This window comes from Cavia porcellus, unplaced genomic scaffold (assembly GCF_034190915.1).
Source record: "Cavia porcellus strain 051 isolate PalLab524CR breed Dunkin Hartley unplaced genomic scaffold, mCavPor4.1 scaffold_19, whole genome shotgun sequence".
Classification (NCBI taxonomy): Eukaryota; Metazoa; Chordata; class Mammalia; order Rodentia; family Caviidae; genus Cavia; species Cavia porcellus.
In genome coordinates, this window is record NW_026947502.1 from 57,757,687 (window position 1) to 57,901,865 (window position 144,179).

Sequence of the window (144,179 nt, forward strand, 5' to 3'; positions counted from 1 at the left end):
ACTGCAAAGAAAGAGTGAGGAATTTGGGGATGAAATATAATGGAAGTGTTTTAAGTTATTTGATAGCTAAAGTACAAGGCGTTTGCCTCCTGCTCCGGAGGCGTAACTGCTCGGGGATTTCTCCCCATTCTAGATGTGCGATGGTTCTCAGGAAATCGCTTTCAATTCTAGATGGTGGCTACTGGAGAGAGGTATCCGCCATGGACTTCACTCTCACATAAAAACTCCAGAACCAGGTTTGCAGTGTTAGAAGAAATAGAACAACAGACTTACCCCCCGAACCCACAGCTCAGTAAGTGAGTGAGGAGCACAGAAGTAAAGACTGGTTCAGGACCCTTACTATCAGGTATTTTTAGAGCAAAACTGAGGGTTGGACTTGGGCCCCTCATTTTTAGTGAAGGGTTCTTTCGACAAAATTCTGCCCTGCCAATGAAACTAACATTGCTTATTTTCTTGTTTGCAGCAAGGTTGAACAGTTCGTAAATCCATATATAACCTTTGTTTCCTGGGGCCAACCAGACTGAATAACAAAGGATTAGGATGGATAAGCAAGCAACAGTTTCTGAGTCAGCCTCACCCTTAACATCTCCTTCCTAATCCTCCCTTTCTAGTCCAAGGACCTCTGCTGTTGTTTCTCAAGCTGACATGGGACCTTCACTCTGTCCTGAATTATACAAGCCTTTATGATCCACTATCATTTTGCTTTGTGACTCTCTGGTTTTCATGCGTGGGAGCAGCTGGACCTTAAACCTACAGCCTTAACCAAGTCCTCCCTCCAGGCCTCGACCAGCCTTATTTGGGGCAGTCAGAATTTTGAGAGAGGAAAATGAGGGGCTCTTCTCTACCATGGTTCAGCTGTGCCCTGGGGTGAGACTGTCACTTTGGCTCCCACCACCTTCTAATTAGAAGAGCTGTTTCTCTTTCCTCCCACCAAAATGCTCCTGAGTGACAACACAGATCTTTGTGAAAACCAAGCCCAAATATGATCTCTGAAGTTAGAGCTATTCCACCTAGGTTTTCAGAACAGGAGACCAGTCCTCAAAGATGACAAGGGCCCTAATACTCTTAAATGGCAAAGTCAGAATTAAGTCCATTTACACCTTCTTCTATTGTCGTGGCCTGCCCATGAATCCACACTACTTCTGTAACCCATGCTGACATCAAAGGTGGAGGGGAGAGGAGATTTATTAGCAAGCAGGTCTTCAGTTTCTAGGAAGCTGCAACCCAGACTCTAGGAAAGCAGTTGAGCATATACGACACTTGTGTGACCTCTGAGTGAAGACTTTGTGATAGTCATGAAAAGCCTAGAAGGACCTGGACCAGTGGTAAATTTCCAATTTTTGATTGGAACTGATAAGCCTGGAGAAATAAGTTCTGTTTCCCTCAATGTCCAATGAAAATAATAATTACAATTCTCTTAGTAACAAATGGGGAGTAAAACAATCCACACCACCAACCCATTCATCTCCCTGGGAAACAATGATGCCAGTGATGATGACGGTGATTGGGTGATGTCCAGGTAAAGCATGGTGATAGGGGAGAGAAGGAATAGGGGCACCCCACATGGACCAGGTGTTAGAATGCTCCCCTGAGAGCATTCTATGACTTCTGAGGGCCTCAGGAGGAAATGATCACTCTGATACTATGCATGATAAATCTGAGTCTCAGTTTGCTGGTTCATCTGGATTGTCATCTTGACTGAATCAAGAGACTCCTAGAGAGGTGATTGAATTGTGAGGGTTAGTTCATAGCTGATGAGTTTACAGCTGAATGGATTAACATGAGGTGAAGCCTACTTGAGGAAGGTGGGTAATGGGCACTTGATCTTGGGTGTCATATGTGGCACCCTGGCCCTCTTCTCTGGCCCTCTTCTCCCATCTTGCCTCCTAGCTGCCATGAACTGAGCACCTTTGTAATGCTCTTGGGTCATGATGTTCCTGCCTGATAGCCAGTGACACGGACTGAGTCCCTTGAAAACATGAACAAAAGCCAGGCATAGTGGATCTTGCCTGTAATCCCAGCTCTCGGGAGGCTGAGGCAGGAGGATCGTTGTGAGTTCCAGACCAGCATGGGCTACAAAGTGAGATCAATGCCAGCCTGAACTGCATAGAGCCCCTGTCTCAAAAAGACAAAAAAATAAAAAATAAAAGAAAGAAAACATGAGTAAAAATAAGTCCTCTCCCTTTAAATTATGTACGGTATGTTGGGTATTTTGTCCTATCAACAGAAAAGAGACAGACATAAGAAGCAGGACTGGGGTTACTTTAGAGGCAGGTCCTTTTCTCTTCCCCATTACACTTCTTCCTTCAACCATTCAGGGCACCACTTAGACTCACGACTCTTTTGTGACAGTGGATGCACATGTGTGGATTTCAGCAATTGTAGGAATGCAGGCTGTGGTCAGAGGGTTTCATTATTAACGACTAACCTGGAGGCAGAGATTCAGGATCACACCCTGCCCCACCTTGGGAGACAATCTCTTGCATGCCTCTTCCTTCAGGGTGCATGAGATTGCAGTGATTCTCTCACAATCATTCAATGACCTGAGCACAGAGGAGAATGTCAGGCAGACTTGCTCTCCTCACATTACATGTCTGTTCTTGTTACCTTGGCCCAGACCAACCATCTTTTATTCTCTGGGGACATCACGGGGACAGCCCCTGAATACAAAGGGATGTTTGGCTGACTGACATGGGGCTTGGGTATACAAAGCAACAGAGGCTTTTGAGAGGAATTACTGAAGTCTTCCTGCTTCCCCAATGAAGCATCTGAATGAAAATTCCCTTTAAAGGATAAAGGATGGGACAACAATAGATCAAAACCAGTTCAAAAGAGAGAGAACGTTTTATTTATAGCTTTTACATTAATTCACAATCTGATGAGCAGAGATTCACCCAAGCATGTACTTTCCACAAAAAAACAAATGCGTCTTAGGTTGCTTTGATTCTTATACAGTATTAATACATAAGACGAGAAACATTCTGTACTACAGTCAGCAGAGCCTGTCCAAATTCACAGTTAAGTGGAACTGACACAGCTGATCATCCCAAAGCTTGTTTCCTTTTCCAGCCAGGGCTTTTCCTTTGGAAGCTGGATATTACACTGGCTGAGTCCCAAACTCACCCAGCTTGCTGTCCTATGCTCTTTGCAGGCACCAAGACACCATATTCAGTTTGAGCAGCAGGGCTCATCCAGGGAGATTTATCCTCCTGGGGACACTTGGCAATGTCTGCAGACATTTTTTGATTATCACAAGTCAGGAAAGGAACTTCAACTCGCATCTAGTCAGTACAGCTCAGAGAAGTTGAGAAAAATCCTACGCTGTGCAGGGCATTTTCATCCAAACATAGTTATCCAGTCCAAAATATCATTTATGCCCCTTGAGTTAGAGGGGTTTTCCAGGAAAGCAGGGTTCAAGAGGTTCTTCTTCCGGAAGCTGGAAGATGCACTGCAAACAGAGGTGTTCACTGCTCAGAACTCCGTGTGTGAAGGAAGTGCGATAAATCCAAGGAGAAAATCAGAATGGCACACACAACTCAAAAGACTGCAAGCAGACACTTGTTCTAAGATAGCACCTTGGGGAAGTGTTAGGATTGGATAAGTTTGTGGCAGAGTCTGCTCATGGTTCTTGCTTTTGTCCTATAGTTTTATTGTCTGATGTGGAATAGATGGTGTCTTGAAAGTCTAGTCTTGACACAGAACTTTTGTAGTAGCTACATTTTTTTTCTAGGGTGTCAGAATATCTTGGATGAAGTCTCAAAGAGTTGACAGGCAGGTGAATTAAGAGAGTTGGTTAGTTTTTCATTCTGCCATCCTGGTGTTTAGGAAGCAAAGAAGAAAAGAAGGAAGGGAAGAAGAGAGGCAGGCATGTTGGCATGTGTTGGTACATGTTGGCATGTGCTGGCGTGCCCACGGGAAGTTTTAGTCCCACACACTCTCCTGCTTCCTCATGTTACGTCTTCTCCCAGCTACACAAATAGGTTTTTCACATGACTCTGCAAGCGTTTACATTTTCACTTTCCTGATTTTCAATTCTAACATTACATTCTAGATGTCTTAACATTTAAAACATTCTTAAAATCACACTGGGCCATGGTCTGCCCAAAAGCCTGGCCTCAACTTCATGCATTTCACAAAGAGAAACTTTAATATTTGGATAGTTTTCACGAGAGGTGTGGGAAGCTGGTGTAATTACTGTCTGGTTGCACTTTGCATAAAAGGTCATACGTAAATGTTGGATATAGAAATCACCCCAGGCAGCATCTAGCAGCATCAATTAGAAACATCAAGGGAGCTTTGGGAAATTATTCAAAGATTCTGATTGAGTTGGTCAACCAAGGGCCCAGAAACGTGTATTTTCAAAGCTTCCAGGTGATTGTGTGTACAACCAGGGGTGAGAACCCCTGATCTGGTCTACCTTCCTCATTCTCAGAACAAGAAAATGAAGATCAAAGAGGGAAAGATAAACTTTACTTAAAATATATTTTCTAAATGTGTGCTTCTGCTGTTGTTGCATCCTTCTCCAGGGCTACATATGTAGCGGAAAAAGTAAGAGGGAAACCCAAGGGCTGCATGGTGAGGTCGTTCCAACTCTTGTTGGCAGAAAGAGCGGCTGGCAGCTTCTGGAGCCTTGAGTTTTGCAGTCTGTTAATTGGCTTATGAGTCTCTGGTTTCCAGAAACTCCCCTTGGCTGCAGTGGGTGGCGTGCAGTGCTGCTTGGAGTTGGTGAAATACCTGCTTTTCCTGCTCGATTTGATCGAATATTCTTGCTCCAGTGGTGAGATGTAACTTAGAAGGACATGACGATACCTGTTCTCACTGAAATAAAAATTTAATCTGTCACCATTGTGCTATGAGTAGGATAGGAAACTCAAGCGGAATTCTCTTTGGTAAGATGACAGTCCAGGGCAGGCTGGCAGCTGCTGTCCAGCACGCACAGTTGAGGCGGCAGCAGCAGCGGTAGTATCGTGCTCCTGGGCTCACAGCAGAGGTGTGGGAAGCAGCGGTAATGTCAGATCTCCTCCTGGGTGGGCACCTAGGTTCGTGAGCTGCAAATTCCACAGACCTCAGCAATTTTGCCAGGGCACAATAAAGTAGGGGTCATGAGAACATAAAATCCTTCCAGAACCACAAATCTTCAGGAGATTTTCTAAAACTCTGAGGAGAGAATAGTGAATGTCCAAGAAGGGCAGGAGGGCCCCAATTGCGACCCCAAATGGGTCTCTCACTTTCTATGTCTTCTCTCTTATGTTCTGACAGGGACTCGTATGTTGGGTTGTATTCAAGCCAATTATTGCAGCATTGCAGAAACTGAGGACCTGAGCTCAAGACACTTCTCCAGAATTCACATGGCTAAGCAATCGCAGCGCTATAATTCCCAGTGTGTGTGTCACAAATAGATGCATCTACTTGTAGGTCTTTTGTAGTTTTACTTAATTCTCACTGTGTTTAGACTGAGGGTTCTGGTTTTATTGTACAGACTTGGCAGGGTTCCGTTAAGAAAACTTTTTCTTCTGCTTCTTGCTCAGACTTCCTCAGACTTCTGGGCCTGCCCCCATCGGAAGTCAGGTAGACCACGTGACTTTCCTAGTCTCTTTCTAGTTGCTTCTTGTTATTACGGTCATCTCATCTTCAGACAGTAAAAAATCAAAATTTGGTATTTAACTCAGCTCAGACTTTTCCCAGCCCTGCTCAAGTCCCGTGCACATATTGGTGATGGGGAAAGTGGAACTGCCCTTACTTCTCACCCGACCACTTTGTCTCCCTCTCTCTTTGCTCTCGCTCTTTCCCCCACACCACAGGCTGCTTCCTCCTGCAAGATCAGCTCAGGGGAAAGCTGAGAAACTGGAGTCTAAAAATGGCTCTGCACGACGGATGCTGTCAAACGTGACAGCTGCGCTTTCCGCATGGCAGACACCCGAGGCTGGCATCTCTGGTCTTCAGGGCAGTGTGCATTCTTTGGAAGCACCCGTGGTGGGTTCCCTCATCTGACATCACAGGCCTTGGTGGGAATCAGGCAGGAGCTTCTGGTGACCGGTTCCCAGCCCAGCCACCTGGATGTGTTCCACTACCCAGCAACAAGTTGCCACGTGCTCTGTGGTCAACCGAGGAGCTCAGCAGACACGAAGCATCCTGGTGTTCACTGGGGGCTGGTGAGGAAACAGACTCAGACCCTGCTTGGCACACACAAAAATGCCAGGCTCCAGAAGGAGAAGCTGGTGTCTGGCATACACGATAGCCCTGGTGTCCCCTGAGCAGCACAGGATGCTGGATTCCCAGACAGGAGATGAGGCCATCTAAGGCAAATTGGCAAACAGGCTTTTCAAAGGACAGCAGCAGGGCCTTCTGGGTGAACTCACATTGTGGTGCTGACCAGGACTCTCTTAACCTGTTCGCCTTCTCACTCTCAGCACAAACTCCTGCAGAATCTCCCCAGCTCCTTCCTCTGGGGAACCGGACCCCAGGCAGGCTATCTCTGGCTGTCTCTGGTGTCTACCTCCTGTGGGTGCCTGTGGACTCTGAGTTCCAGACCACTCGGCTTAAACAGTAGCTCTACTGGCAGCTCCAACCACTCTCTGCTAAGGCAAGAGCCAGATGCTTCTTTACTCTGTGCCTGCCAAATGAAAAGACCTTCACATCCCATCTCCCCTCACTGTCCTGCTCCTCTGTGGGTCCTGGAAGAAGCTGGGTCTTCTTCCTAGGTTTGCGAAAGGGGAGCACTCCTCGTCTACATTCTCCTGGATCTCAACAATGTGCTGCTAAAATCCTGGATGAATTTCTAAGCTGCTCTTCCATACAGACTACAAGCAAAAGTGTCCCAGGTCAGGTTCAGCTGCCTCCTACCGAGTTCTTTGTTGATGTAACAGCAGCTCTTTTTTGAAATACCTTTCATTATTTGATTAATGACTTGAAATTCTACTACCCAGCTACACCCCCAGTTGTATGTACTTATTTTTTACTTTTAGAAAGGCTCTTAGCTCTTGCTGAGTTGCTCAGACTGGCCTTGAACTTGTGACCCTCAGCCTCCCAGTACTGAGATTGTGAGTGTACACCACTGCGCCCAGCCAGAAATTATTCTTTATTGTGCAGGGCTCTGGGCTTCTCTCCCAATTCCAGAAAAAGATGCTACATTTAGCATCACATCCCTTACTTGGTACCCCAAGATTCCTGTGCTCAGAGCTCAGTGTCAGTGTTGACTAAGCTAAGCAAAGCAAAGAGCTCATGGGTCTCCACCATCAGGGATCACTGCTTTCTCAGGTCTGACGACCTGGGTCAGTCTCAGGAGAGCAGGTTGTTCTAGTTTAAGCCACTGCATGAGCTTGGGCGTTCTGCGTGTAGCTGTTTCTATGCCAGGGGACTCATCCAGAAAAGTCCTCACCAAGACACTAACACTGAAGTATTTGGACCTTTCACCCACCAGAATTGTGAACCAAGTAAACTTCTTTGCTCAGTAAATTTCTTAGGCTCAGGCATTTTGTTGTGGCCACACCAGATGATCTAGGTCAACTCCTATTTTCATGTTCCCAAAAACTTGATCACCACCACCTCAGTTTACCTCGACACTCACAGGGCTTCCATCATCCTGACTTACATTGTGTCTTCTACAAAATCCCAGTGATAGTTTCCTAACAGAGTTTGATCCAGTTATTCACCTAGTTAACAACTAGTTATCCAAAGGCTGCAGGTGTGTTCAGATTCATTGGGAGAGCTCACAGAGACTTCACAGCCTGGCCTCGCCTGCCTTCAGCTCCACCTCTCAGCCATTCTGGCTGGTTTTAAGAATGCTCCCTTTTGTGTGTGCTGAGCCCTTCCTTTCTCTGCCCCTTTGTTCATACTATTACCAGGCTTATCTGTACCTGAAGCTTCTACTCATCCCTCAGGACCCCAGGTAGAGTTACCAATGCCCTGGGCTTTATACTTAGCACGGAAATAAATAAATGGTAACTAAAACATTTTTTACAACAGCAGCATACATATATGGTAAAAAGGGCTTTGTCCTCCATGTGTCTCACCAGTACTTCATACGTACAAGACGAAGGTCTGGGTTATGCCTTCCAGCACTTTGCATCTCGGCCCTATCATCTGCTACCCTTTTCCTCAAAAATAAAACCTGGCCTGAAAACTACCAGCCTTACAAGCTAGAGATTTTTAAAAAATGTCAGCCCTAGTCACACTAAACTTGCCTTCCCCAACATCACTATCTATCTATTTATTTTATTTTATTTTACTGGGATTTGAACTCAGGACCTTGTGCTTGCCAGGCAGGCACTATGCCACTGAGCCACATCCTCGGCTCCATCACTATTTCTCTTGCTTGGTTGTTACTCTGTAGCCAGGGTAAGATGAGTAAAGGTGAGTTTGTCACTGACATGTTTACTTCTAATTTTCAAGGCTCATTCTTTTCCAATAGGATCTTATTTTCAGGGAAACTCGGTAGTTGTGTAATCTTGGTCAAAATTATTCAGCCTCTCTGCAGCAGCCATCTCATCTGCAAAACTGAGATAATAATGTTATTTAACTGGGTTATTGGGATGAGAACATCTACAGGCTGATACTATAAAGCCTTGAGAATGTGCCTGGTATAGATTGTATTCTAGGATATTTGTTGCATAGATATTTTACACAAAATTACTTTATAAATACACCAATTTTATAGGTTTTAGAAGATTTGCTACTAACAGAATATCATCTCACACTTCAGCAACAGTTATATGAGGGTAGGGAATTTCCTCTGTCTATTTTTGGCTGCTCAGTGGTAAGCACATATAGAAGGTACTCGGGAAGGCACAACTGATGAAATACTATGGACGGAATGATACCTGACATTTTCCTCAAAATAGAATCAGAGAAGGAAAGCAATGCAGGCGGAGATGGAATAATTAGATATTTTTTGCTAACGATATTGGTGTGTGATGGCTGTGTGGGATTTCACTGGATTATCCCATTTCTGTACATATTAGAATGGTCCCTGATGAAAAGAGCTCATTACCAAAAAGGAAGACTAACTGTTGAAAAGATTGGGGATTGAAGCAAATATTCTCCCTTTGTTTGAGTCCTCATTTAGAACTTATTTTCAAACCTGACTTTTTGGAGAGAAAGGAAATGGAGACCTTTTTGGAGAGGAGGGAAGGGAGAGCAAGAAGTCAGAAACCTTTGTGACATTCATCTAAAATCTGTTTTCTTCCCTGTTCAGCCAAAAAAAATTACACTGCATTTGGATTTTTTTTTTTTTACATGAGTAGTCAGTAATCTTACTTGAAATGAGATAGTGTCTCTTGGGCATTTATAAAATTTTTGTTAGAAACTTTTTTTTTTTTTGCATACTAGCTCAGACTTTGCTACGTGTCTCAGAACCACCCAGAGTGACAACTGATAAAGCCATTTCAAAAGTCACACGTGTCTTGATTTGCATTTTTTGCTGTCTGCTAATGATGTGGCCTCTGGAAGGGGCAATGCTGTAAGGCTGCCATCTGTCCCCAGAGCTGGCAGCAGGAGACCCCAGGTACGCAGTGCTGTCCATCAACTTGGGAAAGGACCACCACACATGTCCAAATGGGTCTCCATGTGTCAAATCTGCAGGGGCTGCAAACATAGGGGTTTTTATTTTTTATTGGAAAGCAGCAGTGAATGTCTATGCACTTAGGCATGATGTGCTCAACAGCAGTGGAGAGGAGCTCACTGGTGCTGGTCAGCGTCCAGCACTACAGACACCCTTGTTTCATCCTCCTAGCTGCTGTCAGGTGGGCACCCTCCACTGCGTTCCTCCATGGCAGACGAGGGAAATCTCAGGAAGAGTAATTAGCATTCTTTCCTTTTAGGCAGCATTCTCTGGTTAGCGCCCCAGTGTGATGTCAGTGCTGGGGTCCCTTCTCAGTTCCCACTGCTCTTCGTGGATTTCTAATGCTACTGAGGAAGACATAGTCTCTGTCAGCTCCACGAGAGGGAAAAGGAACGTCCGGCTCTCTGAGTCGGACTCTGTCCTGCCAGTTTAATTCACCCACAGTGGCTTCACTGTCACTGTTTCTCTGCATGCGCCACTATTCAGTGTGCACCTGTCAGCGCTAAGCACTGGTTACACTAGTGATCATACGCACGATGTCACGTCGTGTCCATAAACCTGAAGAAAGAGGGGACTTCGCAGTCCCTCATTTCTCCATGAAGGAAGGAGTGGAGATGCAGAGAGGATGAGCAGCCTGCAGAAGGCTGGGGACAGATACAGCCCAGCTACACTGTCATGCAGGTCACTCCATGCCCTCCATGTGTTGAAGGCACAGTTGAGTTTGCACAGGACACTTGGCCTTTCCCAGCTGGGTTCACTTCCATCCCTCCCTCTGCCTCCTCTCCCTTCCTTCCTCTCTTCCTTCCTTTCCCTACCAAACTGGGTTTGGGGAATGTAGAATTGAAACAAATGAGAAAAAGTTTCTACCTGGAAGGTCCTTCAGGTTCAGAAGAAAGACGCACCTATGTTAACCACAGCCTGTAACTCACTCCCTGGGGAGAGCCCGGCCGAGTCCCAGGTGTGTGAAGGGGCCTGTCCTGCAGTGCCCCAGGGGAGCAGCAGAGGCTCCAGTGGGTTCTTGTTCTCCTCTCCAGGCAACTCCCCCGGCAGTGGTTGGGTGCATGGAAGCTCCTAGAGTTCTCCTGGTGACCCTGACATATGGAAAGGGCTGGCACCCCTGGGCCACATTTGCTCCTCCAATTCACTACATAAAAAAAAAAAATCTGTGCAGAACTGGTTGTGTTCCCCCATCTTTGTTATGGTGTCATCCCTGGAACACCAGGCCATTCTTCTCCCACTCTTCTGCAGTAAGTGTCACTGCTTGTCACCATGAAGAGTCCCTTGGTGGGCAGTTTTGTACCAATGGGCAATGCCTTTGTTTAAAGGACCTCAGTGTCCTTTTGCTTTCAATGTGAAAAATTTCCTTTCTCTCATCTTCTTTAATGTCCATGCCTGAACACAGAGAGTGGCTCTTTTGTGCCTAACAAGTTAGTAGTTATTAGGGCTGAGGAAGGTACCGAGAATCATCAGGCCTTCTGAGCAGATCTGCAGCTCACTGAAACCCAGGGTTGTTTGCTGTTCAGGCCCCTGGCAGGGAGGAGCTCCTGGGTTTATAGTCACATCTTGGGTGAGAGTGGAAAGTGGCCCTCTGCACCACACCCCAGGGTCCTGCAGTGCAGCCTTGAGGCTCCTTTCAAGAAATGGGTCACCAGCCTTAGGGCAGCATCACCCTCCTGTTCCTGTACCAGAGGGACAGGTGTTTCCTCAGCTGAACCTGACGTTCTGTGGCAGTGGACTGGCAGACCATCTGCAGAGAGAGGGCCCAGGCAACTTAACCTGATGCTAGGAAGAAGTCTCCAGATGAGGCTCACCTCTGAGGAGTGGCCTCTGGGCTTTTTTCCCTGAAGCCTAGCCCTTGAGCTATCCCACTCCTGCTCAGCCCATTTCTTCTCTCAGAAGATAGCTTTGACTGCAGAGGTCCAGACATCGCTGGCCCCTGACAGCCCCACCTGCTGGAGAGATAGCCCCTCTCATCCCCAGGACATTTTTTAAGGAGGAACCAATGCCACTTAATCTTCTCAAATCTAAATTTTCCTGAGGCAGTTATGACTACTTCAGGATGAGCTCAGGGGTTTTCTCTTCTTTTGTTAATAGAAAACTGGGCCTATTGGGAAGCTGGATCTTTAAACTACTCACCAGTCCCGCAGCTTTTCTGGTTTTCCCACAGTTCTTGGGTATGATGGAGCCTTCGTGGCCTCTCTGGGCTCACACAGTGAGAAAATTGTCCAGACATTGACAATAAAATGAGACATGAACCTAAGGAAGTCAGAGACAGAACCTTTCCATGTTGTGTTTTAATTGTTTGTTGATATGAGCTCCAGCTGACTCTGTCTTTCTAGAAATCAGTCTTGTTTACCTTCTAAAAGTTTCCTTTTTACAGCCCAACAGGAGGAGTCACAACAGAGCCCAGTGACTGCAGGCAGATACCATAGTTTACTCACCTTCCAGAGGACTGAGGAGAGGAAAGAGATCACCTTATGTCCCATCATCCAGGACTGAAGCCCTGTTTACAGAGACAATGTGCTGCAGACTGAGTGAGCAACTGACTCAGGAGTCCCCTTTAAAGCCTGGTATTTACATGACATCTCTAAGAGATTAAGTCGTTTGGACCTAGAATGACTGACCCTCCTCCCCACTCTCACATGCTTAGAGGCCCGGCATGATACAGCTGACTTTCTATTTGGAGGTGGACTTCACCAGGGGACATACCCAGAAGGACATACCTACCCGGAAGGACATTTCTTCCTCACTGCTTCTTGCCTCTTGTCCCCACTTCCTGGCCACCATGCCATGAGCCGCTTTCCTCCAGAAGACTTTTCTGCCCTAACCTGCCTGTCCTGGGGCCAGTCAACCATGGGCTAAAAATGTGAACCAAACAAACCTCTCCTGTTTTCCACGGTAAGTGTTGGGTGTTTTGTCCCAGCACCATGAAAGTGACTGAGACTTTAAGGGACTTGCAGAACAGCACCAAGTGAGCAGTTTGCAGAAGGAGAATTGCATTCAGTTCTCTTAATTTCTAGGCTATAGTGAATCACCACGATAACAGTTGTGACACTGATGTCATGCAAGTAGTTGTGGAAACATAAAAGGATTTACTGTTTCTTGTGCCTGGTGGTGTTAAAGCAGACCTCCCTGGGGACATGCTGTGTGATGATTGGTCATTAGGCTGTGGAATGCTGACATGTGTCTCACACATGGAAAAGGACAGAAAACATTCAAATCAGGCAAAGGGCCTGTGTGACCAAGAGTGGTGAGACTGTGCTCTTGAGGTGTAGAAAAAAGGTTCAGAGTGGGAGAGTGGGGCAGGTTACAGAGCAGGGGAAGAAAGATGAATGTTACGAGGTCGCCTGAAGCCAGGGTGCAAGGTCAGCACAGTGCTGTCTGACAGGATGGCTTCCAGAGAAAACCACAGTACACCTGGAGACCTTCCTGTGTCTTCCCAGAGTTTAGCAGAAGAGGAAACCTTCGTAGGAATAGTTTCACTAGATGCGAGACCTCCACTGCCTTGGCCAAGGATGTGGCACATGTATTACATCCAGCAGGACATTTTCAGAGGAAAGTCTTAAAGTTTCTTAAGGGACATGCAAAAATGCCACCATCTTTGATGCTGTGTTCATTTGATACTGACTCTGTGAGTGGTCTTAGTAACCGAGTGGGCTCACCTCTTACCTTTCACCTCTTACCTCTCACCTCTTACCTGTCACCTCTGTAGACAGGGAAGACCATGACACAAAATGGATGCAAAATGATGAAGCTGAAATTTCTAGCAACAGACTTGTCTTTGCAGCACGTTGACCAGTAAGGGGGCAGTGGCCACCTGCATAGTGCCCTGAAGTGTGTTCCCATCCCCACCATCAGACCTCTGCCCTAACATGTTTACCGCTGTGGCATTCAATTTGGGGTGGACGCATTGCACCCTGTCTGCAGCTTTCTACCCTTGTGCACAGTCTCTTGCTTCTCCTCCGCACAGTGACCCAAGTTAGCCAGGATTCATTCCAAAACAACATTGCATTTTGAAGACCTGCGTAATTTACAATGCCTTAGTAAAGGAATTAGTAGCTATTTTCAATTCCCTTTTCTGCAATATCTTGACCTCAGCTTTCAGGCCACAACTAGGTCCCTACTTCTAAAAAATGCAGAGGAGTTTGTGGAATGAAAGTTAAGGATGCTTTTGGAAAACAGCTGAGAATCAAGCATTATTAAAACAATCTGTTCCAATGCCTCCTTCAGTTCCTTTCTGTAACTCTTCCGGGATTCACTTCTCCAAATGTGAATAAAGAAATCTCATTTATTCATCAGTGCCTTAGAAGCATCCACAGCTTTCCAAGCTTTGTGCTGGGCTCTGCAGATACAAGTCCTGGTAGACACAGTCTCGCAAGCTAAAGAGGAAAAGACGCAAATGGACATATCAGTTTTGGCTAGTGACTGTCAGGTCCCATGGTCCTTGGTGGCCTTGGCATGGACCTATTATCTCATCAGCCAGGATAAAATGGCTAATAATAAAGGAACCAACAAAACCCTGCAGTTTGGCTGCTAAATAGTTTTATCCCCAAGTTCTATCAATATTTCAAAGACTGGTGTTTAAAATCACCTTCTTGTGTCCTTTGCTTCATAACATCCCAGACACAAGTGCATGATGCCACAGCTGTCCCTGGCAAAGACCACCGCCACTGACCCATTGTTGCAAAAGTGCACACTTCTCCACAGCCCCCAGTTCATGCGGGAGCCCCTGCTGTTGCTCATGGGGCCAAAGCCTGGGACCCTGCTCAGCCCTCTGCAGGGTTGCAGGCCTGGACTGGGCTCGGGTGCAGGACTCCCTCCTTCTGTGTGCTGTTCATAAGTCCTTAGGTTCCCCTAAAACTTTGGAATGGAGATATAATATACATTGAGCAATGTGCAAAAATATACAGACTTCAAATAATAGTTATACCATGAACACCTGGGCACTGCCACACGGGTCACGGGTTAGAGTTGTGCAAGACCCCAACACGCTGTCTGTGCCCTCACTGGTCACAAAACCGTACCCCTCAGTGGAGAGAACCCATGTCTCTGACGTTGTTAGGGACCTCACCTCCTGCTGTGCTTTGATACAGAGACACTTTTAACCACACTCCACGTCACACAGATTAGCTGTGCCTGTTCTGAGCTCCACAAACATCTAATCTGTTACTTGAGTCCTTTCACGTCCTGCTCAGCCCTCCGTGTGAGACTCGCTGGCACAACTGCCGATTTCTGTGACTCAGTCATTATTACCAGGAATGATTACTGTTATTACTTTTCTGCTCCCTAGAAAATCTTCCCTCTGTTTTGAGCCCTATTGACCTTTGGTTGCTTCTTCATAATCTTTCCTATGGGATGAAACTTTGATTATGAAAATGCTCAAACATACACTCTTTCTCTCAGCTCCTCCAGTTACCAGCTTATGGCCAAACCTTCAGCATCTGCCTCCCCAGGCTTCCTCCAAAGATTCAGCCCATGGCTCATACTTTTTATACACAAATACTTAATATTTTCCCCAAACCGTAAGAACACTTTTTAAAAATATAATCCTGACAACAAAATCATACATAGGAAAAACTAAAAAATAGTTTTATATGTTTTAAAAAGCAGATATTTAAATTTTCTTATTATCTGAACCTATTTCCAAATTCTTAATTTGTCTCATTGAAATGAGGTTCATGAACTGAATGCATAAGTACAGTGAAATTGCATATATTTCTCTTGGGTAGTTTTAATCTATAAATTTCTATCCACTTTCCTCTGTCTCTACTACTTTCTTCATCTGACTTAAAATTTTGATATCTCTTTATCTTTACAACTAAAAATTTATTTTTACATAACATACAAAACATAAAATTGTATGTATTATACTATTTTGATACTTGTATCATTTTCCACTTAAATCAAGTTAAACATGTTAATCTTTCATTTATCATTTCTTTATGGTAGAAATTTCAAAATCCTTTCTTCTAAATTTTCCAAATGTCGTTATCCATAGTCATCCTTCTGTATGACAGCAAAACAGACCTTGCTATGTGAACCTGATACCCACTGATCAGTCTCTGTCTCCCTTCCTGCCGTGTTCTCTAGTTCATTTGAGTTCTCACAAATGGCCGAGTTCCAGAGTTTCATTTTTCTCATGCTCGGTAGCAGCCCACTGTTTACATGTATCACATTTTCTTTATTCACGAGTTGATGGACACTTCCACTCTTCTCATTTCTCATTCTTGTGAATAACATAAGGAATGCAGTATTTCAGAAGCGTCTTCTATGTTTCCTGTCTTTTGTATATGCATGCGCTAGTGACTTTGCCAGTCTTACGACAGTTCAAGTTTTTAATCTTTTGAAAAACTTCAGTTTTGTTTTCTGTCATGGTCATACTAATTTATATTTCCACCAACGGTGTACAAAGTTTGCATTTTCTCCATATTCTCAACAACATCTGTCATCTTTTCTAGGATTTTTGATAACACCCATTCTTACAGGAGAAAGAGATAGATGAATATCTATCTCATTGCGCTCTGGATTTGCATTTCCCTGGGAATTAGTGTTGTGGACCATTTTTCCATTATCTGTTGGTCATTCTAATTCTTCTTTTCAGAAATGTTTATTTAGGATTGTGGCCCCACTGTTACATTAAATCAGGTTATTTGGGTTCGAGGGGATGATTGAGTGTTTGTAACTTTTTATATATTCTTGCTGGCAACCCCATATCAAATAGATTGCAAATCTTTTCTTCCATTCTGTTTCTCCACTCCACGGATTATTTCCTATGATATACAGAAATTTTTAGTTCGATATAACTCTGCTTGTGCAAGTTTACTGTGGTTTCTTAGGCTTCTGGAGATTTTTGTTGTCCCCTCCTCTCCCTGCCTCCCCCTTCTGCATAGGAAACCACTTTTGCTAAACCTTTTGGATTTTTTTTTCTATTTTTAAACATCAGGAAGGAACATGCATGCTCTCTCCCACCTTTCCTAGGTGACTGTGGCACACTACACGTATTTTTCTGCATCTTAGGATTTTTTTTAATGTGACAACAAGTCATTTCAAGAATGGTATGCAAATGCCAACAGACTGCGCAACTTACAAACTGGCTTTTCTCAACTTAGATTGTTTCTCTGGAGATTCATTCACATTGCTGATTGTATTAATAGGTGCTTTGTGTTTCATTTGGAGTCGTGAACACCCTGTAGTTCCTTAAGCCATTCATCTTTTGAAGGACATCTGGATTATTTATGGCTACTACAGATAAAATTTCTATGCATTTATGTACAGGTTTATGTGAACAGAAATATCAATTTCTCTATGATAAACACCCAGAAGTGTATTTATTGAGTTGCACTATATCGGGTGTTCATTATTAAGGAATTCCCTACTTGTTTTTAGGTTGGTTCTAGCAGTTTAGCCTCCCAGCAACAGTGTGTGAATGATCCAGGGTATCTGCGACCTTTACAGCACTTAACAGCAAGGTTTCTATTTTAGACTGTTAGGTGCTTGGCCAAACCTCAGCATATTAGAACTGACATTTTCTTACTGGCCAGTTTTGCAGTGCCTTTTATGTGCTTACTTTCCATCTGTGTATCCTTTTCTGTGAAATGTCTCTTTATGTCTTTTGAAGTTGCTTAATATTTTAAACTACTGAGTTTTGAGAATCTTCATAGAACTCTATTTATCATGGCTTTGGAGAATCTTTCCCGGCCACCCACTAATGATTTCCTACTCTGCTATTGGTTGCTATCAATCTTGTTACCCTGTGGGGAACCACCCAGATGACTCTCCTTGGCTCTCCTTGAAAGAAGAGCAGCAATCTCCATTCTAGATAAACTTGGCCCTTTCTCCATGTATTGATGTGCATTGAGCTGATCTGGCTGTTCCTTTGTTCCTTCATTGGCTTTAAGCAATGTAAATTGGGCTGGCTGAGGAGCTGATGTGTCATCTCTGAAGCAAGGTGACAGGTCAGTGTTACGGCACCCAGCAACCTCCCAAATATGTGGTTGAGCAGGGTGTTATGGAGAGCCATGCTCCTCACCGTCAGCTGGGACCAAGCCTCGAGAAAGAGGCTGTGACTTCCCATGGCAAACAGGATTGTGCTTCAGAAGTCAAGCACCAACCCCAAGTTATTAGCTACTTCCTCAGCTGTGTTATACAGATTACTCTCCCTGCATTTCTCGCCCTCTGCACATCACTGAGGTGATCTCAGACCTCCTGCCCAGCCCAGCTCATGGTAGTCATGGCAGTCATGTATTTCCCACCATCCTCACTCCCCTCATGGAGCATTAAAACCTGTGTTGAGCTCTGGGTCGTGGCCTTTGTTCCGGTGAACTCCATCTCTGCTGAGCTTAGGGTCCCCTAGACCGTCATAACTGTATGTATGTCTCTGTCTTTATTCTTGCCTTTAGCTGCACTGGAAGTGGTAGGTTGGAATTAACTTGCTAGAATTCCAATGACTTCTCCCTGGATCACAATTATAATCCCTCCTGGATGACAGAGGGGAAGGGAGGGGATCTCCATATTACCCCGCCCCATTTTCCTTATAGTCATCTGCCGGGACAGAAACCACCTTTCCACCTGTTCATTCATTTGTTGTTCTATGCCTCCCTGCTTCTCTCTGCACTTAAGTTCTGTGCAAACGGAAACTTTGCCCTTTTATAAAATGTAGTATACCCAACACTCAGGCTGACACCAACACCAACAGAAGCTATTAAATAGTTGATGAATAGAAGAATAAAGAAACTTATCTGCCATTTATTATTTATTCCTTTTGAAAAGGCCACATGTCTCCTGTAATAACACATACACACTCCCTGGTACACGGACAGCACACGGTATGTGCTTGTGCATTGTGGGCTCCAGTTTCTTCCCCTATTTCCACACCAACTTAGGTGGAAGCATATTTCATTCAAAGCATGCTTCTTAGAATCATCAGAACTGCATACAGCAGTGTTTCATTCCTCTTGTGTAAATACCTAAGAGTGGAATAGATGAGTAGTTGCATAAGCTTACGTCTCTAAGAAATCGCTAAATAATTTTCTAAACTGATGGTACTACTCCACAGTCTCATCGGGTTTTGATATTATCAGTCTTTTAAAATTTAATTATTCATCAGAAATAGAGCTCAGCAGCACAAGTGCCTGCCTGGCAAGTGCGAGATTGTGATCCCTGGTACCAAAATAAATAAATAAAAGATAATAAATAAAGTCCAAGTATTCATGTGAGTATAAAATGCTATATCATTTTAAAGACTAAAAATGTTGAATGTTTTTCATGTTCTTTTAGTGCAGTCATTAATCTATGGTGATGTAACATTCCATATTTACTGTCAAATCCTTATTCGCATGTGTTTTATTGTTGGCTTTGGGGTCCACTCTGTTGCTCTCTGTACTATCTCTTTGTCACACGTATCCACCAACACTTTTCAATGTGTGTCACACACTGACAGTTGCCTTTCATTTTCTTAATTCTCATTTTCATGAGCTTTTTATTCTTGTGAGGTCTAAGTGACCAACTCCTCCTTTATGTTCAGTATGTTTTATGTTGTGTCTGAGAAGTGTTTACCTACTGCAGTTGTGAAAACAACCTCCAATATTTTCTTCTTGGTAGTGTTATGATTTTAGCTTCAATGTTTAGTTTTATGATCCACTGCAGATTAATTTTTCTCTGTGGCTTGATAGACCATACTTTTCCTCCATGTTTACCTGATGGTTTATCTATATTTTTTAAACAAAAATGTTTATTATAGTTTTTCTTGATATCATAAGAAATAAAATATCCTCAATAAGAGGATGGAGGAACACACTGTGATTCCCAGTGAAATACTAATCAGCAACATAAAAGGAATACTGGGGTGAACACCAGCGTGGGTAAATCTCAGAAAATATGCACTGACCAAAAGAGAGACCAAAAGAGAATATACTCTTTTAGTTTAAGTTACATGAAAATTTGTTAGCCTTATTTATATGAAATATTTCTCTTTTCTTCTTCTCTTGTGTTTTCCTCTTGCTCTCCTTTTTGTTTCTGTATCTGTGCCTCTGTCTCTCTCTGTCTGTCTTTTGTCTGCCTCTCTCTCTCTCTCTCTTTCTCTCACTCTCTGTCCAGTGTCTTGCCATGTAGTTCAGTCTGGCCTTTAAACTCACTGTGTAACCTAAACTGGCTTTGAACTCTTGGAACTCCTCCTGCTTCAGCCTCCCTAATGTTGGGATTATGGGCATACACCACCACACCTGAAATTTCAGTTGATTTGTAGGATGAAAATCAGCACAGTTGTTGGCCATGGAGAAAGTGGGGATTAACTCTAAGAGAACATCAGGGAACTTTCTGTGATGATGGAAACACCCCTGGTCTTACCTCAGGTTACACAATGAGGATGGTACAGTTCACTGTGTGTATATTTCAGCTTCCAAATACAACAGCCAGGAGTGACAGAATGATAGACTGAGTCACTCTCTGTAAGGGCAAACTTCACTAACGACAATATTTGAACAGCGAAAGTTTTAAAATATGTAACATTCAATATTTAAAAGCTTTGATTCTTACAGAGACACATTTAGGGTAAGTTACATACAAGAGCCCTCTAGTAACTGACAGAGTAGTACATGGTGTTTACGTAACCACAGAAATCCACAGAGAAAATACTTGCTTGCTATGCATTCACTGTAAAGTCATAGACCAGAGCCTGTAAAGAAGATATAGTCATGTTTTAAAAGATTGATCTGCATTCTTGGGCTTTGTTATTTTCTTTTCTAATTAAATTGAAATACACGATTCCCAAATTCCAGCTAGAACTGCACAGGGAATACACGTGATGGAGAACTTCTCTGTTGAGATTTTCCAGGACAATCCTTGGGAGCCCCGCAGGCTCAGACAGAGGAAGGGCTGATTACCCAGCTCTATTGCTGCCCCCAGAGCAGTCAGTAGAACCCAGAGCAACTTGACTTCAAGTGCCCGACTCCTTCTGCACCTTGTTACTGAGCTCAGCCTACTATGGGTTTATTACCTGTGGCGGTCTATGCATTTCCGTCAGTACTCACTCGGGCTACCAGAAAGCAAAGCACAGCTGTTCCTTGGTGTTGCAGGGATGCATAATTTCCAGAGACACTGTCTAATAACATTTTTTGGATCATATCAAGACTCAGAATGAGTTACCAGACTACAGAAAGAATCTAAGTCTCCTGCTTTGCTAGTGAAAACAACTCGGTAGCCTTTCGGGTGATTCTGTGTGAGAAGGCTCCTGTGTGTACCTCTCCAACTGTCGCCCCACAGAAGCTGTCTCTCCTGGCTGGCATACTATCAGAATGAAATCAGGTGATTCAACTTCTTCTAATCTCTTACTACGCTACCTGCATGGTTGGGCAGACTCTGTCCGTGGGCCGGGTGGTAGTTTGGGAGAACTTTTCAAATCAAGGAAGTATTAGTGAGCCAAGTTGCCCTTGGATTTAAGTCAAAAACTTCAACTGACATTTATGATTCCATTTTAAGTGGGTCTATGTTTGCAAGTTTGTCACTTTAAAAACTGAACACTCATGTAGCAGTTGGGAATCTTGTAATTTTATCACTCTGCTTTTGTAAATGTGTCCATCTTCATATATTTTAGCATGCTGAATATAGCTGACCATTCAATGTCCAGCTAAGGAAGATGTCATACTTCTGATGGTCGGAGGTTTTAGTATTAGCATTGTATCTAGATTCAGGAAAATTTGTAGTTTACATGTAATTTAAGGATCCAAATTGCTTCTCCCTAAAATTCTGCAGGATCTTCACTGTGATTTATTATATAGCACGAGAGTCAATGTTAATTTTGAAGAGATTAAAAGAAAACAAAACAATAAAAACAAAGCAAAACAAAAACTATATAGGATTTCAAAACAAGACAATAGGAAATTAACAACGGTCTCTATATTGCATGTTGTTATCTTTAAAATAGGTACTCTGGTTACAAGACATAAGCATGCAAAACAGATCACACAATATAAGCAAAGAATAGCTTTCCATGAACTAATAGAATTGCAATTATCTTAGCTATCTTGTATATACATAGTATATGGGTATATATAATATATATGATATATATATATATATATATATATATATATATATTTCCCTTCTTCCTTTTTTCTTTGTCTCCATCACAGTTGTCCTTTCCTTTTAAGTAGTTTCTTTCCCTTTCACAATATCTATTGTACATTTTGAATCTTACTTTTTCTGTTTCTTACATGAGGGTGACAATACGGTTTTTACACACGTGAGTCTGATTTATGTCACTGATGAGTATGATAAAAAAGGTGATATTTTCCTACAGTGGAGTACTACTCAGCTATAAAGAAGGCAAATTTGAGCTTTTATAGTTAGTTGGGGATGCAAGTAGGATAGTCATTAATAGCATCTATTAAACAGAAATAGCCTTGAATCCCACTGATACTTTAAAATCATTTTTCTTATTATTTTTCTAACATTTATGCCAAAGTTTTTCTGTTATAGATTGTTTCCCATGATTAGACATGAGAGTGATTCAATATGTTCGTGTCAAACTCCTCAAATGATAGTTATGTATGTAGATATGTGTACATGTATATATACACACAAACATATACGTACAGATATATGCAAATGTACATATATGTATGTACATGTATATATACAGATATATATGCAGAATACAGATATACACATGTATATGTAGAAATATATGCAAATGTACACATATTCATGTATATACATGTACATATACATGTATATGTATGTACATGTATATATAAAGATATATATGTACATATATATATATATATATATATGCAAATGTCATTGTCTTACTAATGCAGGTCTACATAAAAACAAGACAAAGATATAAGGAAAGTCCCCAGAAGCACAGAGTGAATAAATAATATTTTTGTGACCATGGAACAGCACTCATAGGCTGAATATCAACTTCAGAGAGTCAAAAACTGATTTTTTAACCTTTCTTTTTAGTATGTGTCTTGCAATAATAGTTACCTTAGTCATTTATCTAGACTTGAGCACCTGTGAGGTCTAAAGAAATTCCATGTGCACTGAGATATCAGACATGCTATGGAGCCAATCCAAAGATGAAGGTATTGAAAAACCATTACCTGTGAGAAGAAAGCCATTCCAATTTACAAATAGTAAATAATCTTGAGCTCCTGAACCGTAGCTTGGTAGAAGTGTGGGACCAATAGAAAGAGGCAGTGCGTGATGCCTACCTTGGTCTCGGAGAAGGCCTCTGGCACTTCCTGACACTGCTAGAGCAGCAGTTGTGTGAACACTGCCAAAAGACTGGCAGACCACTGCCCTGGGTAGAAAACTTCCTTTGGGGGAATCCAGGCCCATGAATCCTTCTCACTTGGGACTTCTGGGACTCGTTTTTGTTTTCATTCATTTTTTTCTAAGTGATGAATGTGGAATTCAGGGTCTCAAGTGTTCTAAGTAAGTACTCTACTACTCAGCAGCATTCCACACCCCAAAATGTAAGGACCCTTCATGACAGAGAGCCAAACTACCAAGAGAGAACCAGGCATCTGTACTCTCCCGCCTCTCCAATGTTCATTTTCAACCTTTTCCAGAATCTAATCTTGATTCAAAGGACAGTCATCATAAACAAGGATCAGCCTTGTGTGCCTCTATAATTCAATTACAAAATCCCTGCTGCTTTTCCAGAGTGATACACTAGTATTCCGATTCATTTCTCCCAAATATTCCATACATAAAAGTTGTTTAAAATCCAGTCTCTTAATTTAGAACACCTACATCCTAATTGATTTAGTAATAAGTTTCTTGTTTAGTTATATTGAAGCTCAGATAAAATACAAATTCTTAAAGAGATATTTAAAAACACACATCCCACAACTGAGACACACAGGAGTAGAGGTGGAGTCTGCCATTTTTTTCTCTGAATATAGCCAGACCTTCCACACCCCACTCCTAATGTAGTCACAGGTAACAGCAATTAAAGCTACTATGAAAAGCTTCTTTTATTGAATATTAGGTTTAGTTCTTCTAGAAAGCTGCATGGGGAAGCTTGTGAAGATGCCGCAGAGAAGAAATTTCAAGGGACAACATCATATCCCCAAATGCGTTTGTGGAGCAGTTTCTCTACCACCGACCCTGGGTGCTACAGATGAATGGGCATCTCTGCCTGCTATCGCTGTGAAGGTCTTCTAACGAACTTATTTCCATAAGGAGAACCTGCCAGTCAATATGTAATCTGCACACTTTCCAATTTAATATAAATAATATCAAACTGCATCCAGTCTTCAGGATCTTTTTGCATTCATTATTGATTGTGGGAACTATTCACGACAATGTCATCCTCTCTAATTGATGTTTACTGAGTTCTTCATCATATGATTTCATAATTTTTTAATCGAGTTACCTCTTGCTGGCTACTGAAATTATTTCAAATTTCTTGCTGCTACAAACATTTTCACTCCAGTGAACTGTTTTATGTAAAGATGCATAAATCACAAATGAACAATCTCTGAGAAATTGAGTAAATTAATTTGTACTGTGTGAAACTGTCTTAAAACTAGTGATGTAGATGGGAATCAGCACCATGTGCAGGCCACTGCTGGACTGGAACAGACAGATCTGATCCCCTTCTGGAGCACGGACTGATAAACAAGTACCAGCCCCCCACCCCACCATAAGCAACCAACTTACCTGGAGAAGCACAGGCCCTGATGACAGCTATGGAGGTGAAATGCAATTGGATGCCCGTGATGCTGTGGTGTTTCACTAACATTACAAAGCTAGGGCCAGTGATCTGATCATAGGCTCAAAGCACAGTGATATGCAGCATGGCATCTAGGGGGGTTCTCCTTCTGAAGGGTACAGCCACTGTTGATTCCCTATGCTCTTGTTTAGAAGACCTATATTGTTTCCATTGTTTTGTTTGTTTTATACTCTTTTAGATTGTTTGGTTATGTCAAATCCAGTGGCAGGAGCAACTATTTCAAATATAGCAAAATATATTATGGTAGCAATTTTTGATTTACTATTGGATTGTTTTGAAATCCTTTATTGCATTCATTGTTTTGTTTTTATTATTTCTATTCTGTTCTGCTTGATTTTTACTATGTCTGAAGTTATCTGTAGCTATTTTGAATACATCAAAAGGTATTATGGTTCCTGTCATGCTTGGCCAGCTGGCTCCTGGGATCTTAGGCCTGCCTGCACCCTCAATTCTGGAAGCTGGCACCCAGAGATGAGTGTCCCCGCACCATCCTGAGCCCCGGAAGTTTGGGATCATGGCCCCCTTCTGTCAGGGAACTTCAGAGCTTCCTGCAGCACTCAGCTGACTCTGCAGGTCTTGGGCTGCCTGCACCAACTTTCCACCTTCCTGCCATGCTCAGCCAGCTCTGGGAATCTTGGGTCTGCCTGCGCCCTAAATTCTGGAAAATGGGAGGCCAGAGGTAGTTGTCCCCACACCATCTTGAGCACCAGGAGTTTAAGATCATTACTCCCACCACCCAAGGAACTTCAGAGCATCCTGCCACACTCAACTGGCTCCTCAGGTCTTGAGGCAGCCTGCCCCACTCCCAGTGACCCTCTCTCAATCCAGGAACTGGGCTAACAGAGTCCCAGGAGCTGAGGGCATAGAAGAGCATTTCTAATAGGCCCAGGAGAAGCCTTGGAATAACACTTGAAGCACAGAAATATAGGAAAATGACAAAATGAAAAACCAAAATACAATCTCAAGCCTCCAGTCCATCCCAAGAAACCTTAGGAGCTATGTACATAGATTATATGCCATACACCTGAAATACATGAAATAATATCAATTTAAATAAAGAAGCAACCCTAGAAAGTTTAAAGGAGTTCAAACTAGAAATAATTTCCCAGGTCAAAGAAGAAATGATAAAAGAAAAGAAAGAGATGCTGAGCGTATCTAAAGAAGACACAGTTTAAAAATTAGAAGAACAAAGCAAAAAGATAGAATTCTTGGATGAATAATATAAGAAACAAACAGAATACATTAAGCAGATTCAAAGAGATATACAAGAAATAAAGATTCCATTGAAAGGTATCAAAACCACCTCAACGAAATGAAGATATAATTTCAGACCTCGAAGACAAGATTGCAGCTAGTGAACAGGAAAGGAAAGATCTTTTAAAAATAACAAGCAATCAGGAAATAACAATTCAACAGCTGCAAGATGATGCAAAGAAAGACAACATATGAATGATAGGTATAAATGAAAAAGATGGGGACAACATAAAAGATGTCAAGAGGATATTTAGAGAAGTAATAGCTGAAAATTTCCCAAACATGAGAATGAAAAATGACATCAGGATCAGTGAAGCATATAGAACTCCAAATAGCCATAACCAAAATAGAACTACACCCAGTTATATAATAATCACCATCCCAGAAATCCAACAAAAGAATATAATATTAAAGCTGTCAGAGAGAAAAGACAGATCACCTATAAAGAAAAACCTATCAGAATCACAGCAGACCTCTCAGCACAAACAATATAATCAAGAAGAGCATGGACTGAAGTATTTCAGATTCTAAATAAAATGATTTCCAATCTAGACTGATGTACTCTGAAAAACTGTCCTTCGAAATTGACAGAGAAATAAGATACTTCCAGGACAAAGAAAAGCTGAATAACTTCATGATCACCAAGCCAACCCTGCAAAGAATACTAAAAGGCAGTTTACATACACTTAGGAAAAAACCACTAAGAAAAGCGGACCATTAAACAGAATCGAAAGATGAAGATACAACAGCAGAAAGAACATGTCAACAACGAACCAATATATAACAGCTATAACCATTAATGTAAATGGTCTCAATGCACCAATTAAAAGAAACAGACTGGCAGAATGGATCAAGAAACAACATCTAACCACATGCTGTCTACAAGAAACCCATCTAACCCAGAAGGATACTCACAGACTGAAAGTCAAAGGTGCAACTTCATGCAACAGGAAACCCCCAAAAAGTGAGGGTAGCTATTCTGCTTGCAGACATTGTGAACTTCAAACCAAGAATAATCAGAAAAGATAAAGAAGGTCATTACACACTGGTTAGGGTAAAACTTCAAGAGGAAAGAATAATAATCTTAAATACATATGCATCAAATTCCAAAGCACCGAGATATATAAAGTAAGTATTAATAAAAATGAAAAACCAAAATAAGAGTAACACAATTATAACAGGAGACCTTAATACACCATTGACACCAAGGGACAGGTCAACCAGACAGAAAATCAGCAAAGAAATAACAGAACTGAATCACACATGTGAAAAAATGGACCTGATAGACATATACAGAGTGTTCCACCCAACATCATCAGAATATACATTCTTCTCAGCAGTACATGGAACATTCTCTAAAATAGACCATATATTAGCCTGCAGAATATATTTAAATAAATGCAAAAGAGCTGAAATTATCCCATGCATGTTATCAGATCATAGCGCCATGAAATTAGAAATTAATGATAAAAGAAACTGCAAAAATCCCATGAACACATGGAAATTGAATGACACACTTTAGAGCAATCAGTGGGTCACAGGGGAGATTAAAGAACAAATTAAACAATACCTACAAGCAAACAAAAATACAAATACAACTTACTGGAATCTGTGGGACGCTATGAAAGCTGTTCTAAGAGGAAAATTTGTTGCACTGAGTTCCCACATCATGAAAGCAGAACAAATACAAATAAATAACCTGATGCCACAGTTCAAACATCTAGAAAAAGAAGAGCAAGTCAAGCCCAAAGCCAAAAGAAGAGAGGAAATTGTAAAAATCAGAGCAGAAATTAATGCAATAGAGACTAAGTAAACAATCCAAAGAATCAGTAAATTGAAGAGTTGGTTCTTTGAAAGAATAAATAAAATTGGTAAGTCCCTAGCCAACCTTATTTTTTTAAATAAAAAGGGAATAAAAAGCTCAAATTCATGCAATAAGGAATGAAAAAGGTGAAATCACTACAGACTCTGTAGAAATAGAGGAGATCTACAACAACTAACTTGAAAACCCCTACTCTCATAGGTTTGATAACACAGAAGAAATAGACAGATCCCTAGAAACACATGAAGTTCCAAAGTTAGGTCAAGAAGATGTAAAAGTGCTGAATAATTTTTATTAATGAAATTTCTATTTCCAATTTCTATTAATGAAATTGAAAATGTAATTAAGTCCCTACTTACAAAGAATAGCCCAGGTCCAGACGGATCCACTGCGGAATTCTACAAGAAATACAAAGAAGTCTTAATGCTGACACTTCTCAAACTCTTCAATGAAATTGAAAGGGAAACAATCCTTCCGAACTCATTCCTGGAAGGAAGCAAATATTACTCTAGTACCAAAATCTGAGAAACACCCAACTAAAAAAGAGAACTATAGGCCAGTCTCCCTAATGATCATGGGTACAAAAATCCTCAGTAAAATATTGGGAAATAGGATGTAGCAAATCATCAAGAAGATTATACACCATGACCAAGTGGATTCATCCCAGTCATGCAGGGATGGTTCAACATACGTAAATCAATAAACGTAACCCACCATCTCAATAAAGCCAAAAGTAAGCATCATGTGATCATTTCTTTAGATGCAGAGAAAGCTTTTGATAAGGTCCAACATTAATTCATGATAAGAAACTTACAGAAAATTGGAATAGACGGTCTTTACCTCAATATGATAAAGGCCATCTATGAGAAACCAACAGCCAGTATCATACTAATACCAAAAACTGAAGGCCTTTACCTTAAAATCAGGGACAAGACAAGGATGTCCCTTGTCACCGCCCCTATTTAATAGAGTACTGGAAATGCTAGCCAGAGCAATTAGACAAGAGAGAGAAATAAAAGAAGTTTTATTTTATAGGAACAGAAGATAGGAAAGATAGGAAAAGAAGAAATTAAACTATCATTATTTGCAGATATATGATACTCTACATAGAAGACCCCCAAAATTCCACTGAAAGACTCCTAGATATAATAAATAAATTCATCAATGTAGCTGGATACAAAATCAGTGCTCAAAAATCAATAGCATTCCTATACACTAACAACAAAATCACATAGAGAGAAATAAGAGAAGCCATATCTTTCACTGTAGCAACCAAAATAATGAAATATTTAGGAATTATTTTCATGAAAAAAAGTGAAAGACCTATATAGGAAAAATATAGTACAGTGAAAAAAGAAATTGAAGAGGATCTCAGAAAATGGAAAGACATCCCTTTCTCCTGGGTAGGAAGAATAAATATTGTGAAAATGGCTATTCTCCCAAAACTCTTATACAGATTCAATGCAACACCAATAAAAATACCAGCAACATACCTCATAGATCTCGAGATATCATTCATGAAATTCATCTGGAACCAGAAGAGATCTAGAATAGCAAAGACAGTTCTAAGCAGCAAAGGCAAGGCAGGAGGCCTTGAATCCCTGACTTGAAGTTATACTACAAAGCAACTGTAGTAAAATCAACATCGTACTGGAACAAAAACAGAGCCAAAGATCAGTGGAATAAATTAGAAGATACAACCACAACTACAAACACACTCAACCACCTTATCTTCGATAAAGGGGCCAAATGTTCACTGGAAGAACGACAGTCTCTTTAATAAATGGTGTTGGAAAAACTGGCTCTCTATATGCTGAAAACTAAAATTAGACCCATGCCTATCACCATGTACTAAATTAAAATCTAAATGGATCAAAGATCTGAATATTAAAATAGAAACATTAAATCTATTGCAAGACAAATTGGGTAGAAAAATTGAAGACATAGGGGCAGGTAGAGAATTCATGAACAGGAATCAAACCACACGGGAAATACTTCCCAGAATCAATAACTGGGATCACTTCTTATTAAAAAGTTTATGCATGTCAAAAGACATCTCTAGCATAGTCAAAAGAAAACCCACAAACTGGGAAAAAAATCTTAGTGAACTGTCCCTCAGCCAAAAGACTTCTGTCTAAAACATATGAAGAATTAAAAAAAAATAGATCCCCCAAATTCAAGGACCCAATCCAAAAGTGGGCATCTGAGATGAATACACAATTCTCATGTGCAGAAATACAAATGGAAAATACATACATGAAAAATTGTTCATCATTATTACTCATTAGAGAAATGGAAATTTAAACCACACTGAGATTCCATCTCATTCCTGAAAAATGGCCAGGATCAAGAAAACTACCAACAACAAATGCTGGAGAGGCTGTGGGGAAAAAGGAACTCTCCTGCACTGTTGGTGGGAGTGTAGACTGGTGCACCCATTGTGGAGGTCAGTCTGGAGATTTCTCAAAAAGCTGGGATTGGAAATCCCATTTGTTCCAGCTATTCCACTTCTAGTCATATTCCCAGAAGAACTGAAAACATCATACCACAGTGATATATGTGCACCCATGTTTATAGCAGCACACTTTGTAATAGCCAGATCTTGGAAACAGCCTAAGTGTCCATCAACTGAAGAATGGATAAAAACGTTGTGGTATTTTTATACAGTGGAGTACTACTCAGCTATAAAGAATGATCACATCGAGATATTTATAAATAAATGGACGCAGCTTGAGACCATACTCATAAGTGAAATAAATAAAACTCACAAGTATAAATGCTGAATAGTTTTCCTAGTGTAAGAAATGGTAAGAATACATAAAAGTATGTGGTAATCATGATTCTCCATTATATGGTTTTGAAGTATTATAATGTTTTCATTCATCAGTTGGAATGGTTTCATTCTGGGTTGTTTGATTTTATTGTCGCTGATGGTATGAACAGCTATTTTGAAGAAAACAAGATATTATAATAGCTAGTGCTGATTTAACATCATCTTCTTTTGAAGTCCCAACAAGCTTTTGTTCTTCTGTCTCCATTGGTTTTATCATGTTGTATCTTATTGGATTTTACTAGATGTGATAGTATAAACAAAAGTTTTTATGGATAAGGAGATAATACAGTAACCATTGTTCATTTTCTGTTTAGTTGGTTCTGAATACCCTGTAATACTTTCATTCTCTTGAACGGTTTTATACTGACTTGTTATGTTTGATACTATAGTATATGAAGGTATCCTCAAATATTTCAAGGAAAGAGACCTTATGGTAGCTACAGTCATGTCAGGTTGTCTTGTAGTGAAACACTATGTTGCTTAAATTGTTCTGTTCTGACCTGTTTTGTTGTGTCCTCTTTTATCTGAATCGTTTTTTTAAAATTAAAAAAAGAAAGAAAGAAAAGGATTATGGTAACTATTGTTGATTTTGTAATGTTTTGAAGTCATGTATATTTTACACTAGTTAGTTTTGATTGCTTTTATTCTGTTTTATCTTTAAAATTAAAAAAATTTTTTTTAAAAAAACCTAGTGATGTCCAACTGCCACTCACTAGCTCACAGTTACATGAGCTGGTGTTTTGGGGTGAGCACAGGCTCACTGGTTTGAGTGAGGCCTCTCATTGCTCCGTGGTCCTCCCCAGGGAATATCTGGTCTCACATGGCTAGGCTGAGAGGCTTCCTGTCCCAGGACCTGGCTTGTTCATAGGCAGCAGGGTTTCCAAGAGCAGCAAGCACGGAAACTGTCAGGTTCCTGAGACTCAGACTCAGACCCAGTATGTCACTTCTATGTTCCTTTCTTGGTCAAAACAAATCAGAAGAGCACCCCAGAGTCCAAGGTGAGAAAATAAGCTCTGCCTGTTAGTTCAGAGGGTTTTAAAATACTAAGCTTTGTTGTAATCTCTCACACCTAAAGGGCAGTTTTTGGATTGTATCATACACGCATGTTTAATCTCACTGATCTTGTAAAATTGTTTTCCAACGTAACCACAGTGCAGTTACCCAGTCTGATGACTAAAATCAGTCTGAAGGCTCAAGGCTCCTCCAGCACCCACTGTCCTGCCTGAATCACTTTCCTTCTCTTAATTTTAAAGAGAAAAAAAGACAAAAATAACAATGAAACAAAGATTCAAAACAGGTTAACAGGACAGTTATCATAATTAATACATTGCGTGTTGTTTTAGAATTAGCTTTTCAAAGTACAAGGTATCCTGTCCAAACAATATTAGCATAACAGTTTCTTCCCAGATCATCATATCTACTGTTCATTTTGGATCTTATTTACTCATTCAATTTCTCACACTAGTGAGCCAAGATGATGTTTACACATATGAGTCTGATTTAATTCACTTATGGGTGTGGCCTCAAGTTACCATTTATCTATAAAATCTCCAGTTTATCCTTCTTTATGGCCAAGTAGTATTCCATTATATTGAAATACCACATCTTTTTATCCATTCCTCAGTTGATGGGCATTTAGGTTGTTTTCAAGATCTGGCTGCTATGAAATGGGTGTGCATATATCACTGTGGTATAATGTTTTTAATTCTTCTTGGAAGATACCCAGAGAGGCAACAGCTGGGCCAAATGAGGCCTCCCATCCTAGGTTTTTGAGCAACCTCCATACTGATTTCCACAGTGGTTGTACCATTCTACACTCCCACCAACAGTGGAAAAGGGTTCCTTTTTCCCCACAACCCCTCCAGCATTTGTTATTGATTGATTTCTTGATGACAGCCACTCTTTCTGGGATGAGACAGAATCTCAGTTTTGTTTTAAGTTGCAAATCTCAACATTTTTTTTCATATATTTCTTTGTCATTTGTATTTCGTCATCTGAGAAGTGTGTATCCATCTCAAAAGCCCACTTTTGAATTGAGTCTTTGAATTTGGAGGGTCTGATTTTTTTCAGTCTTTTTTATATGTTCTGCATAGAAGTCCTTTGTAAGAGGGAAAATTGAGTATAATATTTTCCCACTCTGTGGGTTGTCTTTTCAGTCCGTTGGTGATTTCTGTTCTTGTGAAATAGCCTTTTAATCAGGTGAGATCCCATTTGTTGATTCCTTGTAATATTTCCCCTGCTCTTCCCGTATCTTTCAGCAAGTTGTTAATATCTCTAGATTTTAATTTTCTCATGTGTGAGAGATACTGGTCACAAAACTGCATACCTTCAGCATGCACAGACTATACTGGAGCCTGTGGTTTAGCTCTCACTGTAAACTGCAAGGCTGTGGAATAGTTCTTGGCATAGAGGCAGGAGCTACGGTGGGCAGCGGGTGCAGTTGCCAGTGAAGAACCCAGCCATGGCCCGCTAGATGAGAGCAGAACGCCCGGGGTGTTGGCTGAATCCGCAGCCCCAGCATTGCAAATCCCATGTGAGGCTCTTTTGGGCCTTAGGCAGCCTTTCTGGAACAACCTCTATAATTAAATTAGGTCTGTGTGAAAAATTCTGTGCTTTCCTGTCTGAAGATTACCCTCCTTTTCTACCCTGGATCCTCTGTTTCCTGTGGAAACTCATACACATAAAGTGAATTTAGCTTACCAGGAATCTATGTCAAACATATCTATTAAGTTTTCACAAATAATGGACTTCTTTCTATAATATTTTACATCAAAACTTGGCTGTCCTTGGTTTCTTTGGCAGTTAAGTAGAACTCTAAACTACAGCGCTTTATGGCCAGAGGGAAAGGTCGTATGTGAATGGGTAGACAGATAGCAGAAGGAGGGGAATAGAAATAGAGGGAAAGAAAATGTAGATTAAAGAGTTGGAAATATCACACATATCTAAATAAATTTTCTTATTTCCAGGTTACCAGATGGCCATCCTGGAATATTACACTGCATGTGTGTGTGTGTGTGTGTGTGTGTGTGTGTGTGTACGTGCATATGAAAAACTGCACACAGTCTGTTGACAAGATTATGCTATTTGTGTGTGTGTATGTGTGTGTGCGTGTGTGTAGTTTTTAGGAAATTATTGGAACTATCCATGAAGGTAAAATTCATGTGCCTGAGAAGCAGTTGTTTGTTTGATTTTTGAGAAATAGATTTGAGGCTTAGTTCTGTGTCTGGTGCCAAGGGCTCAGAGATTTACAGCCTTTCATCTGGTTAATAATGATGTTATGGATTATTCAACTTAGGAAGGATGCTGTTGTATTCAGGGTTAGCAGGAAATAGACTTACTTATAATTTATAGGATTATTTTTATAATATTCACTCAAAAAGTCAAATGCAGAAGAAGAAAAGAGATCTGTCCACACACTAGAGACTCCAAAAATCCAGTTGAGGATCTGGATCCCATGGCAATGTACTGCATGAGTCCAGCTGAAGACCTAGAGCCCACGACAATGTCGCATGCAAGTCTATATCAAGGATCTGCACTGGGAAGATCCAAAAGTCAGTGGAAACGAGGAAGTCTGTGCCAACAGGATGAAGGATCTATGCCAGCAGTTTGAGGGATCTGCACTGGAGCCAGGAAGTGATGCTCAAGTTAAGGACCAGAACTCCTCTAAAAAGAACTGCAGACATCCTCAATTTCAATGAGGTTCTGGGCTCCTCTTTTGATGAGAACAGCTGAGTTTATATCAGGAAAGTCAGCATGACAAGCTTCTCCAGGAGAATCAACAGTGCACCATCTTTTCCTCCAGTTCTCCATTTATCCTGTTGGCAGCAATCCTCAGGTGGGCCTTCCATGCCCAGCACCACACTGATTCAGTTCAGCTGGGTGTTACAAGTTGACCATTAAATTGCCACAGATACTAAACTGAAAAAAATATAATATGCAAGATTGGCTTAACAAGTGGTCTAAAAGGAGAAATAAGAACTGGCTTTTGAAATTTAAAAAAATTTTATAAATTTGTTTTTATTTTAAAGATAGTAAAATCCAACAAAGCAAAACAGAACAAAGCCAATTAAAACAAAGCAGCCAAGTTGGTACAGAGCTTCAAAGCAGGATACTAACAAAACAACATTAGCTACCATAGTATATTTTGTTTTCTTCATGATAGTTGTCCATTTCATCAAATACAGCAAAATCAAACCAAAACCAAAACACAATAAAATCAATCAAAACAGAATAGTCAGTAAAGCAAAACAATCAGATCAAAGCAAAACAGGGAGAAAATGTTGGATTTCAAAGACAAGGTAGAAGGAAATAGTTCATACTTGCTATATTTGCATATTGTCATCCTCCCAAAAGATGCTCAGATTGTTGGTCCCAGGCCTGCAAAAACAACCAAACAGTACAAGCATTTAGTGGCTTTAAGTACCTTAGTTGCTATCAACTCAACCTGTCCTCTTAACCAGCAGGTTGCTTGCAGTGGGGGCTTTGATTCTCAGACCACACACTGGTAGGCACAGAATAAGCAAGAAGCTCAGACTCTTCCTGGGAGCAGCACAGCTTGCAGGCTTCCCAAAAAGGCTGGCAGGCTGGCTTCTTGTTGGATCCTCCTACTACCAGTGTGGCAGATTCTTGGCCCTGACTTTTCTCATATTTTTCAGACTATATAAGCTATTAATAATACCTAATAGATCACATCAGTGCAAAAGATAGTCTATATAAGTTAACCACTTCTAATATGAAAATCAGAAATGCTACAACATCCAAAGCTTTTTGAGCCTGAGCAAAATGTTTCTGAGTTTTGATTTCAGATTTTTCAGTTAGAGATATTCAACAAGTAGAGTCTACACAGATATTCTAAAATCTAAAAATCTAAGAAAGTAAAAACCTTGTAGTCACAAGCATTGTGGTAGGGGCTATTTAACCTGTACGTGTGTTCCCTGTGTTACATTATTTTTTGGAGAACCGTTTACATGGCATCTCTTCAGCAAGCATGTAGTCTGAAGTGAGGAGAAACCTGCATACTTCTGCATTAATCAGAAATCACCCAAAGCCAGCTGTTGGTGTGCACTCTGAGAGGCTGAGGCAGGAGAATCACAAGTTCAGTCTCAGTCTAGGGATTTTAGCAATTTACCAAAATAATAAAGAAATAAACAAATAAAAGGCTAATTATGTAGCTTAGTGAATAGACTCTCAGAACAGGAAAAAAAACATATTAGAAAAGTCCATTTTTCTCTAGGTAGGTAGTTTTACTCTGTACATCTTCTTTTCACCAAGGAAGGGAAACCGAGTGACTGCCTTGGGCAATGCCAGGGTCGTCCTCCACCCCTTTGAAGGCCTCAGCTCTGCCTAGCCGCTGGGTCTAAGTGTGCTCGCTGCAATCACTTCCTCCTGGAGCTGTCCCCTTGGTCTCTTGTGATTCTCCACCCACTACTGAGTACTTGGAAGAGACCAAATGTCATTAATCTGATTTCTCACAGCAGATGCCTTTTCGGAGAGCAGCTAAAGCCTCACTGGATCTGGTCCTTGAGACGGCTGTTTTGAATTTTTTAAGAAATGTGGCAAGTTGTGACTTTTGGATTTGGAAAGAGACCAGGTAAATTACACTCGAAATTACACTCCAAGCTGCCTTCCTGAAAGGATAGTAATTGCGGAAGACATCCTCTCCGGAGCTGTCAAAATTGACGATGCTCAGCAGGCATTTGTGACCGAGGTGATGGTAGATCTGTGTATGGATTGAGTACAGAAATAGCCTTCACGCACCTCTGAGTTACTAAGCAGCCACTGTGGGTCCTTTAATAACGGGAGCTGTGCAGCCACAGTTGTGATAGTTCATGGGAAATGCAGCATCTCCTTCTTCAAAAGGAGTTGTTACTCTATCCACTGGGGCAGGCTATTAAAACTAGCTTCAGTGGTGGCCAGAGAATTAAAACTGCTTCCTGTGTAACTTAGCTGAAAACCAGAAATTCTGAAACCACTGGAAGCATCAAGGGTCAATAGTCCATCAAAGAACATTGACTTTTTGCAAATCAGTTAAGATGATTTGGCTGTCTTTAAAATCAGAGACACTTCATTCCCCATAGTGACTCACCTGCCATGTTGACTGGTGTGATTTTAAGAAAAAGATTTTGGCTCAGTCTCAGCATTCTCATCTATGAAATGCAGATAGCCACAACTTTTTGCTTTCTTGTTGTGAACCGTAAATGAAACATCACATGTAAAGTATTGTGCACTCAGCCATATGTGTGTGCTCACGTGTATGTGGATATCTGCGTCAAATATGTGACTCAGAAATCTCTTTTTCTATGCAACTTTTGCCTCCCCTTATTTCCACACTTGGCACTTCCCAGGTTTTCTTTCAGCTCACAACTTTTCTCAATCATCTGCATCACCACAACTAACATCTTACTGTCTGGTGACCACTTAACCCAGTCATAATGGGTTGATGTATAGAATTAAGTATCACACATTTTGTTAGGTATGAATGGAGTGGAAGCAACTTCATTCTCACTGAAGGATGTGCCTGTGGTCAGAAGATGAAACAAAGATCCGAGGCGGGATTTTTAAGTTCTGTCTTGTCTTTCTTCTTCAGATGCAGTTGATATATTTGTCAAAGAAAGTCCTCTGAAAAGCTGGGATGATGTGGGGCTCGTGATGTGCTAAAAAAGCTGGGGTAGGAGGGCCGTAGGTTCAGAGTGCTAATGCTAATGCTAATGCAGAATCAAAATTGGAACTCTTGAAAGAACAGTGTAATCCATAAACCCAAGGCATTTGTAGGTAGATGGACGGTTTGGTCCATCATAATGTGGAGTGAAAGAAGACAGACACACGGGCCGGGGATTTAGTCCAGTGGTGTAAGCACCTGCCTGGCAAGCGAGACATCATAAATTCAATCCCCGGTATCAAAAGAAAAAGAGAGACTCACAGGTTAACATGCCACATGGCTTCTCTTATATGACTTCTATGACATGTGTCCTATATATGGAGAATGGGATCTAGATGATAAAGAGGGAGAGAGGAAATAGGGAGGTTTTTCAAATGGGTGAGAGAATACCTATTTGAAAGGAGAGAACAGGATTGGAAAACAAGTGACAAAAACAGCACTTTTGCAAATAGGAAGGGGACCCAAAGCTGGTAGAAGCAGGAAGGAAGGGGAAGGACAGTAGACGAAAAGGAGAAACAGGAATTAAGGAGCGTTATGTATGTGTACCAACTCCCCACACTCACTACAATCACTTTGAACTACAAGGATATACTAATAAAGAGTGAAGTCACTTAAAAATACCTGATTTGTAATTCAAAAGCCAGTGAATCTTCATTTGAGTCTTTGAAAGGCTGGATTTCTTGGCACAACTGACCAGTCAAGGCTGTTACACAGCATTCATTGGTTGAGCAACAATGGGGAATGTAGCATTCCACGTCCCTTACCCTAAGCCAGGACTCCCAGGGAGCCAAAGCCAAGAAAACCTGCTGAACATCAGCGAGCAGTGCTAGGTCTGAGCACTTTCCTCACAGCCTGTGCCAGGCACCTCACTCTCTGCACCCTGCTCTTGGTCTCACTCTGAGTACATACACAGGGAGCTTAGACTCAGCTGAGTAGGGAGGGATTTCAGGAAAGAAAACCTATTTTAGGGCCCAAAGGGAATTTAGATATCATCTCCATTCTTCTTTTCTCAATGGAGAGGTCCACAGAAGACAAAGCAATTGATCAAGTTACAAAATGGCCAGAGTCTATGGCCAGAGTGCGGTGTGTCACTGTCCAAGGACAGCTGGGGAGCCCTGCAGTCTGCAGCACAGAGTGTGGCACCTGGTCGTGGAGTTGCAGCCCTGTACAATGCAGTCACACTGCACACCTCTCCCTCTGGTGGTGATAGATGCTTCCAGAAAGACAGAGAAGGGAAGAGAGGGGAGTGGCAAGGGAAGAGGAGGGGTAAGTTTTATAGATGCTACACCTGGTGCAGGTATTGCAAGGAGAGGGCCGAAGCATCATCCATCTCACTTCATCTTCAAAATACCCAGCAGGGAAATATTTTATCCTTATTTAAATCCTGAGCAAGCTGAACTTAAATGACTGAGTTAGTGAGAGGTAGAGCTGGGGTTTAGGCAAGGCTCTCAGGTTCTCTATCAGTTAGTGACAGTTTGGCTGCAAATGAGAAAAAACCCAAACTCATGAGCCAGAGGATTTGTTGTGTCATAGAACAGCACAGGCCAGAAGGAGCCCTGGCTTTAACTCAGCTGAATCAATCTTTGAGCCTTCGCCTCCCCTTGTCTCTCAGTTCTGCTCTATTGCTCTCAGTTCTGCTTTGTTTTTCAGCTATTCCAGGCTAGCATCCCACCAGGTTCAAGTCCAAAAGAAAAAAAAAGAAGAGTGTGCAGTCCCAAGGGAGCACCAGACTGCATCTCATTGGTTTAAGTGAGTCACGTGCCTAAGCAAACTATTACCATAGCCTAAGAGAATGCTCTGCTGGCCTGCCTCAGGTTACAGGCTTGCTGCCAAAGCCACAGGTCATGTGAGGACCACCTTGGCACACGGTTTGACAATGGAGGGTTTATCACTCCCTGATGTCACCAAAGATGTGTGGCTGAGAGATAAGCAATGTGGCTGGCACTGCAGGCTTCTCCACATGATGCTGTTTCTAAGACCCAGAAAGAACCTGCTAAAGGAAACCAGTAGGGGACTGCACGTAGCTGCTGGTAAAATCATCTGAGTTTCAGTCCCCATTAGATTTGAACCACCAGGTAGAACTCAATGAATACTTTCTGAGCACCCCAATGTGTGCCGTGCCAAACAGAAACTGGGAAGGAAAGCTTCAAGTGGAGGAGACCCCAAGACACAGAGCGGGAGATTGAATTAGCAAAGTCAGATACCCAGGAAACCCGTCTGAGGATGGTGTCTCTCTCTTCTTCTTCCAGCATGGATGCACCGTGCTTTGAGCAGCTTGGAAATGTGGTAGCATAAGTACCTGAGGAAAGAAGAAATTTCACACTTAGCCCTGACGTGAGTTCTGTGGTTTAGGAGAACAGAAAACCACCTCGTGTGCAATCTTCAGGAGCCACGTGGAGCGGGGAGCATAGAAAACCTTTAGGGAAGGGTTGGAAAAGAAGTGTGAAAGGAGCACAGAGCTGTTTAAGAAAGAGCTAGTGGTTCCACTTGACTGGGGTACAGGGGAAGTCTTCGAGGAGGGCCCAGTGAGCACCAGCAGTAGCAGCACAGAGGAGCTCGTAGAGGAATAGAATTCAGATTCACCCAGAGAGGGTTAGCACGGTAACAAGGTTCTAGGGTAGGTGCTCTGCACACTGAAGTCCGTGAAGCATCAGAGGGCACTGCACATTCTGAGGTGGGCGATGTGCTCAGAATAGGAGCCGTCTTCTTTATCACTTGGGCAAAGAATCATACTTAAAATTGCCAATAGCTTTGCATTCTCACTTCCATTTCTCCTAAACCAGAGAAGAATCCTGCTGCAGACTGCCAACACCCTAGCTCCCTTGATGTGGGGGCTGCTTACAGAAGGGATAGCACTGCGTGGCAGGTTGTTTTCCGAGTGTAAGGAGAGGTGCACCTACTTCTCCTTTGTCCCTCCTCTTTCCTTCTTTCTCTTCCTCTTTTCTCGCTCTTTCCTCATCAATTGGATGGAGACAGCTACCTCCGTACATCCCAGTGATCTGGAGAGGCTACGGATCAGGTGGCATTAATAAATCTGTAAAAGAAAGATCTCAAATTGTTCTACAATTTTACATTTAAATTATTCAAATTTATACCCTTTTTCCAGAGATTAGCAATTAGTTAGGACCGAAGTTCTACATTAAAATTGTAGACTGAAAATTGTTTTAAAACAGTATTTTAAAGTTTACTGTTGTCTAACATATAAAAGCATTCTTGGTTTTTCTCTTACAGATCTTTCTGCAGGCAGCTAAATGCCTCAGAAATGTAAAGCCAGCAAGGCTTTGACAATACCTCCACATACTTTTTATGCTGTTTTTTTAATCAGAGGGCTTATGCAGCATTTCGGTGTAACTAAATTGCAATTATGAATTTCATTGTTCTGTAGTTCCTGCATAATGTGAAGTGTGGCTGCAAATTAGCATCAGCAGCAGCAACAACGAAAAACATCTGTTGCTTCATACTGGCTTTGTCAAAATAGTCGTGGGCAATGTCTATAGGATGCCAGGTTTAAGTCAGTTACATTACGCAGCTACCAAAAAACAGATTCTCCCATTTAAATCTGAGTAATCGAATGTTTTAAATTGCATCTAGATGTGCCTATGTGACCAGGAAATATATACGATCAATAGCGCAACATTATTTCAAATGTATTGCTTCCTGTGCGTAGCATAGTGAACTGCATCATGCGGCATCTTGCATGTAGTGGGTGTTCAGTGGACTCTGTTGGAAAGTGGGACAAACAGTAGGTTTCAAAAAAGTCACAACTTCCATCCACTCTGGAAACCCTGCCTTTCTCTGAATAGCCTGCATTGATTCCAGTCCACACGATCACTGTGTGACTTGATTTCAAGCGCCTTTTAACTTAAACAATGATGCTCTCTTGGGATATGTAGATGAGATTCAGTCGGAGAGTACAATGATGATAATAGGGGAATTAATCAAATCCCAGGAACTATCCTTGCCACTAATTCAATGTGATAGACTTGGGCTGATTACTCTACTGGAAAATATTGCCAGAATTTATCCTTTAATGCAATGAGAGTTTTTAAATCATAAAGCATCTCTTTCTGACTCAAAGTGCACAAGTGTGTCCGTTGTTTGCACAGAGGAGTCACCTTAGAATGTTGAAGCTGGGCAGTCCGCACCAGCAGGATGAAGGGTCTGTGCCTCAGGCTGAGGGATTGGCACTGGAGCCAGGAAGTGACCCTTAAGGTAAGGACCAGAGTGGATACCCCAAGAGTTGGAGGGTTCTAGGTAGAAGGGAGATCAATATCTGGCCAAGCAAAGTAGAAAAGAGTGCTTAGGGGTTAACAAAAGAGTGCACTTATAAATGGAAATTCTATAGATTCTAGAGTCCTTCCCTCATGGGTTGGGGTTTAAGGTTCTACAAATGAACATCTTTTTCCTGGATACATATAATCTCTCTTTATCAACACTCTTAGTTAAGACATACTAAGTCTGTAACCACATCCATACAATAATACCATCTCTCTGGCTTCTGTTCAGTTATTTGTAAATTATGTTGTAAAGATCACCCAATGTGTGCAAACATTACTGACTACAAAAACCAGGTTTATTGTAATAGCAGTGCTGATATTTGTTCCCCAAAAGGAAGTTTCTAGAATGTGAGCCAGGTTGGACCACTTAAGTTTCTCATACTTTCTTGTGCAGTCTTGAGTGGTATCCCTCTGCTTTTGTTTGTATATGCAATGTGGACAACGAAATTGCCTATGTTATTCATTTGATTTTAAGAACACCTGAGACAATACAAGGTAAAGTCTGTCACACAGTAGGTGATTAAAAATATTGGGCATTCCAATTGTTACTAAACATTTTGACAACCTTGGACATATAGAAATGAGGCACAAATATAGAGAAATTCCAGTAAAAGTAGGTATCACAAATTGCTTCTCCTGTTCAAGGCACTTTGCTAAAAGCTGAAAGTATGTTTCAATTTACTCTTCCCAAACACAAAGCAAGAAAAGGATTATTGTTCCCACATTAAATATGTGACTTTGGGGCCTAGAGCAGTTTGACAATTTATCTGAAATTGCAAAGCTCAATTAAGTTAAAACAGCAATGCTGAGATTTTAGAGCATCGTCTAATCCAAGCCACTGTCCTCTACCCCTCCCCATTACACACACGTGTGACTCCAGCTAGACACGAAAGCACAGTTAGGTAAGCTCACTCTGCATTGTGCATGATCGGTGCAGATAATCTTTGGACACAATTCTTCTGTCATACTCAGGGTTTACAAGGGGAAAGATTTAATACAGCACACATAATTTATAGAATTATTTTATAATATTCATTCAAAAAGTCAAGTGCAAGAATAGAGGAAATCTGTCCACACACTAAGACCCAAAGAATCCAGTGAAGGTCAGGATCCCATGGCAATGTCCTGAATGCGTCCAGCTGAAGACCCATAGCCCATGGCAATGTCTTCTGTGTGTCCAACTGGAGGCCTAGAACCCAGGACAGTGCCTCATGCAAGTCTGTATCAAGGATCTACACTGAGAAGGCCCAAAGGTCAATGGTGCAAACTAAAAAGTCTGTACCAGGGGGGTGAAGGAGCTGTGCCAGCAGGCTGAGGATTCTGCACTGGAGCCAGGAAGCAATACTCAAACTAAGGACCAGAGCTCCCCTGAGAAGTACCACAGCCATTCTCAGTGACAGCAAATAAGATGCAAGTTCCTCCAACGATGAGAACAACCAAGCTCGTATCAGGAAAACCAGCATGTAAGCTTTCCCAGAAGAATCAACATCAAACCATCTTCCCTCCAGTTCCGCTTCTATGCTGCAGGTAAGAGTTTTCAGGTGGGACTTCCACACCCAGCACCACACTGATTCAGTTCAGCTGAGTGTTACAAGCTGACCATTAGTTAACCCATCAGAATCTCTAATAGCACAGAGAGGAAATTTGTTAATCCTGTGCCTGAGGAAGGCAAATGTTTGTGCAGGTGAGATTGACAAAGACGAGGACAAGGGAAGGCAAGGAGAAGCTGGGCGTTTTGAAAACAAGCTTAGCCTACTTATAATTGTGCTGAACTAAACATGCCACGGTACTACTGAGGCTTTCAAATTGCCACTTCATTTAGTTATCCAGAGGACAGAAGCTGGGCCCCATGTGGGTTCAAATCTGCATTTTTACCTCTCGTCCTTCCCCAGTGTTTCAGCCTGGTACATTTTTTAACTTCTCTGTGCCTCAGATGATTTTTTGGTAAAGTAGGACTACACTCTCATCATCCATTAGAGCGACTTCAGGAAATAGCAAAGTCTGAAAACGTCACCTCTAAGAAATTCTGTATAACAGTTTGTATGAAACTCAGGCATGAGAATGTTATAAAACCTCCCTAAGCAACTGTAATATGCAGTGGGGAGTGACATCATCTATTGGGCATGAGAGTGTGTGTCCTTGGCACCCAAGTCCATCCTGATTTCATCATGAATGCTCGAGTCTAGCTCATTGCCAGGTGCAAAATGAGCATCCAGTACATTTTGATCAGCGAATGAATGCATGCATCCTTGATCAGGCATAGATGTGACTCACGTTTGATTCTATGTCATGTGCTTATTATAGATTTTGGAATGATATTCTTGGATTTTTAAGATGAATGCTATTCATTCTGAACAATGAGACTAATACTAAAATTCAGATAAATACAAACTAAACTGGTTTACATAAAAATACAAATTCACTGTCTCAGTTTTGATGAGTTGCAGGATGGTCCAGCTACAGGTTCCCATGATCCCAGAGCACAGGGCTCTGACTGGCCCCCATCATCTCTGGGCTCCTTTTCTGCACACAGACTTTTTTCATACATGGGCTGTTCCCTGGTGGCATGATTGCACCCGCTGCTTCTACTGGTCTCAGAGCTCTGTGTTTCTTATGATAGCCTATGACGCAGGAGTAGTAGCTCAATCAAAGCCCATGGACTAAAGGTAGAGAAAGTCCTATCCCAACAGAGAATCACAGTTCCATTATCAAAGAAAGACAGGGACTGGGTGATTCCAAATGCAGCAGAAGAGATGACATTGTATAGAGCTGGCTGTCCTCCTGGCCTCTGAAAGGAGGAGGGGCACAGCAGGAGCAGCCTCGTGAGGTCTAGTAGAAGAGCCCCTGGGCCCCAGCAGCACACCTGCCGTGCTGCAGTGACCAAGGGTTACTTCCCACAGGAGTCCGCTTTCATGCAAAGTCCTTAGTGTCTGGCTCCTCCTGCTGCCCTAATAATTGTCAGCCATGGTTAGAACTTATTGTCTAGACCAGTGGTTCTCCATAGAGAAGGGGTAACATTTTCCGTAGGGGATACTTGGCAATGTCTAGAAACATTTTTGGTGTCACACTTTAGGAGACAGATACGTGTGACATTTAGTGATTAGAGGTCAGAGATGTGGCTAATCATTCTACAGTGCACAAATACCCATTTGGAACCAAAAATTAGCCAGCGTAAAATGGTAGTAGTACCAAGGCTGAAAAATGAACCTTAACCTATTTACAGTAGTTTGGTGAAAGTTCTCTTCAATTTTATTCTCTTCCCACCCCACAATTATCCTGTTATCTGCCCACCGAGGTGACTTTTACAAATCTGGTGCTACTGTACCCCAATATAAGAGATTTATGATGCAGAAAAGTTCAAGTTCTGCTCTCTGATTCACAGGCTTTGAAACTCTGGTTCCCACTGACCTTTTGAGGCTTGCTCTCTCTATGCCCCACAAATTTCACTTCTCCACAGCAAATATTTTTTCTCACTGATAGACAACTGATACACTCAGTTTTCTTTCTTTTTGCTTTTTTTCTCTCATTTTGTGTGTGTGTGTGTTGATATTTCATCACAACTAATTGCTGTATCTACATTCTTTTCCTTAAAAGTTCTATGGAGCAGTTTCAGGAGTTTCTCCTTTTGATCCTCTTTCATTATCCTTCACTCATTAAGTAGCCGAGAATTTGTTGAATGACTTTTTTGAGTCAGGCCATGGTAACTTGGTATTAATTCCTTTTTCTGTAGAACTTAGAAACTTAGAAACATCAGGGAAGATTTTTTAAAAAACTGAAGGTATAACAGGGAAAATACCCTGGAAGCATGGAACTTGATTGGGTGATGGTGTCGGGGACATTTTTCCAGAGAAGGTGACCTTTAGGTAAACCACTAAAGTAGTTAGAGTTAGCCAGGAACAGGGCAGGTGACTAAGGTTGAAAGTAGCTTTATTAAACTTCCAGACTCAGGCAAAAGCTTCTGTATGATGACTCCCCCAATTTTCCTGAGAGATTAGTCTCCCTGTCTTTGGTTCCCATAGAACTTTTGAGGTCTATAATAATATTTATTATCATCTTATTTGAACTGTGTGCTCATGGAAAATGTGATCATTGAAATAATGGCTAATGTTCAAATGGAAAATTTCCAAACTTTGCAAATGATTCATAAGCCAGGTTCCTTATCTCAGGAAGGCAGCTCAAATGCTGTGCAGTGCATTTTTCTTTCTCATCAGCAAAACAGCTTAACCAAGCACTGTAAATATGTCTTTAGAAGGAAGCTATTTTGGTGTGAGGTACTCGAACTGAAAACAACATGCAAGCCAAAGTTTGGGCTTTGCTGCCTTGTGTTTCCTCATTCATTTACTGATTCATTGGATATCCAAGTGTGTGCTATGTACAACTGCCAATGATCCATACAGAGGACTCAAGGCTGAGCTAGACTCATTGTCCTGCATTTTGGGGAAGACAGCTATCCAACAAGAAGCACTCAAACAGATGGAGACCTGCTGACTGTAATGAAGCCAGTGATGGACCTGGGCAATTGCAAGCTGAGGTGAGTTTATGTAGACTGTTGTAAGAAAGCTAAGAGAACACTGGCCCAGAGGAGGAAGTACAGAAGAGAGAGGCATCAGAACTGAGATCTGAGTATTAGTATATTTGACCCATAAAGAGAAGGGGAAGAAAGAGACAGCTATGGCCAGAGAACCTCACGAGCTAAAGGAGCACAGTGACTTAGGAAAACAAAGACAGATGGTGTATTTTATGGAAGAAACTCTGGGAATAGACCGTGAGCTGAGGCTGGGGAGATGGGAGACTTCACATTGTTAAACTCCATTAGGAATTTTATTTTTCATTCTAGGAACATTGAGAACCCGTTGAATAGCTCTCAGCATAAAGTGACACAATCCGGTTTGCATTTTAAAGTATGGCTCTGACTACAGTGAGTAAAGAGCCAGGAGCTGTGCTAATGCACTTTGAAACTAGCTGCATTAATGACCTTAATAGGTGATAAACATCAGAGCGTGGCAGGTTTGATCAATCAGCTCCAAGTCATTCAGTGTGGTTATAGAAGCAGCAAACTCAAAGCTGGAGGCAAAGGATTTGAATCTGGAGGGTGCATGGGGACTTGTGTATCTCTGACTCACTTTATTATATTCACTAAGGAATTCTGAGCACTGACTTTGTAAACGGCAGAGAAAAGAAGGCTTAGGTCTGGCACTGTGGTTTTAATACACATTTATGAAGTCCTCAGAGGACTCCCAGGGCTGCAAAATTTAAGAATGTCATCAACACAATGGTTCCACAGGACTGGGAATTCAAGGTTCTGAGGGCTATGTCTCCCCCTCAGAGTAACAGTCACATAGTCTCTTAGATCCTCAAGGTACCTTTGACCACATTAAGAGACAAACCACGAGAGAGTTTCAAAAATGGCGGCTTGCTAGGGGATTGGGCGGAGAGTCTCTCTGGAGAAATCATATTAGATGCTAGAATATGACAACATGGAGAGGGCTAGATGAATGGATAACGATTCTTATTAACAAGGTGGCAACCAAAGGGAAAAATAAAACTGGGAAAAGGAAGGAAAATCATGGATGGAGAGCTGAAGCCCGATGTACTCACTGAGCCCCATTCCATGCTGTACTAGGCACGGCTGGAAGATTTAAGATCGTGCTGAGACCGCAGCTGCTGATAACAGGAGTCTGTGAATCCTGCACCCTTAACATGGCACATTGACCAGTGGATCCAAGAAGAAAAGCTGTATTGGCTTTTGGCGAATGCTGGAAATTGAGACCTGGGATGCCACAAAGCAGCCAGGGCTGCCTCGTTTCACTGGAGGAGACTACGAGAAGCTCCGGAGCTCCGAAGCCAGACACCGCGCAGTTTCCTGACCGATCCTTGATGTTCCAGGAACTCACTGAAGACAAGCAGTGCAATGTGCAATGGACCCAAGAGGAAGATCTGCACTGAGTCCTGGTGAGTACTAGGGACTGGGTCCCGGCTGCTGTTGCTGGCTGGAGGACATCTTGGAATTGGGTAGAGCCCACCACCACAGCGGCATCAGTGACACAGAAAGGATGGGTGAAGGACATCTTGGAGGTGGGCAGAGCCCACGCAACGGTGACATCACATATTCACCCCTAGCGCAGAGAGGTCTGGTAGAGGACAGCTAGGATTTGGGCAGACCCCTGCACAACAGTGATATCAGTCAGCTGCTTCTGGCACAGAGAGAACTGGCAGGATCTGCTGGGGCTGAACCATGCCTCTGGTTGGGACCCAATAAGCAGATAAAAAAATAGTCATGACTCTGTGACATCCGCAAGGCACAGCCTAACTTGTGGATTGACTGGTACAGAGGCTGGAGGCTAGCCTGCACTGTCCCTGCATCCCTGCCTACCTCAAATAACAACAAATTGGGGAGGGCAGCCAAAACCCAAGTCAGCATGCTTCGGAAAGGCCCTAAGCAATACACAGAGGGCCAGAGACCCCCAGGACGCTCCAGTCTGAAAGAAACCAGAAACATGACAAGAGATAGAAATAAAAAAAAATCTCCAGCTGCAGAATGTGAGAAAATAAGCCCAGGAGAAGTAAACACAGAAGAGAATCAGCACAGTAACCATCCAATACTAGACAAAGCATCAGCCAAAATAAAGAAATATTTTCATGACCTCATAAATGAATTTAAAACTGTACTTCTGATCCAAGTGAGGTAAGATATAAAGAGATTAATTAAAGAAATTATAAGCCCTGCCCAAGAGAACACAGATGGAATAACAGAGGAAATCAGAAAAGAAAGAGAAACCTCTGAAGAAGAATTTAAACATAACCTAGAATACATGAAACAGATCCAAAGAGATTACCAGGAAACTAAAAACTCCGTTAAACACTGGCAAATGCCTTGACAGAAACTAAAGTTAACCTTTTGAAACTTGGAGACTTATGATATATGGTCATGAAAGAAAAGACCTCTTTAAAATGATGAGAAACCAGAAAGAAACTATTCAAAGGCTAGAAGATGACAAAAGGATACATAACTTAAGAATAAAGCATGTGAGTGAGGAAGCAGGAGCAACCAAAAATGAAACACAAAGAATATTCACAGATATATTAAAGGAAAACTTCCCAAGTATAGGAAAAAGAAATGGTATCCAGATAAATGAGGCATACAGAACTCCAGCCACCTACAACCAAAACAGATCTACACCCAAACATATAATAATCAGGATTCCAGAAATCCACCAAAAGAACAGAATACTAAAATCAGCCAGGGAAAGCAGATATCCTACAATGGGAAAATTATCAAAATAACAACAGATTTATTAACACAAACTCTCAAATTGAGGCCTGGGGGAAATATTCCAAGCCCTGAAAGAAAATAATTTGCAACCAAGACTGATACACCCAGGAAAACTCTCTCTCAAAATTAATGGAGAAATAAGATGTTTCCAAGACAAGGAGGAACTGTGGGATTTCATGTCCACCAACCCAACCCTACAGAGAGCGCTGAAGGTCATTCCAGAGAGAGAGAGAGAGAGGAAGGGATACCAGGATTCCAGCAACAGTGGCAGAGAGGCCTCAATGAATGGGGCAGACAGTGGAATGAGGGAGTAAGGTGGACAAATTATAGCAGTAAAGTAGAGTAGCAGACATGAGGCAGAGACGATAAGCTATAATCTTTAGTATAGATAGCTTTGATACACTATAAAAAACTATAAAAAAGGAGAGTTCATTGTTAATAGTGTATCAGGATTTAAAAGTCACAATAGTCTTATCGCTTTGTTTAGTTTGAATTTAATTTGTTCCTGTCTGTCCATTCATATTAGATTTGAGGGCACAGACAACTGACCCAAAAATAGCAGGTTATACAATGGTAAGTATCCTTAATTTCCTATTAACTTAAACTGAAATCCTGTATTACTTACATTGTCTTACTCTGACTGATCTTATTTGAATCTAATTCGTTAGACTGTGGTTTTTGCCTTGGCTGATTTTATTTGAATTTGGTGTGCTTGATAGTATCAACCCTAAAAGTAGAGGCAACTACTCTGAAGACAACAAGATATAAAAGATATCCATACTGGTTTTGATTATTAACAGCTCTCAAGTCCTACAATGTTTTCAAAGTTGTGTTTTTATAAAAATAGCTGTGTAATACTATGCTTAACTATATTAAGCCTGATGATGTGGAAAAGTCTATTGAAAATAACAAGAGAAAGCATAGTAACTATGGTAGATCACCTAATATTGTGGTCTTATATGTCTTTTTCATTGCATGTTTTTCTAGGAATTTGTTTTGCTGTCTTGTTATGATTTATTTTTCCCTATAATGCAGAGAGGATAGATATAGATGTAGAAATTCACACATGAGAAATTTTTTTAACTATTTATGGGAATATATTATATAATACAAGATGTAATGAACAGATACTCTGAAGAAGAGACACTAAGAAATCCAGTGCTAATTCTGTAGCATTATGATATAAAATACAGCAATACTATTATTCACTGTTCAGAATGATATTAGTCTAGTCTCTTAAGTTCAATTTCCGCATATGTAAAGATAAGGACAGCTACTACGAAGAGAATGAGAGACACTATGGTAGTTATTACTGTCGTGCCCAATGTCAGATCTTGAAGACCTAAAAATCCTTCATCATCCTGTAATGATTTGATTAGTTCTGTAATGTGTAGTATGTATTTAATGTGCATGAAGTTGGGGACAACAATTTGGAAGAAACTAGAGACAATTAGATAAACAGTGAAGATCTCCAGTGGACTTGCTTTGACATCTGTATTTCTTTAAATTGTTTGTTTTTGAACTGTTTTGATATGTTTAATCTTACCTTCTTTAAGATAAAAAAACAAGTGTGTAGGACTGATAACCGTATTACTAAGTTTTTGTTAGATCATTGAGCAGAACTGTTGGCAGTGTCACTATTTGAATGTCACTTTACATACTTGAATTTTGTAACTTGAACTACTATTTCTATGATGACAATATGTAACTTACCAACTGGTGATTTCTTACCATTTATTTTTCTGTAATTCTATATTATTTCTACCCTTTTTTTCTCCATGTATTTTTTTGTTTCTTCCTCTTTAAATTAAAAAAAAAAGAGACAAATCAAGGCAACAGCTGGAAACTGTCACTTAACAGAATCCATTAGGTGGAAATGTGGAAGCCCTCTCAGGGGAGAGGTGACAGCTATGTGTTTCTTCGGACTTGATGTAAATATTACAGCAGGGGATCCTGAAGATTGCACTGCTCCGATGGTTGTTGTTGAGCTTTATAGGAAGTGAGACTCCAGAAAGCAGAGCCAAGGGTGTCAACAAAGGGTAATGGAAAGAGACCCTGAACCTGGACTGGGCAGCAGGGAGGGATGAATTTCCAGGCTCCATTTGTGGCCCAGCTGGGAGCCGAGATGGACTCTCGGCAGTCATCCTGCTCGATCTCATGCTCCATTTCAGTTCATCTAAATTAACATCTGCAGGGCCGCAGGATATCCAAGGGAGGCCAAAGCCACTGTGATGTCTGCAGCTCTGTCCTGACACCTGTAGGCCTAAAGTGAGACCACATAGATATGCTAGTGGTAAATTGACTATCTTAGGAGCACACTCATGATATAGTTAAATGCATAAAAAATCAGAGAATGTGAATAATAAATATATATCTGCATGTATCTGTATGTGTATGTGTGCTCATACACCTGTTCTCATTTGTTCAAAACCATGTATGGAGCATGTACACATACAGATACAACCCCAATTACACAGAAGTATATACATACTGGAACATGCAAAATTATTTACATATGTACACATATAAATGGGCAGACATACATGCACACATATCACATGTAAACATGCAGCGATAAAAACTTGGCAGGCTTGGGGACCATTCCACATGGAAAAAAATTGGCCCTGAAAGACACCCGAGCCAGACTTGGCTTTAGTCCGACTCACAGGCACTCAGGTACCTAAAAGTCAAGTCTGTCCCTGAACCTCAATTCTATGCTACAGTTTTTTTAAAAAATTAATTTTGCTATGTGCCGACTCTATATAGCGAGAATTGTTACAGAAATCCAAAGAGATTCTCAGAAGAGATGACATTTGATCCAGGTTTTGAAGTGGGCAAAAAGAATCAAAGACAAACAAAATCGCATCAGAACAGGGATGAGTGTAACATATAGAAACTGAAACTGACAATTCTAAAAAGAATTCTGCAGCTGTATTTCAAATTTTTTTGATGGTAAGTCTGAAGAATTTGGCCTTTATCCTTAGAGAATCGGTTCTGCTGGAAGATTTTAAGTGTCAGTCAAAAGCAGATGGGAAAGTTTGAGGAATTGTGAATGAGACACAGTGTGCTGGTGGTAGGGGTAGCCACAAGGAAAGAAGAAGGCCTTGAAAGCCTTCCACAGCTTTCCCAATGAACGGTACGAGATGCAGGATCTGAGGGGAGGAGATGTCCAAGCTCTCATCTCCCACAGAAGAAGCTTACTTTGTACTCTGCTCAGGGGACCGTCCTCAGCCATCCGCTCAGACACCTGAGGGTGTCTTCCACATCCAGCACTGCACACAGTACGTTTTCATCAAGCGACTATTGGATGACCTGTGACTCAGATGTCTTTTCAGTGAGACTGGTGTACTGCTGTATAGCGTTGTATTTTATCAGGCTAACAGAGTCCAGCTTATCTATCTAGCAATAAAGAGTCAATGAGTAAACTGTCAATGAATGAGTAATCTCAGAACGGAACCCAAAGGAGTTAGAGAATGATACAAAGGACACCTATAACAAAAAACAAATGAAGAGAGAATCAATTTGATGTAAGTCAAAGGCAAATAGATACAGTACTCATGATCACTTGAAAATTAGAAACTAAAGTGGTGAGCTGCTATTGTCACCGTTATAGGAACTGTAATAGTTAATTGTAACTGTCAACTTGAATTTACCCTGGGGCACCCAGCCATTTAGTTAGCTGTTATTCCTGGAGGTGTGCATGGCAGTGATTTTGGATGAGACTCACATTTGCATAAGTAGACTGAGTAAAGCAGATTGCTTTCTTCTGTGTTGTGGGCCACTCTCAATACATAGAAAGCCTGAATAAAAGCTAAATTCTTCTGACTGTCTTTGAGCTCAAATGTTGGTCTTTTCTGACTTAGGGCTGAAAGTCACATTAGAAGGTCTATCATAAGTTCCCCTGGTTCCCAGGCTGTCCGATTTGGGCTGGGGCCATACCATCTTCTCTTCTAGGGCTTCAGGCCAGCCGCTGCCAAGTTCAAACCTTGGACTTCTCAAAATTCGGAATTTAAGAGCCAGCTCCTTGTTTTTTACATACACATACACACACGCATATACAGTGTTCCTATTGGCTCTCTTTCTCTGGAGAACACAGACTAACACAGACATCATGGTAGTTTAAGAGATTTGGACCTAAGAAATATTGCCTAAGCCTTCCATAGACAGTAGAATAGAATAATAGTATTTTACTGTGTAATTTTTTTTAAAAAAATGGTTAAGAAATTGTTTTGTGACTTCAAGTAGACATCTTTTAATTGAGGTAGGATATGTTCATATTCTTCCACTGTACTGACACAAATCTGGGGCTTCAAGAGAAACTTTTATTATCAAACTATTTCCATGAGTCAGAAGTCCAGGAACCAATGAACACGGTCCCCTGCTCAGTTCCTCAAGGCTGTAATCAAAGGGTAAGATCAATTAGAGTCTCCTCAGAAGCCCAGGGTCCACTTTCACTCTTCCATGGCTGTTGGCAGAATTTGTTACACTAAAGCTGTAGAACTTACAGTAGCCTGTTTCTTTTACCCTCTAGATAGAGTATCTCTAAACTTTTTCTCTTTGGTCTCTGCATCCTCTTGTAAAGCGCACCTAGTTAGGTGATGCTCATTTTTTATAATCTTCTTTGAAATAAAAGTCAACTACTTAGACATCTTAATTGTATGTGCAAAATCTCAACACCTATGCCATGTAGCATAATGTAGTTATCAGAGTGAGCTTCCATCAGCATTGTCACATTCTGTAGGTTAGAAATAAGTCACAGATGTCATCAACACTTGGAAGGGATTGCACAAGGTCTTGGTCCTTGGAGACTGTCTTAGAATTATACTTACCACACAAAGGATAGACCAGCATGTCACACATATTTAGCTTTGTCACATGATTTAGCTGAGAGCGAATCAGAGACCTTGCATGCTGACCGTCTCCTGCTGTTTTATATGAAGTGTAGAGATGGTTTATCTATCTACAGGTTAATCAAAAGGAAATGGACAGAATCCCACATACACATGAATAACTAAACGTGAACCAAGATGCAATAAAAATCCTCTGGATAATCTAATAATAAGCAATAAAATTGAGACAGTAATTAAAAAAATACCAACTAAGAATAGTCCAGTATTTGATGGGTTCACTGCTGAATTCTGTAAGAACTTTAGGGAAGACTTAACCTCCAATGCTCCTCAAAGTCTATTGACATTGAAAGGGAGGGAGCACCCCCAAATTCAATCCTAACAGCTAGGGCTGCCTTGATAGCAAAACCACACAGGGATTCAGATTAAAAAAGAAAATTACAGACCAATTTCTTTAATGAAAATAGATGTTAAAATCCTCCATAAGATACCAGCAGATAGAACACAATAAATCATTAGGAAGATCACACAGTGTGATGAAGGGCTTCACCTTAGGAATGGTTCAGCACACACAAATCAATAAATGCAATGTATCAGATAAGTACGACAAAGACAAAAATTACACGATCATCTGAACAATCACAGACAATATATTGTCAAAATCCAACTTCTGCTCATGATATAAATCCTGAAGAAAAGAGGTATCAAAGGACTTTGTCTGTCTAATAAGAGCCACTTACGAAAAAATCTACTGCAAACATCATATTAAATGGGAAAATTCCTAAAGCTCTTCCTTTAATATGAGGTACAGGACAAAAATTCCATTATCTCCACTCCTCTTCAATATAGAACCTGTAATGTAGCCAGGGAAACCAGGCAAGAGAAGAAAATGAAAGGGGTGCATAAAGGAAAGGGAGAAGTCAAACCAAGTTTATTAGAGACAACATGATCATTTACATAGAAGCCCCAAGCTATTCCGCCAAAAGACTCGGAGTTGATAATCAAATTTAGTAGTGAAGCAGGATAAAAGTTCAAAACAGAAAAAATCAATAGCATTCCTGTATTCCAATAATAAACCCACCAACAAAAGATTTAGGCAAATAATAGCATTCACAATAGCATCAAGAAAATGAAATAATCAGGAATTAGCCTAAGCAAGGAAGTGAAAGACCTCTACAACAGAAGCTGAAGTCCTGAAACAGGAGATGGAAGAAGGCATCAGGAATGGAAAGACTGCCCCTATTCTTGGAAACTCCCAAAGCTCATATATGGATTTAGGGCAATCCCATTCAAAGTATCAATAACACTCCACACAGAACTAGAGAGAAGGGTTGTAAATTTCATATAGAATCAACAAAGACTCAGGATAGCAAAGCAATCTTGGGCTTTAAGAACAAAGCAGGAGGCATCAAAATTCTGATTTTCAAGTTACATTACAAAGCAATAATGATAGAAACAGCACACTAGTGATGCAAAAACAGGCACGAGAGTGAATGGAATGAATTAGAAACTCAGCCAAATATACACTGAAGGAACAATGCTCTTTTTAATAAATACCGCTGAGAAAACTAGTTATCCACATGCAGACCATTGACTCTAGAGCAATATTCCTCACCATATAGTAAACTAAAATCAACATGGATAAAAGATCTAAATATTAAAACGTAAACATTTAGTCTTCTGGAAGGTAAAATTGGTAAAAGTCTTCCAGATAGAGGCATAGGCATGGATTTTCTAAACACAGCCCCAATTGCAGGAAAAATAACATCAAGACTTACAAAATGGATTTTATAAAATTAAAATTTCTTGAATAGACAAAAGAATGGAAAAAATTTGGGGAAGCTACTGTTGGATGGAGGATGATATCTAGAACTTGCAAAGTAATCAGGAAATTATTCCCCTGAATAAAAGATTTAATAAAGAATGGCGAACTGAAATGAATGCACACATCTCAGAAGTACAAATAGCTGGTAAATACATGAAAAAAAAAATGTTCAGCATCTCTGACCAGTAGAAAAATGCAAAGTAAAACAACTTGGAGATTCCATCTTACTTCAGAAAGAATGGCTATCATGAAGAATAGAATAGGAACATATGTTGGAGAGGCTACGGGAAAAGGGAGCACTTCTACCTTGTAAGTGTGAATGTAAACTAGAACAACCACTGTGGGAATCTGTGTGGGATTCCTCGCACAACTGAAAATATAAATTCTATCTGACTCAGCTCTCTCTCTTCTAGGTTTCTTCCCAGAGGAGTTGAAGACATTGTATTGGTAGGGTGCACAAGTGCTCGTGTACACAGCAGCACAACTTGTAAGAGCCAAATCTTCGAAGTGGCTTGTATGTTCAACAATGGACAAATAGATAAAGACAATGCGATTTTTGTACACAATGGGATACTACTGTAATGCAAAGAATAATGAATCTGAGTCATGGAAAATGGATGCGATTTGTGATGAAGAAACTATTAAGGGTGAGACATACCACCACCCCATGATGAATGTAATCATCACTGACTTCAAACACGAACTAATAAAAACTTATAAGGAAAAGTTGTGTTTAAATCATTGAAAATTTTTACCGGTTAGGGCATTATTTTCAGTCCCTTTACATCCACATTTTAAAATTTAAGTTGATTTCTATGGTTTTAATATTGTTTCGGTTATGAAGCGTTTGGATAATCTTTATATTATTTTAATTATTACATTGTTGGTGATGGTCGTGTCTCAGAAAGTGAAAAAAAGGTAGGAAGTGTTAAAGAAGGAATTGGATTGAAGAAAAAGAGGAGGCTAATCATGGTAGAAAGAAGTTGATGAAATAAGAGAAAGACAGAGAGAGACAGATAGACAGAAAGACAGACAAGTAGAGAGGGACCAGCAAACTGGGCAAGTCTGGATCTAGTGTGTGCTAACTTCCGTGTGTAAATGTTCTGGTCATGGTTGATTTCACAGGACATCACTGATCGCGGAGTTGGAGGGTGAAGGATTGCCAAATGACTTCAAGAAATGAGCTCCTGAGCACTGCTGAGAAAGAGTAAGGAGAGAGAGAAGAAAAAGGACTGAGCGTGGGAGGAAGTTAACAAAAGTGTTGAGGAAAAGGATTGTGCTGAAATGATGTGTGTATTGGGGATTATCTGGATAAACGGGGAATAATCTAAGGTTGACAAAGGTTCCTGTTCTTGGGGTCCAGAATTAGAGCGACCTCTACCTGTCACTTGGTAGAACAGTCTGTCCTGGGAGCTGCAGTTCTGATAGCCACACGGAGGATCCAGAGAGGATAGGTCACACTCTGGCTAGGGTAACAATCCTCCAAGGAGACCCACCCATGGGGGCCGGAAGCAGGATTCCCTCTAAAATGCTTCTCCCCTTTCAATATCTGTAACCATCACTTGAACCTCTTGATAAACTGAAACCTCTGACTCAGAAAGTCTGGGATGGCCTGAGCTTCTGAAACTCTACGAACCACAGTTTGAGTTTCACTGCTCTAGTCCAGTCTCAACCACATACTTCCGCAGCCAGCAGATGATACTGTAAAGTGTCTCATGAGCAAATCCTGCTCTTAGTAAAATGCAGTATCCTTTCCTTGTGCTCTAAAAGTAGCAATCTTATGATTGTGGAGTCTGATCAGACACAGATGACAACAATAGAAATCACTTAATCCTAAATTACAGTTATGTGCCATTGGCTAATTTTACATCAACAGATAATAAAAGGTCTCTAACTGAAGCATTATTATAAATAAAGTACATTTAAATACATAAGACATCTTTGCTTTTACCTCATTTAACTGCTAGACCATAACAAGCTCAGTTTATGGATGATATTTCACATTTCTACAGGGAAAATCACAGTCTGAACATCAAATTCCCACCTTTAGACTTCAGGAATCCCAGATAGTGGGGCACTGTCAGTTGCTTGTGGAAATTCTGGAATTGCTGAGAAAATATTGGAATGAAGCACAAGATTTCTCTCACCCCAATGTCCTGGATGGATTGTTATTCTAATACCCCTACAAATAACCAAGCCCTAAGCCACCATTTTATAGGTAATGATTGGAAAGTTCAGAGAGGTGGGGTGAGTGAAAAAGAGTCGATTTTAGAGGCAGAAACTAACTCAGCATTCAAATTTTCAGAATCCTAATTTAATGTCCTTTTCGATACTTTGCAATCTTTGAGTAACTCAGACTTTCCTTGAGTTTCAGCCCCACATCCAGTGGAAAATGCTGCAAGCAAATTATCAACTAGGAGCTACATCTCCGCTCACAGATTATGTGGGCTGCCAGGAGTCCTCGTGTGCTCTGGGGTTATAAACAGTGGTGGTGCATCACACATGCTGGTGTTTCTACTTTGACAAAAGACTCAAAGCAGAGGCCCAGGGAAAAAGAACATGGGTTTTCTAGTTAGCTATTTCTGGCTTTAAGTACAAAGTCCATCACTCACGGACTGAGACTGTGTTTTTGAACAAATGACCCATAATATTTAGTTTTGTAATCTATAAATTGTTGATACTATAAAGTATTGTATCATAAAAAATTTGAGATCACATTTTGTAGCAATAAAGAAATTCCTAATATACAATAGACATTTCATTGATACTAGCTTATCCTCTACATTCTTCATTTTAAAAGAAAAGAATGACTTTAAATGATAGAAATTTTAGACTCTGTGAACACATGAAATATTTTAGGAAAGGTGATAGAATGGAAGGTCTCTGAAGGATTAAATTACACATCATTTATCTTATACTGAGAAATGCACACAACCCCTGCACATGTATTCATTTTCATGTTGATACAATTAGGCACAACTTCATTTTTTTTTTTTAATTTTTATTTAAGGAGAAAAGAAAAGAAAGAAAAAAAAACAGTGAAGGGCTACAAGTTATACAGATTTACAGAATAAAAAAATGCGCAGTAGGAAATCACTAGTTAATGGATTACATATTGCCATCTTAGAAATAATTGTTCAAGTCACAAAATTAAAGCTTGTAGAGTGGACATTCCAACAATGATACTGCAGACAGTTCTGTTCAATGATCCAATAAAACTCTGTGATATCATTTTCTATCTTATACATTTAAATATACATGCAGTTATATAGTTTAGAGCACTTTCTTTTCCTCTCTTTTGTACAGTGACTATTACACCTTTTGGGTTTCATTGCTCCCACGGTTCTTATTGCTTTTTTGGAAGAGAGTAAAACCAAATGTGACATAACAGAACAGAATCGGTCAAGTCAAAAGGGTGGACATAATAGATATTATAAAAACATAATACAAGGTGATCAACAATGGTTACCATAATGCCTCCCGCTATTTCTAATAGAATTGCCTATATCATTAGTTGTAATACAATTGAACAAAACCGTAAAGAATAAAACCGACAAAACCAAAACATTGGAGATATTGTAGGTCTTCAAAAGTAGATAAAAGTCAACGAGAATGGGCGTTATAATGAATCTCATTATCTTCTCAGCTGATGCCTAAACTTTCGAACCTGATACTATCCAGCAAAACAGAATAGAGGAACCTCAGTCAAAAACAAGATGGTGAGAGTAACACAGGGCTTCAAATCGAGATAATAGAAAGTCAAAGTGGGTTACTATATTATATCCTGCTATATTTTTCCCTTTAATTAAATGGATAAAAATAAAAAAGTAAATAATGGAGTGGAGATTGAGAAAAAAGAGGGCATAACAGCGAAACAGGGCAGATCAAAACATAACCATTTAAGCAGAATAGTGTTTCACCACCAGATAATCCTGACCCAAAAATAGTTACCATATTGACTCCCTCCCTGAAGTCCTTGAGTACAACTTCATATACTGTAGCATTAAGTATATCAAAACAATGTAAATCCATTTAAGAGAATGACAGCATTATAGAGTATTTAGAATCGACTAACAGAAAATGAACAATGGTCTCTGTATAATCTCCTTGTCTTTAAAAGGTTTTTTCTTATACTATCGTACTTAACAAAATCCAATAAGATACAACCTGTTTAGACCATTGGAGACAGAAGAACAAAAGCTAGATGAGACTTCAAAACAAGATGGTACTAAATCAGCATTACCTATTAAGATGTCATTTTCTCCAAAAAAAGCTGTTCCTATCATCCAATCTTCTCTGTCTCATTTCTGTTGAGCTCTTTTTCTGTCAGTAGCTGTCAGTTTGTCTTCTTCATTTTGTTCTCTGCTCCATTCGTTGTGGCCTCCCCGCCCCTATTTCTGGGTTCTTTGTATTTTTCTTTTTTTAGAATATCCTGCAATACTTTCTGTAGGGTTGAATTGGTGGTTGCAAATTCCCCCAGTTCCTCTTTATCCTGGAAGCACCTCATTTTTCCATCAATTTCCAGGGACAGTTGTGCAGGATATCTCAATCTTGGCTGGAGATTATTATCTTTCAAAGCTTGAATTATTTCCCCCCATGCTCTTCGTGATTTGATGGTTTGTGAAGAGAAATCTGCTGTAATTCTGATGGGTGTTCCCTTGTAAGTAGTCTGTTTCTTATCTCTTACAGCTTTTAATATTCTGTTCTTGTATTGAATTTCTGGAATTTTTATTATTATATGCCTGGGTGTTTCTCTGTTAGGGTTGTAGGTAGCTGGGGTCCTGTATGCCTCATACATTTGAGTATCTTTACCTTTTGCTAAATTAGGAAAATTCTCCTGGATTATTTCTGTGAGTAGCTTTTGTAGTTCACTTGTTTGTGTCCCTACTTCTTCTTTTATGTTCTTAATCCTTAAGTTATGGCTCCTCTTATCATCTTCTTGTCTTTGTATTATTGCTGTGTGTTTCTTTGTTATTTTTAAGAAGTTTTTCATTTCATTCTCCCATGTTTCAAGTCTGCCCTCCAGTTCAGATAGTCTGTCCTTAGTTTCTTTCAAGCTGTTATGCCAGTCTTGGATAGACTTCTTAATTTCTTGATAGTCCCTTTGCACCTGCTTCACATACTCAATGCTTTCTCTGTTTTCTCCATCAAGCAATTCTCCCCTCTTTTTCTGTTCTTCCATTCCACCATCTGCTTTTTCCTGGGTGGTGCTTAGCATTTCTCTAACTATTCTGCATACTTCTAGCTTCAGGTCATTGATAACTTCATTCCTGAATTGGTCTATGAGGCTCTCTAAATGGCACTTAATGTATATTGGTGCGGTGTCCACTATTGCCTGATTCTCAGGATTGGGGGTCGAGGAGCCTTTTTTGTTGCTTCCCTTCCCCATATTTTCTGTTCCTTATAAAATGTAATCTTACACAGGAGGCCCGGCTTCCCTGCCTGTCAGCCACAGCTTGATCAAATTGCGCTGGCTAGTTGTTCCCGCTCACCGCTGCGCCCCAGGGAGTTGCGGAGGAGGCAGCCTACGCGGGAGTCGGTCGCTCCTCCGGGCCACCGTCAGGCTCTGGGATCTGGGTTAGGCCAGCCTAGGGAGTCCGCCAGCAGCGTCCCTCCGGCCAGGCACCTTTCACCAATCCCGTCCGAGAGGGAAACGTGCGGCTGCAGTTGCCACCGCGCCCTGCTCTTACAGGACTGCCCGCGCCCAGAAAAACCTCCGTTGGAGTCAACCTGCGGTAGGGAGTCAGTTCCTCGCTCACCTCGCCACCAGTCAGCCTTCCTCCCTGTCCGTCGCGTTTCCGACTCCGTTCGTAGACTCCCGTTTCCAAGCCTCTGCGTGTCTCTCCTTGCCGAGCCGCTATGGAGGCAGCCGGCCGCCCGGCGGCGGGAAATCCAAACCGCGGTTTCCAATGGCGCGGAGTCGAGCCTCCACACCGAGATTTTTCTGTTCCTATTTTAGCGCCAGGACTGTATTCCAAGTTGGATTCTCTCAGCCCAGTTCGTTCCTGAGTCAGCAGAGCATATCTCTACTGGTTCGTATCTCCTTAGTCTGCATCATTCCTGGCCTCTGAGCCGAGCCTTTAGAGAGCGTTCAGTAGTTGCTGTTGTCTGTCCGCCATGTTCTCCTGCACAACTTCATTTTAAACATTGTTTTTATCAGCATCAATGTTCCCTTTATTTCATCTCAGAACAGTTCATTTACTATTTTTTGTTATTGTTAGAATTTGTAATTATCAAAGTTTATATTTATTATTCATAATGTAAAAATACCTTAGCATTGTACTGTTCTAAGCTCTTTGATTTAGAGTTTTCTCATTTAAACTTATAACAATTCCAGCAAGGGGTCAGGTAAGATATCATTATTTCCATTGCACACCCTTATAATTTATGTAAGTTTCTCACAGAACACACACAAAAGAGAAAGACTGAGGAATGGTCAAGTCTGTTAACCCTCTAAGACAGATTCAGTTAGGTTTGTGCTCAGATGTGCACTGAGCTTTTGAGAGTTCAGGAGCCTGCCCAAAGTTGCACAATCCGTAGATAAATGTGGCTTGGAATTTGAACCAAATATGTCTAATTCTACAGCTCATATCCTACTTACTTTTCTAACACTATAACATTTCATGTCTAAAGGTTATTTAAGTTGGGTAGCATTTTATGTTAATGGTATATTTACACAGGCTAATCACATGCTTAAAGCAGTTCCATGAAATTAGAAAGGACAAATGTCACTTTAATTTTAACTGTAGAAATTTAAATGCTGGCTATGTTAGCAAATATGGAGCTAAGTCACAAATACTGTGGTTGGGAGATCTGCAGAAGCGAGAACCTGCCTGAGTAGACCAAGACAGCCTAGACTGGTGAAAGTTTTAGTACAATCAAAAAGCTTTAGAAAACATTCAGGTTCCTCACCTAGGCCTCCTTGGGAGGTGCTTAGAATTTAAGAGCTGTGACATTTAGAGCAGTGATCAGACATACCAACAGGATCCCTATCCATAAACACAGCCACTGTTCCATGATAAAGCTCTTTTTATTTCTCAAGGAAGCAAGGATTCAGGGTAGAATAAAGAACTGCATTAACAGTAGTGGCTCAGAGCTTGCAAATTAGTCCCAATCAATTGGTTTTGGTGGCATAAAAAGACAATCAATCAACCCCCCTACCTCTATCCAGCCAGTGGGACACATCTTTCACGCTTCAAACTCAGGGGATGTTATTTATAAATAGTTCCACACAACAGGATGTCAAATAGGCCTGTGCTATTTTCACAGTTTGAGCAAGCTGCAAGCCCAAGACCTATAATTTAGGATCCTAGAACTTTACCAAACATCCTTTTGAAGTCTTTTAACTGGTGGCATTAAAATTTTATTAGGCACTGTTATGGTTTGCATGTAGCTGTCCCCCCAAAGCCACATGTGGTCATGAGGTAGCTGAATACACAGTGTGTAATGCTGCGATTAAGGGTGTGAGATTACTGAATCAATCCACTGAATCTACCCTAACGTGGTAGTCTGGATAAGATAAAAGAGACAGAAAGAGGCTTGTCTCCCCCTTGTTCCCTTGTTGCTTTTGCTGTCTTGGAGATGTTATGAACTCTTCTCCTCTGTGACAACCCCCCCCCCCCGCCATCATGCCATTCTGCCTTGGAGCCAGATGATTGTGGACTGAAACCTCTACAAACTGCAAGCCAAATAAAACTTTACTTCTTTAACTTTAAGTGTTTGGTATTTTGTCTCAGCAATGAGAAAAAAAGACAGAGATAATGGAAAAATGGCAGACTCTGACCACAAACAAGGGATGTGTAATGCCTGGTGGCACAAGGAAGGTGTGCAGAGACCAACTGCCAGGCTGTGCTTACAACTTCCCTGTTGAAGCCCATGAAAACATGAAAATATCAACCTTTTCTAATGAGAGAGGATGTGAGGGGCACTGCCCTACCTAATAAACTGCCTATGTTAATTCAATACAGAATAGATACAACTATGAACTAACTAGAAAAGAGGTCATACCAACTGGTCCAATAGAGGGAATCTGATATAGGGGTCCTAGTTTTGAGGTTATTATTTCCATATTAGATAATTAAATCCTAATCAGTATGCATGTAAGAAAGGTTCTCAAATCCAGTGAAGAAGATATCTCAAAGGATTAAAGGGAATGTATACAAACTTCACATGAACTGTATCCACCAGTTAAAGAAGAAGACCATACAACTCATAAAGTATATTGTACAGAGAGCATACTACTAGTTGACAAGAATATTTTAACAGCTATTCTATGAGTATTATGTAGAAGAAGGCACAGAAAGGCACAGAAAGAAAAATATGATTTTGTTTTTATCCCTTTATCTTCATCATTATATTGGTATTTTCCTTGGCGTTGGCTACCAGTCTGCATGCTGATATTCACAAACATACATTCTTGTGTTAATTGGTGTCCAGCTTCCATAAAAAGGTTCTGTCACAATGAATTAATGGAACTAAGGAAGTTACAGGGGTTAAGGATGTAACATGAGGATGAGAATTTTAAGGGTTGTTTCATTCTACCATTCAGTTATTCCTTACTCCGTAGACATGTGGTAAGCACTTACCATGGCCAAGTTCTAAGCCTGGACCATAGCTGCAGAGGCGATAAGAGGTGTCCTGGAGGAACCCACTCTTTACGTTTCCCAGTGCAGAAATCTCACTGTGATAACCTAACACAAATGCGGGGGCGTCATTCTGCTGGGGTTAACAGGGTTCTGAGAGAACTCAGGGGGAGGGAAATTTACTTCAGACTAAGACATCTGGGGATGTGTTCAGGGGGCAGCTGATTTTTTTAACTAAATCTTGATAAATGAGTAAAAAGTATTAACATGGAGAAGCAAAAACAGTTTAATTGACATACAGCATGAGCAGAATAAATGATATAGAAAATTACATCATACTTTCAGTATATATTCATTTTATATTCATGTATATGCATTTAGAGACATTAGAGATGCATGCATGTGCGTGCGTGTGTGTGTGTGTGTGTGTGTGTGTATGTGTGTAGTGGAGGATGCTAGGAAATAAGATATAGAAAAGTGTTAAAATGGTTTTAAGTTCTACTGCCTATTTTAAAATATCTTAGGGGATTAAGGCGAGGGGTGGCAGGTAGGCTTGGTGGCAGGGAATGAGGAGGATAATCAATTGTATGTCTTCTAAAATTAATTTCATATTTATGGAACTTTTGCTCATAAACAAATTACAGCTCTAAAGTGCCTTGGCCAGGCGTGGTGACACATACTTGTAATCCCAACTCATGGGAGCTCAAACAGGAGGACAGTGGTGAATTTAAAGCCAGCCTAAACTACATGGTGAAATCCTGTCCCAAAAATAAAATAAGCTAAAAATGACCCAAAGATAATGAAAGGCTCAGAGATAACAAACAACTAGATATTAAAGAAAAGTGTGAGAACACTCTGCTTACTTTTCCACTGAAGCTATATACAAACTTTTTTCTTTCAGTTTCAAAGCTTTTCAAAAAAATTTTTTACCATGTGAACTTAATTCTTGATATTCTATGCTTATTGTGGCAGAGTAATAACATAAATGAAATAATACTTTTGTGGGTCTCACTTTCTACTCACGCAAGCCTCTTAAATGAGTCTTCTATCCTTAAGAGCTGGGTGCAACGTTGAAATTACAATAGACCCTCAGTCAATGTTGATTGAATGAATGAGAGGAGGGGTTGATTTGGAGATGGAGGCGGATCTATAGAGAAGGCAGCAATACTAAAAGTGGTCACTGTGCACATTATATAATATTGCAAGAAGTATTTCTACATACTAAAATGCATATACCAATTATTTAATAATATTAATAGCTTTCACTAATCTATAACACAATAATAAAAAATAAATTTAGTAAGAGAAAATGCATTCTCACATGATTTACAGCATGACAATTTGTGCTTCAATCTGTCATGTGTATGAGAATGGCCAACAAAAAAGTAGCAACAACTTATAGACTGAGCTAACTGAAAATTCCGATTCATAGGCATCTAACTGCCAAACTTTTTTAACCTTTATTTTTCCTCTAGTATTAGCTTTTTTTTCTTGCCCACTGTTGGTGCTTTGAGTCTAACTGGTGACATGTGTGCCCAGTACGGTTGTGGCAGTGCCTGTTAAAGAGGACTGATGACCACAATCGACCTTAAATAGCACTGATTCACCCGGATGCCGTGGGGCTGTGCTCTGAGGCTTGCGGACTCTGCCCAGGCGCAGGCAGTAAGCCTCCTGGGCATTGGCATTTCCTGTGGGGACCTGGATCAGTGGGGAACGAGATAAAAGGTAAAAGAAAATGAAATTGTCCTTAATGAGTTTAAAAGAAAGGAACACTGACAAATAGTTTTCTTGCCCAGGTTTCAATTTCTTTTCTATTATTTTTCAATATTTTTTAACAAAAGTATTTGTCGAACTGACTGACACATTTCCTTAAATACAAGCTTAGAAACTGCACCAAAACGGAGTCAGAATCAGAAGGTTTAGGGTGACTTTGGGGGCTGAAAGGGAGGAATTGGAATTTAGCACATATTGACCTCTTCTTTTTAAAAGATACCTAAAGTCAGTTTGTGCCTGCCAAGTAGCTGACTGTTTACTGAGTCTATTTTAGCCTTCTGCTTTGGATGGAGTTACAAATATTTATTTAAAAGGCTTGCAACACCTTGAAATGAAGCTTTAAAAATTTAGATGCTTCTCAAATATCACTTACTTTGTATTTGTGTGATTTAGATACTATAATTTTGTGCTATTGATATGTTCAGTTAATCAATAGTATGGGGATGGTTACTCAAAATAAAATTCTTTGTGGCTTCCAGTTGGGAATAATGAGAGCAAAGCAAAAGGGTATTGTAATTACCCATCTTCAAGAAGGTAATAAAATTATTTAGTATTTACAAAAAATCATTTATATACACACACACTCGTGTGCACCCCCAAATAGTTGAGAAGAGCTAAGTAAACATACAGAAGGAAGCCGGGTGCATAATGTTAGTCCAAAATAGTCTCAGAGGTTGGTATTTTAGTGAAATCATGAGAATGTGCATTTAAAATGGACACAGTCCTTAGGATGGTGGATGGGTACAGATTATTTATATCAACATCACATTCTAGCCTCTCACATACCTGTAATGAATTCCACTGGAAAAATAGCAAAGCAAAGTGAACTTTACATTTAATATTTAGGATACCATTTTATTAGTGATCATGCTGGCTGGCCAACTATGTCCAAGGAATCCAGGATAAATTTTTTCTCCCAATGAGTACTGCACAATTCTGCAGAGCTTAAACATCAGTGTTCCATAGCTTTTTGAGGTAATCTTGTGATTGCAGTTTTTAAATTCACATAGTTCTGTTACATACTTTACAAGAGAGGGCACCCAGTAAAACAGAGAAGTCTGGGGTTGTCTGAACATAGTCAGGATGTTAGAGTCACGTGGCAGACTTTCCTACGAGAGCCCAGAAGGAAGGAGAAGAGGCAGACGGAATCACAGAGTACAGCAAAAGAATTACATGGCGAACATTCGGTTACAGGCGGTCTGGCTGGAAGCGAGTGAGAGGGGATGAAAACCTTGGCACTGCTTTTCTCCATACTGGCTCCAAGCAGCAGCTCACCCTTCCTTCTCCAGGCTGTGCCTGGGGCTCAGGCCACTGAATTCAGTGGGGCTGCTGGTGGGGTAGTCAAAGCCCTAGGGGATGAATAGGTGATGACTCCATATGGAAAGTGACTGGCCATCTTTGGGCAATTCCTTGTTCATCTCACCTTCCTCTACACTTCCAGTACCGAAGCACTGCAATTTAGGAGGCTGCCTTAGTTCAGGGCTGCTTATTTCTCAGAATTCACACATGTACCCTAGAGCAGATGCATTTTGGAATGGTTAATGGGAGAAGCCCAGTCTGAAGGCTCTCCCTGGCTCCTTGCCTCTTCTTAAATTTACCTGAAGGCTGCCTAGAAGAAGAGGACTCTAAACATCTTCTAGTACATTTTGTAAGAGGTTGTATCTTACTAGTATCTAGGGGAGCAGGAGCTCTGGGGGTAAGACAATCAGGCATCTGGTCAGTGTAATCATCTCAAAACACACACACGCACACACACACACATCAACCCTGGGCACATGGACAGATAAAGAAGAGTAATGACAACAGATGGTTCCAAATTTAAAATAAGAGAAACAGATTAAAACAGATAAAATAAATGAAATACATATAAAGAGGTTAGGGATGATCTAAAGTCATAACTTGCCACTGTTCAATGGCATGAAAATATAGAGTATAAAAACCATAAATAGCACATGGAGTAGCAGCCAAAATGCATTAATGAGTTAGAAATTAGGTTGAAGAACTCCTTCCAGAAGCATCAGAAAAAAGAGACACCAACCTGGTCAAAGGAACAACAGAAAAGAAGATACCACATACAGCAAGCAGATTCGGAATCGTATGAAAAACACTGACAACTGAAAGAAGGGATACAGAGGGCAGGAGCTGGCTTTGTAGACAGCAAAACACTCTTTTCAGTACCTGGCAGAAATATAAAAAGTAAAAAGACAAAACTGGACAACATAATCCTAAATATACTTAGGTTTATATATTTATATACAGATACGTATATCTATAAGTGTATCTGCATAAACCACATTCTCCTGTGTTTAATAAACTCTTTACTCAAGAAAAAGTACATTTACTTTTGAGAAAGTTTAGAATATTCTTAAATAAATTATATGTTAGGAAACCTAACCATTAAATTTCAAAAGATCAATTTCATACAGACTGCATTTCCTCAAGAGTGCAATAAATTTAGTAATGTGCCACAAAAATAGATCAAATTTCCACAGGCTTGGAACCTTAAAACACAAAATAAGTAATCTTCTTGTCAAATAAAAGGAAATTATGAAATACTTAAATTGGAGATGTAATGGGGTACTCCATACTGGCATCTTGGTCAGAAGTGAAGTAGAATTTAGAGAAAAAAATCTTTACTTTAAATATATCTATAATGCAGCATTTAATGTTTAATAAACATGCTAAATAGTCTGCTCAAGAATGTAGTGTGGAAAAACAGCAAACTGGAAGAGACAACCAAATTTTTATAAAGAAAAAGAGACACCAAGAAAGAGAAAAAACAGATATTAATAAAAAATAAAAGCTGATTACTTGTTGGTAAAGACCAGCAAGACTTTAGCTGAAGGGAAAAGTGAGATGCAGGCAAAATACTGCATTAAAAAAAAAGTGCAGAAACAAATTAGGTTTTCAGGTAACAAATTTAAAATAAATACAGACTAAAAAATTTGAGATTCTACATGTTAAGTGTGAATTCCTGCGAATGTATAAATATCAGTGTTAATACAAGAAGGGAAAGAAATGCAAAGACCAACAACGAATTGTTCAAGGTAACGTTGGAATCTTCTCCAAATGAAAACAGCTTTCAGATTATTCTTTCACATTATAACCAATAACTTTTGCAGAATAAAAACTGCCAGCTTATTTTGTAACATGTAATTTCCAAACAAAAAAGGATAGGAAGTTACATGGCTCAGAACATAAATATAAAATTATGAAATGAACAATTAGCTAATTGAACTCCAAAATGCGTTTTATAATAAAACAACATTGTCAACTAAGTGTTTAACAGTAGAAAAATTCTATCAAGGATTACAAACATCATTGAGGAAAAAGAGAAAATACTGCATATGATTTTCCTCATCAGGTCTCTAAACTGTAGTACAATCCAAGCACTTATGATTTTAAAAACTAAAAACTTTTAGAATAATAACTATTATAAACTCAAAAACCAACAGCTGATGTTACATTCAATAGAGAATTTTAACTGCATTTCTGTCAGTTCTTTAGCACTTCTACTGATAAACATATCATTGGAGCCCTAGCATAATGCTCTAATAAAAGAAAAACAAAGCAGAGCTGAAAAGGAAGTGTATTTGTCACTTTCTTGTCACTAGGACACAATACCTGCGGCTGACATCTTAGCAGAGGAGAGAGGTTTATTTGGGCTCATGTCTGTGGTCGCCTGGCTCCAGGACAGAAACAGGATGGTAGAGGGTGTGGAGGAGGGGACACACCTCAACCCATGGCAGCCTAGAAGCAAAGGAAGAAGAGAGGAGCCAGGGACAGGCATACTCCCTTCGGGTCACGCCCCCAAATCAGGCCTGACAATATTTTCAGCTACTCAGCCCTCCAGGTATGAATCACAGCCACATCCTTCAATGACCTTTCACAGACAGGAGAATTCTGGAAAACATTTTAGACCTAAAGCATCACAAGAGGAGAAAAATCGTTATCAAAATGATCAGATTACTTACTGAAAATGTAAGAAACTCTCTGACCAAATAGAAGATTCTGAGAGTTTAACAAATCTGCTGCCCTCAAGTTGATTTATTTAGTTGAGTTCCACTTTTTGCATTAGAAATACACAAATATGCGTGAATGTTCACTTACCTGTGTATTCGTATATATTACATAATATAAACATCTCCAGTGGACTGGTTTCAAGACTCCCCACAGGGGATATTTAAGTCCTCTGTATTACAGGAGGTGCTATTTGCACATAACTCAAGCACGGAATCCTGCACACTTTAAATCATTGAGATGGGGGCAGGAAGGGACATTAAAATATTCCTACCATAACACTGGTAAACAATGATGGTGGCTGCACCTTAGAGCGTGGACGTTATGAAAAGCGTGGTGGAATCACAGTATATTTTGAAAGTAGAGCAGACAAGATTGGCTGCTAGACTGAAATACAGAATGGGAAAGAAATAGAGGCTCCAATGATTTTGGCCTGAAAAAATGGAACAATGACCAACAGGACTGGTCCTATGTCCAAAACTTTGCTTGCCAACTCCTTAACACCATTTCTTACCTTTCTTAATATTAGTTCGTAGCATCCCATTTCTTTATAAGCCTGAAAACTTGGAGCCATTTTTAAATCTTTCCTGATTTCTGTTGCTCCTGACTTGCCTCCATTTGAGCTCTTTCTTGTCATTCTCCAGGGCTACCTTCATTTCTGACACTTCCTTTACCTGCAAAGTCTCTCTATCCCCCAAGGCTTTTCTGACACTTTCCCCTTGTTCAGTTCAATCCTGTCGACTGGCTTTCACTTCTCTCTTCTTTAAACATCATAGAGTAGAAACAACCTGGTCCTGTGTTCAAAAGTGCACAGGCCTGGGAGAGAAGACAGAATTTCCACAACGCCCCATTTCCTGCAGGTAAATTGTAGTCAACACATACACCTAACTTTGAGGGGTGTTTAAGGGTAGTGGTGGGTGAAGGGGTAACTGTGACACCAAGAAAGGAGGGAATTTGGCCTCTATCAGTGTGGCACTATGTAACTGAGACCCAACCTCAGTTTGGTAGAGAGGAGTCTATGTTTATAAATGGTGCTGTGCCATTTGTTTGTGAACTTGAAAGTGTCATTCCATCTCTCCATCCTTCATTTTCTTATCCAAATTCTAAGAGCATTTGTCTTAGCTCTCTGTCTGTTGCTATAACAGAATATCAGAGACTCAGCAGTTTGGAAGGGCAGAGATTAATTTGGTGCATGGTCCTGGTGGCTGAGCAGCCCAAGATTGTAGTGTTAGACTTCAGTGAAGGACTTCATGATGTGTCACCAGATGTCCCAAGTTGCAAAGGCAAAGAAGGGGAAAAGTGTGAAAGCAAAAGAAGAGTGAATTTGAATTTTTTATCAAACATACTCTTTCAATAATAAACCACACCTTCTATAAAACATCAATCCATTCACGAAAGTGAGCCCTCATGAAATAATCATCTCTTTTAAGGTTCCATTTCCCAAAACCGTTGCATTGGATAGTAAGTTTCTAACACACAAATTTTGGGAGACACATTCAAACCACAGCAGTATTAACATTTATTTCTGGATTATGTGAGTATCAAATAATACAGTACACATTGTATTAGAACACTGTCCCATTTCTGAAACAATACCAGAAACCCACAATTTAAGACAAAAGAGGTTTAATTCTGCCCATAGTTCAGGGGACTCACTCCCTGGCCAGCTGGCCCCAGCAGAACCGCATCACGATGGCAGGACTTGGCAGCAGAAAGCTTTTCACCTCATTGCCACTGGGGAGCAGAGAGAAGGAAAGAGTTGGGGGGAGAGATACATCTTCCGAAGACACTTCCTTAATGACTCGCTTCTTCCAACCAGGTTCCACCTCATGACAATACATTTGGCTATGGAGTTATCAGTGGATAAATCCACAATGAGAATGGCACCTCCATGGTCCAATCATCTTCCAAAAGCCCCCTCAAAACATGTGAAACTTCTGGGCTATGGTCTACATCTAAACTGGAACACGCATGAAGCTGTAATTCACTGGGCCTGAATGATAATTGGCGCTCAGTAGGTGTAAGTCCACTCCTATAGGAGCCATGGGGAACTTATCCCGGTAGTCAATTAAACTTCAGGAAGATTAAGGAACTCAGAGAACCCCTATGGGATACTTCAGTAACTGTAACACACTTTCTTAATGGCCTAATAGTGTCCCTTCCTCACACGCCACCCAGTGACTTGGATCTGAAAAAGAATCTGCCTCTTTGATTTGCAATCTCCTCACCGCGTCCTTTGGTGAAATAATCTTGCTGCACTTTATGATTGAAACTAATCACCCTGTTCAAAGTGCATGGCTTGGGGGTTTTTCCCTTAAGAGAACTGAATTTTCCATGCCGTTGGAGTTGCCATTTCTACTACAGAATTTAGCAGGAACCATTCCTAGTTCTTTTGACATTCTAAGGCTGCAAGATCAGCAGTTCCTGTAATAAAAACCCTGCCCCTCATTGGCCATCTCCAGGTCACTGACTTTTGATTGATGGAATGAAATATACAAGTAGGCTTACGGAGTCTTGATGGCCGCTTTCTGGGGATATTTGTAAGTTAAGCTATCCTGACACACTAGGGAACCTGTACTGTAATACTCTCCCAGGGAGAGAAAAGAATAAGACTGATGGTTCTGTCTTCACTCTGATGATACAGAAGCTAACAGCACTTGATGAGGGGTAAGTTATATAACCGTGTATTTGATTTTCAAGTCAAGGAAGAGTATAATGGAACTCACAGAATGATAATAAAACAGTGCTGTCTTAAAATGTTAGGAGACACTTTTCTGTAGGAACTCAGAAGTTTACCCAGAATTTCCCATTTCTGTCACTTTTATTCATTGGGAAGTCTCGCCTGTATAAACTAAAAAAATTAGAAGTACTTTATGGACTTCAATTGACAGCTGTATGCCCTTCCTACCATCAGATATCTTTTACAACTTCAAAATAGTATAGTTTGGGCCTAACAGAGGAGACAGGGATGTGAAACTGAGGGCCCTGCTGAGTGGGCACTGTGGCTGGGTCACCACGAAGGAGACACAAAGAACAAGACCTGTGCTCCACAGGCGCAGGCTGATGGTACAGAAGAGGGTGGAGAGAGACAGGCAGGCTCAGCTGCAGTCAGGGCTGACTCAGCCTCCTTTGAAACATAGGATCCAGCTGGTTATGAGGGCTGGGATGATGCCTTGAGGCCTCTGCTGCTGCCTGGTGAAAGCTGGAGGAAGTGGAAGAAGCTGCTGATAAGAATAAGACAGGTGTGATGGCGATTGTAACCTAAAAGACGTAGAAAAGATGGAACTCCAGAAAATCCACCTAAACAAAAGTTAAACACGTTGCCAAAGAGGCAGCCAGAAAGCATAAAGTGCCAGCTCGTGAGCTGATTATTGACAGAGACTTGGAACAGGCACACAAGAAGCTGAACCTTCAGAGTCCCATGGTCAGGAGATGGACGAGCAGACCAGAGTGAGGGGCCAGAACCTGAAGTGTCTGAGTGCCGCTGAAGGAAACTCCTTCCACAAAGAGCACAAGGAAGAGCTGAAGATTCTTCCTGATGAGTACCAAGAGGCAGAGACCTGAGCAGAGTTTGCTGTGAGATCAGTAGCCAAATCAGAAAAGATGGTTTGGAAGACGAGCTGAAACGCACCAAGGAAAAACAGCTCTGTGGCAAAGCGAGACTCTGTGGCACCCGAATGAGACGCAGCACTCCTCAGCCAGCCTTTCCATTGCGTCTCTCTCTGGCCCTGGCGCCCAGCCTGCCTGAAGGTGACACTGAAACTCGGAGGTGACCTTTAACTGGAAGGCTACCATTCATCCAGAATGGGTTAGGGGCTGAGCACCTTTGGGAACAGCCTTTAAAGGAATATGAGCCCCATGCGAAGTGCCTTTAAAAGCACACTGTGATACACATATTTGTCATAACTGCTTTTTGCTGTTGCACCAACCATTTGTAAAATACTAAATAAGATTTGTGAAATAGTGGGAACTTTATACTGCAGGCTTATTGTTTTACCACCTCGGGACAAGCTAGTAAAGGACTCTTAGAAGTTGCAGACATGAATAACCCCTCATAATTCAGGCTGTATTACTGTGTAAGTTTAATGCTCAGCCCAATGGGTTTCTAAAGTAAAAGTGACTGGTGTCTCCAGAGAAACACAGGCTGTGATGATAGCTATGGAGGCAAAATGTAATTGGATTCCTGTGGTGCTTTGATGTTTCACTAACATTGCAGGGCCAGGGCCAGTGGTCTGATCAGAGGCTGAGAGGATAGTGGTACGCAGTGTGGCATCTAGCAGGGATCTCCTTCAGGGTTACAGCCATTACTGATTTCCTATGGTCTTCTTTTGAGGTCTCCTATTGTTTTCATTGTTTTGTTGGGTTGGGTTTTATTCTCTTTTGTTTTGTTTAATTCTGTTACGTCTGATGGCAGGAGAAGCTATCTCAAGGATAGCAAGATATATTATGGTAGCAATTTTGGATTTACTATTGGCTTGTATTTAAGTCCTTTATTGCACCCATGGTCTTGTTTTTATTGTTTCTATTCTATTCTGTTCTGTTTGATTTTTAATATGTGAGAAGTTATCTGTAATTATTTTGAAGACAGCAGGAGGCATTATGGTAACTATTGTCAATTTCGTAGTGTTTTGAACTCCTGTGTCTCTTACACTGTTTTTTTTTTTTTTTTTTGATCAGCTTTATTCTGTTTTGTCCTCTTTAAAATAAAAGAAAAAAGTTCAAAAAACATCAGAAAAAAGTGAAGGTCAGGAAAAAAGATCAGGAAAGAATGGGATTGCACACCTTGGGGTCATAGAAGTTGAGATGTCTGCAACAAACCTGACAGTCTGACGATAATGACCAGCTGGTGAGATTATTTTGCCAGAAGACATTTCCCCACCCAGTGGCAGAAGCATCCCCTCCCTCAATCCCTATGTTCACCTCTCCTCCTCCACCTGAGGAAATTATCTCTGTGCTTCCCATAAAAAACTAACATCCATTGCTGCTACTGCTGCCAAGCGAGGCAGTGCTCTGCTCCTTAGGACCATGCTCACCACCCGCTTCTGCCTCTGGGCTGTAACCAGGCCCAACCGCAGGAGGCTTGTAAAGGTGAAGTACTTGGTGTGACCCATACAAGGTATATTATGGTCCTGAATATTTTCTTGAGTTCTCTAATTTTTATAAGCAGAGATCTGGAGGATGTGGGATAATAGCAGAAGAAATACAAACTTGAATCAGGCTGAATTTCTCGATATGCGCTCATTAAGAAGAGATTCCAAATTTGTTGTTGCAATCCTTGGAGCTAAGAAAGGAACAGTATTGGCAGTTTATTTGGCTAGTTGGCCAAAAGGGGCTTAGACAATAGCCCACTGCCATGAACTAGAGATGCCTGTCATTTCTTGATTGACTGCCAATGAGGAGATCATAATCTCAGGGAGACAGGAATGCCGGTGTGGATATGCCCAATTAAACTTAATCCTTGACTCCTAATCCAGAACGTGCACCCTTCACTAATTTATTAAGAAATAGACATGAGGCAGGAGTACCGGCAACCTTGAAGAGCCCCTGGTGTCCTTCTCTGTGTGCCAGAGCTCACTATGGAAGCTGCAGCCACTCAGTTGGGAAGACTTACAGGTAATGGCTTTCACTGGGTCCCAGAGAGTCAGGAGTCCAGTGGCAGCACTCTGCTGCCCACATAAGTTGCACATGTTTATCACAACAGATAGCAAGGGCAAAGCAGTGATCTAATGCTCTGACGTGTGTTGACAGCATTGGCTGATTAAATCTGGTGTTCCCAAAAGTGAAATAGGTAAGAACTCTACTAAATTTTTATTGGATTCATATAAGCAGGAAAATTTTAGGACAAATAAACAAATCTACTTTAAATCATATGAACAAGGGATCCTCTCAGTTCCCTGATTTGAACCAGTTTACAGAGCCATCATCCCTGAAATAAAAAGGAGGCTCGGTTCCCAGGAGCACCATGAAAATGTTGCACTGGCATCTTTTATTTTTCCACAGAGACTGAAGCCTTTTATCAGGGTAACTGTATATTGGGGAAAAAGAAATAATTATATATTTTGGGGACAACTGGACATTGGTCCTGAACTGATGTTGATTCTAAGGGTCAAAAATGTCACTTTGGCCCTCCAGTAAGGGTAGAAGCCTATGAAGATGAGGTACTCAATAGAATTTCAGCCAGGTCTGACTCAGAGTGGGTCCAGTGGTTCCCTGAGCCATCCTGCTCCAGAATTTCCCCAGTTCCACAATCTATGACTGATAGAGATGTACTTAGTACTTGGCAGAATTCTCACATCATCAGTTCCCTGACCTATAGTTTGAGAACTACTATGATGGGAAAAGCCAAATGGAAGCCATTAGAGTTGCCTCTAATCTGTAAAAATAGTAAATTACACTACCTCTCTGGAGAGACTGCAGAGACAGTGAGTGCTTACCATCAAGAACCTGAGAAATGCAGAGATGGTCGTTCCCACCATAGCCACACTTAACTCTTCAGCGGGGCCTGTGCATGAGATTCACAGGTCTTGGAGAAAGACAGTAGATCACCGTAAGCTTGATCAAGTGGTGATTTATTCAAGTGGCAGCCATTGCACCAGATGTGGTTTGCTTGCTTGGGCAGACTAACATCTCCTGCAGACTAACACAGCTCGTGGCACACAGAAGGCAACTGTTGATTTGGCAAATGCCTTCTTTTCTCTACCTAGCCATTAGACCCACCAAAAGAAATTTGCTTTCTGACTAGCTTGGTGGGTCTTGAACTGGCACAGGTTTCTCCACTCCCTGCTGGGCTTGGCAATCTATGACAAACCAACAGCCAGGATCATACTAAATGGACAAAAACTGAAGGCCTGTACTTTAAAATCTGGCACAAGACAAGGATTTTCCTTATCACTGCTCCTATTTAATATAGTACTGGAAATACTAGCCAGGGCAATTGGACAAGACAAAGAAATAAAAGAAGAAGTTAAATTATCATTATTTGCAAATGACATGATGCTCTACATAGAAGACCCCCAAAACTCCATTGAAAGACTACTAGGTATAATAAATAAATTCAACAATGTAGCTGGATGCAAAATCAATAATCAAAATCAATAGCATTCCTATACAATAACAACAAAATTACTGACAGAGAAATAAGAGAAACCACACCCTTCATATTAGCATCCCAAAAAATGAAATATTAGGAATTTTTCTCACAAAAGAAGTGAAAGCCCTATGCAGGGAAAATTATAATACACTGAAAAAAGAATGAAGAGGATCTCATAAAGTGGAAAGACATCCCTTGGTCATGGATAGGATTAATAAATATTGGGAAAATGGTCATTCTCCCAAAACAGTTATATAGATTCAATGCAATCCCAATAAAAATACCATCAGCATACTTCATAGATCTAGAGAAATCACTCCTAAAATTCAAATGGAGTGAGAAGAGACCTAAAATAACAAAGACAGTTCTAAGTAGTAAAGGCAAGGCAAGAGGCATCACAATTCCTGGTTTAAAGTTATACTACAAAGCAAATTTAGGAAAATGAATATGGTACAGGAATCAAAACAGAGCTGAAACCAATGGAATAGATTAGAAGATACAACCACAACTACAAACACACTCAACCACCTTATCTTTGATATAGGGGCCAAACAGGTTCACTGGAAGAAGGACAGTCTGTTTAATAAAAGATGTTGGAAAAACTGGCTCTCCGTATGCCAAAAACTAAAACTAGACCCATGCCTATCACCACATACTAAATTAAAGTCTAAATGGATCAAAGATCTGAATATTAAAACAGAAACACTAAATCTATTGCAAGACAAATTGGGTAAAAACCTTGAAGACATAGGGGTGGGTAGAGAATTCATGAACAGGACTCAAACCTCACGAGAAATACTTCCCAGAATCAATAACTGGGACCACCTCTTATTAAAATGTTTCTGCATGTTAAAAGAAATATCCATCAGAGTGAAAAGAAAACCCACAAACTGGGAAAAAATATTAGTGAACTCTCCCTCAGACAAAGGACTTCATTCTAAAACATTTATAGAATTTTAAAAAATCAGAGCCCCAAAATTCAAAGATCCAATCCAAAAATGGGCATATGAGATGAATTCTCAGATGAAAAAATACAAATGGAAAATACATACATGAAAAAATGTTCATCATAATTGGTCATTAGAAAAATGCAAACTGAAACCACACTGAGATTCCATCTCATTCCTGAAAGAATGGCCAGGATCAAGAAAACCGCCAAAAACAAATGCTGGAGAGGCTGTGGGGAAAACGGAACTCTCCTGCACTGTTGGTGTGAGAGTAGACTGGTGAACACATTGTGGAGGTCAGCCTGGAGATTTCTCAAAAAGCTGGGAATGGAAGTCCCATGAGTTCCAGCTATTCCACTTCTAGGCATATTCCCAGAAGAACTGAAAGCATCAAACCACAGTGATATATGTGCACCCATGTTTATAACAGCACAATTTGTAATAGCCGGATCTTGGAAATAACCTGTGTCCATCAACTGAGGAATGGATAAAAAGTTGTGGTATTTTTATACAATGGGGTACTACTCATCTATAAAGAATGATCACATTGAGATATTTATAAATAAATGGGCCCAGCTTGAGACCATATTTATAAGTGAAATAGATCAAACTCACGTGTATAAGTACCGAATAGTTTCCCTAGTGTAAGAAATGACAAGAATACATAGAAATATGTGGTAATCATGATTCCCCATTATATTGCTTTGAAGCCTTATAATGTTTCCACTCATTAATTGGAATGGTTTTATTCTGGGTTTTTTGATTTTATTGTTCATTATGGTATGAACAGCTATTTTGAAGAAAACAAGACATCATAATAGCTAGTGCTGATTTAATATCTTCTTGTTTTGAAGTCCCATCAAGCTTTTGTTCTTCTGTCTCCATCAGTCTTATCATGTTGTATCTTATTGGATTTTATTATTAGTTGGTTCTAAATATCCTGTGATAATTTCATTCTCTTGAATGGTTTTACATTGTCTTGATATGTTTGATGATATAGTATATGAAGGTATACTCATATATTTATTTCAAGGAAAGAGACACTATGGTAACTACTGTTATGTCGGGTTATCTTGTGATGAAACACTATGTTGCTTAAATTGTTCTGTTTTGACCTGTGCTGTTGTGTTGTTATGTCCTCTTTTATCTCAGTCTCCTTTTATTTATTGATTCATTTATTTTTATTTTTTTAATTAAGGGAAAAATAAATAAAAAATAGCAGGATGGATTATAATAACCACTTTGATTTCCTATTAACTTGATTCGAAACTATGTATTGCTCTCATCATCTTGTTTTGACTGATTTTGCTGTATTATGTTTTGCTTGATAGTATCAAGTTTGAAGATATAGGCTATTACTTTTAAGACAGTAAGATTCACTATGCTGCCCATTCTTGTTTGACTATTATCTTCTTTTGAAGTCCTGTAATGTCTCCAATGTTTCAGTTTTATTGGTTTTGTTCTGTACTGTTTTGTTCAATTTTATTATAACTGATGATATAGGCAATCCTTTTTAAGATAACAAGAGCCATTATGTAACCATTGTTGATCACCTTGTATTCTATTTTTACATCATGTGCTATGTCCACCCTTTTTATTTGACTGACTCTGTTTTGTTTTGTCACATTTGGTTTTATTCTCTTCAAAAAAAAGTAATAAGAACTGTGGGAGTAATAAAACCCAAAATGTGTAATTGTTATTGTAAAAAAGAGAGGAAAAGAAAGTGCTCTAAGGGATATAACTGCATGTATATTTAAGTGTGTAAGACAGATAACCATATTACTAAGTTTTTGTTGAATCATTGAACAGAACTGTTTGCAGTCTCACTGTTTCAATGTCTACTTTGTATGCTTTAATTTTGTAACTTGAACAACTATTTCTAAGATGACAATATATAATCTGTTAACTAGTGATTTCTTACTGGTTTTGTTTTGAAATTCTGTATTACTTGTACCCTTTTTCTGTTTTTTTTTTCTCTTTAAATAAAAAAAAAAAGAAATTTGCTTTTTGCTGGCAAGGCCAGCAGTCTTCACTGTCCTGCATGAGAGTTACATTAACTCTCCAGTCCTGTGTCACAACTTACTTTACAAGGATCCTTGATCACCTAATCTCTGTTGTCCCCAACAGGGTACCATGCCAGCCCATTATATTGATATTATGGTAATTGGGCTAAGTGAGCTGGAAGAATCAAATGCTCCAGACTGGTTGATAAAGCTCTGGCATGCCAGAAAATGGAAAATAAATCCAACTAAAATTTAAGGCCCTTTCTAACTCAGTGAAATTTCTAGGAGTTAAGTGACATGGCATAGGCAGTGATATCCCTTCTGGGGTGAAGGACTAGTTGTTGCATCTGGTTCCTCCTACACCAAAGAAGAGGCACAGTGCTTTGTGGGCCGGTTTGGATTTTGGGGGTAACATTTCCTCGCTTAGGTGTGTTACTCTGGCCCACTTACCAAGTGATCTGAAAAGCTGGTAGTTTGGAGCAGGGCCCAGAATAAGAAAAGGTCTGGAACAGGCCTATCTGCTCTGCAGGTTCCTCTGACACTGGGCCATGTGATCCAGCAGATCCATTGGCACAGTGGCAAAAGGGAGTGCAGTCTGGGGATTCTGCTAGGCCCCATAGGGAAATCACAGCAGAAGCCTTTAGAATTTTGGAGCAAGTCTCTTCCATCTTCTATAGACAGCTGCTCACCCTCTGAAGATCACTATCTTGTGCCCAGCTTTGTCATGTGACTTGAGCTGCTCATGAATTGGGTACTACCTGATCCTCCAAAGGTGCAGAATAACAATTCATTATTAAAAGGGAGTGATGTGTACGTGATCAAGCCGAACCCAGTCCAGAGGGTACAAGAAAGTTACACAAAAGAATTGCCCAAGTGCCAATGGCTTCTGCTCCTCTTAACTCCAAACATGCACCAAGGACCTAATGCGGTGTACCATAACTTCAGTGCAAAGAGGAAGAGAGAACTTGGGCTTGGCTTACAAATACTGTGCACATTACTTAGCCACCAACTGAAAATGGACAGTTTCAGCCCTATAACCCCTCTCCTCTGAAGGACAGGAGTGAAGGGAAATCTTTATGGTGAACAGAACTTTGAGCAGTGCACCTGCTTATAAATTTTGCTTGAAAGAAAAAATGGCCAGATGTTTGAGCATATAGTGATTGGTGGGCTGTAGCCAATGGTCTGGTCAGCTGATCGGGGACTTAGAAGGAACATGACTAGAAAAAAATGACAAAGATATTTGATTTGAGTGTGGGGAGCAGCTGAGCTGGAGATCAACCACATATCCGGGGATAGAGCAAAGCCAGCTCTGAGAACATAGAGGGCTGGGCATGAGCCATGTGGACAAGCTGTTGGGACCAGAACAAAGCCAGTCCTGGGGACACACAGCCAGAGGTAGATCGTGTAAACCAGCGTACCACTGGCTCAGCTGCGTATCAGCAGGTGTCCGGTCTTGGTGCTCTTCCTTATTAACTGTAACACAGATAGTCCTGAAAAGGTCTCACTGCCTGTGTTCTCAGCAACACACCGAGACGTCACACTTTTGATTCCATCATGCACTCTCCTCTTTTTACTGTGAATAAATAAAGACGCAGACCACACTGGGTTGTCACTGCCCAGCTCTCTTTTTGTTATGTGTCTTATCTCTTCATAATCTCCCATCACCTGCTGCATGGGAAGTGGCATTTGTGGAAGAATATATGGATTAGATCTCTCCAGATAGCCAAAGGATACCAAGACATTTGTGTCCTGTGTAAATGCCAGTAAGGTGGCCTTAGCAGAAGAGGACTTTAATAATTGAGAGGATAGGATGAACTATTGTGTGGATAGGGTTAAATTTTCCTTCAGCATCCTCAATTATTGCCTAATGGGCTAAAGTACAAAGTCTCCATGGTGGAAGGCTGAACACTATGCATAGCCTCAACAACATGGACTTCTACCCTGGCTAGAGCCAGCGATGAAAGCCAACAGGCCAATAGCAGAGATCAGCAGTCTCCAGCCTGCCACTATTCCCAAGGGAAGACAAAACCTGTAGAACTGTTAAGTACATATTATAATGTTTAAGTTATGGAATGTTAGGGGAAATCATCACCCAGAGATGATTGTCTTGTGTTCTGAAGAATGAATTAATATGCTTTTATTCATACACAGCATAGTTGCACCATGTTGAGCAAAATTATGAATTTGCTATTTTGTCAGGAGACTAAGTGTGGTTTAAGGAGATGTGTCCGATTTTTCAGTGGACCAAGGATGGAAAGCAGTTGTCAATGGCATTAAGCCATCTGGAATCAATTCAAAACACCTAATTGGATTAAAGAAGCCCTGTGTCTGGGGATGCCTGACGTGTAGGCCAGAAACTGAGTAGGGAAGACTCACGCCAGATGTGGATGACGCTCACCAATTGTCCTGGAAAGAATACAGTTGAAAAAAAGGAAATTTTCCTTTCTTCAGAGGAGCCCAGCCTTTGCTATTGCCACAGGAAGGTCTTCTCTGTCTGTCACTGGTCAGTGTGGCCTCTTCAGCCTTCGAACAGAGACCTTTTGATGTTCTAACGGACTCTGGCTGGACCCTGCCATCAGCTCCAGGCCTTTGATCTTCCACCAGGTGATCTGGCTCTGTAGTACACAGACAGACACCTTGCTGTCTTCTGTAGTGAAAAGAATATATTCTACAAAGTAGGGTTACAATGAATTATAAAATCCATTACTCCAGTGGCTGAACTCTAATGGATCCATTGGGGTTAAAAACTAAGGTTATCACACAACTATTGATGTATTTCATAAACGTTCCCTTTTGAACTTAAGACATTATCCTTTTGCCTCAACTCTCAACTCGTTTGGGGAACATGCTGAGGTATAAATTCATGCACATGTTCAAAAGAATACAGAAAAGCACAATTATCTGAGAAAGTTTGGCATCGTCTCTATTACTATCATTTCATCTCAGACAGTGAGATCCAGAACGGCGAAGCCAGGAAATTTCCCCGGTGCACAGATTCAAAGTTGAGTTACTATGACTCCAACAGGTGGTTTTTTTTTCCAGGATAAATTCCACCTGTTTTTAGGACAGGTTAAGAAAGCTTAACATTCTTGTCCAAAAGGATGTTTGCTGTGAAAATAACTAGGAGCTCTTTCTTTTCTTTATCTAAAGACTTTTCCATTTTGAATTTATTTTCCAGTGTTTACAATGACTGGAAATATTTGGCATACACATAATTATATGTCCTAAATAGTCTCTAAACTAAACACACATTGGGTTTCATTCACAATTGAATTCTCCATTTGCACATTTATGCAAATGTGCTTTGCTTAATGACATAGAAATTCACTTTGCAGTGTTTCTTGAATTCATGGGTGAATTAGTCATTAAGTATTTTTTCTCAATAGATAGTAAAACTGACAACCAAGATATTGGCAGCTTTCATCGCATTGAAAACATGTTTCTTATCATAAAATATTTGGACCCCTGGTAGGGGAAGTTTGTCACATAAATCAAACAGAGGTTGTTCTTGGATATTAAGACTTTTCTTATGTAACCAGAATGCAAGTCATACATTAAACCTGTCATTATTTGTCTGCTCTCATACATGACCTCTGTATCATTGTCATCTCCTTATAATTAGCTTTTAAATTTAATATTAATATTTGTTACTTTAACTCACTGTGTTATGTGATTTTTAAAAGTATTTTTGTGTTTTATTCTACATTTTATGTTTAAAAATGTTTGTCTTTAAATATTTTGAAAGCAGTGCTTAATGAACAATCGTGTTTTCTCCTTAGATTCACCGACTGCTAACTTTTTTGATCAGGATCTTTTTCTCCATTGGTGCATAATCATTTTGAATGGAAATATTTGTGTTAGAGTTATCCAGTGCAACAGAGAAGCAAAAGGAAAGAAAAAGAGGCCTTTACCAAGGACATGGAGAGGAGCACATAGCTCGAGGAGCTGAGCTTCTCCTGTGCTAGATACAGAGGGGGCTGAAGATTAGGTGACCTCTGAGCAGAAGAGACGCTTCAGGCAGGCACTGATGATGTGTGAGGAACCAACTAGAATTCTCTACATGTGCATGGAAAAGAACAGAGGAAATTGTAATCAGAGCTGGAGGGGAAGGAGGAGAAAGTGGTCATCAGGGTAAGTGTAGCTTTGCTTTGGCTTTCTGTCATGTTAGACCATCATAATAATGACCAGTAATTTATACTAGGGCAGAAATCTTTCAATCTGAAGTATACAAATGTGATTACATGTCAGCCCTAAACCATCAACATACATTATGTAACAATAAAGAGAATTTTTTCCACCTAGCTACATAACCACAGAACCATTATCAGAGCTGAGAAAAATAATACTGGTTTCATACTAACTAATATGTAGTTCATGTAATAATTTCCCTTAATAATCTCTCAAATATCTTCTTTTCTGTGTATAATAGTTTTTTATTTAAAGAAAAAACAGAAAAAGGGTAGAAATAATACATAATTTCAAAAACATAAACACTAAGAAATCACTAGTTGATAAATTACATATTGTCCTCTTAGAAATAGTTGTTCAAGTTACAAAAGTAAAGCATACAAAGTAGACATTTAAACAACCAGACTGCAAACAGTTCTGTTCAACTATCCAACAGAAACTTAGTAATATTGTTATCAATCCTACACACTTAAACATACATACAGTTATATCCTTTGGGGCACTCTCTTTTCCTCTCTTTTTTACAATAGCAATTACACATTTTGGGTTTTATTGGTTGTACATTTCTATTTACTTTTTACACTAGAGACACAATGTGATATTTATAAATATGATTCTTATTTATTTCACAAATGAGGATAGACTCAAGTTGTCTCCATTTGCCTGTCCTCAAGATCATCATTTATTATAGCTGAATAATATTCCATTGTTTAAAAATACCACATCTTTTTCATCCACTCTGTGGTTGATGGACATCTTGGTTGTTTTCAAGATTTGGCTATTACAGATTGTGCTGCTATGAACATGGCTGCACATATGTCATTGGGATATGACCTCTTCAGTTTTTTTGGGAAAATACCCAGGAGGGGAATAGCTAGATTGAATGCAAATTCCAATCCTAGTCCTCTAAGAATTCTCCATACTGATTTCCATAGTGGTTACACCAGTCTACACTCACACCTTAGTATTGTGCATGATTTCTAGTTTCAGTCTTTGGCATTTGGAAAGCCAGTTTTTCCAGCACCATTTATTAAAGAGGCTATCCGTCTCCCAGCAAACATGTTTAGCTCTTTGGTCAAATATCAGGCAGCTGAGTGTCTTTGTAGTTGTTTTTGCATCTTCTAATCTGTTCCATTGATCCTCAGATCTATTTCTTTCCCAGATACCAGGCTGATTTTATCACTGTGGCTTTGCAGTATAGTTTCAAGTCAGGAATTGAGATGCCTCCTGCCTTGCCTTTGTTGCCCAGAATTGCCTTTGGTATTCTAGGTTTCTTCTGTTTCCAAATGAATTTTAGGAGTGTTTTCTCTAGATCTGTGGAGTATGTTAATGGTATGTTGATTGGGATTGTGCATGGTGATAGACATGGATATAGTTTTAGTCTTCGGCATGTGTAGAGCCAATTTTTCCAACACCATTTATTAAAGAGGCTATCCTTCTTCCAGTGAACATATTTAGCCCCTTGGTCAAATATTAGGTGGCTCAGTGTCTTTGTAGTTGTGCTTGCATCTTCTAATCTGTTCCATTGATCCTCAGGTCTATTTCTTTTTTTTAAATTTTATTTTGAAAGTAGTAAAAATACAACAGAACAAGACACAACAAAGCCAATTGAGACAATGAGTGAAATTGGTACAAAACTTCACAGCAGGATACTGGGATGGTAGTAATAGGTTACTATGGTATATCTTGTTATCTTCACAATAGTTGTCCAGTCAATTAGGTATAGCAAAATCAAACCAAAAACAGAACAATATAAAATCAATTGAGAGTACTGAATAGAGCAAAAGAAACATAACAAAACAAAACAATGAAAACAAGCTTTGTCTTCAAACAGAAGATAGAAGGAAATCTCCATATTTGTTATATTGCATTATGGTCATACTTCCAAGAGATGCTGAGACATCTATCCCCAGTTGCTATGGGGTGTGGGGGTGTTTGATTCTCAGGCTGTGTGGTGGTAGGCTCACGGGAGTGCTGGTTCTCCTCCTGGCCCAAGCCAGGCATGCTTAGCAAGAGGGTGGCAAATAAGCTACCTAAGTCCCACCATGACCAGATCTCCCTCAGGTCTATTTCCTTGTCAGTACCATGCTGATTTTATCACTGTGGCTTTGTACTATAGTTTCAAGTCAGGAATTGAGATGCCTCCTACCTTGCCTTGGATTCCTTTGTTGCCCAGGATTGGCTTTGCTATTCTAGGTTTTTTTCTGTTTCCAAATGAATTTTAAGAGTGTTTTCTTTAGATCTGTGAGGTATGTTGATGGTATTTTGATTGGGATTGCATTAAATTTGTGTAACAGTATGGAAGAATGGCCATTTTTACAATGTTGGTTCCTCCTAGCAGAACAAGGAATATCCTTCTATTTTCTAATATCCTCTTCAATCATCTTTTTTAGCATAGCATAATTTTCAGCATATAGGTCTTTTACATTCTTAGGCTGATTCCTAAGTATTTCATTTTTTTAGATGCTGTTGTGAAGGATGATATTTCCATATTTTCTCTCTTGGTGAATTTTTTGTTTGTGTACAGAAATGTTATTGATTTTTGAGCATTGGCTTGGATCCAGCTACACTGCTAAATTTGTGTATTACTTCTAGTAGTCTTTTAATGGAGTTTTTGAGTCTTCTGTATAGAGTGTCATATCTTCTGCAAATAGTGATAATTTAACTTCTTCCTTTCCTATCTCTATTCCTTTTATTTCTGTCTCTTTTCTGATTGCGCTGGCTAGTGTTTCCAGAACTATATTGAATAGGAGAGTGATAGTGGACATCCTTGCCTCATTCCTGATTTTAAAGTGAAAGCTTTCAGTTTTTGTTCATTTTGTATCATGTTGGCTGTTGGTTTGTCATAGATGGCCATTATGAAATTGAGGAAGACACTGTGTATTCTGAGGTTCTGAAGGTTTTTATCATCAACACGTGTTGGACTTTATCAAAAGCTTTTTCTACATCTATTGAGATGACCGTGTGGTTTTTGTTTTTGGTTCTGTTGATGTGGCATATTACATTTATTGATTTGCGTATGTTAAATCATTCCTGCATTTCTGGAATGAATCCCACTTGGTCATGATGTATAATCTTCTTGATGATTTGCTGCATTTTATTTGTCAGTATTTTATTGAGAATCTTTGCATCGATATTCATTAGTGAGATTGGCCTATAGTTCTTTTTGGTTGAGTCTGTCTCTGGTTTTTGGTACCAGAATAATACTTGCCTCCAGGAATGATTTAGGGAGGATTGCTTCTTTTTCAATTTCATTAAAGAGTTTAAGGAGTATTGGCATCAAATCTTCTCTAAATTTCTTGTAAAACTCAGCTGTGAATCCATCAGGACTGGGGCTTTTCTTTGTTGGTAAGTTTTTAAATATGTTTTCAGTTTCAATAGCTGATATTCGGTTATTCAAAATTCCTATATCTTCTTGGTTGAGTTTTGGTAGTTCATATGGTTCTAGAAATCTGTCCATTTTCTGTGTGTTTTCCACTCTATGTGAATAGAGATTTTCAAAGTAGGTATTAATGATCTTTTGAATTTCCATGGGATCTGTAGTAATTTCCTCCTTTTCAGTCCTTATTGCATGAATCTTGGTTTTTTCTTTCTTTTTCTTGATAAGGTTAGCTAGAGGTTTGTCAATTTTGTTTATTCTCTCAAAAAGCCAGCTTTTTGATTCATTAATTCTTTGTATTTTTTTAGTTTTAATTGCATTGATTTCTGCTCTAATCTTTACAATTTTCTCTCTTCTCTGAACTTTGTGTTTAACCTTCTCTTTGTTTTCTAGAAGCTTGAGATAAAGCATTAGGTTGTTTATTTGTGCTCATTATGTTTTTTGATATGACAATTTATTGCTATATATTTCCCTCTTAAGACTTCTTTCATTGCATCCCAGAGACTACAGTATGTTGTTTCTGAATTTTCATTGAATTGTAGATATTGCTTTATTTCTTCTTTAATCTCATCTTAGCCCACTGATTGATCAGAAGGTTATTATTTTCCATGTATTTATGCAGGTTTTGAAATTTCTTTTGCCATTAATTTCTAACTTCAGTGTGCTATGGTCAAATGTTATGCATGGGATAATTTCAATATCTTTGCAGTCACTTAACAATGTTTTTATGGGATAATATATAGTCTGTTTTGGAGAATGTCCCATGAACAGCTGAGAAAAATGTGTATTCTGATGTGGTTGGGTGGAACACTTTGTAAACATCTACTAAGTCCAATTGCTCCTAGATATGATTCAGTTCTATTATTTTTTTGCTGACTTTTTGTCTAGTTGATCTATCTCCTTGTGACAGTAGGGTGGTAAGGTCCCCTGTTATAATTGTGTTTTTGTGTATTTGGTTTTTAATGGCTATTAGTATCTTTATTATATAATTGGATGCTCCTGTATTTGGTGCATATATATTTATAATTGTTAGTTCTTCCTCTTGAATTTTTCCACTAATGAGTGTGTAGTGACCTTATTTATCCCTTTCATCTATTTTAGGTCTGAAGTTCATGTTTTCTGCAAAGAGAATAGTTACCCCTGCTTTTATCTAGGTTCGTGATGCAAAAATAGAATACCAGGTGATCAAAAGTGGTTACCTCTTGTTATTGTGCCTCTTGCTATTTTTAAATTGAGTTGTCTATATCATCAGGCATAATAGAATTGATCAAAACAATATGGAACAAAACTAACAAAATCTACACTGAGGACCTTACAGGACTTCCAAAAAAAAGGATGATAGTCAATCCATATTAGGCATCATAGTATATCTTATTGCCTTCAGCGTGATTGCCTAAACCCTCAAAATTAATACTATCAAACAAAATAGAATATATAATAATAAGACAGAACAAGATGGGGAGAGCAATACTGGGGTTCAAGTCAGATTAATAGGATAACAAAAAAGTTACTATAATATGTCCCGTTATTCTTTAATTTAGTTTCCCCTTAATTAAAAAAATGATAGAAAATAGATTAATTTAAAAATAGGGAGAAGATTGAGATGAGAGGACATTGTAAAAGAACAACGCAGGGCAGAACCGAGCAATTCAAACATCATTGTTTTTAACCGCCAGATAATCTAATATAATAGTAGTCACCATAGTGCCTCTTTCCTTAAATTATTTGAGTGTAACTTCACATACTATAATATCAAGCGTATCTAGACAGTGTGAAGCCTTTCAAGAGAATGCAAGAATTACAGGGTATTTAGAACCTGCTAATAGAAAACAAACAATGGTTTCTATATTATCTCTTTGCCTATAAAGAGTTTTGTTTATACTATAGCATATAGTGAAATATAGTAAGATACAACATGTTAAAAGCAGTGGAAACAGATGTACTACAGCTTGATGGGACTTCAAAACAAGAAGATATTAAATCAGCACTAGCTTTTATGTTGTGTTGCTTTCTTCAAAATAGCTATTTGTGCTATCAAAGATACTAAAATTGAACAACCCAGGTTAAAACCATTGCGGTTAATGAGTGAAAACATTATATGGCTTCAAACCAATATGATTGGGAATCATGATTACCACATACTTTTATGTATTCTTATCATTTCTTACACTAGGGAAACTATTCGGTATTTATACATGTGAGTTTGATTTATTTCACTTATGAGTATGGTCTCAAGCTGAGTCCATTTATTTATAAATGTCTCAATGTGGTCACTCTTTATAGCTGAGTAGTACTCCATTGTGTAAAAATACCACAACTTTTTTATCCATTCTTCAGTTGATAGACACTTAGGTTGTTTCCAAGATCTGGCTATTACAAATTGTGCTGCTATAAACACAGGTGCAAGGGGCAGGGGATTTAGCTCAGTGGTTTAAGTGCCTGCCTTGCAAGCAGGCAGTCGTGAGTTCGATCCCTGGTACTGATAAAAATGAAAAAAACAAAACAAACAAACAAAAAAACAAAAAACCCATGAGTGCACATATATCACTGTGGTATGATGCTTTCAGTTCTTCTGGGAATATGCCTAGAAGTGGTATAGCTGGGTCATATGGGCTTCCAGTCCTAGTTTTCTGAGAAATCTCCAGACTGACCCCCACAATGGGTGCACTAGTCTACACTCCCACCAACAGTGCAGGAGAGTTCCTTTTCCTCCGCAGCCTCTGCAGCATTTGTTGTTGTTGGTTTTCTTGATCTTGGCCATTCTTTCAGGAGTGAGATGGAATCTCAGTGTGGTTTTGATTTGCATTTCTCTGATGACCAATGATGGTGAACATTTTTTCATATATTTATTTGCCATTTGTATTTCTTCATCTGAGAATTGTCTATTCATCTCAGATGCCAATTTTTGGATGGGGTCTTTGAATTTTGGGGGTCTGATTGTTTTTAGTTCTTTATATGTTTTAGACAGAAGTCCTTTTTCTGAGGGGCAGTTCACTAAGATTTTTTCCCAGTTTGTGGGTTTTCTTCTTACCACACTGGAGACTTCTTTTGATGTGCAGAAACTTTTTAATAAGAGGTGATCCCAGTTATTGATTCTGGGAAGTATTTCCTGTGCGGTTTGAGTCCTGTTCATGAATTCTCTACCTACTCCTATATCTTCAAGGTTTTTGCCCAATTTGTCTTCCAATAGATTTAGTGTTTCTTTTTCAATACTTAGATCTTTGATCCATTTAGATTTTATTTTGGTACATGGTGATAGGCATGGGTCTAGTTTTAGTTTTCGACATATGGAGAGCCAATTTTTCCAGCACCATTTATTAAAAAGACTGTTGTGCTCCCAGTGAACCTGTTTGGCCCCTTTATTGAAGATAAGATGGTTGAGCGTGTTTGCAGTTGTGGTTGTATCTTCTAATCTATTCCACTGATCTTCAGCTCTGTTTTGGTTCCAGTACCATGTTGATTTTACTACTGTTGCTTTGTAGTATAGTTTCAAGTCAGGGATTGTGATACCTCCTGCCTTGCCTTTGCTGCTTAGAACTGTCCTTGCTATTCTAGGTCTCTTCTCACTCCAGATGAATTTTAGGAGTGATTTCTCAAGTTCTATGAGGTATGTTGGTGGTATTTTTATCAGGATTGCATTGAATCTGTATAAAAGTTTTGGGAGAATGGCCATTTTCTCAATATTTATTCTCCCTATCCATGAGCAAGGGATGTTTTTCCATTTTCTGAGATCATCTTCAGTTTCATTCTTCAGTGTAATATAATTTTCCCTGTACAGGTCTTTCACTTCTTTCATGAGAGTAATTCCTAGATATTTCATTTTTTGGGTTGCTAGTGTGAGGAGTGTGGCTTCTCTTATTTCTCTTTTTGTGACTTTGTTGCTAGTGTATAGGAATGCTATTGATTTTTGAGTATTGATTTTATAGCCAGCTACATTACTAAATTTATTTATTATATCTAGAAGTTTTTCAATGGAGTTTTGGGGATCTTCTATATAGAGTATCATGTCATCTGCAAATAATGATAGCTTAACTTCTTCTTTTCCTATCTTTATGCCTTTTATTTCTCTCTCTCGTCTAATTGCTCTGGCTACTATTTGCAGTACTATATTAAATAGGAGCAGTGATAAGGGACATCCTTGTCTTGTGCCTGATTTTAAAGTAAAGGCCTTCAATTTTTGGCCATTTAGTATGATATTGGCTGTTGGTTTGTCATAGATGGCCTTTATTATATTGAGGTAAAGACCATCTATTCCCATTTTCTGCAGGGTTCTTATCATGAATGAATGTTGGACCTTATCAAAAGCTTTTTCGGCATCTATAGAAATGATGATGTGATTCTTACTTTTTGATGTGGTTTTATTGATATGGTAGGTTACACTTACTGATTTACATATGTCGAACCATTCCTGCATGCCTGGGATGAATCCCACTTGGTCACGGTGTATGATCTTCTTGATGATTTGCTGAATCCTATTTGCCAATATTTAATTGAGGGTTTTTGCATCTGTGTTCATTAGGGAGATTGGTCTGTAGTTCTCTTTTTTAGTTGGGTCTTTCTCAGGTTTTGGTAGTAGAGTAATATTTGCTTCCAGGAATGACTTAGGAAGGATTGCTTTTCTTTCAATTTCATTGAAGAGTTTGAGGAGTGTTGGCATTAGGTCTTCTTTGTATTTCTTGTAGAATTCTGCAGTGAATCTGTCTGGGCCTGGACTCTTCTTTGTGGGTAAGGATTTAATTACGTTTTTTATTTCATTAATAGAAATTGGGTTATTCAGTAGTTTTACATCTTTATGACATAGCTTTGGTACTTTGTATGCTTCTAGGAATCTGTCCATTTCCTCTGTGTTATCAAACCTTTGAGAGTAGAGGTTTTCGAAATAGGTGTTGATGATTGTCTGTATTTCTATACGGTCTATAGTGCTTTCTCCTCTTTCATTCCTTATTGCATGAATTTGAGCTTTTTCATCCCTTTTTTAAATAAGGTTGACTAGGGGCTTATCAATTTTATTTATTCTTTCAAAGAACCAACTCTTTGATTCATTTATTTTTTGGATTTTTTTTTTGTCTCTATTGCATTGATTTCTGCTCTGATTTTTATTATTTCTTCTCTTCTTTTGGCTTTGGGCTTGACTTTCTCTTCTTTTTCTAGATGTTTGAGGTGTAACATCAGGTTATTTATTTGTATTCATTCTGTTTTCCTGATGTGTGAGCTCAGTGCTATAAATTTTCCTCTGAGGACAGCTTTGATTGCATCCCACAGATTCCGGTAAGTTGTATTTGTGTTTCATTTTCTTGTAGATAGTGTTTTGATTTTTGATTTTCTCTGTGACCCACTGATTACTCAAGAGTGTGTTCTTTGATTTTCTCTGTGACCCACTGATTACTCAAGAGTGTGTTCTTTGATTTTCTCTGTGACCCACTGATTACTCAAGAGTGTGTTATTCAGTTTCCATGTGTTTGTAGGAATTTTGTAGTATCTTTTATCATTAATTTCTAATTTCATTGCACTATGGTCCAATGCTGTGCAAGGGATGATTTCAACCCTTTTGCATTTATTTAGATATTTTTTGTGAATTAATATATGGTCTATTTTAGAAAATGACCCCTGTACTGCTGAGAAGAATGTGTATTCTGTTGTTGGGTGGAGTATTCTGTATATGTCTATTAACTCCATTTGTTCACAGGTGCGATTCAGTTCTGTTATTTCTTCGCTGATTTTCTGTCTGGTTGATCTGTTCATTGGTGTCAATGGTGTGTTAAGATCTCCTGTCAGAATTGTGTTACTGCTGATTTGGTTTTTCATTTCTGTTAGTACTTGTTTTATATAACTGGGTGCTCTGGAATTTGGTGCGTATATATTTAAGATAATTATCTCTTCCTCGTGGAGTTTTCCCCTAACCAGTATGTAGTGACCTTCTTTGTTCCTTCTGATCATTATTGGCTTGAAGTTCACATTGTCTGCAAACAGAATAGCCACCCCCACCTTTTTGGGGGGTTCCTGTTGCATGAAGTATTGTTTTCCATCCTTTGACTTTCAGTCTGTTGGTATCCTTTTGGGTTAGATGGGTATCTTGCAGACAGCCTATGGTTGGATTTTGTTTCTTGATCCATTCTGCCAGTCTGTTTCTTTTAATTGGTGCATTGAGACCATTTACATTAATGGTTATAACTGTTATATATTGGTTTATTGTTGACATGTTATCTTTCTGCTGTTGCATCTTTGTCTTTCAGTTCTGTTTAATAGTCTGCTTTGTTTAATATTTTTTTCCTAAATGCATCTAGGCTGTCTTTCAGTATTCTTTTCAGGGTTGGCTTGGTGATCATGTAGTTTTTCAGCTGTTCTTTGTCATGGAAGTATCTTATTTCTCCATCGATTTTGAAGGACAGTTTTGCAGGATACATCAGCCTAGGTTGGAAATCATTTTTCCTTTAGGATCTGAAATACTTCACTCCATGCTCTTCTTGACTTTATTGTTTGTGCTGAGAAGTCTGCTGTGATTCTGATAGGTTTTCCTTTATAGGTGATCTGTCTTTTCTCTCTTACAGCTTTTAATATTCTATTCTTTTGTTCAATTTCTGGGATGGTCATTACTATGTGTCTGGGTGTAGTTTTATTTTGGTTATGGCTATTTGGAGTTCTATATGCTTCACTGATCTTGATATCGTTTTGCAGTCTCATGTTTGAGAAATTTTCAGCTATTACTTCTCTAAATATCCTCTTGACATCCTTTATGTTGTTCCCTTCTTTTTCATTTATCCCTATTAACCTTATGTTGTTCCTTTTTGCATCATCTTGCAGGTGTTGAATTGTTATTTCCTGATTTCTTGTTATTTTTAAAAGATCTTTCCTTTCCTGTTCACTGGATGCAATCTTGTCTTCAAGGTCTGAAATTCTATTTTCACATTCACTGAGGTGGTTTTTACAACTTTCGATGGAGTTCTTGATTTCCTGTATATCGCTTTGCATCTGCTTTATATATTCTGTTTGTTTCTTATATTGTTCATCCAGGGATTCTATCTTTTTGTTTATCTCCTCAAGTTTTTTAACTATGTCTTCTTTAGATATGTTCAGCATCTCCTTCATTTCTTTTATCATTTCTTCTTTTACCTGAGAGATTATTTCTAGTTTGATTTCCTTTAAGGCTTCCCAGAGTTGCTTCTTTATTTCAGTTACTATTATTTCAGGTTTTTCAGGTATGTGGCATATATTTTCTTCCATACACATGGCTCCTGGGCTAGATGTTTGAAATTGCATTTTGTTTTATCATTTTGTCATTTTCCCCTTTTGAGTTAATATTTGGTCCTTCAATCCCACTGGTGTCAACTGTTGGTAGCGTGTATCTTGGGGTCCTAATGTAAGGTTGATGTTTGTCCAATTGCTGGGTCCCTCAATGAACAAATGGGCCAATCACCTGACTTCCTACTGCAGGGCCTATTGAATGAGTCCTATATTCTTCCTGAACTGACAAGCCTAGTAGTATTTATGTAGGTCAACTTTTAGTTCCTGCTATTACTTTATCTTCAGGTTATCCTAGGTCACCAAATCTCCCTGTCTATACTGTTTGTGTCAGCTGAGGCCCTATTGTGTCCCTATGGTGTGCCTGTATGTCTCATAAGCCCTTTTGATTGTCTCCAAATTGGGAGAGTCCTTAATAGTACACTCCTCAACCTGCCTGATGTCACCCATATTCTTGTCAGAGTTACCAAGGTCTTAGAGTTGGAGAGAGGTTTACTACTGGCCCTCTTTACCCACTGTACACCCCTATTTTAAGGGCATACTCACCACACTGACTGGAACCTGCTGAGATCCTCTGTTTAGGCTAGCATAGTTAATCTGCTGTACCCCAAGGTTCTGGGAGAAAGGGTGGGAGCTGAAGATCAATAGCAGTATTAGGTCCAGGAGGTAGGGAGTGTCCCTGAGGGGCCAGCAGATATCCTGGGTCTGGACGTCTGCTGGGTGAGGGCCACTGTTCCAGGGCAGCGTGGCATTCCTCAGTGCTAACTGGAGTTGCACAGGAAGTGGGTAGCTGTGTGGCCCAAGGTCCGAGGGCAACATGTGTTCCCCAGTACTGTGGGAGTCACACAGGGAGCGTGTGGTGGTACTGGCCAAGGTCACAGAGCAACCTGGCATTCCTCAGTGCTGGCTGGAGTCGTGCCTATTTCTCGGTTTTGACCAATGTTTCAAAGTTTCCTCTGCACTAGGAATCACCTGGCCCACTTTTGGCTCCCAGAGCAGACTGCTGACAACTCCTTGCCACTTGGAGCTCTCTGGATGTGGGCCAGTTGGGCCCGTGGGGACTCTCTGGTGATTTACATGCAGGGCATGGTCTTCCTGCCTGGGAGCAAAGTTCTAAGGCTTCCCTGTGTACTGCAATTCAACCCGTGCATGGTCAGGGCCCTCAAATATCTTTTTTGCTTTCGTTATATCTGGCACCTGGTTAAGGCTTAACCACCATATTTATTAACTGTGAACCTTTTTAAGTATAATCAAGAACATTGTCACTCTTTTTCTTTTTCTTTTGAGGTAGGACTTCACTAAATTACATGGGCTGTGCTTGAATTTAAAAACTTTCTGTCTCAGAGTGCCAGGATTACAAGCATGCACCACCATGCGTGGCTTCTTCCTATTTTTACAATTTTTTATAATGTCAAATTTCTACAGACTCTCCAAGCTAAATATGTTATAGAATTTTGTTATATTATAATTTAACCTGATTGAGTTGAGAAGATATATTTTTGATAGCAATATTCCACAATTAATATTATTTCATATTGCATCTCAAGATCTGTGCTTCAGTGGAAAACCTTATATTGTCTAAAAGAGAATCCTCTTTGGATAGTCAGACTCTGATTCAATAGAAACTATGCTACAACACTATAGTTGATAGAAATGTAACCTAAGTCTTATTTACAGATAGATAAAATGCCCTGAGCCATAGAAGTTCAAATGATTCCCTTCTTCCCTCCTTTCATCTCTCCAGTGAAAAACCAATTAGCTTCCATTTGCACTTTCATTTCATTCATTCTTATTTGTGAAAATATCTGTTTCTTGGATTCTCCTTTTTAACTAGCTAGAGAATCTCCTGGTTTTCTCAGTGATTAATGAATGAGCTAAAACTTTTAAAACATTTGTTATACCTACTATATGTATTAAATAATATAGATATTACATGAAATTATTTGTATGTAAATGTATATATTTGATCTCTTTTTAAAAATTATCATTTACCTTCTAACACTCACATCCAGAGATACAAGATATCAGGTTTGGAGATAAAAATGATGGAGTAAAGACCAGCAGTAAAATACAACTTCTTTAAGACCTGGAATTGAGACACATAGAGAAGTAAAAACTATATATAAATGCACACTGAAAGCCAATGCACCACTTTAATAAAACAAACTCTACTGCACATGAAACATCACACAATTCTAATGGGATATTTTTATACTGTACTATAAAAAAGACAGATCATTTGATAAAATACCAGCAAAGAAATATCAGAGTTAAACCACAACTTTAAACAAATGGACTTAATAGATATCAACAGCTTGTTCCATCTGCACAAATAACCTAATCATGATCTTCATGGCCCTAGAAAATAATGAATAATCCAAACCAAAAACTAGGAGAAGGAAGAAAATTATAATAATAAGAAAAAATTTAAGGAAATTGAGAATAAAAAACAAAGAATCAATGAATCAAAAAGGTGTTTTTTAAAATAATAAACAAAATATCGTTAGCCTTATCAAGAAAAAAGATTCATAACAGTGTTATTAAAAATGAAAAACAATGAAATCACAAAAGACATGCCAAGTCCACACGATTACTACTAGTTACTTTTAAGATCCATACTTAATAAAGAGGAAAAACCAGAAGAAAATGATAGATTCCTAGATATGTATGAATTGCCAAAATTGAACCAGTAAATGTAGAAACCTCTAATGATCCAATAATAGGCAATGAAATTGAGGTAGTAATTTTTAAAAAACCTTCCAACTCAGAACAGATCAAGAGATTATGGATTCACCACTGAATTTTAAAAGAACTTCAAAAAAGACATGACTCAAATACTCCTCAAAGTGTTTCATGAATTGAAAGTGAAAGCATACTACCTAAGGGGGCCAGGGATTTAGCTCAGTGATGTAAGAGCCTGCCTGGCAAGCACAAGGTCCTGAGTTTGATCCCAATACAAAAAAAAGAGAGTAATACCTATTTCATTTCTGAAAGCTTACATTACTTTGATTCCAAAATCCAAAGAAGACTCAACTATAAATAAAACTAGGTTTCTTTAGTGAACACAGATATTAAAAATGCTCAACAAAACATTGCCAAATAGGATCCAACAAATTATTAAATGATTATATACCATGACCAACTAAGCTTTATCCTAGGGATGCAAGAATGGCTTAATATACACAAATCAATAAATGTCATACATCACTTGGACAGAAACAAAATTAAAAACCACATGGTCATTTTAAGACATCATGAATAGTCAGCCAATCAAGGGTAATCATATGAGTTCAAGGCCAGCCTGAACTACACAGTGAGACCTTGTCTTTTTCTGGTGCAGAAAAACCAGCCTCCATTCATGATAAAAGCCTTCAGGAAAAGGTAGAGAGGATTCGACTTCCATCTGATAAAAGTCACATATCAGAAGTCTATTGTCATCATCATGGTAAATGAGCTAGTTCTTAAAGTTTTTCCTTTAAAATCAGGAACAAAACAAGGATTCCCCAGTAATCATGCCTGTTCAATATAGTACTTGAAATTTTGACCAGAGCAATCAGTCAAAAGAAAGAAATAAAATTTATTTGCATATATTTATTCACAGACAACATGATCCTTTACATGGAAGACCCAAAAAATTCAACAAAGATTCCTAGAAAGAACCAATTTCAGTATGGTAGTGGGATACAAAAACTAACATGGAAATTTAATAGCATTTGTATACAATAATAATGAACTTTTCAAGAACAAAGTTAGGTAAATATGCCATTGACTTGACGGTACCTTCAAGAAAAAGCAGATACTCAGGAATTAAACTAACAAATGAACTGAAAAAACTTCACAATGAAAACTATAGTGCTCTGAAAAGGAAGAACAGAGAGGACATAAGGAAAGGGAAACATAGTCCATGTTCATGGATAATAAGAACCAATACTGTCAAAATGGCCATAATTCCAAAACTGATATATATTTAGTGCAATTCCAATTAAAATACCAACAGCATTCCTCAGAGAAATACAGAGAACAATCATAAAATTCATATGGACCTGGAAGAGACTTAAAATAGCAAAAGCAAGCCTATTACCAAAAGCAAACAGGGAACATTACAATCCTGGGTTTCAAGTTACATTACAAAGCCACAGTGATAAAAATGGTATGGTACTGTCAGAGAAACAGTCAATGGAAAAAAACAGAGGATGTACAAACAACTTCAGATGCACACAAGTCATCTGATCATTGACAGAGGGACCAAAAGCAAATGCTGGAGGAAAAATAGTCTCTTTTAACAAATAGTGTTGAGAAAGCTCACTATCTGTGCAAGATTGAACCCAGACTCATATCTCTCCCATGTACTAAACTAAAATCAAAATTGATTGAAGATCTCAATGTTAAAACAGAAACACTGAGTCTGATGGGAGATAAAATTATTAAAATTCTTGAAGACATGGGCCTAGACAAGGACTTCCAGAACAGGACCTCAATAACATAAGAAATGACATCAAGAATCATAATATATGGGACATAATATATGGGATTATATCAGAGAGTGAAGACAGAACCAACGGAATAGGGCGGTAATTTTGGAAGCTTTTCCTCAGACAGAGGACTAATGTCTAAAGTATATAAAGAACTCAAAGAAGTGAGACACCTTCCAAAACAAAACAAAACAAAAAAACCTCATCAAAAAATGAAAGTGCAGTTGCTGAGCATGGGAGCACACACTTGGAACTCCAGCACTTGGGAACCTGAGGCAGGGATATTGCTACAAGTTCAAAGCCAGCTGCCTCAGAGAAAATGTACAACTGAGTTGTACAGCTGCTTTTTAGAAGTACAAATGGCTAGTAACTTTATGAATAGTATTTAACATCTCTGGCCATTAGAGAAATACATATTAAAACAACAAGGAGATTCCATTTTATTCTGGAAAGAATAGATATCATCAAGATGTCAAGTGAAAACAAATATTCACAAGGTTGTGGGTAAAAAGGAAAGCTTCTACATAGCTGGTGGGAATCTAAACTAGTACAACCACTATAGAAATTAGTGTGGAGGTTCTTCACGAAACTAAAATTAGAAATTCCAGTTGACCCAGGCTTTTGTTTTCTGGGTATCTTGCTGAAAGAGTTGAAGATTTCCTATTATAATGGCACATGCATACTCACGTCATAATAGCTAAATTTTGAAAGTGGCCTGAGTGTCTTTCAACAGATAAGTGAATGAAGAAAATTCAGTATTTATAACAGTAGAACTACTTTTTAGAACGAAGGAAAAATGTGAGGCATTTGTAGGAAAATGGATGCACCCTGAGAACAAATGTTATATGAAATAAATCAGACAAATAAGCTGAAATATCACAAGGTCTTTCTTATATGAGAAGCCCAAAGCATAAATGATTAAAAAGCAAAATAAAAGATAGGTGGCAGGAAATAGGGAGCTACACCTTTTGTGGAAAGGAAGGGACCACAGGATGGAGGGAGGAAAAGGAAGAAACGTAAGGAAGAAATGAAAAGTATTCATATGCCTGCCATACGTGTACCACCTCCTCAGGATGAATGTAACCATCATGTCCTGCAAACATGCACTACCGAAACTCACAATTTGAAAAACAATGTCAGGTTAGCTTGTTTTCCCACGCTGACTGTGAGCCCTTAGTAAAGTCACCTCCTACGTTATATCCTACATTTGGTATGTTTTCTCTTTGCAACTCATAAGTAATCTGTAAAATGACATTTTTGACATTATGTGAATTCCTATTCGTATTACAGTTACCACCATCTGTCATTCTGCTTTCTTTTACTGTACTTGTCTCATGTGCAGTCTCGAAATATTAAATGGAGAATTCCCTAAATAAAAGTCAGATATTTTAATTTGTGTATGTCCCTGAGTTTAAATTGTACCCCTACTAGCTATGACATAAATCACCCATTTTCCAGTGTATCCACATTGTATAGAGTGTTGCTGTTTGTAGACGTACCAGGTATTGGATTGACTGCAATGTCATCACAGTGCTCCTGAATGAGTACTCCTTATTTTGCCTCATATTGGCCCATGAATCACAGCACAGTTCAGATATGACAAAGACATTACAAGTGCTTCCTTTAGGTGAAAAAAATGAAAGTATGTTAGCTTTAGTGGGAAACATAGATCATTGCAGTTATTGTTATAATTGTTTTGCTTTTGTCCTCGGTTATTGTTGTGAAATTCCTACTATGTTTGTTTTGTAAGTAAACTTTATCATTGTTATACATGTATAGTATATAACAGTATTATATACTATATATAATACTGGGGGAAAAGTATACGGGGAAAAAGTATACGGGACTCAGTACTTCGAAGTTTCAATCATTCACTGAAGATCTTGAAATGAATTATCTGCTCCAAGGGGACTATTGTGCAAGTAGGGTGTCAGGTGTTTCTACACTCATTTGGTATTGTTCAAAAAGAATTTTTTCTTTATTTCTTTCTCCTCCTTCTTACTCTCCCTCCCCCATCTATGAATTATCACTATATACATTTTAAAATTATAATGTTTTATCAGATGTTTATCAGGGTCCTGATCTAGATCCCCAATCTCCCAAACAAGTGTACAGTGAAGGCTTAAATAAAATGAGACAAGTGGTGTGATTCCAGGGCTCCAGGAGGGTCAAAACCCTTTAGCTGAGCCTGAAACTCTGAGGACTAAGACAAAGACTTCTCTGGACTGCCATTTTTATTAGGTCCAAAACAAAGGGCAGGGAGACTGAGGAAAGCATGGGAAATGAGCAGGACCTTGGGAATCACTTCAAAGACTTCTCCAACTAGTAAACTATGCCAATTTAGGAGAACTGTCTTATCTCCATGATGACATTTATGGGAGGAGTGTGACTGCAGGAGTGAGATTCCTACAGCTTCAGTCTCTATTTACTTAATTAGTGTTGGAGCCAAGGTGTCTGCAGCTGTGGCCTTATCCTGCCCTTTGAGGTATCTCTGGCCTCACAGCCACTACAGGTCTCAGCCAGGACCAGTGACTCTTAGAGGTTCACTTACTATGAATCAGCTCTCATCTCCAGGCAATGGGCCTGGGCCTTGGACAGACTCACAGATGAACGTAGAAAGCCAATTAGTTAATTTTAATCCTGCTCAGAGCTGCTTTGTAGTGGTCTCCAACAATGTGTTACTTTACTTTTACTATTTTAGTTTTCAAAGTTTAGCTATTTTGCAGTTCTCTCATGTTAGTTGCTTTCACAGCTGTTCACTCAATCCTGTTCAGTTAGTCCTGGGTTCTTTCACCCAAGACAGAAGTCACAAAGAGACAAATAACACTGACCAAGTGGGCATTATTTGGGCTTGTACGGGTGACCTTTTCCTGAACTGGCTCCCCAAGGTAAACTTTTCCTGAACTGGCTCCCCAAGGAAGTGAGGAGTAACGTTTGCAGAATGACAGGCAGCCTGTGAAGGTACGCTGGGTGCTACTGCTCATGGGTTACCACATGTGCTGGGTACTCTAACCACATGTGCTGAGTGCCCTAACCCCATGTGCTGGATACTCTAACCACATGTGCTGAGTGCCCTAACCACATGTGCTGAATGCGCTAACCACATGTGCTGAGTACCCTAACCCCATGTGCTGGGTACTCTAACCACATGTGCTGAGTGCCCTAACCACATGTGCTGAGTGCCCTAACCACATGTGCTGGGTACTCTAACCACATGTGCTGAATGCCCTAACCCCATGTGCTGGGTATTCTAACCACATGTGCTGGGTTCCCTAACCACATGTGTGGTCCATCTGCTCTCAGCTCACAACAGCTAACAAAGGTGCTCTCTAGGAAGAAGAACACATGGCAGTCAGACCTGAGCATCCTGTGCATGTGAGGACAGTCAGAAAATCCCTGTGTCTACTCTGGAGGAAACAGGTGGGGTAAGTAAATCTACCTGATGATGCATATTCTTCAAAAACTGCTTATTTCTAAGAATCGAAATATGACTAGAAAATTAGGCCTTTCTTATTCTAACTGATACCCGCTGACAGGACTGTCATCCCTGGGACTTCTTACTCTGAAGCGCGGCAAGATGGTCCAGGCTACTGCTTTAGCTTCCATTGTCTTCACAGCCAATTATCTATGCCTTTCTGAAGGCTGCTTTCCTTTTAGTAAAAATGATAAACTAATGCATGTTCACTGTGGAAAATTTGCTGTGTTCTGATCAGTACAAACTGTTGAGTGGAATAGAAACAGACTGAGAGTAATGTATATCAGTTATATGATGGAGTCAAGTCATTGGTCTCTCTCTCCTGCCCAGAGCTTCTGTTGGCAATGAGAACGAAGTCTTAACCCTTTCCTGGAACTTACCGCACCTGGATCAGACCCAGCTCACTTCCGTCATAGGGATATCTTGGTATTCACCATATAGTGCCACCTTGGTCTCTTTTCTGCTCTTGAACACTCTGAGGTCATCATGTTCCCTTATTCTTTCTAAGTTGCTGTTGTCTCTAATTAGATGTATTGGTCTGTGGTCATCTCACAGCTGATTCCTCTTCCCTCTTCCCACAGTGACCTACATTCAGCCTTCTTAGAAAATATTCCCTGAAGCATTGTTTCACTGGACACTGGTAAACCCCACCTATCACCCTGGTTGTCTTTTGGATTGCTCTTGTTAATTAGCCATTTATTTGTTTTAGTTTGTCCATCTGACACTAGGATATCGGCCCCATGTGAGTAAGTGCGGTGTGAAGCCCAGGTCCTGATTACTGCTGAAGGCTCAGCACTTAATAGGGGTCAGAGTGTGGTGAGAATTTCTTTCACTGGCACTGAAGGGACTGGTGGCCTTCCAGAGACAGGAGGCAGAAGCATGTGTAAATGAAAACGCAGGTCTTCACGCTCCTTGCCTTAACTGTGGGCTAAAAGGGGTGGAGAGATTAGAATTTAGCCTTTGAATGACAAAACAGTCGATAAGAATTCAAAAATAATAATGTGCTTGTTAAATTCCTTAGGGAGGTGAAGTATAGGAATGGGGGAAACTTAATAAGAAGGTTAGAGTATATGCAGAACTTGACAGGACTGGGCGTGGTGGCCCACACCAATACCTCAGCTACTTGGTCACAAGAAGCAGAATTGCAACTTTGAGGCCAGAGTGGCCAAAACGATGAGATATTGTTACTTAAATGAATGAATAAAGAACTTGACTGCATTTATGCTTACTATGATTTATTTGCATATGTTCTTTATGCTTTCTATACCATAAATAATTTTAGTTACTTAATAATGTCCACTAGGAAAAAAAAGAAAAAATTCTCCCTAATAGGAAGACAAATTAAAGAAATAAGTTCCAGGTGCTAAAATTAGACCAGAACATTTAAAGGTAAAGAGATTAACATTGGGCCCAATGAAGTATAGTGATTATCAGAGCATAAGCTTGCTCAGGGAAATACTAAATGAAGAAAAATATCAGGGCTTCTATCTAAAGTACTTCTGAGGATTCTCCTATCTAAAATAGTGGACATTACATTTTGTTCATGACAACAGTTCTACAACATTAGATAAATGAAAATTTAAAAAATATTTTCTATTGTTCTCTTTCCCCAACCAACTTGCTCACATGACTAAGTAAAGTAATAAATAAAATTAGTCTCATGTTTTTCAAAATTTGTAATTTTTCATCATAGTAGATTAAAAATTAAAAGTACCACAGAAGTTATAATCTGAATGAAGATAAAGGGTTTTATTAAAATAAATGCACGAATTGCCTTGAAAATACAAATGTAAGCAAAAACATCCCTGCCTGAAGCATTCTATTTTTTTCCTTGCAGCATGCAAGACAGCAGTTAACATTCCTATTAATATATTACAGATACTATTGGTTGGGGGATCCTAAGAAATAGAGAAGAATGAAGAATCATGCGGTATTTTTGCCTACTTTCTGTGCAATTTATGTTTTTGTAGGAAAATTTAGTAGAAAAAAAGAAGAGTTCATACTATTTGCTTTTGAAAGCAAACATAAAATGACAAGAAATTCATGAGTCCCACAAACAGCACCCATTTCCTGAATCATAATGGTGCTTCCATATCTGCGTATCTTCCCCAAAGGCAATTTTTCCAATTCTATCTCATGTTTCCGCACATTTGAAAAGTCCCTTAGAGTTTGAAACAAAAATGGCACAGACACAAAGCAGTGCAGCTTAAAGGGTCCCAAACAATGGAACAAGACACCGTGGAGTGTGACCTCCCTCTTTTCACTCCTTAGCCTTACTCACGGTCTTGCTTTATATGAGAGAAATGAAAGGATTCTACTGTGCTTGCATTTCCCCCTGGTTCAGAAGGAGTCGGCACCTTAGTGCTTGATGCTGTCATCAAGGATTCTTTGGAGAAGACATCCAACAGACAGAAGAAAGGACAAGGGAATGTCCACTGAATCCAGCCCTTTGATAATATCTATTCAATAATGTTTTTAAGGTTAATAGAATCACTTCAGAATCTCCCTCTATCTAAAGCTTCAAGGTTCATCAACTGGTAATTCTCTGGGAAGGCTAAATACATATTAGAGATTATTCTTAACATGATAATAAAAAAAATCCCCAAAATGACTTTCCTGGAGAGTGTATAAGTGAAAGAAATATTTAAAATTGTCACAGAGGGGGAACTTATTATTGCTATTTGGAAAGAAAGTTTGGGGAAAGGGAATGAATTTATGTTTTAATTATTAATTATGGAAAAATCTAGAAGGTTTAAATAGCTACTTAAATCTATCAACATTCCACGGTGTTGATTTTAAAATGGATACACATATTTGAGGATGGCAAGGTCAATGGGACACGTGTTAGGACTGACTTAGAGAATCATGGTTATTTCTCTGCTAGGAATTTGCAGAATTCCATAACAGGATAGCAGACAGACTTTCCCAACAATGTGACTCTATCCCTTCTAGGCATCAGAGTCAACCACTCTAAGAATGTCCCGTTTTCTGATAGAGAGTATTGTTCTTTTTTTAACCACAATTTAGCAGAAAATAAAAATATCAGACCAGAAAATATATCTTATAAACCAAGCAGACAATGCTGCAAACACTGCCACCAGATCCCTTAGATCTCTTTGGTTAAACAGGAATCGCATCTTTCTCAGTTTAGTCAACTTGATAGTTCCTTTCTGTCAACAGGAAAAAATCAAACATTTTCTCTTCTCTGTATACTCTACTGGATATTTCTCTTTTAACTCTGTCTGCAGGTGTTTTGCAACACTGAGCAATCCTCATTCACCAGCTGGTACCCTACAATTTAATCCAATTCTTGCCCTATCTGCTGGTGGGTAGCACCAGACCCCACAGCTGAAGGACTCAGTTCCATAAGACTTCCCTCTACTTCTGATACCAGTCACAAACACATGCTGGTACTTGCATTTCTCACTCAAGGGACTATAAAACAGAGGTTCCAAGGTCCCCTGTTGGGTGTTAACATTTCCTAGAATGTCACACAACAAGCAGAAACACTTGTTTGTGGATTTATTGTGTGGGACATTACAACAAAGGATGTAGAGGAGCAGCCAGAGAAAGGGCACCTAGTGAAGTGTACAAGAAGATCTCTGCACACTCACCAGTGTGGACGAATCTAACCTCTGTCCTTGGGGGTTACAGAGGTTTTGTAATATAGGCAGGACTGATAATTACTAGTGATTGATTTAGCCCATGTCCATTCTCAAAGATGAGGAGAAGCCAAAAAGTTCCAACCTTTTTTTTTTAATTAAGTGCTATGGTTTGCATCTAGATGTTTCTCCAAAGCCTCATGCAGTCATGAGGCTGGATTCTAGAGTTAGTGATTGAGTCATGATCCAAAGCTGGGTTTAAGGGTGTGAGTACTACACCTGTCCTAGTGTTGGTAGCCTGAATATGATATAAGAGACGGAAAGAGCTCTCTCTGTCTCTCTCTCTGTCTTTCTGTCTCTCTATCTCCGCTCTATCTCTGGCTCTCTGTCTGTCTCCCCCATCTTTTCTCTTGTTATTTTAGCTATTGTCTGACACCGTGAATGTGCCCCTCTGCCATGTACCACCCTGCCTTGGATCCAGCCAATTATGAATTGAAACCTTCGCAAACTATGAGCTAAATAAACCTTCCCTGCTTTAACTTTCATGTTGAGTACTTTGTCTCAGCAATGGGAAAAGTAACTAAAACATTAAGTTTTAGATATAATGATATTGTGCATTACAGGGAATTTGTACCTGTACATGATAAACCTTAGTTCCTCTTTTGTTCTCATTCCCCTCCTCTCTCTTCAACCCCTGTTCTCCTCCTTATTTATGGAGCTTTGGTTACATTTTATCCTTTTCTTTCTCATTTGTCCCTTTCCCATTTCTCCCCTACCCCTTCCCTTTGAACAATAACCTCCTATTTCACGGTATCTATCATACATTTTGGTTCTTCTTTACACTTTCAGTTTGTTACACCAGAGAGACATCACAATAATTGCACATATGTGTCAAATTTATCTCACTTTAGAGTATGATCTGGAAGTCTATTCATTTAGCAATATACGGCACAAGTTTACCCTTTTTTATGGATGAGTAGTACTTCACTCTACACAAAATTCATACCATTTTAACCATTCATTGGTTGTGATGGATTTGGGTTTTTTCCAAGATACAGCTATTACAAATTGTGCTGCTATAAACATGGATATACATATACTGTTCTGGTATGATGCTTTTAATTCTTTTGGGAAGATACTTAGAGGACAAATAGCGAGGTCAAAAGGAACCAGTAGTCCTAGGTTTCTGAAGAATCTCCATACTGATGTCCACAGTACTTGCACTAGGATACATTCCCATAAACAGTAGAAAAGTTTTTTTTTCCCGAAGCCCCACCAGCATTTTATTATTGGTTCATTTGTTGAAAATATCTATTTTCTCTTCCAGAAGATTTCATGTTTCTGATAGATTTTGATTTTAGTTTAGTGCATGGTGATAGAAGGGTCTGGTTTCAGTCTTTGGCATGTAGAAATCCAGCTTGTTCAACACCATTTTGTTAGAGGCTTTCTATCTTTCCCTACATTTGCTTGGTTTCTTTGTCAAATATAAGATGACCAAATGTGTTTGAAGTTGTTTTTGCAGCTTCTAATCTGTTCCATTGATCCTCAAGACTGTTTTTTGTCATACCATGCTGATTTTATCACAGGACCTCTGTAGTATAATTTCAACTCTGCCTTTGTTGCCCAGAATTGCTTTTGCTATTCAAGATTTCTTCTATTTGAAAATGAGTTTGAGGAATGTTTATTCTGTTTCTGTGAAATATGCTGACAGTATTCTCAGTGGATTGCATTAAATCTATAAAACAATTTTGGGAGTGTGGTCATATTATCTATGTAGGTTCTTCCTACCCAAGAGCAAGGGGTATGTTTCCACTTTCTTATATCCTCTTCAATCTCCTTTTTTCAGAGTACTGAAGTTTTCAATGTATAAATCTTTTACTCCTTTGTTAAACTGACTCCCAAGTATTTCATTTTTTTATTGCTATTGTGAAAGTGTGGGTTTCCTAATTTCTCCTTCAGTGAGTTTATTATTTGTGTACAGAGTTTATTATTTGTGCCATTGAGTTTTGAGTGTTGGCTCCATACCCAGTAATGTGTCTTAATCTGGTTATTAAACCTAGAAATCTTTCAATGGAGCTTTTGGGGTCTTGTATATAAAGTATCATGTTATGTGCAAATATTGCTAGTTTAATCTTTCCTTGCCTATTTTTATTCCTTCTATTTCTTTCTCTTGTCTAATTGCTCTTACTAATATTTCCAGAACTATACTGAACAGGAGTGATGATAGTGGACAACCTTGTCTTGTTCCTGACTTTAGAGTGTAAGTTTTCAGTTTTTGACCATTTAGCATGATGCTGGATGTTGGTTTGTCATAGATGGTTTCTATCATATTGAGACAAAGATTATTCCAATGTTCTGTAGGGTTTTATTTTTATCATGAATAACTGTTGAACTTTGTCAAACTTTTTCTGCATCTATTGAGATGATCATGTGATTTTTTTACTTTGACTTTGACTTTTACTTTGACTTATTAATTTGCATGTCAAACCTCACTACAGCTATGGAATAAATCCTACTTGGTAATTGTGAATAATCTTCTTGATTATATGTTGCATTCTATTTGTCAGTATCTTATTGAGGATATTTGTGTCTATGTGCACTAGGGAGTTTGTCCTCTGGTTCTCTTTTATGGTTGGATCCTTCTCTGATTTTGGTACCAGGGTAATATTTGCTTTCAGGAATGACTTTGTTTCCTTTCAGTTTCATTAGTTTGATCATATGTGTTGCATTCATTCATCTCTAAATTTCTTGTAGAATTCAGCAGTGAATCCACTAGGAATTCAACTTTTCTTTTTTTGTAAGTTTTTAATTACATTGTCAATTTCATTGGCTGATATTGCATTAGTTAGAATTTTTTATCTTTTTGATTCAACTTTGGTAATTCATATGTGTCTAGGAACCTGTTCATTTTTTACATTTTCCACCTTACTAAACGTTCTCAAAGCAGGTACCGATGATCTGGATTTCCACAGGATCCACTGTGACTTCGCTGTTGCCATTCTGAACTGCATGAATTTGAATCTTTTCTTTCCTTTCAGAAACAAGGTTGGCTAATGGTTTGTCAATTTTACTTAATCTTCCAAAGAACCAACTCTTCAATTCATTGAATACTTGTCTTGTTTTCTTTGTCTCAGTTGCATTAATGTCTACTCTGATTTTTATAATTTATTAATTTGTATGAGATTTTGAATTTATTCTTTTTTCTCTAGAAGTCTAAGGTTCCCCATAGGGTATTAGAGCTCATTCTTTTCCCTGATGTCAGAATTCACTGATAGTAATTTTCCCTTATAACTTCTATATCGCAACCCATATTTTCAGTATGTTGTATTGACATTATTTTTTAGTTTTACATACTGTTTGATTTCTTTTTAAATTTCATCTGTGATCCATTGCATGTTCAGTAGGGTGTTACTATAATTTCCATATTTTTATAGAGTTTCTGTGCTTTCTTTTGCCATTTCATTTACTATAGTGCAATAATATGCATGGGATAATTTAAATTCTTTTACCCTTGCTTAAGCGTGTTCGGTGGGCTAATATGTGATTTTTTTGGTTGTGGGAGCTGTGGTCTGCATCACAGCATTTATAACAGTACCATTGGCCTCCATCCACTAGATGGCAGTAGCAGTCTCCCAGTCATGAAAAAACTATTTTCAGACATTGCTAGAACACCTTAAGGTCCTAGATTACTCTTAGTTGAGAACCACTTGCTTATTTCATAAGTATATTCTAGAGTTAATATTTCAATTATAATTTTAGGTTAAGATTTTCTTTTTCCTGAGAGTCATAGGTTACAGATGAGCTCTAGGTAGCTGCTTCTCTGGGGTTTCTAGCTATTGAGGTTTCTCTAAGGGTTCATTCCTTCAAAGCAAATGTAAAACTTGGGGATATCTCCTCACTCAGTGACATCATTTTCATACTAGACACAATGAAAACTAAAAGAGAAGGCTTGGGGTAGACCCGGTACATTTTAATGAAGTAGCAATAAAGAGCAAAAAATATATCTGGCATAAACTTCTTGGTATTTCCTGCTACTTGGGTGCCCCTGGTGAACCTCTTGTTCTTTTGCCTTCCAGTACACGGTTTCTCTGCATTTCTCTAGGCACAGGGTATGGAACAGTCAGACCTGCCAGCCTGTGGAGTAGGAGAAAAACTGTATGGAATATTAAAGCTAGGAGGCTGAGCACTGCACTTAGGGACAGGGGATTCCACAAGCCAAGCTCTGGCATAGACAGTGATAAGATCAGGATGCAGTAATTACTGCTATGGGCCTGCTTCCCTGCTGTTAAACCCAAAGACCAGTTTAAATACTTCATATTTCCTCCACAAACAGCTCAGTAATATGTTTTTTCTGTGCTTAATCAGTTATTAACTTCATCCATTAAAGTCTTAGTAATATTACTGGTTTTACCTGGTTATATATTTTACATTCAGTTCTTTTCTTAGGTGATTGTTTTCATCTTTTACAATATTTTTGAACATATTTACTACATTATTTTAACCTCCTTCTTTATTATTTATATCACCTAATTCTATCATTTAATTTTTCTATCATTTAATTCTTGCTGCTGTCAGGTGCAGTAAACCTCTGTTGTATTCTAGAGACTATATAAAAATTAGAGCCAGGGATCTACCTCAGTAGCACAATGCCTGCCTGGCAGGCATGAGGTCATGAGTTCAATTCCTGGTACCCCCCCTCCCCCGAATTAGAAAGATCACAGATGATATTGGTTTACTCTAGAAGATATTTGTCCTTTGCTTTCTTTGTGATTCAAATGGAGAATGGCCCCCAAAGGCCTCTTGCCCTCACTGGTGGGGCTTTTGGGATTATGGGTAGGATATAGCTGAGCTACTGTTGGAGACAGAATCCGGGCAGAAAGGTCACTGGAGGAGTGTCCTGGAAGGATTAACACACACACACACACACACACACACACACACACACACACACACACATACCCCATGACTTCTCTTTTCTTTCACTGCTTCCTAGACACCATGATGTGAGCAGTTTTCCTCTGTCCATGTCATTTAAGCCTAAGGAACACCAACTGAAACTGTCAGCCAAAATCAACCTCTTTTCCTCTAAATTGATAATATATCTGGGAGTTGAGATAGTGGCTAACGCAGCTCTGGACAGATCAACTTGATGTAATCATATACTGAAATGACTGGATGCCGGGGTTCAGCCTAGGTGAGGATTGCTCCATCTGTGATTTCCCATAATTAGAACGTGGCTACCCATGTCCCACCTAAAAGTTACATGAATTGAAAAAAATTTTTTTTTAAAATAAGAAGAGATTTAAGATGTCAGAGCAGAACTGACATCAAATCACAGGCAAATGGAAAAAGCTATGTAGAGAGTCAAGAGAAGAGTTCTGAGAATCAACAAAAAACTGGCAGGAAAGCAAAAAGTCATGACGAAATTAAAGGCATTGTAGAGAAAAGAGAAACAGTAACAGTGGCTCCTGGAGTAGGAGGGGAACTTGATTCTATAAACACAAGGTAAGCTGAGAGAGGGGGCAGCCCCAGTGGAGAGCAACGGACCATTAGTGTTAGCTCTAGAGGAAAAAACTCCTACTATTGTAAAATTCAGTGTGGGATTTTACTCTAAAAATGACTCTTCCACATAGCAGGGTGGCTTTTGAGAAAAATACCACTGCACTGCTACCATATCTACAGGAGGTATAATCTGGAGCCATTTTGATAGGGAGCTTACTGTTTAAAACCTAGCTACGATAGGAATCAGAAATCACAGAACAAATACACTTCAGGTTCTCTGATGTCATCCTTTCACAGCAAATGGGTGGGAGGTGATCACACGAGACAATCACAGAGACAGGGAGAGCTAGTCACAGCCACCCTGAGAAGGTCCAGCAGCAGGGAGCCCAGGCTGCAGAGGACACAGTGCTAGCCTCCTCCCTCTCTGTGGTGAGAAGTTAGGTCCTTTAGGTGTGAGCTGAGAGTATGTCTGGAAGTGTTGGGTCAAGACAAGTGCACTGTTCGGCTCCCTTCTGCTCCTTCCAGCACAGGGATAAGTGTTCTGTTTGCTTTAATGCCTGCCACCATGATCCGGGCTGTGCCTCTTGGATTTTCACCAGTTCTCTGAGTGAACAGAGACAATGGCCTCTGAAGCAAGGAGGACCTTGGTGAGATACAAGACACACAGTGGGTTAGGTATAACATGGGTCATGCAGTCCAGGGAAACACAGGCAAACACTGATGGCCTCCAGAGGGAACATAAACATGAGATGGACAACACACCATGGGCTGCCCCTCTCTCCTCCACCGTGGGCAGGAAGAGGCGGAAATCAGCACTTGTGAAGCTGCGGCTGGATGAGTGGAGGCGAAAACAACAGAGGACCCTGTTGTGATTCAATGTCCTTCTCCCGTATCTGCTGAATTCTGACACTACCCACCACTGGCCCTCAGCATAGAGGATAGTGTTGGATTCATTTCTCTTTGTCTTTGTTTTATGTTTCTTCCTTTTATTACTTTTGACTTTGTTATCTATTTTCTTTTTGTTTCCTTTTTCTGCTTTGTTTATGTTTTCTGTTACTTTTCTCTAAATCTATTTACTTTTTCCTTTAGTTGGATTTTTATCTCACTGTTTTCTCTTTCTCTTTACCCGTCTTTCTTTTATATGTTTACAAATTTTACTTCTTCCATTTTCTCTTTTGCAATTCCTCTATTTCATATTATTATGTTTAACTTTATTAAGTTTTAACCCCTTAATTTATACTATTATTGCTGAGTTATTTTCTGTTGATAGTGATAGTATAGTTGCTGCTTTGGAGATTTTTCCCAAGTATCTATATTTGTGTTTTCCTAGAGATCAAACCCTGGAAACACAGCTGGACACTAAGAAACCCTCAAACCAGAGTAGAAGTGATATCCATGTGAACAGAAGTACAAATCTCAATATAGGGATGCAAGTAGCATAAAAAAAACAAAGCAACAGAAATCTTACAGATGTCCACAACTCATCAGTAATTGAAGGCAAGGTTTGACGATAAGGTTGAAAAATTGTTATAGTCATATTAGTAAAGAAAAAAACCAAAAATTTATAGACATGATATCCAAGAACACTGGCCAAAAAACCAAACTGAACAACTCTTTTGGTGTTGAAGACACTACCAAGTTTCATATCAATGGTATGAAAATATATTTAGTTAATAATAACAGAAAATTTCCCAAATCTTGGGAAATGTACAGACATCAAAGTAAAGGAGACATTTAGGACCCCAAAGAGGCATGATCAAGATGAAACCCCCACATATAATATTATGGTTAAAATGTCATAAGAAAAGAGCAAGGAAAAAACATTGAAAACTGTAAGAGACAAACACCAAGTTACTTACAGAGACAAACTCATCAGCATGACAGCAGATTTCTGTGAAGAAGCCCCAAAGGCCATGAAGGCATGGAATGATGTATTTCAAGGTATGAAATAAAAATAACTGCCAATTTTCATTGCTATACCCAGTAGTTATCCTTCAAAATGCATAAAGACCTTTCAAAATATGCATAAACTAAAGATAGTCTGTACCATTAAACCATCATTGCCAAAGACATTTAAAGGCATACTAAATATGGAAGAGGAAAAACAGAAGAACTATACTGAGTCACAAATGAGTTAAATATTAGAAATACAAAAAACAATAGCAATTAGCAGTACATTTCTATAAAGACTCCAAGTGTAAATGTCCTCCAATGAGAAGACCTAGACTGGCAGACGGGATTACAACAAGATGCTCTGTGCTGCCTCTAAAATATAGGTGTCACTAGCAAAGATACAGACACACCAAAAGTTAAAGGAAGGAGAATAATGTCCCTTGCACATGGAATCTGAAAACGTGCAGGAGTAGCTACCCTTGTATCTGACAAAGCCAGTTTCTAGATAAAAATCACTCAGATAAGACAAAGAAGGACACTACAGATTGGTAAAGTGAATAATTCGCCAAGTAGATATAACAATTGTCAATATACATGCATGGTACATCAGTATGCTCAAATTCAGAAAACAGACTATAAAGAGAGAAACAAACAAACTGTAAGGAAAACAAACACACTATAAAGAGATACACAGGACAAACAGAAGGATGGGGTGACTTCATGACTGAGAATAGTAGTAGACAAATCTATCAGGCCAGGAAAAACATTAACAAAAAGAATCAGTGATAAACTACACCATAGATCAAATGGACTTAACCAGATGTCAGCAGAGCATTTCATTCCCGAACTACAGAGCAGACCCTCAGCAGCCCATGGACTTTCCCCCAAATAGGTAATATTCTAGACCACAAACAAGTTGTACTAAATATGGAAAAAGCTGAAACAACTTCCTGCATCTTATCTGATCAAATTCCATTGAAACTAGATAACAACAGTAAGAGCAACTACAGAATCCATACCAACTCAGGGAGATGAAACAATCTATTTTTGAGCAGTCAGTTGAAAAAAATCAGAGAAGAAATTAAAAATGTCCTTGAATCAGATGAATGTAAATAATTTTATAGCTATGGGCTTCTACATCAAAAAGATTAGAAAGAACACAAATATATTAATCATGAACCAAACAACAAAAAAGGAAACTATAGGCAGATATCCTCAGTGAATACAGATACCAAAATCTCTAACAAAATACCTACAAAATTCATTCCAGGGACGCAAGTATTGTTCAACATATGCAAGTAAATAAACATAATATACCACATAAATAGAATCAAGTATAAAAGTCACATGATCATCTCAGTTGATGCAGAAAAAGCCTTCAACAAAATTTAACTTCTCATCGTGATGAAATCCCTGAAGATATTTATTGTCTTGGTTACTTTTCTCTCATTACTGGGACAAAACACCCAACACTCAAGATGAAGGAAGGAAAGGTTTACTTAGCTCTCTGTTTGTGGAGGTTTCAGTCCGTAATCAGCAGGCTCCGAGGTATAGTGACATGGCACAGGGGCAACACTTCAAGAACGCAGCCAGAGAAAAAAAGGTGGAAACAAGCCTTTTCTTCTCACTTATGGTGTGCACTGCCCCCCACCCGGTGCCCACCAGGGTGGGTGTAGCACTGGCAAAATCTCTGTGCCCTCCCTTTGCACAGGATCAGGATATTTACAAAGTAAGGATCCTGGCTCCCTGCTAGGTCTCTCAGTTACTTTTAAACTTCTCAAGTTGACAGTGTATCAACCATAACACTAGTTTTTGAAGGATCATGCTTCAGTAGACTAAAAACTATGACAAACCAACATCCAACATCAATGTGACAAATATTCATTGTCCTCATCATGTGGAATCTATAAAAGGTGCCATGAAAGTAGAAGAGAGACTATTATTGGACAGGAGAAAAAGACTAAGGGGTGGTGGATACAGAGGTAAGGAAAGATAACAAATGGAATGGTTATGATCAGAATATAACTTTCAAACCCAATATTTTGTGGAATTATTAAGGACTAATAATAAATAGAAAAAAGACTCAGAAACTAAAAAAATTTAGTTATCATTAGATTTTCTCAGCTGTAGTGCTTTGACCCTGAACTGTGCTCAAAGCCTCTGGTAGATGATACTTTCAGGAGGGAACTGAACCCTGGGTGTGGCGTAGCTCACTTGGTGCTGGGAGCTGTGGTCTGCTTGCTGGGTTGTTGGAGGTGGGGCCTCCTTCCCTTCCTCCTTCCTGGTCAGCATGAGAGACCCTTGTCCCCTGCTCTCCATTCCCCCGCCCTTCTGCCCTGGAGCCAGTCAATCAATCATGGACTGCAGATGTGAGCCAAAATAAAATTCTCTACCTAAGCCACGGGCATCAGTCCTTGTACCCTACCAGAGATGAAAGTTCATGAAGCTGTTGGTGGTGCAACATTCTTAAAATAATTTCAGTTTTTACGGTCTCCCTTATTCCCACGACACCAGCATGTCTAGCAACTTTCAGTTAGGATGTGTAGGCAATAACTATTACATTGTCACTGCTGTTTGGCCAGCAGTAAATGAAACGTACCAATTTTTAAAGCATCAAAACATGAAAACACAAAGCACACCTTAAAATGGACAAAACATCACATAATTGGCACTAGAATAGTTCATACCAATGAATAAACACGAATTAGTATTCTTATTTTGAAAACATGAGTAAAATGAAAAGCAGGAATTCGATGATTCCTCTGTTGGAAAGAAAGATGATACATTCATCTGGAAGGTGGTTTTTGACCATAGTAGACACAGCCTAACCATACGATCCAGTGCTTATGCTCCTGGGCATTTAAGGAAACAAGCTGAAAATTTGTGTTCAGAAAAGACCAAAGGACCACACAAGAAGTTCACAGCAGCTTTATTTGCAATTGCTAACAGTTGGAAGCGAGTATGTCAGTAAGAAAATGGAAAAATAAACCGGAGAGTATCCAGACAATGGAATGTTGTTCAGCAACCGAAAGAAATGGGCTGTTAAGCCATAAATTAAGTGGAAACCTAAATGCATATTACCAAGAAAAAGAAGTCAATGTAAGCATATATACTATATGATTATAGATGTGATATTCTGGAAAGTAAAAAGCAGTGAGAAAACCCAGAGTGTCCAGGTGTGAGGGTAGATGAGCAGTGAGCAGAGTGTCCCGCGAACACTGCCACTGTTCTGCGCAAATCTTGTGGGTGCCTGCTCTCATATCCATTCATCCAGACTCATCACAGTCACATCAAAAGTAAGCACGAATCAGTCTACCGACTTCGCTCAACTCCGTCTGGCACGTTTCTGAATGTGTTAGTAAGATCAACTCCTTTTTCCTTGGAATGTAGTGAATTACATTGCATTTTTAGGATTGCTGTTGATTAGATTGCCCTTGATATAACCCTTATTTCATCATTAGGTAATTATTTAAATAACACTGCCGTTTTGTCTAATATTCGCTTTGATATTTGGGCATTTATCTTAGTGAGGAAGGTGTGAACTTATGTTTTTCTTTTTTCTCTTTGGTATCAGGGATCAAACTCACAACCTCACACTTGCCAGGCAGATGCTTATGCTGCTGAGCTAAATTCCCGTGTTTTTCTTTTTTATTAAACATTTTAACAGTTTTAAGTTTCAGAAAAGTTGAGTAGAAAACAGAGAAAATTCTTGTATTCTCTCTCACCTAATATTCGCTTATTTCAACATCTTGCCTTAGCATATTACATTTGCTGCAATTGTTGAACCAACACAGATGTCACTACTAGGGAGTGTAGCTCACACCGGTGTTGACCGTGTTGTACTTTTGTGAGTTTCTGCAAATGTATCAATGACCTGTGTCCACCATCCGGGCGTGCACAGCCTATGCCCCCTCTGCATTCCCTAAACTTCACTGATAACTTACTCTCTTTGTCGCTGAATAATGTTGCATTGTCTGAATAAACCCCAGTTCGTCCATGAATTCCACTCACGAAACACACGGACTGTGTTTTTATGTATTACTCCTCACCTATTACTCCTCACCTAGAATGTCAGTTGCACTCGAATCATAAAATTATTTTCTTTTTATTTTTTTTCTGGATAACATACAAAATTGAAATTATTGGTACAAAATTGGAAGGAGTGTCTTTTTAAAATGTGCAGTTCTTAGACTGTCAGCATCTAGTCTGATGACAGAAGTCAGCATAAAGGAGCAGAAAGGAGGTAAAAAGAAGGGTTATTAGGGCTGGGGATTTAGCTCAGCCACATAAGTGCCTGTCTTGCAAGCGCACAGTGGGTTTAGCTCTCTGGATGATAGAAACCTCCACCAGGAGAATAATGTGAAAATTGCTAATGGGATGTTAGCCAAGCTTGCAGGAAGCTGGCTGTGCTCCGGATGCCTCCGCCTGGATAGACTCAGCGCCTATGCCTGGATGGGCTCAGCCTCCATTCTAAGACAGGTTCAGCCGTCCAGGAAATGCCCACTGGGAAGCCCACCAGACCCCAGAAAGCAGCTGCGGTGCTGCAGGATTTTCTGGGAAAATGCTTGCTGGGCCCGCTGTCAGCCTCCCTGCAGGGCTTGCTAAGGACCCTGGTAGTTCCCCTGGGAAGCTACCTGGGAGGCTTCCGGAACTCACCAGAAGGTCCTCTGAAGCATGCTGGGTGGCCTGTGCCCCTCACAAGACCAGGTGCTGCTGGAGCCAGAGAGGAAAGGGCAGAAGAAAGAGAGGAGCTGCTCCCCCTCCAAAGAGAAATGTCCAGAGGGTCCAGCTGCCAGTCTGTCACAGGCAGAGAGAGATTTTTGATTACCTCGCCAACCTGTGTTAATGTTCGGCTACTGATCACGTTTAAAGTTTTCTTATTCTAATTTCGGTCTTTAATCTTTATACAAGAATTTGTGCGTTGCAAGTGGGCTGTCAATTCTTTGGTGGAAGAGCTTTCTACATATTATTTTAGAAATAACATGAAGTATTTTTGAAAATCTGATTTATAGGATGTTTTTCCTCACGTGCCTTTTACTGCAGAGGTTGTCTCTGTTCACCAAACTTCCTGCATTCCGGACATTGTTGGTTACAGTGAAACTGATGAGAGGCCCGCAGTGACTTGCACCCAGGCCTCTGCCCTGAAGAGCAGCTGCTCCCCATCTTTCTTCTGTAACAGCTGCTATGAACCCCGGATCCAGCCCAGCTAGTAAAAGCACAGTGTGTACCTCAATCTCCGTTTCTGAGTAGCCTCATGATCTTGAGAAAATAGCATAATTTTTTTGGTGTTGCTTTACTCGCCTGTAAAATAAGAATGAATATTTTCCATATCCCTAAAGATTAATTTGTTTTCATGTGATTCTTTTCCTTGAGTTTCTTCTCTTGTTTACTTTCTGGCATTCTAGGGAATATTTGTCTCACACTTTTATTAATTTATAGGCTTCTGATGAATAGTTTTAGGGTATGTAAGTCCCTCAAATTTCTTCTTGAACTATTTCACAGGACTTCTGAGGTCTCACTTACGCTTTCCTTCTGCCAGAAGTCGTTACTTTTACCAACAAGTTTCTTTAACCAGGCATTGTGTATTTGCGTGCTCCTTTAGTTGATAGATATGTGAGCTAACATTCAGGGTTTTTTGTTTATTTGCTCTGGGGTTTGAACTCATGACCTCAGTGCCAGGTAAGCACTTAAGCCACTGAGCTAAATCCCCAGCCCCTACCATTGGGTTTTGATTTCTAATCTTATTAAATAATAGTTGGGCAATCTAAGAGACTGCTTCTTTGTAATTTATCAGGGCTTTTTGTGACTCAGCCCTTGAGTTGGGTGGATATTTTACCTATGCTTGGAAAAGAAAAAATATGTTCACTGGGTATAAAACTGTTTATGTATCTTTATATTCTCAGATATTAATTATCATATTACTCAAAACTTGTTACTTTGAATTACCCGTTTTTTATTCAAATTCTTAAAGACTGAAGTCTTACTATGACTTTGTTACTTCTTATTGTCAGTTGCTGTCAGAGATTATATATACATTTTTATGTGCTAATATATTTATTATATTATTTCAATACTTTTGTTCTTTTTTATGGATCCACATATAAGGCTGCCATCTATGTCTAATGATTTTCTACTTTAAATTTTATTTAGCTGGAAATTAACATGGCTAACCACATCAGTTTCAGTCACATTGCCTGATAAATCACTTCCCACCTTTTTCTTTTGCATTGTAAGTGTATTTAATGTTGCATAGGTTATGAATTCATGGGAAAAGAACACATACGTAACTGCTATGAACTGCTTATTTGTCACTGTAGAGATCCCTGATTCCTCTGACGAGGCTACGGAGTTTAGAGACAGCGAAGTCACTAAGCAGCTCACAGCAGCAGCCCCCTCGTCCTGCCTGCTGACCTTTCATTCCTCCTTTCTACCTGGTGCACTGCAGCCAGACATGCTTTTCAGGAAGACTTTGGCCTTCCATGATTGAGTAAAATGCTAAATTTTTATTGCAACACTATCTTTTTAAGTTTAGGCTTACAGTGCAATTCCAGAGGAGCTTACACTAGAATCATCTTGCTTTAGTTTATGAGGACAATTTTCTTCTTGGTTCCTGAACTGAATTCAGCATCAGGGGAGGCCAAATCCTTACTGGTGTGGGGCTGTGTCCTTGGACGGCACCTTTACTCTCCGCTATGCTGAGTTTTCTGATGAATGTTCCCTTCTTCAGAACATCTCCTGGGAATAATTCATGACCCGGATGCTTCTCACCATTAGTAAAGCTTTATTAACACCACACTGATTTGCTGTTTTCCATTGACATCATAGCTTGCTGAGACGCGCGGAGCTCTTAAGTGTGTTCTGCGTTAATCAGTAATGCAGGGCTTTGAGCTGGAGCTGGAGCATGTGGCTCCCACGTTAGTGCAGCAGGGAAAGATGGGCAGCACGTGTTCCTCGGGGTCAGGCTTGCAAATGCCCGCATGGCTGCTGATTAACTGGCCTAATTCAGAGCTCAGATTGCACCAGCTGAGCTGGATGGAAGGCTAGAGGATGGCTTTTTCCTGCAGGCAGGCAGGAAGATGGTGCTGAAGAGCTGTTAAAATATCCAGTTGGAACCTTTTGTTTTTGATTGCCATATTTGCCTCAGTCAAGCTTACTTCAAATTTTATTTAATTCTAAAATCTTATTTCAAGCTTTCTGTTTATAATATTTTTTTATTCAGCTCTTTTACTTATTTTCATAGAATTTTTTCTGAGTATTTGGGAGTTCTATGTCCTATTTTAATTTTGTTAGTTACCCTTAATTTACAGGTTCTAGAGTTGTTCATTTTTCCTAATCAGTTGCTTGAGCTTATCAATCTTGTATTCCCTTGCAGTAAAGCTTTCCCTCATTTCTATTGATCTTTTTCTTGGGCTTTTTACATTACCATGTAGTTGTCACTTACATTTTGAAGGGATCATTCATTATATACTTCCTACATCCTACTACTTTTGTCACCTAACTTCTGAAATACTAATCCTTTCACAAGGGCTCTAGCTGAGGTAAAAATTTTAAGGCATTTATTAATGAATATGTTAATTTCTTCCTATTTAAATTATAGTTTAACTAGTTATCATAATATATATTTGTGCCTGTTTTCCTTTAACACTTGGTTACTTCATTTCTGTCTACCTACCTGTATACAATTTTTTAAATTTTTGAGACAGCATCTCTGTATGGAGTTCAGGCTGGTCTGAACTCATTATATAGCCCAAGCTGGCCTTGAACTCATAGTGACCCATCTGGCTCAACCCCTCGTGTGCTCAGAGTGTGCCCCCAGGCCCAGCTTCACCCCCATGTCAGATCTGGGCAGTATTTCACACTTACACTCAAGTGTCCTGCCTTCACTAAGGTAAGTTTTTCTTCTTCATTTATGGTTAATTTTCATATTTTTATAGCTTTTACTTTGCTAATCCCCGTAAGCCAATATAATTCAATTCTTATGTATTTAATTTTGAGATATTTGTAACCATTACTTACTTAAGTATTCACTACTTTTCAGTTATTTTCCTCTGACTTTAGAATGCCTGTGAATTGGCCTGAATTTGCCATCTGATTTTAGGGTGCCTATTAATATTTCTTTAGGGCTTTATCCTGAATGAGTATTGGATTTTGTTGAAAGCTTTAAAAAAAAATCTATTGAGATGATTGTGAGAATTTTATCTTTGACTCTGTTGATATGATGTATTATATTTATTGATCTACATGTATCAAACCATCCCTGTATTCCTGGGATGAATCCTACTTGATCATGGAGTATAATCTTCTTGATGATTTGCTGCATTTTGTTTGTAAGTATCCTACTGAGCATTTTTGCATCTATGCTCATTAGGGAGATTGACCTGTAGTTCTCTTTTTCAATTGAGTCTTTCTCTAAGATTCCATCTCACCCCAGAAAGAATGGTTGTCATCAAGAATTTAACAGATAACAAATGCTGGAGGGGATGTAGGGAAAAAGGAACCCTTCTCACTGTTGATGGAACTTAAGACTAGTGCAACCACTGTGCAAATCAGTATGAAGATTTCTGAAAAAGCTAGAATTAAACGTCCCATTCGATCCAGCTATTCCCCTTCTGGGTATCTTCCCAGAAGAATTAAAAACATCCTACCACAGTGATATAAGCACATTCATATTGATAGCAGCACAATTTGTAACTGTTAAATCTTGGAAACAACACAAATGCTAATCACCGGAGGAGTGGATAAAAAAGAGAGCACTATTCAACCATAAATATGGATAAATGTGAAGCTTTTATAAGTAGATAGATGCAACTTGATACCATACTCATAAGTGAAATAAACCAGACTCACATGTGTAAACATTGTGTGGTCTTCCTCATGTAAGAAACTGAAAGAGTAAAGTCTAAAACACACAATGGATGTTTTAAAATGGGAAAAAATTGTTCAAAAGGAAAAAGGAACTAGGATGGGTGAAAAGGGAAAGGACAGAAATACAAAGAGAAAAAATGCAAGTTACTTACATTATTAGTGTCTCTTAGTTCATTGAAAAGGAAGAATTGTGCTAATTTTTCTATATGTTTTGCTCTGAATAACTATTGCCCTATTATTTTGTTATGAAATTTTATTTTACTTTTTTGATAAAATAAAAAGTTCTTACCAAAAAAATGATAAGAACATTGACAAAATGGCATACGGCAGGCAGGTTAGGTAAAAGCCTCACCAGAATTAACTTAGGAAGTTATAGCTGTACCATGTTGTTCTGGTGTATTCATGGATAAAGGACCATGACACATGACATATGGAAGTTGAAAATGTTTTTAAAGTGTGTCCTTATACTTACAGTTTCAAAATTTTCTAGGAACAAAATTAACCCTTGTTACATCTAAGTTGTATTTCCCCACTCTATTTTCACTGCTCCAAAGCATCCCCAAAGCAGATATTTTTATTAAAACAGTGTGAAAAATGAATTGTATAAAAAAATTTAAAAATGTTTCCTCTTCTGTCCTTTACGTTGTTTAGTTGTTATTTTCTCTCACTACGATGCTGTATTTTTACTTCTCTGAATTGCTGAGACTAGATTTTTCAGGTTTTTGATGGCATATTTTACATTGCTCAATCTTTTCAGCTCTGTATTTCAACAACTTCATTATGTCACTTGCCTTCAAATAATTTCTTAGCGTGGCTCTTTTTCATAATTACTTATTTCTCATTGTCTTCTCTTCCCTCAAAAATTTTAATGTGAATATTTACAATTTTCTTCCTCCTCTGTCCATTTGTGCTGCTTCACTAAGTACAAGTTTGGTATATTTTTCTTTGCACACACTCATCACTATTGGAAACACCTGTGTTTGTGGTTGACCGTGTGAATGGAGAATCATGATTACATTACAGGTCCTCTCTTCACATGTTCTGAGCAAATAAGGACACTGGGGAGGATTTGTGTGGGAAAAGCTTTGATGTAGCCAGCTTAGATCTGTCAATCTCCATTTTAGGACAATGAAACCAACCTTTGCTCTGGGGGGAATTCTTTATTCCTCCTGAATGCTCTTTTATTTGACTTTCAAGATGGTTACATGTTTTGTGGATACAAAGTAGAAAAAGAAAAGAACTGGTAATTAAGTCAGATCTAAGCACACTCAAAAATCAGCATTTATATAGCCCACATGTCAGTGGATGGGCAGTTTGGTTCCGATGACTTCTCTGGCTTAAATTGTCATTGCTTGTGCCTGTCGGTTGGTGACTCTGCTTTTGCAGGATGCCTGGCCTCTGGACAGAGAGACTTGGCTTTGCCCTGCAGCAAGTTAAGCTGCAAAATTTCTAGTTTTTACTCTAAGTCCATAATTAATTCAAATCAATTCATAATTTCCCTATTTTAAAGACATGAACATTATTATGCCCTAGTAACTTTCTAGATGGCATACAGTTAAGCTACCTTATAATTCCAGTAGAAGTAAGGCATATACACTTGTTTATTATTACAAATCAAATTCAGAGACTCTACATTATGACTTTGCCCGCCTACTAGTGACAATGTTACATAAGTACCTTTGCTGTGATAAATGAGATCTGTAGATAAAATGCTGACTTTCCTATAGGTATTTTCTTAATAGAGTACAAAATTTTTCTATTAGAGTGATCCCTATACCTAAAGTTCTGTGCATTTTGTACTTGTTAATATCCCTTGTATAAAGCAAGACCCTGGCCAATCCCAGAGCAGAGTTGCAAAGTTACACAATAAATATCGTGAATATCAGGGAAGTGAAAACACGGATTTTGCACTTTTTCAATAAAGCTATCATAAATGGAGACAAAAGCCTTTAATTAAAAATATCAAATATTCATTGAGCCCACAGCATATATTCTAGGCATTGTCTTATAAAATAATTGTGAGCTTTCTAGTCTCTACCTTTATTAAACTTCCAGCACATTTTCACCTCCAGAAACTCCTGCATTTGGAGGTATTTAGATATTACTCAGTCTTTTTTTAATTACCATACTTACACTTTAGACTTCTCTAATTCTGGTTGAACAGCCTCCAGCTCTTGAAATTTTAATATACTTGGGGGTTTATAATGCTTGAGTTTAGCCAAATTAAATTAACTAATGATGTCATATGTACTCGTTATTCTCCAAGTTGACAAGTTGTTTACTGTGGTTTTGTGCATTATATAATTTTCATCTATTAAACAGTCCCAGTAAACGTCTATATAGGAATTTTGCTTCAACTGGGCATTGCCCTTAATATTAGGAAAACTCTGATGCTGTGATGACCCTGATGTCAAGACAGAAAATTATACAGTGCATGTATGGAAGATTCCTTTGTGTACAGGAAGATGGAATTCACAAAATTATAACAAAAGGGATTATTCTATTTTCTTTAATTAATTGGTTAACCTACTCTCCTTGTAGTGTGTGTGCGATAGACAATGATGTTAAACTATAAATGTTGGACATAGGGGATTCTCATTATGGAGATATTAACAAAACTTTAGTCTTGCCTCAGACCTTGAGGAAGGCATGCACATAAAAAAATTAAGCTACAAAATTTCCAGGTTTTTTTTTTACTCTAAGTCCATAATTGATTCAAATTTCACTTTTCCCTATTTTAAAGACATGAACATTATTATGCCCTAGTAACTTTCTAGATGGCATACAGTTAAACTACCTTATAATTCCAGTAGAATTAAGGCATATGCACTTGTTTATTACTAAAAACCAAATTCAGAGGCTCTCCATTCTGACTTCAGTGTTCTACAAATGACAGTGATACATAAATGACATATCATACCTTGCTATGATAAACAAAACTTGCATATAAAATGCTGACTGTCCTATAGGATTTTTTTTTAACCAGGGACCAAACTTCAGGCCTCACGTGTGCCACGCAGGTGCTTGTGCTGCTGAGCTGTATCCCTGGTCCGGGTATTTTCTTACTAGAGTAAAAAATTTCTCTATTACAGTTACCTTTCAGTAACTGTAATATGGCAGGTTGACATTATTTCTAGAGTACAGTAAATATTACGTAGATGAAAAAGGACAGGGTAGGTGAACTTTTTAAATTAGTTTTGTTCCATTGCCTAGTTGAATAATTACTTATGGAGTACTGATACAATTATGAGAACAGAAAAAAACAGTGGCAAAATCTACTCTTGTCCTTAAGGATCTTAAAAACTGTAGGAAAGACAAATGAAAGAGATAACGCTGTAATGTTGGAAAAAGAAGTCATGATTAGTTATATAAGTAGCATCATGAAAATACAGAAGGACACCCTTAGTCCAGTGCTCAGAGAAAGCTGAGAAAATAAAACCTGAACCAAGTAAGGAACAGTGTGCAGCATTAGAGATAGATTGCGTGTATGGAACATTACGCCCAGTAATGAACAATCTATTCTTTAAAAATGTATTTGGTGTTATGTGAAAATTTGTCAAATACTGCTCCGTGAAGCAGTTTTAAACCAATTAATATTCTATAAATCAAATGGAGTAATTAGGTTAGCCTCAGTATAAAAATAATGTTAGAGAATTGTCATATGCCTGGAAGTAAAAAAAAATACCTTGAGAATGAATCATGTCAATGAAAAATCCAAAGAGGAAATAAACATAATTAGAACTGGACTATAATGAAAACTGTATGTATCCAACTTATGGGATACAGTTAAAGGAGTGTTTGGAACGAAATGTGTATTTTCCAATTTTATCATTCAAAATGGGAAAATGCTGAATTAAATAAGCTATAATTCAAATAAAGCAAATGAGAAATCAGTATTACACAAAAAGAACAAATTAAAAATCAAAGCACAAAGTCTCAACAGAGAAAGGTGGTTCTTAACTGCAATAGGCTGAGTAATTCTTTCCTCCCCAAGTATATTCATATATTAATCCTTGTGGCAAGTAAATGTTACATTATTTAGCAAAAGAGAGTTTTCAGATTGAAGTAAATTAATATTTTTGAGTATTAAAGATTATCTTGAGCTCTCTGTTTATAGTCAAATGTAATCCACAGAGTCCTATATGTAAAAAATAAAGTCAAAGCCACGAGAAGATAATGTGATAACAGCACAAGAGTGTATGATATTGCTGCAAACCAAGTGTGATAGTTAATTTAATGTGTACACTGCATGGGCAATGCAGCCGTTAGACACTCATTCAGAAGTTACTCTGGGTGCATCTGACAGGATATTCCTAAAAGAGGTTAACGTCTTGGAGGCAAATTACAGCAGTTCATCATCAGATGTAGAGAATGTATTATATAATATATAAATACTTCAGTACTTACTCATATAACAAAAAAGTAATTGAAGGGCCTTTCAGTAAGTCGATAAAAGGTATTTAAAATAAACTTAAAATATTATATGTAGGATTGAAGAGTTAAAATCACTTCCTTTAAATCAGGAATAAGAAAAGTAGTTCTGTAATTACTCCTTTTATTTAAAAATTTCCTGGAAGCCTTGACTAATGTAGTACAGCCAGAATCATAATTTATAAGGACTGCAAAAGAAGAAATACACCTGTCATTGTCCTGATAAGACTGACCATAGAAAATGCCAAAAAAAGTTATTATAATTGTAAGACAATTCAACAAAAAATTTTTAGATACAAAATCTATGAAAAACTACAATTGTACAAGAATACCAGTTAGAAACCATTTAAATGTCATTCACAAAAGTGCTAAGAGTAGTATAATGTGCCTAGGAATAATTTGAAAATGGATAAAACATCTTTAAGGAGATAATTGTAAAATTTTATTAAAACCATTAAAATATTTCTGAATAGAGAGATAAACTACATCCATGAGCTGGAAGACGTTTGTCTTAAAGTTGATTCTCCCTCCTAATCTTTCTATCCATTCAGAATAGTTCCAATAAGAGATATATATGATTGTAACCATTTGCAATAGTATCCTACCTCCTTCCCCTAAAGCTGTTTTTACAAAGTATCTTACCTCACTTATCAAACAGTCAGCATAACTTTTAATTTTCAAGTGTTTCTTAAGCAATGACAAGAACATGTTTATGTTATGTCTTAAAATATGTCTTCCAGAAGAGTTTATTAAATTTTATGTATACTTAAAATACAGTATCTTAAACATGCTTTCTTTTTAATTTGAGAAGAAGATACGCATTTATCTTTCTGGAAGCTATAAACTGGTTCCATAGGAAAGAGATTAAAGTACTTCCCACTGAGAGACTCTCAGCACAGAGCACCTATGACGCACGTCCCTTGGGAAAACACTGAGCTCACCCTCCTTGAAAGAAGCACACACAGCTAAACCCATCTCCTAGTGTAGGCTGGAAGAAGCTAATCTTGCTGCAAACCACGTGTACCCGCACTGGGGTCAGCAGCAGCTTAAGGCGGTGCTGCCACCACCCCCATAGCTCCCTGTGTAGCTTATGGAAGGAAATACATGTAAATTTTGCACTCCGTGTATTTTAAGTAATTTCTCTCAAAATCACTTACATTTTGACATTATGAAGCTTGAGCGAATATTCCAAATAAAATACAAATTAACCCCCAGCTATGAATAAAGTTGATTCTAACATCTTGGAAAAATGAAAGTTAAAAAACAGATAGGACTACTTTTTAAAAAGAGTAAGAATTTGCTCTAGCAGACAGCAATGCAAAAGTACAAAAATGAATTATACCAAATAATTTAATGTGATAATAAAAACTTGAAAAATGGAAGAGAATCAATATCTTAGAAAAAGAATAATTTTCTACCTTATTTATAAAACAGTAGCTACGACTAGAATTGACATACTCTGTGGCTAATAAATTCACAGTGTTCTAACTACTGATAAGGGAAATGAGGAAATTTAATTTTTAATCATATACTACACAAGATTTAATAACAAACAGAATGAAAGTTTTGAATAAACTGCCAAAAGCTTTCTTAAAGATCTCAGAACACAATGGTTTCCTAACTTTCCTAAAGAAAGGAATTCTTCAAGATGTAAAAGGCAGCTCAAAATGAGAGATAAGCTAGATTGATTACCCTAAAATGAGAGCACCTCTTTATTAAAGCACACGATAAGAGACAAGCCACATTATATATCATTAGGGTTCAAAACATATAAACGTCTCCTACACTTTAAAAATAATACTCACTTAAAGAAAATTCCAAGACTTGTCTGGCATTTTGCAGAAGAGGCAACGTAAGTGATGAACAGACAGGTGAAAAGATGTTCCAGTCTGCAAATTTATTTACTGACAAAAATGAAGAGAAGAAGAAGCCTAACTAACTGGCTGGCATGGCTGGGAATCCAAAGCCATGAGCAATTCCATAGTACCATAGCGGTATATGTCCTGGAACAAACATATGGGAGAACCCTTTGGCCTATCTGGTCTATTTACCCATCTCATCACAAATGAACCAGCACATCTACTCCTAGATGTATAGAAACACGAGTGTGCCCGTGGATAGAGACAAGAATTTTGTAGTCGCAATCTCATTCATTGCAAAAATATTGGCATAGCTCAGACTCAGTCACGGAGATGACAGACACGGATTCCTCTGGGATGGTGATAAGGAGCCCTGCAGGGAACAGTGAACTCATCTCAGGAAAATAATAGTGTGCAACCCCATTCAACATGCACACCTACATGATAGTGCTGCTTAAGGGCTCAAATATATATGGTCAAATTCAGAAAGGAAAGCATGCAAATTACAAACATAAAATTTAGGGTTGTAATTCCTTTCATAAGAGAACAGAAAAGGACATGAAAAACAGAAAATTTCATTAAAGTCAATGTTTTTTTGTAAGTCGATGGCTGGGTTCACGCTGTCTGCGTTGGTGTTAATAGAGTTTACTTTGTTTTTGTAAATATTGTAAAGAGTAAGTATGTCTTGGGGTTGCCTGTGAGGGATGGGCTAAGGGAAGAGAATCAGCAAACTCACAGAAGTGTCCAGCAGCCCAGTACCTGGAGAGGCATAGAAACAGAAGCGTTAAGAGGGCTGGGAATGGCCAGGCAAAGTTGGAGAGACAGCCTTGGTCAGAGAGGGACTTCTGCGCAAGTAGAGGGCTTGTGTTTTCTCTCTCAAATGATGGAAACCCTTGTGAAAGGCTTTGCAGTGAAGCCTGACTTAGTCACAGTGCACCATAAATCAATTATGATCCAGAAACAGAGTGGAAATGTGACTCTCAATTGTGGCCACACAGTGGCATCGTGGAGGGAGCTCTTCAGAAACCCAGGGCCTAGATTCCCCGCTCAAGGGCTCTGCCACAATGCGTTAGACTTGGACTTGGAGCCAGACAATAGGTTTGACAGGAACGGTAAAGATGGTGATTGCATGGGGCAGATTTCTACAGTGGCTCCTTATGTGTGTGCTCTTCTGCAAGCTATTGTCCTTGAGTGTGGGTGGACATAGCTACTTGCTTCTGATGAATAAGACAGAGCTAACGTGACCCAAGGTGATTTCTAAGGTCTTAGGATGAAATACAATGACTTCCAGTCAGTTCTCGCTTTCTCCTCTCTCTGTCTCTGTCTCTGTCTCTGTCTCTGTCTCTCTCTCTCTCTCTCTCTCTCCTTTTTCTCTTTCTGACTCTGTTTTCTGTCTCTGTCTTTCTCCATTTTTCTACTCTTTTCCTCCTTTTTCACTCTGATGGAACCAGCTGTCACATGGTGAGCTGCCCTACTCAAAGGCCCGTGCAATCAAGGAACTAGAAAGGCCTCTGGTCTGTGGCCCAGCAGAGCCTGGATTCTGCCCATAACGACACAGGTGAGCTTGGAAGAGGTCCTTTGGCAGAAGGGAACAAAGCTGTGGGACGACACAGCCTTGCTGGACAACCCAGTCATTACTTGTGAGACAGCGTAAAGCACAGGGCATAGTTAAACCACACACAAATTCCTCACCCAGAAAACTGTGAGACAGCAGTGGACATTTTAAGCCAGTACATTGTAGGGTAATGTGTTTCACAGGAATAGACATTTGATAGAACTGACAATGATTATAGTTGGCAGCACACAGATCTGTATGTTCTAATCCTTGAGAACCTCTGGAAATGTCATTATGTAGTAAGGGGGTACTGAATTTATAAATCAGTTGACTACAAAGGGGAGTGTCTTGGTTACTTTTCTCTCACTGGTGGGATAAAACACCCGACATCCCAAATTAAGGAAGGAAAGGTTTATTTAGCTCACTGTTTGTGGAAGTTTCAGTCCATAATTATATGTCTCCACGGCAGGGTGGTGTGACACCAAGACACTTCCAGGCAGCAGCCAGCAAAAGCTGCCAGAGCAAAAAAAGGGAAAGAGCAAGCCTTTTCTCCTCCCTTGTATGGCACACAGGCCAGCCCTGCCCAGAGTGGTGTAGCACTCACAAAACCTCCTTGCCCTCCTCTTGCACAGGATGAGGATATTTCCAAAGTGAGGACCCTGCTGAGTCTCTTACTTAAATTTCTAAACTTCTCAAGTTGACACAATGTATCAACCGTAAGGATTGTGCTATTGGTCTAGTGCATTCACAAAGTCCTTATAAAACAAAGAAGGAAGCAGGAGGGGAAACACCTGAGAGAAACAGTAATACATCTCTGGATGTGAGGATAACACAAAGAGACACAAGAGAGGAGAGTTCAGGCGGCCTCCAAACCGAAAAGCTGAAGAAACTGATCCTTGTTTTGGAGCTCTGGAGGAACCTGATCCTGCTGACACCTTGAGTTTAGCCCAGATACACCCATTTTAGGTTTTGACCTCAAGAATTATATTGTGAGTTTGGGGGTTTAGCTCAGTGGCACAAGCACCCACTTGGCAAGCAGGAGGTCCTGAGTTTGATACTAAGTACCAAAGTCGGGGGAATCTGTATGTGATATATTTGTTTTGTTTTAAATCAGGAAATTTGTCATAACTTGTTATAGCAACAATAGGAAATTCTGCACTGATAGTAATGCCAATGCTAATAGCTTTAATATTCTTTAAAATGACATAAATAACACAACTATTTATCCGATGCTTACTATGTGCCTTGAAATATGATGTAGAGTCTAACAGATATTATACCACAGAATGTCCAGGTAACCTATGAGGTGGAGGTAGATATTATTTCCACTCTTATTTGGCTGATAAAATCAGAAATAATTGTATTGCTCGTGTTACTCAGGAAATGAAATTCATACTTTCAGGGTTTTTGCCATTTTACCACGTTATCTTCTATAAGACTTTCAAATTGATTGTCCTGGAAAGTGAGAGAAACGGGATGCAGGAAACAGAGAACAGGCTTCTCTCCAATTTTCTTTCTACGCAGAGAATCTGATAGCAATCACCCAGAGCTGCCTTTGGCATCTGAGGATAGTTGCTTTTATAATAGGCATGTGGGAGGTCATGCAGTTACGCTGATAAAGCAATCACTGCTGAAGTACTTTTTAAATAGCCTCACATTAGTGATCATCATCAGACCCTGTAGCCTGTTGCTAGAAATCTTCTCACCTACGCAATTATTCATCCTTGAGAGTCATTTTAATTTTCAGAAATAACCAACATTCTTTGAGAGTTAAATTTAAAAAGGTGATCTCTGGTTATGAATAGCTGAGAAAATAACATCTAAAACATGCTGGTTCTTGACAGTGTTAATAGATTTAAAATCGTCTGAATAACACCATGTGGCAGGTGTCCTTATGACTTCCACATTAAGGAAAAGTGTGACAGTTAGATTAACATGAACTTGTTTGGTTTGCGAATTGCCTAAGGAGTTAGCAGCAAACGTCCTGGTGTGACTGGGTGGTACTATGTCTGGGTAAAGGCTGTACTTTTCTATTGCTGTGCCCATGCTCTGTTTCCTTGTGACTATGAACTGGACAGCTTGCTGTGTCAAACCCTGTCACCATAAGGTTTCTGCAGTGGAGCAAGCTGGCCATGGACTGAATCCTCTGAAACCAGGAGTTAAGCATCTTCCTTAATTATGAGTATTAGGTATCATGTTCCAGTGATGAAAAGTTGACTGATAAAATGAGAAAACTGAAATAGAGACTAAGCAACTGTCCATGATGTCCATGATCTGACAGCTAGGAAATTTAGAGCAGCAGGCTGTAAACCCTGCATTCAAAACTACTGGTACATGCTTCTTCCAGACTGTTCTTCTGAGTTCCCTGCATTTAAAGCTGCGATGATATACAGTAATTGTGAGACTATTTTGTAGAAGATTGGCTATCATTAGCTTTACTCTATCTTTGACTAAGCATTATAGATCACCTTTCTCCAAAGCTGTCCAAGAAACCTAAACTCAGTGTACTTATGAACACAGAGCTTTGTGAACATATGATGCTTTGTGCTGAACCTGTAAAATGCTATTTATTTTCTTTCAAATTTTAGATCTCTGAAATTAAAATGCACCTTCACATCACTGTCAGCTAAGTTGCAACTTTTATATACTTTTTTCCTACACAAATATATCTACATTTTCAGAATAGTCTTCAATGACTTGGACTGACATCATGAAGAAATCCATGGAGCAACTTTAAAATTCAGTATTATCAATATTCTTCATAGCACAGATAATGATACTGATGGAAAAATGCAGATGTCATCTGGGACAAAAAGAATTCATAAGAGTTGAGATCTGTTTATAAGGTCTTAGAAATAATTAAAATGACCTAAAAATTACTCAGGAATAGCATATAATATTCATCTAAGCAATTCTAAATATTTATTTCAAAATATAATATAAGAAGTATTTCTAGTGTTAACAAAACTTTGAATCTTAGTTAAATTGGCAAGTATTTTTTCTTAAAATATGACAGTTGATTGTGTATTTTACAATGTATTATCTGTTATGGATTAAAAACTGGTAGTCAACTTAATGCCAGCAGAATTAACTCACTACAGTGCTGAGCACAGATGTTTCACCTGAGGAAAGTTGCTAGCATAAATAGAGATATGGAGAAGGAGTAGAAAGGCATTGAGGCATTGAAGCATTGTGGGTTCTCCTACAGGTTGCTGTTTGAGACACTGGTTCTCCTGGAGATGTTCTGGTCCTTACCTCGACCATTGCTTCCCGGCTCCAGAGGGGAAGACATGTGCCACTTGGTCTCCAGGACAAACTCATCATGCTGGATTCCTGGCATATACTCAACTGTGCTTATTGTCGGAGGAGCTCAGAGCCTCTTTATTACTAAGGATGGCTGTGGTGCTTTTCAGGACAGTCCTGGTTCTTATTTTGGTGTGATTTCTCGGCTCTAGTGTAGAACCCTCAACCTACCAGCACAGCTCTTTCACCCTGCTGGCATAGACTTTCTAGCTTCTGCCACTGACCTTTGGGCCTTTCCAGCACAAAAAACAGAACAGTGAGTCCTTCCTGTGGGCTCTAGACCTCTAGTTGGACTTACAGGAGGCATTATCAGGGGCTCTGGTTATTCATGTAGACTCTTGTAGGACATTGCTATGGGATACAGGCCCTTGGCTGAATATTTTGTGTCTTCAGTGTTGTGGACAGATTTCCTGCAGTTTCTTGTGTTAACTCTGGGTGACCATCATAAAAATAATATTATAAACTCCATGTCCTGATTCTAATTGTTCTCCTCATGACCCCTGACTACAACATTATCTTTGATTTAATGAAATAAAGCAAGTTAGGGAAGCATTAATTTAACAATGTTAAGTAATTTGTTACAGGGTTTCCTAAGATTTGAATCTACCAATGTACTTCAAATAAAATAAGAGCATTATAGATTGTCTTAAATTTGATGGCCCACAGAAGTATATTTCATTGGATAGCCATACAGCCAACTACTCAAGTAATTATTTTTAATAAAAAGTAATAATATTAATCAGTTAATTATCAAAATTTGATGAAAAGATAGTTGATCAAATAGTTTCTATAATTTGCAAACATTCTCTAAAGATAACACCAAGCTAAAAGTCCCTACAATATTCTAAGTAATGAGAACATGATAGGGAGGTACATGCCATTATTCCAAAGTAATTGTTTGAAAACAAGCCAATCTAAATCGATACAGTCTACAATCCTTAACTAAATTCATATCTCTCCTTCCATTTTCTCTAACCCCCTGAGATTAGCACCTCTCACGAGATGTTACCACATGTTTGTGGTGGGTATCTTCCTGGCAAGTTGCACCTCACATTCTTGCTTCCAAAATACCTGTGACAAAGGTCCCATGTGATGACTCCATAAATACTTATAGGAGGGAGAGAAGAGGTAAACCCATGATACAGATAATTTGCCTGAATTAACATGCTTGTGACTTAATGATCCCTTTCTAGTTTCTGAAAGATGGAGTAGGAAACTGGGTATTAAATGTTTCTAATCTTTCCTAACAAGCACTGAAATGTCTTCTTGCTATACATTTCGCTTGCTTGTCCTCAAAACTGAGGGTTAAATACTAGATTTATTCAGTGGCTTCTGACAGATCATACCAAAATGAATTTTATCTAATCAATTCATGTAATTAGAACCAAGTCTCTGGGAATTCCAGTAAGGGAGAACTAATGGGACAGTTTCCCAGCACCTCAGCCAGGAAGGAGATGCCACGGGAGAGGGCACATTCTCTGGGAGAATTTCAGTTTGTCCAAGTTATTCCAGATGAACTCTTACAAATACCACAAAACCTCTCACTTTTCCTAGAATAATAAAAACTCATCCTTATTTAATAAGCACAGCTGGAAATTGAAGTGGCTTTAATCCATTCATTGTCTAAAGTTAATGTTGAGGTTCTGTGTCCTGCCTGTCCAGCCTTTCCAGAGCACTGACAATCTGTTGCTCAACGATAACACACCTCGGGGTACATCAGCCACAACACTGGTTTGCTCACACTCTTACTGTTGTCTTGATTCATTTTCCATCTTCCTGGTTGTCTAGAAACAACCTTCCCTCTTCTCCATACCTCACTTTAGCACACTTAAGTGCATGAATATGCATGGGTGTGCCCACTCTTACAATCTGTCAGGAAGCCCTGAGGAACCTTAAATTTCTTCAGTCTATCTTTATCTTTCTGTTCCCATGCCATGCTGTGTTTGGGATTTGTTCATCTTTTATCCAGATTATCTCAACAGCATTCTAACTTCCTTTAAAACCTTCTGCCTCGCTAATTCATTCTGCATGCTGCCATTAGAATAATTTTTTTTCTAAAAAAATAGATATGAACGTCATGTTCCCCAGCTCAAAAAATGTTTAATGACACTCTGCTTCTCAGAATAAAGCAGAAGATTCCCAGCTTCCACTTAGAATTCAGAAAGTTGGAGAGGGCATATTTCTTTTACACCTAAAAAAAAACTGAACAATTTGTAAAATCACAACTTTTCGTGAATCCACCAAAAAGACGAGATTATAGGACAAACACCACAAAATATCAGGGAAAAAAGGTCCCTCCAAGAAAGAAATAAAAGAGTACAAGTGTTTGTGACAGTTACCAGGTGCCAGGCAAATCGGTTAGAAGTCAGCAAAAAATGTGAGCACGTAGCTGAGTGTAGATTCACAAAACAGTATGAGAACTCCACGAGCCGCTAAAACAAAGGGCACTTGGACTCATTTACAAGCTGTCTTCCAAAGACCTCCATCCAGGAAAGTCCAGTTCGATGGTGAGGGCGTGGATAAGGTCAGGCTGTGGTTCAGGCTTGGAAGAAGGAGCGGCAGGTGTTGAGGGACAGGCTAAGGGGCCTCCCCAGACCATTATCCTCTACTTCCCCTGCGGAACAAACTCTGAGGACACTGAGGGGAAGGGCTGAAAGCTTATTACCTTGGAACCCACATGGGGACCCCCTGAAGCTGGAGGAAGAAAACAGAAAACCTTCTGGGTGAGACAAGAGTGCTCCCTGCAGCACAAACACCAAAAGCTCTCGACCCCTGGGGAAGGTTTAGGAGCTCTACTTATCCTTCCCCAAAGCTAAAGAGAAGCCTGCACTCCTGAGCTCCAGGGTCAGAGGAGCTGAGGAATGAGACTGTGCCACACTGAACACCAGCCCTCTGGGATACACATCGCACACTGTCAGGAGGCTTCACACACTGAGGTTACTGGAAAGCAAGGACCTAAAGCTGAATGTGCAGCCATGACTTCAAACATCCTGTGCAGAACCAGCCCCAGCCCTGAGTACAACGTATTTAGAGAAAACTGAAGCTTATGGTGCACTAACTATAACCTCAGTGACACCCAAGGTCAAGTGCACTCATATTGCTACAGACAGATTCAATAGCTCCCTACTAATGCCAAGAAAAAATAAAGTTGCCTATCTCCAGTTATAAATTACTTAATTTCAAGGCTGCTGTGCTATATAAAATGGATATTTTCAACCAGAATGATAAAACACACAAAGAAGCAAGAACAAACAGATATTTCTCAAGAGACAAAACAATCAATAGAATTCTGATGCTATGCAAGATGTTGTAAACACAGGATAAAATCTGTGCCACCTTTTGCATGGCAATAAGTTTTCAGATGTGACCTTGAATTTATGAGTTAAAAGTGAAAACAAAAAAGATAAATTAGACTTCATAAAAATTAAAAATATTTGTTCTACAGAAGACATTTTTGAGAGAATGAAAGGACTAGACTCAGACTGGAATAAAATATTTTTGAATCACATAACTGATGAAAGACAATGCATAAATACAGACTATGTTAAGAATTAAAAACTCAACAATGAAAAGATAGTCAACCCAGTTAAAAATAGAAAATAGATGAACATATACTTCTCCAAAGATACTGCATAGACAATAAGAAGATGAAAAGACATCTTCATAAGTTAATGGGGAGTGCAAATCAAACCACAGGGGTGCTCCATGAACAGTATCTGCACAAATATCTAAGGGGGCTGTGACTCGATGAGACAAAGACTTGGTGATGACAAAGGCCAGCAGATATTGTTAATCAATAATTATGAAAATGAAAACTCCTACAGACACTTTTGAAAGACAGCTTCAGTTTCTCATATAATTATAAATATACTTTTATCATTTGAGTCAGCTATTATTTGTCTCAATATTTAAAGTGTATCAAAACCTGAATTAAATCCATCCAAAAACATATACATAAATGTTGTAGCAGCTTCTTTGTTATAATCAACAGCTACAAAAAACTAAAATATTCCCCAACAGTTCAATGGATAAAATACAAATAAATATTTTGGTGCATCCAGACAGTGGAATATTTCTCAGTAATAAAAATGAAAAGATGCAGATGTGGTGGTGTCTGCCTGAAATTCCAGCACTCAGGAGGCTGAGGCAGGAGGATAGCTCTGACTCTAAGACCAGTCTGGGCTATAGAGTGAGTTCAAAGCCAGCCTGAACTGCATAGTGAAACTCTTTCCAAAAAGACCAAAAAACCAAAACCAAGACAAAACAAAATGAAAGAGCTATTATTTTAGCTAACATTATGAATGAATTTTGCTAAATGAAAGAATCCAAACGTGAATTTGACAGTTCTATTTACACTGAATTTTAGAAAACATAAAGCTATAGAGAGAAAGAGATCATTATTTGACACGAGTTGGGTGGCAGTTATACTAGAAAGGAGAAACAAAACAACATTTAAAGGCAAGGAAATTTTATGTGAGATTATGGTAGAAGATACATAATTTGGTGCATCTATTAAAATCCAGTGAACAGAGCACAACAAAGAAAACTCAAATATATAGAAATTGATGAAACTTTTCCAGAACATCAGGGGATCCTAAGATCAAATGAAGGTTAAAGTAAATAAATTTAACTTTATTACAAGTATGTGACATACTCCTACCAAATAAAGTAAGAGGAAAGAAGAACTGATTTAGGAACACTTGGAAAACAGTATTTTGAGCTGATATTGCAAATCTAAAGACAATGATAAAAGCATATGTGAATACTGTATTTTGTTACAGATTTATTTTTATAGGGTTAAATCCTAGAAATTCTGAAACTTTTACTGAACTACATGTATAGATAAATAAATAAACTATAGATAATAACTCCAGATTCCTTAATATTGGAAACAGAAGTTATAAATGGGCAAGGGTAGAACAGAGATCAGTGCTTCAACGGACTCTAGGCACAAGAGTTAGGTTACCAGTGTGGATGCACGTTTACACTGTACACCTTTTAGTCTCCCTAGCATCTACACATATTTTAAATCTGCAAGTAGATGAATGTGAGATTCAGATATATAATGAGTTTGTATACAGATATATAATGAGTTTGTATTCAGATATATAATGAGTTGTCTTTATTGGTAAAGACAACCTTGCATTAGTGACAACCTAGTAACCAGGAGTACAGTGAGCACCCAAGTCTTGGTTTCCAGCCCCATTCTTCAGGAAAACAGGCAAAGCCCCTCAGAAAAATTCTAGGATTCTAGGATTCTAGGATTGGCAGGAAGAAAACACAAGATGACCTTGTAGAACATTTTAATTCCATTAAGTATGGCAATGCTAAAAAGGTGGGGGCGGGGAGGAAAAGGAAAAGATAAAATAACCAGATTGTGCTGAAAGAAAACAAGTATCATTTTGAATTGCTTCCAAAGCCAAATCTGAACCAACTTGAACCACACTATAACAATGACAGCACTAGAATATAATCCAATAAACCCATACCGATACAAATGACTAAATAAATGCAAGGGGAACAAAACTCTTCCTCAAAGTACAATTTTAGTTAGAAATTGTGGAGGGAAGAGGAAAATTGAAAACTACCAGTAGCAGGTTGCAGTAACAATTGCTGCTGATGATACATGTAAAATCCGTAGGAAAAAGGTTAAGAAAAAGCAGTGTGCCCTTTCAGATTTACTGTTTTCTCTTGTCTCTCATGTTTTTAATAAATCACACAATTTTTAATACACTTCCTTTAGAAGTTAGTATTTATTTTGCTTTTGAATGTTGTCTATAAACAATGACTCACCTTAACAAACGAGTCTGGCAAAGGAAAAATAGTCACTTACAAGGGAGGGGGTCCCGGGGCCATCGTGTGCATCAAGTGATCAAGGGTTATTTCGTCAATACTGAGTCCCATCGCTGGTGTGAATCCTTTGATATGATGGAATCACAAGAATGCATCCTCTTCGTCAACATCTTCAACCTAAGTCAATTCGCAACGAGGCACCGGGTAAATCCAGCTTGAGATTTATCTGACAAAGACTTCTGTAAGCCTCAAAGGAAAGTTGAGAAATAATTGAAGAAAACTAGCAAGACATAGCTAATACAAGGTGACCTTCCGCTTGCATTCCATATGGAAAAGAGCTACTGGTGAGAACATGGGCGAGTTTGAAGAAAGCCTGTGCATGAGTTAGCGGTATTTTACTGATATCATTTCTCAGTTTTGATAATTACACCACAGCTATGTAAGAGGTGAGCTCAGGAAAGCTGGGTAAAGAGCACGTGGGCCTGAGTACTACCTGCAAATCTTTTGTCAGTGTAGCGTTATTTAAAGATGAGACAGTAGCAAAAACACATCCTGACCAACCAAGTAATTTTTATACTACCCTCAGCCAATCCTAATGGGAAGCTACATGTTTAACTCAGTTTCACACTAAGTTCTAGATCTTCAACTGAGAATCATAGACATATCAAGAGGAATTTCGCATGTCTGGAAACATTTGATCGCCTTGGATTGAGAGTGTAACACTGGTCTACAGAGAGCAGGAAAACCCAGTGCTGTTGTTAAATGTTCTGCAGCATACAGGGCAGCCTCCATTCACAAAAAATATCTTGGACCTAACCACCAAATAATCCCAAAGTTAGGAACCTCATTTTAGATTCTAGAGCTGCTGTTTTAAAATACGGTCCTTAAGTCAGTAGTTCGGGATCCACGTCACCAAGAGACTTGATAAGAATGCAAATGAACTGTACTCTTCTCAAAATTTTCCGCATGCTGGGATCACCTAGCAGGCTTCCGCAGGTCCACATGTCTGCAATGCACTGCCTTTTGGATTCGGTAAGGTTGGAGGCAATTCAGAGAATTAGGGAATTTTCAACAATTTCTAAGTGACAATGTTGACGGTTTCCAGGGACCAGTCTTTGAATTACAGTGTTACAGAAGAACTCTAAGATTACGGATGGCATCTGAGAATGGCCAGGTATTTGATATTTTCAAGACTCTTCCTTTTGTGTGTCTTGACCTCTCACCTTCTAGGTAAAGAATATTTGTTAGTTTCCATGGCTCATACTTACATATGGCATTCCCTGTGTCATTGTGACCCACACTTTCATACAGATACCAGGAATCCATTGTTTCTCCAAACCCATCTGCATTCCCAATTCAGTCAATTACAACCATGACATGGTTAAATATTTTTCTCATTAGATATATTGGCCCTGGCTGTGTTTTTCAAGTCATGACTAAAACTAACTCAACATTTTCCTGAATTAAAGGCAATGTGACACATTAAAACAGATTACTATGGGAAATGATAGAAAGCCTGATTTTTTTCCATTCTAGAAACACAACATACACATTTTGAGGCAGCTGTGTAAGCACAATTTTAACACATTTCCAAAGTAACACTTTCACAATGTTCTAAAATTTTATAATGGTGATTTGCTTTTTAGAGCACACACTTTCAGAGGAGCTTAGCGTTCATATTTTCCTGCAAGCAATCATTTTCAAGTGCAATCAGTGACTGTAGGCGGGATCAATTAATCCTGCTGGAAAAAAAGTGACAGACTGCCTAGTAGGGGAAAAAGAAGAACAAAATCTAGGAAAATATAAAACAGCCGAACTGTTCACCTGTGGACACCCACGAAGTCCTTGCTTTCCTTGACTCTTATAATGTATGACTTTAAAATGAACCCCGAAGATTCTCATATGAGTCAGAAAGATCAGGAAGGTGAGAAGGAAGAAAGGAATTCAGCTCAGATGTTAACTGTGTGGCCCTGGCCCTGCCTAGTACCGTGACAGTATGCACACTTCTATTTGTGCATTTTATATTATTTATTTATTTATTTATTTTTGGTCTTTTTCTTTTTTATCGGTACCAGGGATCGAACTCACGACTGCCAGCTTACAAGGCAGGCGCTTATGCTGCTGAGCTAAATCCCCAGCCCCTTGTGTATTTTATTTTTATGTGTTAAATATGACACATTACATTCAAAATTATGTTTAAATATCATTATATTTTATATATGTTCTTGAAATCAGAGAGGAAATGAAAAGAGAAAATACTCATATGGCTTAGTGTAGCACATTGATAGTGTTTTTGCTTGCGTAGTATCAGTGGTGTCGACTCACAAACAAAGTCCCTGACCTCTGTCCCTCGGGCCCACCACCACCTCATCTGCAGTGGCTGTCACATCAGCATGACACACTTGCATAGTGGATATCAGCCTTCCTGAATGTGGACTTTGAAGTCAAATATCACTTTGACATTTACCGGCTATGTCAGCTTAGACACATCACTTCGTGTCCTCGTCTGTAAGCTTTTCATAGAAACTCAACCCCTGTAATTTATTGTCCAAGTTAAATATTAAAAATGCTCAGCTCAGAGATAAGCTCATGGTCAGGGCGTGACTTTACAAAAGTGGAACAGCTCCCAGCTAGCTGTGCTTAGGACATCTTACCTTGATATGCATGAGAAGAGTTTGACTGTTCCAAAATACTACATTGGGCTATATGAAAAACCAGAGTAATTTCCTCCCATCGTGACCCATTTTCCCTGAGATTAACCTTGAATCCTACTTGGTTTTATAACATGTGGGATGCGAGGTCTCGATTACATGTCAAAGAACAAAAACAAACAAACCAAGAACTAGGATAAACATAAGATTCAAACCATGACATATACAATATGCAAAATAAATCTATTTGCATAAAGTAATATAAAAGTATAATAAAGCAATTATTTCCTTATTAAGTGCAGCATAATTTTCAAGAAACATAAAGTGTCCAAAAGCCCAGTAAACTATAATATAGAGTAATCACAGGTACGACAGAAAAATCAGTGTTTTCTGAATATTAATATAGTTCAGGGATTGCAAACACTTTTGTGAGCGGCCAGATAGTGAGTAGTTTCACCTTTACAGCAACCATCTGGTTCCCATTACACCTACTCAATTTGAGTATTGTAGCACACAAGCTGCTATAGGTAATGCTCAAATAAGAGTGACTGTGTTCCAATAAAACTTTATTTACAAACACAGACAGTGGGCTGGATTTGACCCATGAACCACAATTTTCCATCTCGTGACATCGATAACAAAGGAGAATGAAATTTCTTGGATTCAATTGATGATTAGCAATCCTGCTGACTTAGCAAAGTTAAAGCTCGGTCAGGAGACATTTCTCACTAAGTCATTAATTGCAAGCTACACATTTCACAGGTGGGGAGCAGAGCCTGTTTCTCTCGGCAAGGGCATCTGAAACATTAAATCACTAGTCAAAGAGGGCTGTTCCATGGGATTGCAGAAAATGGCAGACTTGCCCTGAGTCTTCCCTAAAATGCTTTTCATCTCTATAGCTTTTCATTCCCGAGGCAAATGCAAATTTCCTAACCAGATTCGTGTGACCTCTGCAAATGCTGAATCTGGTAGACAGGCTCTGCTCTGGGCATGTCTTGCTCTGTTTTTTTCTCTGTCCACTAGTCAGTCAGCACACCTTAAACTCGTGGTGTGTGCCATGCTGCACAGCAGTGTGCTGTGGATGCTGAGCTGACTTCAGTGTGGATATCAGGCAAATTTCTAGTAAACCCCGCACCCTTAAAATGTACTCAGGTGCTCCCTTAGTAACATCTCAGTTGAGGAAAGCATACCCACAACAGTGTTCCCCAGAGCTTGTGCTGCCTCCTGACTTCGTAGTTGGGTGGTTGCACTCTGATGTTTGCACAGTGACAAAATCAACTAAAGATGCATTTCACAGAAAGGAGCCCATCCCTGCTATTAAGCCACGTGTGACTGAATTTACAGGTTCAGTCCTCAGCTCTCCTAGCTTATGTTCTCTCCTGGGTCAGATCCCAAAGCAGTCATATTGAAATTCCTAAAGCCTGAACTGTGAGAAGCCCCATGAAAACCAGCGTGTACCGAACACTACACGCCACACCTTTCCCAGCTTGTGCTCTGAGCAATTACTCTGAAAATCACAACACACAATGTAGTAACTATTTTATTCTCCTATTATTTTGGAATTTCATTTTTTCCATAATTTTTTAAAAAATCTTTAAGAAAACACTATGAAATACATTTTTAGAACATCTACAGAATTATGATAACATACAGAATGATTACCCCTCATAAATATCAACAACGTCTAATGTAATAAATTTGACTTTCATATTTCTAAATATTGTCAAAGTGCAGGGAAAAGGGTGTTACCATATATTATTATATAGGATGATAACTTTTAATTCATAGTGTTAAGATTCCTGACTACTGAGAATCTATCCCTACAAATAGACAAAAATAAACAAAATGTGTCTACAAAACCAGTTAATATGATACTAAGTAAAAAATACTACAAATCCAGTAAGAAAAGAATGTTTAATTAAAATATTATGTTGCACACTTATTTACTCATCTACTTTTTGTTTATTGGTACACTTAGGTATACAGAATGCCCACACACGGTAGGGAGTTCATGTCTGTACATGAGGTATCTGTTTCCTCTTTGTTTTCTCCCCATTCGCATAACCTCCTTTCAATCCGTCTTCCTCTGCCTCTTCACAAAGCTCAGTCTTTATTTTATTCTTGTTTTGTGTTTTGTTCTTTCCCTTCTCCCCCCTCCTCCCTATATTTCTTTTCCTTTTCAATAGTTTCTTTCCATTTCACAATATCTATTGTATGTTTTTGATCTTATTTCCATTTTCAGTTTCTCAAACCAGAGGGATAATGAGCTATTTACACATATGTGTCTGATTTATTTCACTTCTGATTGTGGTCTCAAGGTTCATCCATTTAGCTAGAAAAGTCTCAACTTTGCCTTTCTTCATGGCTGAGTAAAATCTATTGTACAAAAACCCCACATCTCCTTCATTCATGCATAGGCTGATGGGTATTTGGGTTGTTTCCATAATTTAGCTCCTACAGACTGTG

The 144,179-nt window shown here is 39.2% G+C and overlaps 1 long non-coding RNA gene and 1 pseudogene across 1 annotated transcript; one reads left to right on the forward strand and one right to left on the reverse strand.

The window, feature by feature from the left end:
* Positions 1–34,379: 34,379 nt before the first annotated feature.
* On the reverse strand, positions 34,380–118,056 carry LOC134471730 (uncharacterized). The gene is made up of 4 exons (XR_010041321.1): positions 117,913–118,056; positions 39,770–39,903; positions 39,074–39,168; positions 34,380–34,588 (listed from the first exon to the last, which is right to left on the reverse strand). It is a non-coding gene; the product is annotated as an uncharacterized LOC134471730 (long non-coding RNA).
* On the forward strand, positions 65,285–73,239 carry LOC100731825 (tropomyosin alpha-3 chain-like; annotated as a pseudogene).
* Positions 118,057–144,179: the final 26,123 nt, after the last annotated feature.